A 113,119-nucleotide genomic window follows, 5' to 3' on the forward strand; every position below is an offset into this window, starting at 1 on the left:
CTGATCTGTTCTGAACCAAAATTTTAAATAATTTCCCTTTATGTACATGTATTAAAGAGGCATGTTCACGATTTTGGTCATTTTTGTTCTAGTTCTAATGATCACAATGCTTCTGTACAGCATTTTCAATAGGTAACCAAACTTTTAGTGTCATTTGTTGAGTTATAAGCGAGTTATAGAGCTTACAAGTCTCTGTTATGTAAACAAAGCTTTTGTTTACAAATTGAATATTGGGGTGAAAATTCCTGTTTTAGCCTTAAAATGATTGTGTTAAAAGTTAGTAACTGTTTGGCTATGCTTAAATTGAATAAAAATATAGACAAATAGCTTGAAAAAGACTTTTACTAGTATATTGAACCTATGTAAACAAAATCAGGGCGTGAGCCTTGTTTACATGACAAAGAATTGTGAGCTCTGTATCTTGCTTATAACTCTACGACTGACTCTCAAATTTCATTTGATCATTAAAGATGCATTCCTACAGCATTATAAATAGTACACACAGAAAAATAGAATTTGACAAAAATCATGACCATGCCCCTTAAAGTTTTTGCAACCCTCTGTTGTTGGTTCAAAGTCCGGGGTTCAACATATTTAAGTACTTTTCCTTGGAATACAGCATGAACAATTTGGAATCAAAGTACATCATGATGCTTCCATAAAAATTAACCAATGCTGTTCTTATTAATAAGGAGGATTTTACAAATGTCCCTTGTCATATATCTGCTGAACTTTGCATCACACCATAGCCCCCCTCCCCCTTTTGGTCCAAGAATTGCAGTTTGAAACTGTTTAATCTACAATCAATGGGATAATTTCATAATCTTATATCACATAATCTGCATATCCTAGGTTCAGGTGAGCTAAATTCTGTCTTCCACTCTACTTCCAGCAAAGTATAAATAAATAAAATGCCCAGATTATGACTCATTAGCAACCAGAAATTGTGGGTTTATGGTCTGCAATCTTAACCAATCTTAATCTTAACCACAGTATGTAATTTCATAAATATGATGATTTATCTTCCATACACTAGTAGTTTGCTGCAGGTACTTGTAAAATGCAAATAACTTGATATATTTTCAACCTAAGTATCTGATCATGACCAACTTTTTTTCGTTTTGACTTTCAAATTGAAGTACATGTACAGGCAGGTAGATGGGAGTTCAAGCAATACCAGCCATATATTGAAGTACTTCAGTGTTACTAATATAATGTGGCAACTCTCAAATTCTTTTTCAGAATCTACTGTAGAGAAACTGGTTTCCATCTGGTAATAATTTAATTCTGGTTGTAACACGCTTTCTGATTGGCTAAAAAATTATTTTATATCGTATAAAGAATGTTGCCTACGTTATAGTAACACTAACGTCAAAAACGTATTAATACTCCCGACGTTTCATTTGAATTTAGTACAATTTCAAGTCATTTTAAAGGTCAAATGACCCTTTTTATCTACAATGAAGAGTAAAAAAATTAAATTATAAGCAATGAATTCAATATTTATTAGTTTTATACGATATAAAATGGTTTGAAACAGTTTACGCTTTTTTATAAACCGCTTCGCAGTTTATAAAGCATAAACTGCCTCAAACCATTTTATATCGTATAAAACAAATAAATATTGAATTCATTCCTTAAATAATTGTTTTGAGTTGTTGAGTTATTTTTTACACACATTGTTGATTTTAACTTAATTTGTGTCCCAATTCATGTCCTTCCATTTCACAATATAAAAAAAACAAATCTCCAGACAAATGTACTGATAACATTTAATTTCTAAATACAAATAACAATTTCAAATGAAAGATTTATTATTACGTATTTGAAAAAAAAAATAAAGACTGATATCAGAAAATATAATGATAATAATAAATTCCCTTTCTACCTTTGGCCATAAAACTATTATAACTAGACCAGGTGCCTACTGGACTAAAATACAGTCACAATATGACAAGAACCCCAAAAAATACACAAAAAACAAAAGATGTAGCACATGTGTTGTCTGTTACATGGTTGTCTCCCTTTTTTAAAAATAAACATTTAACTGTTTTCTACGTGTATAATTTTATATTATAATATTTTATTTTCTCGGCTTTACAACAAAATTTTTGAACCCTCTTTTATCCCATAAAAGTTATTTCTTACTATCAAAATAAGCAGAAACAAGATTTTTTTTTCGAAAATGTCTACATCTACAAGATATTTTGTAAAGAAAATATGTGATCAATGTCTTTTAAAATGAAAATTGAGAGATATTAAGCTTAACAGACTTTGATAATGCATGACAGAAAAAAATTGAGAAATAATCAGTACATAAAATACACATATTTGATTTTTGACCAACAATCATCTCAAATAGTATTTCTACACTTAATAATAACTCATTATTCTACAAAGATTATAAAGTTTCTCAGATCCTTCATATTTTGTTCATAAGAAAAAAAAAATATATGAAAAACAAAAGAACTGATACTACATCACCTTCAAAATGATTTTCCGTTCACATATTTAAAATGAACAAGAAAAAAAAATAATTTCCTGAGACTACTTATGTCTATCTTTCACTCTCTGGTTTGGAATGTCTAAAACTCTGGAAACATGTATTCTATATGTCAAAAGAAAAATGTTCAAACTCGAATTTGGTTTGGACATTTCCCACTCAACCACACACGAAACCTTGTAAGGTTTCTTAAGGGCTTTCAAAAAAGAGGAAAAAAAAAGTCGGAATTTCACAATCATGAATAATAATTATATACTAAGGGGAAAAAATATTAAAGCTGTTCAGATCGCAATGATTGACCACCATACAACCAGTTATGATCCATGAGTATACTGTGTACTTGTGTTATATATATATATACATGTATATATAAAGTACATGCCAAAATTCCAACTTATTTACATCATTAGCCATATGAGATGGAAAAATTCTACATGTACCCACAAGAAAATAAAAAGAACATTGAAATTCATGAAGGTTATACACAAGTATATATACTTAATATTTTCTCTACACAAAGCATATTATTTACATGATCAAAAAATGGCAGATGAAGTCCAAACACAATAATTAATAATCATAATAATAATAATAAAAACAAGACCTGTAAATGGAGTTTGGAATGTTATATGGTTATAAAATGAAAAACTTCAAACAAATATTTCACCTACACCATAATTGACATGTCGTTGCAATAATGAAAACTTTTTTTGTTTTTTCTTTGGGGGAGGCAACGTCGGAAGCAACGGAGAGAGAAAAAAGGCTGAGAGAGAGGTTAGTGCCGTGAAGGGGGGAGGGGGGAACAGGAGTTAGTAGTACACAAAATAGAGGTGCCTGAAAATTTCACTCTATAAAGCAAGGTGTCAGCTGCTGAAGAACAAATGAAGCATTGAGAGCAGACTATACAAACATCAAACCCGGAATCCTATATATGGTATATTGGGACATTTTTTATAGGGTTGAGGTTTTTTTCCCCATAAACTCTTCCCATTGTATCTCAATAATGATACTTTCAAACTTTTAATATCAAATTGAACTTGAAATTTGTTTTCCTGGACATAATAATTAGACTACTAAAGTTCATATTAATTTATTTTTACCATTTAGACAAATGGCTTATAGAGAAGTTTGCTCTGACATAAAAATGGTAGAATAAAATTTAAAAAAAAAAAAAAAATTAAAAAGATCCCTATACTCCCTCAATTGCCATTTCCAGTCATTGTAACTCTTAACAACCATTAAATTATTCACTGTATCATAATCAAATGTAGACAAAAAATTTGAAGGGAAAAAATAACAATCTACTTATTAATTTTGATCATGTTGATATATATTAAACTTCTGCAAATCTTTGAAACTTATCAAAAAAATTTAAAAGAATTTTTTTTTCAATGATTGTTGCAAAAGTTTATCTGAATTTTAACAAATAAGTATATATAATATTTTACTAATTACATAATAAATTGTTAAATTTCTAGCATCTTATAACGAATATTTTAAGCATATTACCTGAACTACTTGCATATAGTTAAAATCTAAAAATATCAATGACTTTTCAAAAAAAGTTATTAATCTGCAATTTCTGCCTTCATTCAAATAATATATCATTCACTCTTAACTAACGTATCCTTTTAAATATAAAATCTAAATAGGCAGAGATCAAGTTAAATCACATTCTTTTCCTTTAAAGCACTCTTTTTTTTTACTATTCTATTGAATATATATACCTTCAGTTGACATAACAAAAAAGTCTACTCATGAACATTCATTTGTTCACTAAATTTTAAAAATTATCAACACACTAAAAAAAATTTGTTAGCTACATGGTGCAATTTGTCAAAACAACCTCCTTGATGACAGAATGGATTTAAATCAGATCAGATGAATAAATGAATGCTACTTAAATATTAAAAACATTATGAAATTAAAAAAATCATTCACCAGATTGGAATAGATGTTTTAGTATATATACATGTATTTATTTTTGATCATTCTAATTATCTACATTAATATATGGTATCACTGTTCAGAGTGATTCTAAACTCTTTCTAATCGAAAAAATGTTCTTAAATCCTCAAAATATCTGTTTGAATTCTTTACAAGAAATATCTAGTCTTGCATACACACATCTCATCATTTACAACAAGTAAATTTCTACAGACAAAATCCGGAATACTTTTTTTTTTTTACATATACAAATGACGCATATGTACACATATGAATCTACTTGTACCATTTTCTCATCCAAACTTTTATGTACATATACAAGACAGCACTGATATACATTAAAACTAAATAAATATGAATCTAACTGTATAATTTTTCTATATGTATACAGCATCTGCTGAAGCAAGCACTAGTTTATTACACAGAAATAAAACCATAGAATTAAATGCATGAGCTCTAATAATCATCAATAGGTCGAATATTAAAGAAAAAAAAAATTAAAGTTTTTGGGGACAGGGCATAATAATCAATACAGATCAACAAAATGTCATGAGTAAAGAAAAAAAATTGTCATGATAAATTTGCTGTAAATAAAATTTAGAATAACAAATTATATCAGAAAACTGAGAAAAAGCTTATCAAAAGTCCCTAAACCATTATGTACCGGTATCAATATATGAGTAATTTGTAAAACTACTTGATAATTAAAATATGACTTTAAAGAGAAAAAAAACATGGCCGATTTATTTCTCTATAGAATGATTTCATTCTGATGAAGTCAAGAAGGAGGTTGTTTCGAAGCTGTAATATAAATGGCTGAACAAAAAATAATTATATATATATATAGAATAAGCTTCACACACGTGCTTGATATATAAAAAAAAAGTTTGACTTATAACACCACAAACAAAAGTTCCATTGCTCCCGATGTAAATGGCCTCCAGGATTGTGAACATCATGCTAGGCTAGCCTCTTTCCAGTCTAGTTGTCATGACGCAGAACCCCTTGGCCGAAAAGTCAGATGTTAGGAAGGTGGTGGTCGTATTTATGTTTCTTGTTGAATTTGGGGGCTGGTATGGGAGAGGTAGACATATTAAAACCAGGATTCCCAGTCAACTGTGGCAGCTGAGGATGGTACTGAAGAAGAAGAAAATAAAAATGGCAAAATGAAACAAAAGCCGATATACTGGTACATGTACATGAAATATGAATCTTTTTTCCGCAATTACAAAATAGCTAGTCTAAGTATAGATCAATTTATTTTATCTTGAGACTTTGATCTTTTTAGAATTCTGTACTACGCAAACATACATGGTGTACGTATGATCTCTATAACATGTTAAACTTGCACAACTTAAAAATACTCAGAAAAAGATCATATATTGAACCTTGAATCATTAATTCAAATTAAATTGAATTTTATGATTTATGATATCCAGGAATATATATATATATATTAAAAAGGGTTTATAGGCTGAAAAAAAGGAGAGATTTCAATTGTGTCGAGACAAATATAATTACAATTCAAACAACACGTGCTCTGAAAAGTGTGCACATATTATCGAGTTGTTAATCATTGAAAATGTGACTGGTCACTCAACATTACACAATTTGGGTGACAGCATAGGTACCAAGCTCACGTAGCCTGATACACGATAAAGCCAATGTTAGGTGACAGGTACTAACTTTGTACTTAACTTATAGCTAGGTAGCCTGATATAGGGTAAAGCCAATTTCAAACAAACCCAAAAAGATTTTCTTATGAAATCAATACTTAGCAGAAATAACCAACTTAAATTCTTATATATACACCTGTAATAGGTAATTAAAAACTCACGGGTGAAGTATATTTTTCATTTTAAATATCATCATTAATTAGATCAAACAAGATAATATTTTCAGGTAATTAATATCCAAAAACAATGATGATGCTTGTTTTGAAAACCCATTTCACAAAAAAAAAAACTTAAATATGACAGCTAGTGTCGTTTTTTATTATAAAAAATGCATTAATAATCATAAAAGAAAAGAAAAAAATGAAGTTGCATTATCTTTGATAAAGGTAAAAAATCGTTTTCAGTATTGACATGAAACTTACTAATGGTAAAGGAAATTGTAACAGAAATTCAAACATATGTAATGCTATATATAGAAAATATCAGAAATGGAGTCCAAGGTTCATGCTCTATAATTTGAACCCAGTCTGTACAACAAAATTTCTTATAAAATTTACAGGCATGTACAAGGATGATAAACAGGTTAGGATTTTTTGCCTGATTATCTTAAAGAAAGTAAACTGAAGCCACCCTGTTTACAATTATATATATTAAGGGAAGTCTTAGTGAAAAATTCACAAATCATATTGTAACTCTTTCGGTTTTTTGGTTTTTTGGGGGGTTTTTTTGCATGCCAGTAAATGGTGATCAAGTTTAACTATGGATTTTGAGGCTTCATACAAAATAGAATGAAAGCAAACATATTCATACATGTATATATATATAATATTAATTAGGAAGCATTCAACTCAATAGCCAGTTAAAAATACAAATTTTCTGAAATATTCTAATAAGAAATTTAGACATAAATGAATATACCCAAAAATTTCATTTATGTATGAATAGAGTAAACTTTAAAGTAGCTATAAAGATAATAACTCTTTTATGAATTTCATATCGGTGATCTGACAATAATTTTTCATTATTAATATTTTTATTTGTCATGGTATTCAATAATAACCTCAATAGAGATATAAAAATTCTTTGCACTATATATAAGCCTTAAGTTTGTTGAACAATTTCTAATTAATAACTTGAACACCCCCTTTTTTAAAAAAGAAAAGAAAAATCTATATCTGCTCGATATGTTATTAATTTTCCTGTGACTACCGGTAATTTTAATTTCTAAACCAGATTTAACAATAATATATTTTTCAATTAAATTATAAGCATTAAGATATTTTTTTTTTCCATCTATTCCTTTTTTAATCATATTTTATTGCTAAAAACATTATGTCTACTGAGGTGAATGCTCCCAGATACAATGCAGATCGAGAGAAGAGCAGAGAGAATGTTCAAACACTGGAGTGTGGCATGGCCTCTGCACACTGTGTATATAAATACATGATATACATGTACCAGCTGTTACTTACTGTTGCACTCTGGGAAGGCTGATAAATGAATATTACTGCCGGTTAATTTAAGTGTATCAGGCTACTTCACTAGGAGATATCATTTATACAGCATAACCAGCATATGCTGCATGCTGTCATGCTGTCTACATCAAACTAAATCAGCATTATTTATTACTTGACAAGTTACTTCATAAGATCACTTATACAGCATAGCCAGTATGATATGTTTGCCGATTGCCCTTTTGCAGCATAGCCAGAGCATGATGTATGCCAATTGCCATGCTGCCTGCTTCAATCTATAACAGCATTATTACTCAATATACTCTACTGTCATGTTGTCGACTTCAAACAATAACATCATGAGATCTCTACTGCTATGCTGTCTTCTCTATATTTTGTCCATACCAGGACAAAATTTTCAGCAAACTGTGTACAATGCTGTCTTAATAAGTTCACGTTCAGCACACTACGTATGCTTTGCAACAATATATGACACCCTCTACTACATGTAACTTGATATCACAAGCATATCAGAATATATAAATCTATATTGGATAATGAACTATCCACTCCTATCCTTCTTCCACTTGATTTTTTAACCCTACCCACCCTTCTGTCACAAAAACTTGCTTATTTATAAAAATCATACAGTAAAACCAGCTTATAAGGAACTATATAAAGAAAATCTTTGTTACTAGGAAGTTGATAAGTTTTCCTGGTTCAACATTCAACTTTTTGACCATGGAGAGAATCAATACATGTATTGACATTTAAAAAGACTTCAAAACCCCGGTGTTCTGAATGAGCTTCCTTACAAGCAGTTTTTACTGTAGTACAGCTCAGTGATTGTTAATTAATACACTGGAAGGATGACTTTCTTAAAAGTGATGCAACCAAACACACAAAATGGTGAAAAAACTGTGTCCTCATGATTTTGAAATCAAAGAACTACTGCAGATCCAGGCCTCTTATTTTTTTTAATAGTCATCAGGTTAAAACACAAATTATAGCGATTTATTTTCGCTGGATCCGCAGTTTTTTGCACTGAGAGATAGAGAGAAAAACACATGGAGGGTATGACTAGTGGTAATAGTAAGGTTTAATTTTTCAATCTTTCAAAACTTTTGATTTTTGTTTAAATTTGACTGCAGGAAATCAAAGATGTGCAAATTTACCACAAAGGCTCGACTCCATTTTTTCTCTTCCTATAACCAAATTATTCCTCCAGATGAAATGAAGACAGAGAGAAAAAATTCCATTAAAAAAAGGGAGAGAGACAGAAAAAACGAATTCTTAACAGAAGAGAGAAACTTCCAACAGACACCAAAATGAAGGGGAATTAGGTAAAGACATTGAGTGAAATAACGTGTGAATTTTACAACCAAACGAAACATCACAATCTTCGTCTTCACCTTAGAAGTGAACTTCTCTCGAGTATTCTTCACCGACAGAAGCATGTCCTTTAAACATGTAATACCAGTCGGTACAATTCTGCTAATACACTTCATTTCTCAAGATTTACAAAAAATAAAATTTCATTATAAACATTTTCTTTCCATTTCTTTTTTTCTCCTATTGAAAAAAATATTTATAAGCCTTAGGACAGTTTTTATGTTATTAACATTGTAAACAAAATAAATAAAAGGGTTTATGTTAGATTATTGAGTTTGAAAACTTTTGCAAACAAGCATGCACAAAATATGCATGTTTGCCCGCATTAGATAACATCTTCAAGTTTAATATATATATAAACTTTGAAAAATAATCTACAGAAAAGAAAAAAGTTCCGAAAGTCATCCTTCAAATCAGTTACAATAAGGGATCCCAAGGTAGGTCTTTCTTCTTTTTTTGATAAAAAGCATTTATAGATTTATAACTTCTACAAACTGATCTCTTTCAAAAAAGACCTATCAAAAACAAATAACATTTAAACACAAAGTATATAAGCTACAAAACCATTCCAAACAAATAAAAAGTTTGAACATATTTCACAAAATTATATATATGTAGATATATACGTATATCACAAACACCCCAAAAAAATCACAAGAATAAATATTGATAACTAAAACCATTTGTGGCAAATCACATGCTAGTAAGCTTGCTATCGCTACCACACAACATGTCTTTTCCTTTCTCCATCTAGCTTCTATAAATCCTACTACACATATAAAATCTACAAGTTCTGGATTATGGGTAGACAATATTACAGTGTAGCGTATACATATCTAGTTCTTGATGACAGGAAAACTTACATAGTGATTACTGGCTCGAGAAACCGACTTATTTTTGTTTCTCTCGGGTTTGTCTTTGCGATTCGGTGAATCGTAGATTTCTTTGTTTTGGTCCATGTACGGATGCTGCAGTAAGGTTGTACAGCTTAACCGCTGCGCCGGGTCCATCGTTAGACACCCCTACAAAGACAAACATATGAAAGAATTCAGACTTGTCCATGAAAAATTCACCTATATTTATATAGCGAGTTATAATAAAACATTTAATCTTAAGCCTTTTTAATTATCATATGTACATTACATCAAAATCTGACATTGGATTTTTTTTCCTCTGAGTCTCTCATTTTTTTTTATTGATACTTTTTATGATTAATAATTTTAATGCAGTTAATGACAGTAGGTTATTTTGCATTGTATATGATTTGCTACATACCTGCATAAAGCTCATGGCTGCTGGAGTGATGTTAGGGAATTTCTCATCCAGAGGTTCCTAAAAATAGGGCATTCAAAAATTGAACACATTCATCACAGTTAAGTCTTAATCTTACTGAAGTTTAATCATTTGATACTAAAATCTTTTCATCATATGAAAATTTAAGTATTAACAATAAGGCTTTTTAAATTTCTTTTTATTGTCAAGTGTAAATCTTAATAAACTGTAGGATACTTCAAATACTGTGGGATACTACCTGGTTTTCAATTTATTTACCCCCCCCCCCCCCCCCCAAAAAAAATAGAATGGTTTAAACAAAGGATGTTTCTTTATCGTTGAAAGTTACACATACAAACAAAACTGCAAAGCCATGCAGTTTTACATATGATTAACACCATTTTGTCTACAAAAAAAAAGACAGAAGTCAGAACTTTCAAGTGAAAATTAACCAAAATCTCCCCTTTCCTTGTTTGCAAATCACTTGGCAAAAGCATACAGTTGCTCTCTTGGAGGGGATTTATTGTGTGTTGCAGCCATAACAACAGACTAGTAATAATATTTGCAGACCATTCCCCACTTGACTCTTTTCTGTGGTATCCTGGTACCACATTAACAGTACATGTGATTTTTGGGGTTTTTTTTTTTTAATTTTCATTCACCTGCAACGTCTGCTTCGATCAGCAGACCTATCTTTGTCCAAACCTGCTATAAAAGCTTTGTGTGTGCATTTAATGGTGTTGGATTTCACGTTTGCTTTTGACAGAGGAATTAAATGATTTTTTTTTCCCATTTATACACACCTCAACCCATAAATCTGACAGAGAAACCAGATATTCATTTTCCATTGCAATTTAAAGTTATTTGCATGTGCCTGGATCAATTTTAAACTTTTTATTTGGCAATTTCATTCCTAATTTTTATTTGATTTGTTAACTGCAGTAGCCAATACCTAATGTGAAATTATCAGTCAAATAAATCTCATAACTGATGCAAGGTATAAAACTTAAAGGACATTAAATTTTTTTACTGTTTACCAAGATGTCATTACTTACCCATTTAAATTCAAAGACACCCCCTATCTGCAAGCATTAGCATAGTGCATGGTTGCGTTTTTAAGTCCTTAAAGTCATTTTGAATTCAAGTGCAAATGTCTGAGTTAAAACATTTAGTTAAATATTTGTTCCATGCATGAAGGGAATTTGCAGTAACAGAATGCTACAATACATTTAATAGATTCTTTTAAATGACAAATTGAAAAGTTTGCTCTTCTACAATAAACACCTGAGCAAGATTTCTCTCTCTCTCTCTCTCTCTCTCTCTCTCTCTCTCTCTCTCTCTCTCTCTCTCTCTCTCTCTCTCTCACCATTCTGTCTGGCTCTGGAATTGTCATTCCCTTGAAGAATGTGTTATTGGAGAAAATCTCCTCATGACGAGGTAGCAAGTCTCCTGAGAGAAAAAATAAAGAAAACTTGTTGTCATTCAAATCAACATACAGAAAAAACTTATACATACACAATGTATATAGGGTGCTAGATACTTATGAAAATTTTTCAAGCTCATTTATAACAAAAATCCCATTCCATCATTACACTTTCCAAGAGTTGATTGACACACTACAATACTAACAATGTAAATGAAACAATGAGCTTAAAATTTTTTACGTTCTACTACTACTGATATGTACCTAGCGTTCTCTTGATTAGGTACAGCTGATCTACGTCAGACTTCCCCGGCCACAGTGCCTGGCCCGTCAGGAGTTCCGCAAACACACAGCCAATTGCCCAGATATCTACCGGCGGGCCGTAGCATGTGTCGCCCACCAACAGCTCCGGGGCTCGGTACCAGCGCGTGGCTACATAGTCTGTGTATTCATCGCCTGGCCCAGCTACAAGAGGCAAGAAGATGATGCATTATTCTTTCAACTTATTATTTGTTATCATTCATGAATGGTCCACTTAGTACAGTACATGTAAAATAAAGCAATTTTACTATTTGGAGTTTTTTTCTCTATCTGATTAATGATATTGTATAAGAATTCATTATAATCCTCTTTAATGAATTCACTAACTATGTTATCTTACTTCCTAATTCTGATACACCAAACAAAGTTTTTTTGGAGACATATCAAGACATGACTTCAATTTTCTACATCTAACATCTTTTATAGAGTTCCAATACTTACTTAAAACTCTGGCAAAGCCGAAGTCACAGAGCTTGACCTGTCCCTGCCGTGTTATAAGGATATTCTCAGGTTTGACATCTCTGTGTATACACTGGAGAAAAAACATCAAAAAGTGTCAGTAGGACTAATGACATACTCAACTCATATAGCATTCACGTTATTGTATAAATAATAATGATAATGCTAGAAAATGACCAATAGTAGTATCTAGTAGTAACAATTCATCTCCCTTTTTTTTTTGGGTGGGGGGGGGGGGGGGTAATAAAATGGGTTGTTACCATTACCATCACAATTATTATGTACAAGTTTTCTTCTCTTGCCATACAAAAGAAATTAAAGGCATGATTTCACTAATTTCTCCACTTCTATAAACACATTTTAATTTGCCTTCCTCATGTTCATTGACCAAATTCTATGTACGAAATGCATAATGCAAATGACCTTGACATCATTCAAATGGCCTTGTTCAGAGATCAATATGTTACACTATAGCTCTTTGAGGGTCTCTAGAGTTAACTTTGTTACCTATCATGGCTACACCTTCTTAAATCAAAGCTGGATACAAAGTATTAAAAAGTGCAGCCCCTTCACCTTACCAAAATAACCTTGCGTTTAATTCATAATAAATATACTCAGGTAAAAATGACTATAACAGAGTGTTGTTCATTATGCATCCCCCCTTAATACATGTACCCTAAAAGGAGAAATTTGATCATAAATCCTAAACAAAACTTACATTGTGCTGATGACAAAAATTAACTGCGAGCAGTGTTTGATAAATAATTCTCTTGACGAGGGGTTCAGGCACACTGTAAAAAAGAAACAAGAATTATTTATTTTTCAAAGCCTTGCTTGTTTAAAAGCTCAGCAATTTCCGTGTCATATTTGAACTACATAGCATATCAAGTAAAAGTTATAAAGAAAATATATTTATTACAAGTTTTCACTACAATGATGTAACATTCAAAACACATTAACACATTTTAAATTGATTTTTAAACAATTCTCTGCACTGAATAATAACTGATATTCAAGAAACTTATTAGATCATGAAAAAAAATTGATATTCGAGAAACTTATCAGACCATGAAGAAAAAAATTATCGTAAAAGTCAAAGTCAAATGAAAAATGAATCATCAATAGGACACATAACAATTACAGAATTCAAGTGGGATTTGTGTATTCAATTTGGTACTTAAATCTCATGAATATAAAGTAACCAATAAAAATATAACCCATAAACTTTTTCTGGTGGTATACTTTTCAAACAGGCAATGAGCCATACTGCCTGCGATTCATAATTTTGAAAAACGTATATATCCAGTGCACTTTAACTGCGCTCTTGATGATAATAAAAGCATGAAAAACATCGAATTATTCAATGAGAGTGTCCATGCAACAATTCAACATGAATATTTAATTTTCTAAATTTGACAGAGTATCTGATAGATACAGTTGAGGCAAATACAGTGTATAGATTCTAAACTCTGGGATTTATTTTCCTCAATTATTTTACATTTTAAATATGCCAAGTCATGCTCAATATTGATAATAATGTACTCTTTATCTTTACTTTCAGAAACATTTTCATCAAACATGCAAAGGAAAATATTTTTGTTTCTTCTTCCAGAAAGTTAATCTCTCTCTCCTCTTTCTCTCTCTCCTCACTATCTCTCCTCCCTCTCTCTCTCTCTCGTTCTTACCCTCGGGGGTGCCTGTCTAGTTCATTTAGCACCGTATGATCCACATATTCAAACACCAGATGGAGTCTTTTCTTTCTTCTGAACACTTCTATTAAGTTGACCAAATTTGGATGCTTCAGTTGCTGCAAAGTTATGAAATATCATGATTATATCAGAATTTGTTTGCAACGTACAGTACTTTATCATCCAATGGCACATCTGTCAATCTTTCAATGCATAAAGTAAAAGTAATAATAAAGAAAAGAAATAATCAGTCCTAATACCATAAGGCATTAGTTTTCAAATCTTTATTAGATACACCATTCAAATAATCTTATACTGCCACATGATAAATACTATACAAATATTGACTGGGGTTGAGGGCAACATTGATTATATTAGCCCCCGAGGGACGAAATATTGCCCGACGCCAAGCGGAGGGCAATATTTTCGTCCCAAGGGGGCTAATATAATCAATGTTGCCTGAAAACACAGTCAACATTTGTTTTGTTATATGAAGAAACAAACCAAAATTTAAGAAAGTAATTGAAAACAGATCGCCATAATTCTCAGCTCAACAAAGAATTCACGAATTCAATTTTGTGCATAGTTCATTTCCTATATATCCTCTGCATCAAACGGTCACTGGTGAAATTCCGCCGGCCGTAAGAATTAACATACAGATGTTCTACCTGATTTTACTTCACAGTAATTCGCAAATCCTTATATCCGTTATGATAGCAAACTGCGCATTGCGCGTCCGTTGTTTACTTGCCTTGACTGACTGTCTATTATGACTTCACCTTGTTTTGGAGTTGCGAAGAGTTATTTACGTCATCGTTTACGAATAGACAAATCAGAGGCGATTATTTGAAATAGAGGGAATGTTCTCGAGATATTATTCCTAGCCGGTCAATATTAAAAAAATATTGACCGGTCAATATTTTACAGACAAGCTAATATTACAATTATTGACTATTCGTCTATATAGAGTTATATAGTGAGAATATACTACTGAATATAACAAAGTAAATTATTTTATCCTGCAACTACCCATTACATTGACCAGATAAAGGTAACCCAATAAACTAAAGCTATATTAAGTCAATGCCCCAATATAGCCTTGTGTATTTATCCACGTTCAAATGCATTGTAACGTCATCTTTCTTCCTTTTTTTATGCAACAGTGTAAAGGTTTTGTTAAAAAAGCTCGTATGAAGCGTGAAATGCGGGATAAACAAAATACACGATAACTGTCTTGAAATATCAGCAATATTTGGGCTTGGGTAAAAAACATGAAGAAAGCTTGGCAAGCCTTACCCTCTGTCATGTTTTCTTACCCTCGTCCAAATATAGCTTATATTTCAAGCCAGTAACCATGTATTTTATGTATATATGTAATACTACTTGTAAATATGCACGTACACGTCTGTTCTGAAATTAAACAGTAAATAATAAATGAGGGGTCCTGCGATGAATTCATTGTTATAATCATTATTCATTAGCAATATAATTATACACATCTATAAATCAATACTAATAATAACCACTAATTAAAAGTGATAATAAAAATTTTCATAGACAACTTCAATCAACTAATTGACTTAACATTAAATTTGTAATCATCATTAATTTTCTAAGTAAGGTATATTGCTGATGAAGGGCTTGTGAAATTAATATGTCAAATTGTACCATGATGCAAGACAATTTGTCCCAGTATGCTGATTGTCAAACTATACCCTTCGGCAGGGGTTTTGAATGATGAATGAACAGTCATAAAATATTATGTTTTTTCTATAATCGAAACTAGGTACCAGGTATGTGATATATTAATTCTAGTAAAGAAATCGAATATAAATCAATTATAGCAAAAGACCATGCACGCAAAGTGCAAATATCAATGAATTGCAGCATATCAAAGATAAAATTAATCAAACTAATAGAAATTTGTACTTATTGCACTAAGTACCAAAGAAACCCCAGGTGTATATCTATACAATGGATAAATACAGGTCAGGAAATATGGATTGCCGTCATTTGCCGAGGTGACATGTCCCCTTAGCTAAAATTGATCAATTTACTATATACATGTCCATTTATTATTAATAAAATTGCAAGATTATCAGTTCATTTGAACCCTAGCTGTATAATATGCCATATTCAATATGATTAACAACAGTTGCACAAGCCTAGACAATTTTGATGCAATCTGTGCTTGTTTTAAAAGTACATTAAGTGAATTAACTAATTTTGTCCATTGAAATGCTTTAATCCATAATGCACAATTAAAGGTATAGATATTTTCCATGTTTATTGTATGGAGCAGTTAAATAAGTAGAAATTTTTCATCTGCATTAACTGTTCGATTGTACAAGCTTTAACACATTAATTTGCATAAACATGCAAATGCAATTATTCCAGGCAGATTCAAATGAGTCCATCTCATGCAGAGTTACAAACAAGAGAACACAAATTTTTTTTTTTCCAAAAAAAAAAAGCTCTTTTAAAGTAAATGTTTCATCTTATCAAAGATCTTATAAAAGCTTGTAAATGGGGTGTAATACCAGTTAACTCACTCAAGTGCTAAGTGACAAATTGATTTCTTTGTAAAAATGTGTCAAGAAAAACAGATTTGAAAATTATCTGACTTAAACAACGTAATCGAAACATGCATCAAAGTTTGCGAAAAGTCATGCATGGCCGCTAACTTTTGTGATTTATTGGGGTAATTACGCAGAGATACTCTCCAACCTCTACTTTGCCCAACCAAACTTCAAAAGAATGAGCTTTAATATGTGGCATACTCTAACATTTGAATAAACTCTGCCCCACAAAAACATGAGAACTTCAAAATCTATAATGATAACACAAACTATGAAGAAATATGGGGAGGGAGAGGGTTTCTCTTTAATGATGACAGATAAAATATAGACGATTGTAAGAGTAATACAGGTTGAGCAAACAAAATGATATATAACTATCAAAATATTCTATTTTTTGATATATAAAATCATGAGATCTGAATTAAACACTCAGATCTTTTAAGAGACTTAAATAATGTTATACTTTTAGCACTTTGAAACTTTACCGACACTTGTTTAATTCTTTCATTTTGTTTTATCGATAACTTAGTACATGTATTAAGTTTGAACTCTTTCTAATAAATCATTAATGTCTGTGGAGAATAATCTATGTACTGAAAGAGCAATATATTTACCAGTATTTTGTTAAAAACAACACAAATTAAGTAGAAATCATAATAAAAAATAATTTTAACATCTATCACAATATTCTGTGCTGGCAAAGGAAATCCTAAAATGCAGGACACATCGTATAAGGCAAGAAAATAATAGATTAAAATAGAAAAAAAAGTTAATTAACCCCTCTCCTGTTGAAAAAATAAAATGACTGTATAGCTTCATCGAATTCTAGGACCACCACCCCTCTTTCATTAAATTAAGTTCTGTAAAATGAATGCAAGGTTTATTATAATCATTTCATTTATCATTTATGGACACAGTAAAACATACCACAACAAAGCAGAGAAATGAACCTCTCATCGGTGCTTGGATTATGATGTCATAAAATGGACAAAAATATACATAAATTGCACCCAGCCTCTAACAGGAAGCAATTATGGGGCCATAAAAACAAATAGGGCTGTTAAAGGCTTTCAAATGCTTGTGGATAGGGTATCTCTTGGCAATCCATTTACGACCATTTCTTTTCATCTATACGTGCTACTAAAAGTTTCATGGGGGACATAGTCAATTTATTGGAATGTAATGATACTTAACAAAGTGTTATCAGAGATTATTTTTATCACTCGTCTCTTTCTCCTAAAAGTGCTTAGTACTCCACAGTCAAAACAATTTGTATGTCTTTTTAAATGTCTTTACATATACTGATATAAGAACTTTCTCAACAGTGCTGTTACATACAAAGACTGTCGATTTGATCTCAGATGCATGAAATGATAACCAAATGTTTGTACATATACTTTACATCTTTCCAATTGGAGTAAGTTACCGGTAATAATGGAGAAAAAACAACCAACCTGACCAACTTAGAAATTACAAGAAGTTATCACACTGTTTTTTCAGGAGTTTTTTTTAAATTGGATCTTAGTAAGCCAGGAGTTAAACAAGACTTTATTTATACAGTGTATCATTTTTTTAACTTTCCTGCATTTCTTCTTGCTTATATATGCTGTAAATATAAGTAAATCTCAGTCAACATGCATCCATTTTTAGTCCAATTATATCAATTACTTAGAACTGTTTTAAAATGTCTAAATTCCCATAGTAAGGCCTAAACAAACAAATAGTGTGTTTAGGGTAACACTGATGAAAAAATTAGGTTAGGTAGGTAGGGATTTTGTTTTATTTTATCATATTTTTTTTTGCCTGAATCCTAAGAATGTTTGTTTGTTTCATATTTAAAAACGTATTTTTTATTGGAAATAAGATAAAATTCACAATCGGGTAAAATCAGGCATCTAAAAATGGCAGGATTAGGCCATTTTTGTATGTTAGGTCGGGTTACCCGAAACACACAACTTTTTTTTTTTAGGCCTAACTTTGTCTTATTTTTTTTATTTCTTTCTTTTTATTTTATTTCTTGGAGTGTCTTAACTATTTAATTTGGATTTCTATACAAAAACAGAATTCAATAAATGCCTTACAGCCTCAACAATTAATACAAATTAAGATAAAGTCAGTGAAAATGAAATATGGTTTCAGGTAATCAAAATCTCTCGCATGACATACTGCTAAAATGTTATAAGAGCTAGCTAGTATTCGAGATAACTCTGTGACAATAAAATGAACATTTCGTTTATCTTGAATTTTGTTTAAGTTTAGAGGTATAAAAAATATTTATATTTTATCAATCTGAGGTAGATTTCTCTGAGGTTTCTTATACTATATCCCAACAATTCTTAATAATTACTTCTGTGTTTTAGCAAAATTCAATAAAATTGCACAGTTACTTTAAATTACTTAATAAATTTATGCTTATCAGGGTATGTGAACACACAAAAAATGAATTTTGCATTACATGTACATGAAACAGATGTTGTAATAGAATGATTGACTGACAGTAGCTCATCAGATAAAAAAAGTCAGGCATGATCAATATACTGGTACTGATGGTAATACATTCTTTACACCATTCATTGTCTGCTATGTATAATGTTGCATGCATTATTGCATAATATTAACATCTGACTATATATAAAGTCATGCTTAGAACCATGTACACTTACATGTCAAACATTTTAGTAGAAATATGTTGCATTTGATTCTGTGCATATTAAATACAAACCTTTAACATTCGGATTTCTCGCATGGCTATCTTCTTTATCAGTGGATCTTCTTCTGACTCCACAAACTTTTTGATAGCAACAAGTGTCCCAGTCTCTCTGTTCCGGCACTTAAACACCACACCATAAGAGCCTTCTCCAATTTTGCTAATTTTCTCATATTTCTCCATATTGATAATGGAATTGTTTATCTATGCATAAAAGATAAGTGATTTTTGGCTCGGAACACTATATGTTTTGACTAGAGAAGAACTATATAATATGGCCTTGGGTACGTATAACAGCTTCTAACGAAGTTAGTGATACACTGCACCGGACTTTGGCAAAATACAGCTGCTAATCTTCACCAGACTAGATGTACTACAATTAAAGCAGCTACCTAATATTGTCTGCTGCCATTTCAAACAGCATATCGTGTTGCTACCTGAAGCACAAACAATGAACGTTAACCGTAACACACAATATTTTCGTTACCCAATTACACCATTTGATGCGTTGCTTGGAAGATGCGATTACTGGATTCTGTTATATCAACATAATCGCTTGACGTTTTACATATTTTCTGTAGAGAATGTCATTTGCTCCTTCGTATTCTGTAAGTTTTTCTTCGGCCATAATGAATTTCTAAGTCCGTCGCCATAATGGATTCTCACAAGCACTATTTACACATTCGTCCGCAATAAGGACAAACTAAATTAACAGGCAGGCTGGATGCGTAAAAGTTACTTCCAATATGAATTTAAATAAAGACTTCAATGAATTGTTTTGTCTTGTCTAATAAATTACACTAATACAATTTAAAATGTCAACTCACCGAAGAACTATTTTACAAGGTGCGCGAAAGTAATACGCCATTGTTTTGGTTCAAAGGTTATGACCATGACTACTAAATCACGTGATGCAAACTAAAAAGAGAGAGAGAGAGAGAGAGAGAGAGAGAGAGCGAGAGAGAGAGAGAGAGCAGTTCCACTCTTTGTTTCGATATACTGAAATACGTTGTATAAACGATCTAGTTTTAACAAGAAATATTTATGAAATAAACACTATGAAGAAAATCCATTTCAGGTCATATTATGCATAAATGCTTCCAATTTTAAATTGCTACAGCCAGCTGTATATATAGGGGTTGTACAGTAGGATACATAACATGAGTACATGTATATCACGCACATATCCATTTTTTTGAAATCTTTTTTATTTGCATACTCTTTTCAAAACTAATTACAACTAAGCTGCTATTTGTTATATAAGCATATGTTAAGTAAATGTAAATTTTCATTCATGCATAGGCCTAAAGATAGAAAATATTTTCTTTTGGGATGGGGGCTAGCTAGCTGTCATTCAATATTTCGTTTTTGGTTGCCTCTTTTTTTCTTCTTTTTTTTCAAACAAATTTAAATAATTCTACAAGTTAAAATGAGGAGTTTAACAAATAATATGATTACTTCCATTTTCTTGAACAATATTTATAAAATAAAATCAAGGATTTTCCTCACATTTTTTCATTTTAAAACAATAAAGGACACTTTATGTATTTCAACAAATTTTAAAGATACCGGCTTACCGACCCATCCATGCATTCCCAACATATTAAGATTTTTGGCAATTTGTGAAGGAAATCATGGTTTTCTTTTTCTTTTTGCTTGTCAAGACTTTCGAGTAGACCTGTTATTCCTTTCAAAAAACGATGCTTAGTGTCTAAATTATGAAACGTAATTTTGTGGGATTATTTTACAGGAAGCCCTTCATGTTTTTCATCGTCGAAAACCCACTGCATGTTGATAAGGCTTCGTTCCTCTCTCCATTCTCTTATAAACAAATTCTTCAATATCTGGTACATGTAGGATAGGTTTCCACTGTCGTGTATCCGCGCCTGTAGCCACGAGGAACGACGCGTAATCAATCGTGATTTCCAACGATGCATGTTTTTTATAGATATAATTTTGAGTAATATTCTTTGAGATTATCGATAAAATAAAAAGTCCGAATGTCTAAAGCTTTATAAATGCACATATATGTAGAACATTAAATTTCCATCAGATGGCAAAAAAAAGAAAGCCAGATCCTTTAATTCAGAATATTATTTGTTTTCCCAAAGGCAACATTTTTCAGAATGGATAAAATATAATTATAGAATTATCAGTTTTTCTGCATTACAACGAAATCCTCCGTTTTCGTCGTGGCAAAATGTATGGTTTACTTACAATGTACGCTATCTTTGTCGATGGTTTTGAAATGCAGGCATTAAATCATGTATGTATTCTGCATTTGATCTGGAGCTGGGTTAGACCCCAGGGTCCGTATCTTCACCCACATGCAAAGAAGTACCTATATCATCCCCCTTTCTGTATGCAGGTATATTTTTTGCATATTTCATTGCACCAGAAAAGGGCAATCGAATGCGTTCTCATAATACAAAAACATACCCCAAATATACATGTGATGATACAATGTATTATTTGGTAGGGATGCCGTTATATATTTTTGATGATGAAAAATATATAATACATATATTTATTTATTTATTTATTCACCAATCAAGGGCCCTCAGGGGGCATATACATTTAAAAAAAAAAAAATAATAATAATATCATGATTATAACAAATAATGAATGAAATACTGCTCACAATGTCCAGGCAACAATATGCAAAATGTTTCATTAATACAATGAAATATATGAATGGGATTTTCACATCAGTGAATACAACAGCTATACAGAAACAAAGTGGCCTGAAAACAGAGAGTACCAAGGGACGGTGCCTGCACAGTCGATTAGACTGGTCTACTTGTACTCAAAGTGTTCAAGCCAGTATGCTTATACATAACATAACCCCCCCCCCCCAACCAAAGTAAATACACCGCATAATATATCTGTATATATAACTATAACATGTACATGTACATGTACATACATGTACATGAATTATGATATTATATGTAGGCCCCTAATGTGTATGTACTTACACACTCAAAGAAACATTTAAAATTGGTAACTGCGATTTTTTTCAAGGGGGGGGGGGGGGGGGTTAAGTGCTTGTCTTTATCTGTATAAATTTTCAATGTCCATGCATTTCGAAATTTATTTGTACTCATGATACAGTTTGATTTTTAATTGAAATGCTTAAATACTGAGTGCAATATTTTCTGGGCGAAAATTGCTTACTTCGTAATGCGTTGCTTTTAAGCAGTTCGATATTATAAAGGCAAGGAGAAAGAATGTTTTGACACGAAAAGTCAGCATTTCATTGTATGAACAGAAATTAATTTCAAAATATACGATTATCTCTCGAGAAGCTAACCCCCTCCCCCTCCCCCATCGTAATCATTTGCGGTTATTCTAAATTACTCTATACATGTACATCAATTTCGATCGTTTAATAAATTGCAGCAAAGCCAGTTAATATGCTCATGCATTCAAATCTAGAAATGAACTTTAAATTAGTATGTAAAAATTTATGCAGTCTATTATGCTTTACAGAGAAATCTACTGAATGGAATAATCAATTTGACTTTCAGTTGGTTTAATTATTTCGTTAATTCTGTTTGGGGTCCCGAGATTTCTTTGATCTGCAATGTTCATTTATTGGCATTAAATTTCCTGTTTTCCATGTCTAACTCCTAGATGTGTTTGCACGCTTATCTCTATCCTTGAGTATGATTTGCCATTTTGATTTCATTTTTGTTCATTATATTTTTAACAGATAAACGGTAATTTGACCTTCAATAATATTAAAAGAAGCGCTCAAATAAAATCCTCAGACATGCGTTTCTCTAATTTTTTTTAGATCCTTTTTTGTTGTTGTTGATTAAGTCACGTACACTTGTTCAATTCATGAAATTTACCAATACCAAGATACATGCATTACATAGCAGTGATCTATAAGTCTGTTTTATCTTTGTTTTAGTTAAGCTCAAATGTTCAATTTACACAGAATATGGTTCACAATTGCTTAATTGAATTTCAATTTAATAATCCTAACTTTGGAATAGCAATGATGAGGTAAGAATGTTTTAACTTAATTAACCAGAATATTTAACTTATATTTTACTCATGTTAAAGTTTTTTGAGTTCATGTGAAAGTCTCGAGCCTTTTGGCCCTCTGCTCGGTAGTTGGGGTAATATTGTACAGCCAGAATCCTGCACATCATGCGTTTTAATTACAGCTATACAACACAGGAAATAAAAGGGTCAAGGGAACCTGACCCACGACTAGGCAAGTAATACATGTACCAAATGGATATTGCTAATATATATTTTTTATTTTAAACTTTTTTCAAAAAGTGGCACCCCACCCAATTTCTCCATCTCTGTGGATTATTGGCTCAGCTTGATATATGGACCCACACCTCTGAAGGCGTCAGTCCAAAAATTCTATAGTTGAGTCAAGTCTCAATTAAGGTAACCCACCCCCTTCCCCAATATTCCAATAAAATACACTGTAAAAAACCCCAGCAGATACAAAAAATGAGAGAAGAAAATATTGGTATTGATTTTATTTGACGATCAGGCTGCATCATAATGTTTTTCTTTGCAGGTACAAAACAATTTGTACAACAGCCCACATTTACAACATGAATTCTTCATCAAGAAAAGTCATATAATAGTATACATTTTTGAGACCGTTTATCATATCACAAATCTTGCACACTTGTTATGGAACGATTATAAACTGAAAACAAAAAAGAAAGAAAAATCTGGGGGCAAGCAAGAAGCACTAAGGGTTTTTTTTTTCTTGTCAACTTATCTACAGTGTATGAAGAATTGCGGTAAAAATTTTCCCAATCAACGTCCTACTAAACTCTGGTGGAAAAACCAGAGGACCGAAATAAAACATTGACAATGATATCAGCATTGGCCAGGCTCAAATTATGCTTCATCATTCTAGCACATCTGCAATGCAATGCACTCTATAAAATTACAGTATTATGGCTTTATATCATATTGGAAAAGTATTAAAGGCAGAAAACACATTCAACCGAGTACCAGTATATCAGAGTACACGTGTATTAGCAGTACATTTGTATCCAAAAAAAAAAATTGACTTTCTACAACAAAATTTGTAAACCTTTTGATTTTTAATTCTTGTCAGTCTCCTTAAAAATACAACACCCCCCCCCCCCCCCCCCCAAAAAAAATATAAAAATACCCTTTCCCAGAAAAGTGCGAAACAAAAATTGAGAGATACTTTTAATATTAATGTCATTAACAGAGATAAAGAATAAAAAATTTTTTTGATATCTAAATCAAAGATTCAGCCCAAACATTCTGACGATTTCATTCTTGCGTAATCATGGATTACATTTGTCATATTCCTGCGTGATCATGGATTACATTTTTTGTATTTTAGCGTGATCATGGATTACATTTTGTCCTGACAGAGGAATGTAACATCATCATTTCACTGGCCAACATTGCTGGTAATCAAATATATACTATAAATATATATCATAGTCATGGTATATAACAAATCCAAAAATCCGAAGTTACAATACTTACATATTATGTACGTTTCAGTTCACAGTTCTGTCAATGGCATAATCTTAACTTTAAACAACTACATCAAAGCTTACAAGTTGCAAATTTATTTTTTCTTCTTAAAAAAAAACAAACAAAATATATGCAGGGCATATAAAATATATTGCATATTGAACTATATGCACAGTATATATACAAAAATTTAAATTATCCAGGTATTTACAAATTCATGTATGCTTACAAATTTCATGTTTAATATATATACAGGTATAAGCTACCGGTACAACTTTTTGAGTACAAACTACATTGCATCATTCATATTGGCTAATGCCCAGTCATTTCAAATTAAAATCTCAGTCATGTTTTTTTTTAGGAAAAAAAACACATGCTCACGAGAACAGCCTAATGGTGTCAACTACCATCCATTTTTCAGCCTTTGCAATGTTTCATTAACTGTTCATCATTAATAAATTTCCTTAATTTTCAATTAATGTAAATATATGGCATCAAAAATAGCCCTTTTTAAAGGCTAAAACTGAGGAGATAGAGAATACGAAGCTGACTATATGCACACAGCACTAAAAGTGAGTTTTTGGTTGAAAATCTTTAAAAAGCCAGTAAAGAAATCATGAACGCCATTACTTGATAATATGGATTTCGAATATGGAAGCTTACAATGGTTAGTTTTTCTAATACTGTGGGCACTGAAATTTGTAAATCTACACGATATCATCTACAAATCATAAACTGTGTTCCACTACTACATGACATGGTCGTTAATTCAAAGATAAACGTTGTAGATAATTCATTATAAATTCAATTGCTTTCTTAATCATCCCAGCGGAAAAAAGGGACATGTTTATTTCATGCAGTAATTTTTAAAATGGCACTATTTGCTGTATGTTTTTTCTCAACATAACCCTTAAAAAAATGGTATACTCTCTCTCTTACATGACATCATTCTAAATTAATATTGACAAAAAATAATATTTTACTGGAAAAAATCAGCTACCGGTAATCAAAAATGTTTCTGTTAATTTTTTCACAGTTTATCTTTAACATGATATCATTCTAAATTATTATTGACAAAAAATAATATTTTGCTGGGAGAAATCAGCTAATCAAATATGTATTATGTTTCTGTTAATATTTTCACAGTTTATGTTTAGAAAAACTAAAAAAAAAACCAATTAAAACAAAACAATTTACAGTAAAAGCACAAACATAAGGAAAAGATCACAGTAGATAATCCATTCACTGGAACAATAATTGCAATGTGTCCACCATGACATAATATAATAAAATTGTAGACATTTAATTACATTTAACTGGTTTATGTAATGATTTCTTCTACAAGTATTCATGGTTTCAGAATTGCAAGGTTAACTATTAGTGTATGATTATGTAATGTATGTATTTTTGCATGTTATACAATATACCACAACTCGTACATGCACACCCCAAGTACATGTAGCACAAGATGCATGTATTTGTCAATTTGGGACATAAAAAAGGTCTCAAAGACTTTGTAGCACAGTTTAAAGACTGGTTCAGATTCAAAAAATTAAAAAGCTTGGCATTATAATCACAAAAAATATCTAGTATATACCCTGATGGTATCGTGAGCAACTTCTGAACTTTTACGTAGTAGGAATTAAAATGAGCTAGGTTCATTCAGAAGTTTGATTTTCCGTGTGTTCTGAAGAAAAGTCATTAATTTGGAGGCTGTACTCTTCTCTCCAGAATAGAAATTCTCTGAATCAGCAGGGATCTCCATCATGGCAACAAACGTCCTAAGAAATCAGAAGTTGTTTTCATGTCCTGCTAAAACGTACAGGTTGGACTCGACACTGGGGCTATCCGAGGGCCGACTCTCTAACAAAATAACCCTGCAAAAAAAAATAAAAAAAAATAATTAGCACATTTTGATTCAATTTTAGGAGGGCATGGCCATTAATTGATTGTATTGATCTCCTTTTAAAGAAGAGCTCTATATAAAAATATAGTGAAATACCCAAATTTAAAATGTACAATTTATGGACTTTTAATATCTCTTCTAAATAATAGTTCGTAGGTAAACAAAGCAAATCTGATAGTTTTTGGTAGCTTATATCTGATGGGTAATTTGTTGACCATTGAGCCCCCTTTATGTAATAATTTGCTGTACAACGGAATTTTTTGGCTATTTAAAATTGTTTGTTAAAATTTGTGGCATTGCTTTGAAATAAAATGTTGAATATTTGACATCCGTAGCTATACTAACATAAGCCTGAGGTAATGAGACATGTTATTTGTTTGCCAGCTTGTTGATGCATTTTCCAATAACTTATAATTATAGACACAATACGGAGTTATTTTTGCCCCGTTTTCTTTCACCCTTCCTCACTTTCTAATGGTTTGGCCCCGTTTTGAATTCGTCTAGACGAAGTTGTGTTTACAGAAAAATAATATGAGACATTAGAATTCACCCAGTCTTATATTTGTCAGCTGACAACAAGCGTGAAAGGGGAAAAAACAAAACGGAATCATATTTCTGTATTAATGTTTAATTTAACATGCTTTAAATACATGTAAGGTGTTATATTAAAAATGTCATTGATCTTGGATGGTAGATTCCATCTAATTGGTTTTTTAATTATAAAATTTAATTCTCTTAAAAAAAAACCCAGAATCCTGGCATATTATAAAGTCATAAAAATTGCATCCAAAAAAATCAATATTTTGTACTCATGTCTGAAAAATAACCATTTGCATGATATACATTTACTATAAATCTTTTTGATAACTTGAATTTACATGAATTTATAAACTATGCAAGAGACCTTGAGAATTTATGATAGTTTAATATTCAAAGCTCAATCAATTGAGCTTTTGTGTTTTTTAACGACCATCCAAAAAATACAAAAGTGCAATTCATGTCTAAATTTTTTGTGGGACTTCCTTTCAATTTTGAGAAAAATGAAATGAGATGTTTTCTACAGGGAGGAATAGACATTAAAACCTGTCAGTGATTCTTTTTCTCATGCAACTGTAACCTTTGAAGGAAGAAAAAATGTGAGTCATTGTTGATATGCATTACTTCTTCACTTGGCTCCAAGCACAATTAAGTATCAGTTCAGGGATGTAGTCAAAATAAAAATAAAAAGATGATTTCTTGCTGCTTTGACAAAAAAACGATGGTATTGTCATGAAATTGCCATGGCAATCCGTAAATACATCAGTCAATTAGATTTCATCAATATTTAAAGCGGCTGAAAAACAGGAGCTTTAACAAATACTGTTGTCTGCTGCGATATTTGTTTATCTTTTAGGGGTGGAAGTGAGGATCATATTTCCTCATAACAATCAGAAATTTTGATAGCCCAATCCATCACAACCACAGCTGGACCAAAATATTCAGGAATAGGATGCCTATAAATTACACTCTGCCACTACTCTTTCGGAAGGTAAATGACCAAAAGAGAATGCATATGATAAAAATTTGATGAGGCCACCTGAGAAAGCAAACACTCAGGTGACCTTGATGAACAGCTGTTTTTCTCACATTGCCATGGCAACATTGTCAACGCATCTTCAGGAATGAGACACCTCGGCTGACATCAAACCAAGAAGAAGAATATGGTCTCTGGGGAAATCTCCTGATAAGCTGCACGTGTTATGCCAGTATCAAGAGGATTTTCTACTGGGATCTGTGATGCAGTAATCAGGAGTTGAAGAAGTGTGGGGGCCCAAGAGATGAGAATCTAGCATAAGATTACCTAATCTAACACCACCAGAATATCTGGCATGCACAGCTAATACCCACTCAATCAGAAACACACACAAAAAAAAATGACAAAGCTCCATTATCAAAAGTGGCCTGCATCAGGGCTTGCGGTTGCCATGGGTTACAATAATCACAATGACAAAGCTATACCAGGCCTGCATGTTTTCCGTTTTAATATTGCAGTATTCACAAAGGTAATGATGCAAATAGAAAAAAAAAAATTAGATTTGTAACTGTTAATTATTGTCTGTATTGATTGTGTGTGCAGAGAGAAGGATGCCTGATTCAGGATGCTTTAGGATCTGTTATGGTGACTTGCTTTCTCATTAAAGCACTTTTCTCCCATACATAATTATGAAAATAAAAACAATGTTATTCTAAATTGCATCATGCCTTGTTAATAGGTTCAACAATGATTAAGCAGAAATAACAGAATCAACGTCTCCTAGGGGTTTCTGAACTTTTTGAAATTAATTTTTTTTTCAGGATTCATTATTTAACAAGCACTACTACGCAATTCCACACAATATTAAAAATTAGCTCAGCATAAAAAAAGTTAAAACAGAAATTTCAAACAGAAATTAGAGTTTGAAATCTTAAAAAAAAAAAAATCAGCATTATGAAAGGGTTTTAAATTCTCATTTTCATATTGGTTCAACTATACAATTAATGCAAAAACTTAATTTCTCAGATGATAATTCTAGTATACCTGCGAAAACTGCATGTCTAAAAGTTAATGTGCATGAAGAAAATTGATCTGACAACATTTTCCTTTCCTCAAAGCAATGAATGTCTGCTTGGGGGGTAACTAAAGAGCATAAAACGATTAAACGAATAAAACGATATTTGCCTCTTTTTTTTTCTTTATCAAAATAAAGTTAAATTAGCACTGAGATACTTCAATCATTAAAGGCTTAAAATTTTGGACAGTAGAAGTTGGTTACGTAACTTCAAAAACTTCAAATGCATGATCATAAATGATCAAAAGTCATTAAAACTAACACCTCAATAGCCATTTAAAGTCTTTTGATGGTGATTTGGTTTATTGAAGTTTAACCTTTCTAGGATCCCCCAAGTTCGACATCTTGGAGAATTATTAAAGCAATTGGCACCTCAAATCTCATATAACATACATCCTATCATTAACAATTATATTTCATGTAATTAGGTGTTTTGAACTTCATAACCATGGCTTCTTTTTCTCTTGACAAGTTGAGACTACATTGGAACTCCATTAATGTCTGATTCCTCAAAAACGACACAAACTTTTTTTGGGTGTAATTTATGTCTTCATTCTTTCGAAATTGCAGGGATGGTGCAGCACCAAAGAAAATGATCGTCTGATGGCCATTGTATTTTTTTTTAAATTGCCTGTGATCTTCTCTCTCATTGTTGGGAATATAAATACTCAATACCCTTGTACTTAATTTATCTCTGTTGTGAATGATCCTGTAAACGGAGACTGCAGTGTGCAAATTAAAGCTTCTTTTCATCAACAGATAACAGACTGTTACTCCTAAATATTCATTAACTGTGTGCTTAGATCTACAGTATCTCCAATACATCTTTTGTCTGCATTTTCAGAGGAACAAGATCAACAGAGTTATCTTTCTTTAGGGACAGGATCTAAAACAGCTTTTTTTAAAAAATTTAAACCCATTTCTGATTTCTTTTGCGATACATATCCATGCGTCAAACTGTTTGTTTCTTTGTTTCCTAGAGAATCTTTGACTTCTTTTAGAGACAGACCTTCACCACACAGTACCACTGTGAAGCTTAATTGACTTGCATGGTCACTGAACTATGAGAATTTATCATCGGCAAACAGTTCAAAATGCAAGTGCACCATGGGACATAAGTCTTAAAACCCCCTCCTTAGGATGATCGATTTTCCATCATCCCATGATGGGATTCAGACATGCGACACAGAGATTAGCTATTTTCTGCCATTGCTGGGGAACGGAGATCTGACAAACTCGCACCCATCCCAAACAATTCTATTTATAATTAATATTGCTGATGATGCAAGACTGATTACGTGAACATTGATCTAATGCAATAAATATTTAATTATTACATGTATTGGTTGTAGTTATCTGCTTCACATGTACATTACATTAACAAAATTTATTCTGGGCAAGAGGGGTTAAGTTAGAAGAGGTTTTGACCTTTAGAAAAACAAGCTTTTAAGGTGTGCAGATTCAGTGCTGATAGGAAAGAAATATTGATCACTGACTTATCACTGTTATTTATGACCAGGATTGGTTTGTTACTGATGATAGAAATTGTCTACAGAAGTTGATTTGATCATGCAAACGTCTTGGTGGAAATGCATATAATCTATTTATATTGAATGTTTCAATTTCTATTGCACCCTTAATAGTAAACAATATTAGTTTATATCAGAATGTGACTTAAGAACTTGTGAATAAATTCAACAATTTACCTGTCAGAGCCAAGTAACCGGAAATTTCTTGTTCTATCACATATTTCTTGCGTGACCTGAAAAAGAAAAATGTGTTTGCATTTTGATGTTCAAAACCATCAGAAAAGAAACTAAATTTTTTAACAATTACAAAGATTAATGAGCTGTTATAGAAGTACATGTACTTACTTCATTGGCCTTAAAGCTTCGACCTTGCATTCCGTGCTTGTGAAATGCTAAAACGCTGTCTTGTAAACATACTGCAAAATTAAAAAAAAAATATTTAATGTGATTTTCTTGCCTTTTATGGTACATGATATGACAGACATTTAAAAATTTAAAATCAAATTTAAGAAACTTAAACTTACCTAGCGATTCCACTTTGAAGTCAAAGTGAAGTTCAGAAGACTGTTTTCTACTAGATTTTAATTTCCCTCTTAGGTTCACCACCCGCACAAAGTCTGGAACACACAGAATAGCCAATTTTATTACAAACTCAAGTAGTACATGTACATGAAATTCAATTCCTATTTTCTTTCTTTCTTTTTTTTTTGGGGGGGGGGGGAAGGAATTTGGGTGTTGTTTACTGGAAGATTGTAAACATGTGAAATAAATCATATTCAAAATCAAATCAGCACAAAAACAATTATTAGTGAGTAGAGTGGTGGGAGAAATGGAGGGGGGGGGGGGGGGGAAGTAAGATTGAATTATGCATTTAGTATCCAATAAAATAAAGACCATGCAAATATACAAAATCTAGAATAAAAGTATTAAAACAACATGATCACATGACAATGAGGAATATCACATGAATTAAATATATCAATCATAACACATGTATAGTATAAAGGTTCACTCACTATCATAGCAGACTAGAATGGTATCTTTCTCGAGTTGTGTGACATTCACTACTGGAAGAAGTTGATCTGAAACAACAACAAATTTTTTAGATAAAGTTATCATTATGATACATGTATTATCTTCAAATGTCAAAAACTATCAAATAGTTGCTTATTCCTTCTCAATACCAAAATAAAAATAAATAAATTTGGATTCCTTATTTTATACTTTCTCCAAGTTCTCAATTTTTTTGTTCAACTGTTTCGAATTGAATGGCAAGATTAAGAAATCACAAATACAAAACTTTTGATATAATGCCATATAGTTTATAACTGTCAAATAATAACTCCAAGATTTTTAATCTTCAAGGGGTTTTTCTTGCCATTTTATTCGTATATCAAAAACTAACTTTATCAAGAAATCTACAGTATGTACAATTTATAAGCATATTTAGAGGGATCGAAGAACATCTTTAGGCCTTGCCGTGAACAGGTGCTCTTAACCTGAATAAACTCACCATTATCATTTTGCTCAGTAAACCAGAGGGAACTGGAATTCAAGTTGATGATGTCAAACTTCAACTGGTTCATCTCCGTTGAGCTGGAAATTAAAACATTTAACAGCATTTAAAGTTTAGAGTTGCAGATCATTGTGCAAATTTTGAGGGATTTTTTTTAAGGAAAAAAAAACAACAACAAAAATTTATGGAATTCTCTACCAAAATATACTTTCAATGGTTATTTAATTAGTAACTATTAGATTCAGTAGAGTCTGAAATGGGAAACTTCTTACTTTAGAATTTGGTGAATGGTGAGAGTGTGAATTGATAAATATACAAGTGTGCACTGTGCACTATTTCCGCATTGTACTGTACCTTTGCCGTACTCCCATACAGACCATGGGGTACTCTAACTCAGGGGATATGAACATTTCAAACACGGAGGGCTGAAGTGGGATGGAGTCCCAATCAAACGTCTGCAATAAAACCATAATATGATTTACTGAATTTTTCATTTATTGTAAGATTTCAAAAGGGATGTTACTCAATTTCTATAATAAACTAATAATCAATATTTTGGGCATATTACTGTATAATAATCTTGATTTTTAAATAGCAAATATTACAACGATTTGTCAAAAATAATTAAACAAAATGTCATTAAATCAAAATTGGATTTCCAAAACATCATTCAATCAAAAGTATTCATAGGCCTTGATCATTATTTCTAAAGATGATTTCACCCTACATCCATAAATATCTTTCATAATGATTATCAATAATAATTCACATGTCATTGAAGTTATTTCATGATACAAGTAAGATTTACAAATGAGGTTGAACAGTATTTGTACTGCTCATGTCATTAAATAGAGTAAGGTATTTTTTTAATTACTGACCTTCAGAAGCATAAACTTGTTGAGGGGGTCGTACCACTGCATGAGGATAATGCCGTGGGGCAGGGCCCCGCACAGATAGCGGTACCCGTTGTAGGGGTTCCTCCCCACACAGCACTGAGTGCACCCCTTTGTGTCTGGAACTTTTGTAGTGTGGTTAAACTTCCTGCAAAACAATCAAGCCTGAAGTCATTAAAATTCATAAATGGAAACTTCCTCCATTGACCATATAATACATGTACTAAATGCGTTGTAGATGGAACATATTTTGTTGACGAGATTACCTCTTGAGTATATATACTATCATATTTTATTATCGTTGTTATCATTTATCGTAAGAGATGATATACATGTAGATTTAAGTGACTCTATATGGAGAGTGTAGTTAGGTCCTAACCCCTTTTAGCTGCCAAAAAAAAAATAGAGTACAGGAACGTTGTAATAGTTATAAGCCTTAGAAATAATATTTTAAAAAGTCATAAATGATTTCATAACATCCCCAACCAATGGAACTGAAGTTAGCCTTTAGGAATGACATACAAGCACCATTATAATTCTACTCTTGTGTTACTTGTGCCTCATCACTGACCTTGGAATTAATTTCTCCGGAATTTTGTTCATGGGCAGTGACAGTCTATTAGCCTGCTTGCTATGGAGCATTTTCAAGTCATGTCTGAACAGACATGTAGTCTTCCCTGTAATTCAACAAAGCACACCTCATTTTCAATCATTTTAGTACACAAATACATGTACCGGTAAATTCCCTTTTTCTGACCTTGAAAATCAGGAACATGGTAGAATTCTAACAAATTTCAAAATAAAAACTGTCCAAAAAATGTTTTTTTGTCCATAAAGCAAATGAATGTTTTTAACTGATCAAAAACATAATCTTTACAATCTATATAAATAAATTCATAAATTCAATGTAAACTATAGCTGCACTCAATTTCTGCAAGATAATTTTAAGAAAAAATTGAAAAAAAAAAAAACCAACCTGATAAAGTCATGAGAACATCTTTTATCACATAAACCCAAATACATCTCCTTGCATGAAGCTGTCAAGTAAAAAAAAAAAAACAAAATCAAATAAGAATGTTGTACATTTTCATGTATTAATGATAAATATTGCACATAGCCTTGAGCATGGATTTGATCTTGAAAGATAAATGAAAGATCTTGAATAAATCACACAAAAATACTTGAACTATAATTGAGATCATTAAACATTTTTTGGGGGCCTGCCTATAGTCACAAACTCACCAGTTCCAGACTTGATTCATGTATCTCGTTCAGATTCAGAGTATATAATCCTTCATTGGCACCAATAAGAATGTGTTGATCTGAGGGCAAAGAGAAAATTAAATAAAAGTACAGACTCTCTGATATAGACTTTTTGACAGAGAGAATTATTTTCTACATTCCCTGATCCTGATAAAAGTTCATAGCAATTTCCTTCCATAACTGCAGTTATAACATAAAGGGCCACATCTGACTGTAGCTGTCATTTTCAATTTCCTTTAAATCTTTGGCCATGAAAAACACTACAGGTTATCCCATGCAACATAATAGAGAGGTTAAGCATTTAAACGTGAACGGCTATGGGTACGTGTGAAGCTACAAGTCTGTTTACATGTACACATACCAAAATTTGGATTATGTTATATAACTGTAAGTGTTCGCGTACGTGTAAAATAATTAGATTCAACGTTTTCAACATGTTTAGTCCACTCTCATTGTTTATAAAATAATTCTATGACTTTGATGAAACCAAAAGCTGCTTTACATTACACAACATCTGATATACACTTAGTCTATATTCTTATCAAAGAATGCTACAAGTTTTCATCTACATGTACTTTTGATTCTACACGTTTTGTACAACTTGTAGAATTACGCGGTATACGGAAAATGTGACGTAATACACATAACATTAGGGGATTCCCCTAGTTACACGTCTATCGTACAGGTACACGTTGAAATGCTTAACCTCTCTAATGCTGACACACTAGTACCTACCTCTCGTGTCGGGGTGGACCCAGCTAGCTGTACAGTTAATCTGTAGAGGGCAACCATTGAACACTTTGGAGAAACACGCTCCCATCTACAAAGACAGAATTTCAATTGACAAAAAAGACATTTATTCTACACATATATACTATTCTTTTAACTCTCTAAGTTGAAAGCAAAAGATTTATCATGATTGCTGAAAAACAGTTTTAATACGTCTCATTACAGTCAGATAGAAATCAGATGCCTGAATTAGATATTTTCATGATTATAGGTTTCACAATTAGGTTATTGGGATTTTTTTCCTTCAATTTTTTTGTACTAGTATTTCTTACGAGATGAGTAATTATTGCAATGCAGCATGTACCGTACACTACGTGTAAAGGGTGTGAATTAATAAGTTTAATAACCTTCTGCTGTTTTATTAATATTTAATATTTAACGTATAATAACTCTGACATCTAACAAATCTACCTAAGATTTAATCTACTAAGTATCTATCAGATACAAACAAATGGGGGAGGCAGAGCATTACTTTCATTATCACATTATAAAGTTAAGCGGTTACCGTAGTTATAATTTTGTGGGTGGGAGTATTACTGTATTTCTTTATATATTTCAGTGGTAGCTATAACTGTTACACTTACATGTACTTTGGGAGTGGGAGGAAGTCCATTGCTGACTGGTCTGTCTGCTTTGTTCTGGAACAAAAAAATATCATATAGATCAACATATTCTGTCATCACAAAAGAAATGCACATATCTGGCGGCACATTCTATTTTAAATCTTTACTATAAAGATAATCCTTTTCAACCAACTTGAAGATATTCTGATATTTATCTAATAAAGTGTATGTGCATTCAAAAAATATGTATTTTATAATGTAAAGCATAATTCACACTGAAATTGGAAGTGGTTTGTGACAGGGTAATAAATTAAAGCAAGTGAATACATGTGAACCTTTTACTGGACAGGTGTAAACTTTGAAAAAAAAAAATTCAAAGCTGTGTATCACTGTATTTCATTTATGATATAAAATAATGGTGTTATGGTGATGAGCAAAGTATAAATATTTAAAGAGATACATGTATTATCAAGATATTTGAAGGAGAAAAGAAATACCATATTTAGATTATGATAATGATACATGTTACATGTATGTATGGTCATGTATAAGATAGGGAGTGTAATTTGTTCTCCTCTGAAACATGCTTCTGACACAGTATCATTGGAACCCAATGGCCAGTCTCAAAATAATGCATTTGCAAATGGGCAAACTTATAATGAATATCTTTTATAATCAAAATCTTGATATTAATTGATAAATTGGTTTTCCAAAATTACATTCACTTTTCTGCTTTAGACGTAAAGTTGATACTGTGCCAATCATTCACTTGAAAGAAATCATCCCCGAATTGGCCAATACATGGCCAGTAAGGTAATTAAAACTGGCCTTATAATATGTTTTTGATACATGTAATACAAATGGATGGAACTTATTGAACTTGATACAGTTATGGTGCCTTTAATACATGTATTTGTAGAGAATGACTGAAATAATCGGCACATGCAAGCTAGACTATATACCGGCAATCTTTATATGCATCAAAGTCACTCATGGCCAATTGTAACAAAATGCCACAATATAAACAATTCTCAATATAAACCATTCAATGCAAAGTATGGTTTATTTTCAGCCATTTGTGTAATGCATGTAGAGTGTATTAAAAGCAATGGCTGCATGATGATATGGTATTTACTAATCAACAACTACTGCATGATTGAAATGCAATCTTCTGAATGACTTGAATAGATACATGTAAACACGCCCACTCTTAGCATGCTCTATTAGTAAACACCTCATCCACCAAAAAATTTGAAAATAAAAATTCAAAAAACATGATTTGAATAATGCTGAATGTACATATAAGCCAAGTGATATACCAAACCAAACCTATAAGAAACATAATTAATCATAGATTACTAAGCTCACCGAGACGGAGCATCACCCTTATGAGACATCACCTTCATAAAACCACCTTTATCATTTTATATGAAAATCATACTTTATGATCTTGGATATTCATGGATTCTGTTTTGACAAAATATTGTATATCATCTGATAAATTTTTTTATGATAATCATATGTTCATATGTTAATCAATTCAATGATATAAAATTAAATATTGCATCATGTCATATTTATAATATATATCATATAATACAATAAAATACCATAATAAACAATAATGAGATATGATATTGTAACGTATGATATGACATTGTATTGTGTTATACCTTATTGTATTTGATCACATAATACAATATCATAAAATATAATACAATATAGTATTATATTACAATATCATATAACATAATACATCATAACATTGAAACATGATATTATATTGTATAATATAGTATGATATTGTATTAAATGACACTGAAACATATTTGATACATTATATGATGTTATATCATATAATACAATATAATTTGATTCCAACATTGTATCTTATCAAATGATACAATATTATGTGATAAAGTAAAATATTTTAAAATACATTATTATATTATACATATTGTATCATATGACACAATAATATATATTACAATATCATATAATACAATTTCATGTGATATGATAATATATCATATAAACCAATATCATATCATACAATATCGTATGATACAATATAATATAATATTACAATATCATATAATACAATTTCATGTGATATAATTCTATATTACTGAAACCAATATCATATTATAAATATTGTATGATACAATATTATAGAATATACAATATTGTATCATAGGATACAATATAATATTTTGCAATATCTTATGTAATTGTATCATCTGATAAAATAATAAATTAAAAATACAATATAATATTATACAATATTGTATCATAATATACAATACTATACATAACAATATCATGATACAATATCATATCATAAAATATCAAAAAAATTGATACAATATCATATCGTATCGTATAACTTTTTATAATATAACATATGATATCATATTGTATCATATCAAACAATATTGTTTCATATCATACAATACTATATCATAGGAATCATGTTATATCATTAATCAACAAACACATGTATCTATCAATCTGGTTTGAGTGAGGTAGGAGATTTCTTTAGCATCCTTGATAATGGAGATCAGGCTCTGCATCTGAAGCAACCTCTGCGTTTAATTTATAATAAAGTTAAATCAACTATGCAAGCTTTCATCTATAAAACATGTGACCTGTTCCAAAAAACTAAACCTCATCCAGCATCCGAAACCTTTGACTCAGATTCAGCATTCAAGCCCATCAGGTGCATCTGTATTATAAGACGCATCATCCATTCAAGTTTGGTGAAGTTAGGACCTGTAACAACTAAGATTAATTTTTTAGCATCCTTGATAATGGAGATCAAGCTCTGCATCTGAAGCTACCTCTGCGATTCATTCATATTACATGTTAAATCAACTATGCAAGTTTGAAATAGTACTATAATCTATTAAACATGTGACCTGTTCCAAGAACTTAACTTTATCCAGCATCCAAAACCTATGGCTCACACTCAGCATTCAAGCCTGTCAGGTGCATCAGTATCATAAGACGCACCATCCATGGAAGTTTGGTGAAGTAAGGACAAGTAACAACTAAGATATCATCATCAGAGGGCACCTGTTTCAAAAACTTTATTTAACCAGCTCTTAAAACCTTAACCTCCTCCAGCATCCGAATCCTATTGCTCAGATTCAGCATTCAAGCTTATCAGGTGCATCAGTATCATAAGACGCACCATCCATACAAGTTTGGTTAAGTTAGGACCAGTAGTAACTAAGATATAATCATCAGAGGGCACCTGCAACAAAAACTTTAACCAGCTCTAAAAACCTTAACCTCTTCCAGCATCCGAATCCTATTGCTCAGATTCAGCATTCAAGCTTGTCAGGTGCATCAGTATCATAAGACGCATCATCAATACAAGTTTGGTGAAGTTAGGACCAGTAGTAACTTAGATATTGCTATCAATGGGCACCTGCAACAAAAACTTTAACCTGTTCCAAAAACCTTAACCTCCTCCAGCATCCAAAACCTATAGCTCAGATTCAGTACTCAAACCTGTCTGGTGCATCAGTATCATAAGACACACCATCCATGCAAGTTTGGTGAAGTACGGACCAGCAGTAACTAAGATATTGCTATCAAAGGGCACCTGCAACAAAAACTTTAACCTGGTCCAACAACCTTAACCTCCTCCAGCATCTGAAATTTAGGACCCAGATTCAGCATCCAAGTCTTTCAAATCCATAAGTAGGTCCAGATGCATCATCCATGCAAGTTTGGTGAAGACAGGACGAGTAATAGCTTAGATACAGGACCTGCAACAAAAACTTTAACCAGGTCCGGACGCCGACGCCACCGCCGACGCCGACGCCGAGGGTATAGCATAAGCTCTCCTTGACTTCGTCTCGGTGAGCTAAAAAACCACCCATACACCTTAAAACAAACTTACTTTCTTAGTACATGATTGTATTTAGCATTTAAAAACAAAACACTCTTTTGAAGTGAGCTATACAATGTATTACGGTACTTTTATTATTATTCTTGCCCTACCCATAAGGATTATATATTTACTTGCATTCATCAATACTGGTCATAGTAAGGTCACAGGGACAATATTAGGGATGCAAAAATCTCACATATTCTTGCATGCACAAAGATTTGGGTTTTTTTCTTTCTCAAGTATATTTCTCAATTCCATAAGTAAAACCACATGAGGACAGTAACATATACCGGTAGCACCCAGGACAGACAAATAGAATTTTACAGGACTTGCCATGACACATTAAAATTAAACGTCCACATGAATAAGTTCCCGCCCATTTCAAATGTTTTGACTGTAAAGGGTAAAATTGACGAAAGCTGATATTTCTAATCTTGCCAGTTAATGTTCCACAGTCTTAATAAGTAAAACATCCTATGTTACTGTCCCATTTGATTACAAATGTCAAAAAATTATATAATATGTCAATTCAACTCTCATGATCATTGAATTTCATGCACAAACAATTATAATCGAAGTTCGGAAAAAAAAAAGTTGAAATTGAATGCCATCATTCAAACGTATGCTGGTTGCTAATCAAAATACCTTAGTACAGTGTAACAAAGAAAGCAAAGAGGAAAAAAACAAAGAACCTTCCCTCCAGCACTTACCTGATCAAAACTGAGAAGATTCTAAAATATTTTTATGTAATGATAAAATGTAATCACTAAACCATCAAACCTTAAATGTTGTCCAGTACGACAAAACACCATATTTTTATAAAATTTTCTATTTGCAAACTAATACACAAAAAGTTGTTATAAAAATTTGTTTAAAATAAATCTGTTTCTATAGTTACCATATTACTGGCTCTGTCTTTTCTGCGAGGCACTGCTGGGGGTGGTTCTTCTGTGGCTCCACTGCCGCCTGCCCCCGTCCCGAGATCTAGCACCCCGTTCTGTCGTTTGCTGAGTTTTGGCGGGAGTTCTGGCGGCTTGTCGTCTGCTTCCTTTGGCGGTCTAGCACCGGGGACAAGGGTGAGTTCTCTGTCCAATATGGCGTCTAGGTCCGGACCGTGGTCATCAAATCTAGGACTACCATCATCCTCTGGCTTGTCGTCTTTCGGTAACTGTGGCAATGGCTACAGGTTACACAATAACAATTCTTAATTTTGATATGACATATTTAGTCTTTTAATTGTGAGCATTTGAGGCAATTGTCAACAATATAGCTTTACAGTTTAATCATCATGTTCATCAAATTTCTGAATTTTATTCTTATGTGTAGTTAGAAAATGTCCTTGTATGTGACATCAAACAAATCAAATAAGGAGTTTGGATTTGTACAATTTAACTTTTTTTTACAATGAATCTATTTAAAATTATAAGTCCAATTACAGTCCAAATAAATGCAAAAGTAGATGCCAAGTGAATCTAATTCTTTAACACCCCCCCCCCCCAAAAAAAAATCACAGTACCTGTGTACCTACCTTTGGCAGTCTTGGCGGTGGTTTAATCTGTAATGTTGATCTGAAAATAAACCAAAAGTACCAGATGGTTCTCAGAAGTTTGGTAATCTCTCTCCACATCATACAAATATATTTGTTTCCGATCATAAATAAATGTCATGTGATGTCATCAATTTCAAAATGATACATGTATTAAAATTTTGAATTGCTTGCAATACATCCTGCATGCTCATAGATTAATATGACTCATAGCACTGAAGTATATTTTATGCTTATTACATATCTACATGTTTACGATTTATATATATTTAACACAAGTTTATTATGCAATCACAAATTAGATTGAACTGTGCTGGCTGAAACAAACAAGAGTGAATTAGTATTTTAAGTTTAATAGAAAAAGGAACTAATTAATCAAAAAACATTTCCCTCGAGTGGTTCTACACTACTGAAGGTCCATGAACAACTTTTTATTGAATTAACAGATGAAAAAGGATCAATTAAATCAGAACTTAGTTGACTATATTAGTATGTCCAGTAAGGTAGTCACTATTATAATAGTAATACATCCAAAAAAATAAATTTTCCAAAAAATTGACTGGTGGGGCAAAAAAAACAACATTAAATCTTAAGGCCAGTGCAGAAATGTATTACAGTTTTCTGCTGGACTTGAGCAAGATAAATATTGGTGTTTGCAATTTATAGAAAATAAGTTCACTAAATATAATTATCAGAGCTATAAATCTCGCTGAGTATTAAGGGCTCTTCAGATTTATAAACAGCTGACAGGAAATTCACGGAAGTTCCCCCTCACATACAATACATAAACATGCTTGTATGGAGCTATATACATTCCCCGTTTCAGTGGAGGTGATGACATAGAGAGACAAAGGGCAGGTTGTCCTTATCAAGTGTGTATTGATTTCTTTGACTTCCCTCTGTATAATGTGGTCCTTGACAAAAGCAATTGAGTTAAAAGAAAGTTATAGCCCTATTGTTTTTGTGATACAGGCAATAAACAAGGTGATTTAATATGCACATTAAATGCATATTATTTTTTTACTGGCACATCTAAACTGTGGATTCTTGAAAAGAAGATAATTATCACCTCTTTCATACTTCATTTAATATTTAGTTTTAAAATATCGTAAATATTTGTTTAAATCATCCAAAAGTACATGTTCTACACAAAATCATGCATACAGAAGATACACAATGTAAAAAGCTTAAAACTTTCTACAAAAACAGAATTCAGGAAAATCTTGCAACCTGAAACACCCTGTACTATAGATCATTCAATAACTTCACAGATGAATTAGGGTAAAAAGAGTTCTATGTAAGTGACATTCCTTCTAATTGGTTGGTAGTAGTGGGAAGAGTTTATAACAACAGTTTTCATTGGCTTACTGTTCGGACAGTGGAATATCCTCGGCTGGAACTGACATTTGGTTCTCATGGCCCCTAAATAGTTTGTTATTACAAATTTAGAATATTTCTCTCTTATGTAAGTACTAAAAATGTGGCACAATTACATACATTATCATAACAAAACACAAAATTTCAATGTGAATCATTAATGATCACAACTCTCTAATCTATACCATCAAATTTATTAATATCAGAAAATTTATTCACAAGAAAATGAAGCTAAGGAAATACAAAATCTACCCAACATCCAAATTTAACTACCCAATCATGCACCATTCTGGAGATTTCCTTCCCTACCATCATGCTCTGAGTGAATATCTTTTGCTATCAATGTTTCAATTCAATAAAAAGTTTTAAGAAAGAGGGCATATGATATATTCTTTGTGCTGTTGATTTGGAGAAGGGAGGAGGCCAAATCTGTGCAGCATCTCTGAACAACAACAAGAAGCTGTGAATAACTTGAAAACTTTCATATAGTACATGTAAGCCTGAACACATCTCATTGCCAGGGAAACTCTGAAAACATAAAAATCATTAGTTATGAAGAATGAACGAAGAACTCTTAAAACCCCCTTTGAATGCAATGTACCGTTAACAACTTTAAAAAAAAAAAAACAAGAAAAAAAAAATCATAAAAAACTATTTAAGCTGTTTGAAAGAAACAATTATATCTAATATGGGGCATAATTAAGTATCACAGTGCATTTATAGCATCAGTGCTTTAAAAAAAAAATAATATAATATTGAAAAAACTATGACAGGAGAGGTAAATATTGATAATTCTGTACAAAGACAGACAGAAAAGCTACATGGAGGGACTAAAACTATACAAAAAAAGTCATATTCATGTATTGTATTTCCAAGTACAGTATTCCAGTTTGTGGAAGCTTAAAGCAGCAGTGCAGAATATTCTATTAAATAATAATTCTTTGGCTTTCTGGTTACATTTGAATATATATTTATCGTGTGTACACTGCAATTAAGCCTGGTTGTATAAAGTCAAGATGTTATATATAGTGTACAATATAGAATTCCATCCCACAGTTAAAATTAATAGCCACCATTGTGTATATGCCCCCCCTAATCAATCATGCAAATATTCTATTTCAAATTGATTATTAACAATTTTTTTTTATACAGATCTATAAATACTTCTGACATGATTATAATGTTAAAATATTACCAATATCTAAACCTATATACCATCATGCCAATCTTCTATTATAGTAACAGAAAAATTGAGAATATTTTATATTTCTATATCTAGAAGAATGTTCTAAAATGTCATTCCAGTATATACAACAATTATAATTACTGGTAAAATGAACAAAATTTTTTTTTGCATGTGTCTTACTATCAGGTACTTATTATGATTTTTGACAATACTTAATTTCTATAACCCAACCACCATTATTTTGACAGCTTTTCAATGTTTATTCTGAAAAACAGGATTTCAGTCTTCTTGTTATTCTGAATTAACACCATGAATAAAGCTATATGACCTAAAACACATAATTATGGATTAATGAAGCTCCCTTTCCTTAGACTACACAACTGTTACTACAAACTATATTATCAACACGTATTAATCACCCTCCCAAAATTTACATAAATGTCTGCTGATCGACACAGGGGTTAGAGTAAAAAAAAAAAAAATGAAATGGCGTGAGATGATGAAAACACATCAAGGCTACAAACAGATACAAACTAGATCAGCAGGCATGGATGGTTGCTGGGTTTTTTTTACCTCTGAATGAGTTCCTCATTCACAGAATCCAAGAGACCCCTAGATAAAGACAGAGCCAAGCTCATCAGCTTACATTATTGTCTGATTCAATTAAATACTAGTATATACTTGTGTTGTAGGTCACCCTACCAATATGATGTACATATAATAATATGTTGTTGTCCCACATTGACAATTTATTCGTGAAAATGGAATAAAAGAAAACATCCAAGGTTTTCTTAGGGCAAGGAAAAGACAACTTTCATGTTCTTAAGAGTTATTTCCCTTTGTTAATTTCCCATTATACTCTGTAAGATAGCAGTATATATACAATGTACTTTTAAACCTTCAAATATTACTTATTCGGTTTGTTACTGACTGTTTACAGAAATTTATGGGGTCAGTTAAGTCCACAGAAGGCGAGGCTAAGCCGAACCTTCTATGGACTTTACCGATCCCACAAATTTCTGTAAACAGTCAGTAACAAACCTAATAAGTGTTAACTTTTGTTTTGTCGAGGACCTTAAGTTTTATACGTAAAAAAATGTTTGTGCAAAAAATCAGTTCAAATAATGTTACGTCCGCCATGTTGCTGTACGTATAAATTTTGATGCTCGCTGTTGAAAAAAATTTGCAAGGCAATCACATGACGCGTTTCATCCAACTATGTCAAGAAATTCTAGTCTGAGGCAAAACATGTTTTTAAGATTGTGCTATTCTTCTACTGCCATTGAATGGGGCAACTGTGGATAAATTTTTTTATCAATGCATTGCCATAAAAAGAAGAAGTTTGCCTGATTTGCACCAACTGACCCCAGATTTACCACTAACAAAGGGAAATAACTTTTGCCTATTAACTATATAATAATTCTTTTATCCTATACATTAGAACCATTTTAACAAGACCTTGGACTTTTAATAGGATGTAACAATCAATTTCTTGCATCAAAACAAGTTAAATTGACGCTGGTTTCAAGCGAAATCTACATCGAATGCGCTCAAAAGCCAGACAAATCCTGTGGATTTCAAACAGCCATGGCTGAGTGGCCTACAATGAAATAGACAGATCTACGTCACATTGCCGTTTGACACAACTACCTTAAGTCCAAGCTCTTGTTAAAATGGTTCTACCGGTAATTTAGCCTAATACACGTATTTAGTGTCATTTAATGAGTTCACAAAGTTACTATGTTATGTATTAGAACATCAATAATTTTTAATGTTCAAACAATGGCAAGGAATATTAAAAATAAAAATCTATATTAAGTGACCTACAAAAAAGTGTAAAGAATCAAAATCATGACAGTTACATGCAACTTTTAAGACTTTTGAGAAAAAACAGACACATTTTCTTCTAAAAGCAACAAGGCAGAATTATTGACTGAAAGAGTTCATCACTTTTTTTTCAGTAAAAGGGTAATTAAAGCACTTAATAGTGATACTGAAATAATAGTTTTTAAAAGTAGTTTGATAGCATCCACGCATATAGGACAATTCAAACATTAACTTTAAAGGTTAAACTGTAAAATTACATGTAAATAGGGTCCGGTTCATACTTCCTTCTTGGTGACCTGAAGTCAATGAGAAGATCAAATTATAAACTCCTACATTCAGATGAGAGAACTTAAGAGGGCTCAATGGCCGTAGCCATTTTTAGACATATTGATCTCCTTTAGAAGAGATCTATATATAAGAATATGGAAAAATAGCCAAATTTGAAAGGTAAAATGTATAGATTTTTTTCTATACAAAAAAATTGAGAATATTTGCAGGTACATACATATTCATAGTATCATACTGCATTTTATGAACGACAATGTACTAATGATTTCTACCCTTCAACTTAATACATGTACCTCTGATTACCTATAGACTTTTGAAATTTTTATGTTATGATCCAAAGTAAAAAAATCTTTTAATTTTTTTTGCTGGACGAATTATCGGAAAACAGCACCAAAACATGAATAACACATACACTGTACAAGAATATAAATCCCATGCTTGCTACAACTATGAAATCACAAACTATTTTTAAAATGAAAATAAAATAACCTATTACTTCAATTTTATAAATTATGATGAAAACTAAATATGGCAGGTAAATCGTGATACCTGTACCATATACAGTAAACCAACTTTCATTTGCGAGGACTTTATTAAATTTTCATGATTTAATTACTAGAAATAAACTGGTTTGTGGTGACTGATTTTAACGATCAATGACATGATGAAGATTTTCTGGAAAATGATATACCACAGACATTTTAGGGCTGGTTTAAGATGAGAAACATTAGCCGATACGAGGCCTTCTCGAATCTTGCAAAACTTTTTCGCCTGTGAACCTAAAAGTTGGTTTACAGTAAAGAGGCACTACTACCATACTGTGCATTTCTCACTTACATTTAATTTTGCTTACAACAGAAACATTCAAAATTCTACAAGGACTTGCAGACTAAACACTACACAGAAACATCACTGAAACTTTTCATGATAAGAGCATTTAACACGATATGACATATTTTATGTAATGAAAAACTTACATCTCAGACACGGGATCATCTAAATAGGAATGGGCTGTTTTGAAGTCTCCATCCTATAAAAATCATTTTGAAAGTTAATGATTAAAGTTTTCCTGAGAGATGATGAATGACTGCTCTATGATTTTCTTTTTTATTTTCAAATTGATAGAAAGATAATTTGATCTCCACTTTTTCAGTCTAGTATTATTTATCAAAATATTAGCAACAAGTGTAACAGTTTGAATATGCAATGATATAATTATAGCAAGGACAAGAAACCATGACAGAGAGCAAGGCTTGTTGATACAGGCATTCCTCCCATGGACCAGTCAAACTCTATTTTCAATATTTCAAAAGAGATACTTTATATATCAATCAAATAAAATATGGGCCTGTTGACCTTTGTGAACTTACATGCTCTGTTGGGATGTTCACTGTAAAAAGAAGAGAATTTCCAATAAAATATGCTACCGGTATTTATCAAATAAACTCAATGTATTACAATATAAGTGATACTGACAATAATCACATCACACATATGCCCTCACCTTGGAATTCCAAACTATTGTGGGCTGCACTACTTTGTGAAGAGTTCTGTGAAGATATTCTTCTGGGAACATTTTGTAAAACCTAGGAAAATATAAACAATTCAAAAGATTTAAATTTTTTTGTAGAAGACATTGATTCATTATTATGATTTCAGATACAGATTGGGCTGTTTTATTCACTGCAGAGCATTAGTAAAATTCTTCGCTTTGGAATGTACTCACTCCATCATCATCCTCTTGTAAATCAAAATCTCCTGGGGATGTGGGATTGTGTACTCTATCTAACAGCTCTCGAGTGGAATTTCTGGACAAGTGGTCGCTCAGTACAAACGGATGCTGAACAAAAGAGGAAGTAAAAAAAAATAACAATTGTATGCAGATGGTCTAATTGCTTTTAAAATGCTTAAAAAACAGTAGAAGATTTAACTCCTGAAATGAACAGTTAATAAAGACAGTCACTTCACATTTTGTACAAACCTCTAGCAATTTATCTGCAGTGGGTCTCTTTTTCGGGTTTTTTGTGAGCGCAACTTTGATAAAATGCTGAAATACCTGGGACCTGTAGTGATCGATATTTTCATATATTTAAAAAAAAAGAAACATAACATAATCAAATGGAGACCAATTTTATTAGTTTATTATCCTTATAAGGAAGAGTACTCAATAAATACTGTATGAAAAAAGAACAGTTAGAAACTTGGCAATTATACATGTAATTCAGCGTGAAATAAAAGACAGTACCATTTATTCTTGTCCTTTAACTGTGGTGGTTTGAATCCACTTTTGGACATCAGAAATAATGCCCTACGAAAGAAACATAAAAAGAATACTGAACAAAACTTAATACTGGAAATGTCTGGCACTAGTTCACATTTGAAGCATATCTTTTTTTAATTCTATTTTTTATTAACTGTTACAAAAAACATTCTTTTTAACAATTGAGGATTGCAAATACAGTGGGCTATTATAAGACTCAAAATTTATTAAAATAATTTTTTTATCAATCTAACAAGAGGTTTAGAAATGAAATTTCACAATGGAAATGAGATTTAACCTTTCAAAACAATGTAAGTCTATATTACCTCATGGGATGGAGATCAAACATGGGAGGCTGAAGTTCAGCGAACTCTATAGCGGTGATCCCCACCGCCCAGATGTCACACTGCTGGTTGTAGCCCCCCTTCCTCTCCACTGCTGCCACCTCTGGGGCCATCCTGTAAAAATGTTCTCTCATATTATACAGGCTTAACTGTAAACATAAACTGCTGTAAAGCTGTAAACACACTAAAGGTCAAGATCTAGTAAATGAAGGAAGCCTACAGGTATCAGTATATGAAATATGATATATATACTCTTTAATGATGCTTGATAACAATAGTTTACTTACAATGTATTAAGGTATATTTACACTTAATTTTTTTGTATACATGATGAAAAATACTGGTAGTGTTTTCAACTCTCAATTTCACTGAAATATGAAGAAAATCAAATACAAATCCTTTAAGGTTTTTTTTAGTGTTTGATGAATTAAATACATCCAGAATGACCATATCATCTCTTCTTACAAATGATACCAAATTGAATATTTAAGTACCAGTATCCTGAATACTTTTCACGTGAGTTCAAATGGAAGGTCAAGCAAATGTTTTCATTCATATTAATTTCCTTAAAGCCGAGAAAAATATATCAAATAAATTATGATATCACAATGGATCTAGCTCCAAAAAGACACTCTTGCTATTAAAACATATTTAATAGATCTTGAATTTAACTTCAAACACGTACACCTTTATCACATTTTTCTAAAGCTGTAAAAATAAATCGATATGTCACTGTGGTATGAGTGTGTGGGAGTTGTGTTTTTCTTCAAAATTTAAAGATTTTTTTTTTATAAAAAAAACCCCAAAATACCCAAAAAGCAAGTCATGATGCTTGTGGATGGATAAGTTAAATAATGATAACTTCCAAAACGACACTGCTTGTATAGATTGATATGCATTCCTATTTCACTGCCCCTTTTACAACAGATCAGATGCATATACAATGTACATTAAGATTTCTGCAAAATACCTGCAGTGATACCTTTCAACTTTTAAAATGCAGATCAGCCTGGATGAACTCTTGAGATTTTATTGTCCAAACACGAAAATTAAACATGAAAATTAAAACAAAATATGACCGATAATCATGACTTTTAAATATAAATTTTTCTGTTATCCATCCAGTCATGACCAATCAGTGTGAAGTTTGATGACTGTTTTCTTTAGAAAAGACAGAGAATTCGTCACAAATACTAATGGATTTTAAAATCTCGCTTTTATTTTCTGGACAGATATTTTGAATTATGATAAACATTCGGCTTTAACGATTTTATATTCTTGCGATTAGATGCGAAACCGTTTAGTCGCAAAATTAAGTATTCGTAAAAAAGAAATCTACAGTATACATGTACAAGTTAGTCACACTTGTTATTTGACAGTATAAAGTCACTGACAATCTGAAATATAGTCTATGATTTGTTGAATTCATAGTAGAGAGAGCCACCTTACCAGTATGGTGTACCAATAAATGACTTTCGTTTGCACATGGTTTGAGTTATCTGAGCAGATACACCAAAATCAGCTGTAAAAAAATGGTGGTAAGAATACATTAGAAATTTAATTTTAGAAGCCTACACATAATTGTGAATTGCATTCAAATATACATGTATTTAGAAAAATGAGCAAAATAATAGATGCATATGAACACTGACCTAATTTAATGTCCCCTTCATCTGTCAACAAAATATTGGCACCCTGTAAAATAAGGTACAGGAATACAGGAAGGTAAAACTAAAATTATCACAGATATATCAGTACAATGTATGTGTTATCAATGATATACCCATTTACAAACAAATAAAATATGATATATCATAAGTGAGTTTACTTAAACACTGAATGCTTAATTTTGTATGTCGTCGGTCCTATAACACACTAAGATGTACAGACAAATTAAATACTGTGCATCAACACGGTATGATAATGTTACATTCAATGCTTATATCTAGATTCATTATTTTCCATATGTAAATATCAAATTTGTTTTTGAAGTTTGAACGTTTCATTTAATCTTACAAAAATATATTCAAAACGCGTGATGACTTTTTATATTTGTACTCATGCGCCATGAATAAGCTAACTTAAAGTGTTATTGTAATTAACAACATACCCCCTCCCCCAAATTATATATATATACCTGGTAATTATAGGAAAATTATAACAATAAAAAAGAGGAAATTTAAAAACTGACATTTTCATATATACCAGTGTCACATTGCACTCATTACAAACTCTCAAACTCCCAACATGTATATGTATATATATCACAACCGACTTCCTATATATTGTTAAAACCAATTCAACTCGATCAGTATATGTTACACATTTGGCTGAATCATTATTAAAATTTAATAGCATTAAAGTCCTACAATTCAATTTTGAATACTTATTATTACAATCAATAATATAATTCCAAATACATTTAACATAATATATAATTCCAAATATTTCCTTGTTGTTGTGAAACCAATATAGACAGTTCACAATTATTTTTAATATACCAGTATGTCTTTACATACTGTTTTTCCTTATTTTGAATGTAAGTAAACCTGGCCCAATGCCTGCATTTACTGACGAGAACAATAAAATTAACTGAAAACAGGAAGTCATGTGTGCACACCTGGATAGAATCAACAGGTAACCTGACTCCATTGACCCATTTACACACAATGTAATCTAGTACTTTAGTAGTTTAACCCCACCTTGATATCTCGATGCATCTTTCCTCTGTTGTGTAGATACATCAGTCCTTTCAGAGTCTCTCGGCAAATAAAGCCTATCTGGGGCTCTGTCAGTGGCCCAGTTACTGAAAATGAAAATGTTTAAATTGAACTAGAATTGAGAGAGAGAGAGAGAGAGAGAGAGAGAGAGAGAGAGAGAGAGAGAGAGAGAGAGAGAGAGAGAGAGAGAGAGAGTCTAAGAGACTCTTATATATATTTAAATGTTTAGAGTAGCTCCTCAACTTCCGAATGTTAGCATGCTTCAAATGACCACACGTTCATTTAATGGGCTTTACAGGGCAAGGGTAAAACAAAGGGTCATGACCCCTTAAAGCAAGGTCTTACTGTGATAGATATCCTGCATTGAGCCTCCCCCGCAGTATTCCATGGCAATCCATAGTTTGTCCCTCCTGTAAAGCAATCAAACCACAAAACTTACAATACTATCCTATACACAGTGTGTTTCATTGTGTTTATTTACATAATTGTATGATCTTCTTGTTGCCCAATAGGGAGCCCCTAATTGGTTTAATAAATGAATAAAAATGATTGAAATTGAATTATAAAATTGTGGAGCTAGAAACACCTCATAACACACGACTTTATAATATACAGTCTACATAGATTATTTCATACTTGAAAGAAAAAAAATCTAAAAACTTACAATCGTAAATACTGGTGGGCATTGGAAGATACTGTCTTTTTGTTTTTGTTTTATTTATATGTAAATTTTAAAGATTTCATGTCTAAAAATGCAAATTTCAGCTGTGATCATACATAATTTAGTTTAAATTACAGATTTAACACAAAAATAAACAACAAAATCTACGGATGGTTCAAGTACCTCAAGTAGCTTCCAAAATAAGCCACAATGTTTGAATGCTTGCAGTCTTTCATCATGACAATTTCCTGTTGTATGATGGCAAAGTCATCACCTGATAAGTAAATATAAACCTGAAGCTATATTTGCTAACAAAATTCATTTAAAATACTTTTCTTTCCTTGATAATACATGTAGTAAAAGATCAAAGCGATAACAATAATCTGCAATAGATAGTATTGCATGGTTGTATAACAAGAGGCCCAGGGGCCACATCGCTCACCTGAGCAACAATTGCCTTAATTCTGATCAAATTAGCATTACAGTATCAAAATATCTTGACAACTAAGTACAGTAGATCTTGCTAAAAAAAATAGAAAATCTGTCAATTTTTATCCACCTCTTTTTTTGGGTAAATACCAAGCCCCTTTTGTTGTTGTACCTGTAAGAAGATTTTTCTCTATTCCAATTTACCCCCCCCCCCCCTCCATTTCGTGGCCCCCCCCCCCCTTTTCTCTAGGGAATCATGGTTTCATCAAACTTAAATCTGTATAACCTGTGCTTTCACACTAAGTACTGAGTTTTGGACCGAAAACTTTCCCAGAATATTTTTAAAGATTTTCTCTATATATTCCTATGTAAAAATTCAAACTGCCGTCACGGCCCAGCCCTATCACTAGGGACTGTGATTTTGCAAACTTGAATTTACACTATCCGAGGATGCCTCTACACAAGTTTAGGCTTTTCTGGCCAAATAGTCTTTAAAAAGAAGATATTAAAGATTTTCTCTATATATTCCTATGTAAAAATTCATCCCCCATTGTGGCCTCACCATACCCCATGACTATTATTTAAACAAACTTGAATCTTTACGATCTTGGGATGCTTCCACTTAAATTTGGGCTTTCCTGGCCTTATAGTTTTGAGAAGAAGATTTTTAAAGATTTTCTCTATATATAAAAATTTATCCCCCATTGTGGCCCCGCCCTACCCCCAGGGACCATGATTTGAACAAACTTAAATCTACATTATCTGAGGATGGTTACAATTTGAGCTTTCTTGGCCATAAAGTTTTGAAAAGAATTTTTTTTAAAGATTTTCTCTATATATTCCTATATAAAAATTTATCCCCTAATTGTGGCCCCACCCTACCCCTGGGGACCATGATTTGAACAAACTTGAATCTACACTATCTGAGGATGCTTCCACTCAAATTTAAGCTTTTCTGGCCTTATAGTTTTTGAGAAGAAGATTTTTAAAAAAAATTTCGATATATTCCTATGTAAAACATGACCCCCCTCTTGTGGCCCCACCCTACCCCCGGGGACCATAATTTGAACAAACTTGAATCTACACTACCTGAGGATGCTTCCATTTTAATTTGAGCTTTTCTGGCCTGATAGTTTTTTAGAAGAAGATTTTTAAAGATTTTGTCTATATATTTCTATGTAAAACTTGATCCCCTAATTGTGGCCCCACCCTACCCCTGGGGACCATGATTTGAACAAACTTGAATCTACACTATCTGAGGATGCTTCCACTCAAATTTAAGCTTTTCTGACCTTATAGTTTTTGAGAAGAAGATTTTTAAAAAAAAATTCTGTATATTCCTATGTAAAACATGACCCCCCCTCTTGTGGCCCCACCCTACCCCCGGGGTCCATAATTTGAACAAACTTGAATCTACACTACCTGAGGATGCTTCCATTTTAATTTGAGCTTTTCTGGCCTGATAGTTTTTTAGAAGAAGATTTTTAAAGATTTTGTCTATATATTTCTATGTAAAACTTGATCCCCTAATTGTGGCCCCACCCTAGCCCCGGAGACCATGATTTGAACAAACTTGAATCTACACTACCTTAGGAAGCTTCCACTTTGATTTGAGCTTCTCTGGCCTAATAATGTTTTAGAAGAAGATTTTTAAAGATTTTCTCTATATATTCCTATGTAAAACTTGATCCCCCCATTGAGGCCCCATCCTACCCCCGGGGACCATGATTTGAACAAACTTGAATCTACACTATCTGAGGAGGCTCCCATTTTAATTTGAGCTTTTCTGGCCTTATAGTTTTTTAGAAGAAGATTTTTAAGGATTTTGTCTATATATTTCTATGTAAAACTTGATCCCCCCATTGTGGCCCCTCCCTACCCCTGGGGACCATAATTTGAACAAACTTGAATCTACACTACCTGAGGATGCCGCCACACAAGTTTGAGCTTTTCAGGCCGAATAGTTTTTGAGAAGAAGATTTTTAAAAAAAAATTCTGTATATTCCTATGTAAAACATGACCCCCCTCTTGTGGCCCCACCCTACCCCCGGGGTCCATAATTTGAACAAACTTGAATCTACACTACCTGAGGATACTTCCATTTTAATTTGAGCTTTTCTGGCCTGATAGTTTTTTAGAAGAAGATTTTTAAAGATTTTGTCTATATATTTCTATGTAAAACTCGATCCCCTAATTGTGGCCCCACCCTAGCCCCGGAGACCATGATTTGAACAAACTTGAATCTACACTACCTGAGGAAGCTTCCACTTTTATTTGAGCTTTTCTGGCCTAATAATTTTTTAGAAGAAGATTTTTTAAGATTTTCTCTATATATTCCTATATAAAACTTGATCCCCCCCATTGTGGCCCCACCCTACCCCTGGGGATCATGATTTGAACAAACTTGAATCTACACTACCTGAGGAAGCTTCCACTTTGATTTGAGCTTCTCTGGCCTAATAATGTTTTAGAAGAAGATTTTTAAAGATTTTCTCTATATATTCCTATGTAAAACTTGATCCCCCCATTGAGGCCCCACCCTACCCTCGGGGACCATGATTTGAACAAACTTGAATCTACACTATCTGAGGAGGCTCCCATTTTAATTTGAGCTTTTCTGGCCTGATAGTTTTTTAGAAGAAGATTTTTAAGGATTTTGTCTATATATTTCTATGTAAAACTTGATCCCCCCATTGTGGCCCCTCCCTACCCCTGGGGACCATAATTTGAACAAACTTGAATCTACACTACCTGAGGATGCCGCCACACAAGTTTGAGCTTTTCAGGCCGAATAGTTTTTGAGAAGAAGATTTTTGAAAAATACCAACAAATTTTCAATAATTCTCAATTATCTCCCCTTTAAAGAGGGCGTGGCCCTTCATTTGAACAAACTTGAATCCCCTTTACCTAGTGGTGCTTTGTGCCAAATTTGGTTGAAATCTGCCCAGTGGTTCTTGAGAAGAAGATGAAAATGTGAAAAGTTTACAACGCCAACGCCAACGCCGACAACGACAACGACAACGACAACGACGACAGACAACGGACAAATTGTGATCAGAAAAGCTCACTTGAGCCTTTGGCTCAGGTGAGCTAAAAACAGTCAATTCAAGGGGAATAGTTCACATACCTGGCTCCAATTTGATGACTTTGATTGCTGCTAGCTCACCAGTGCTAAAGTTTCTGGCCTACAAACAGTTCAAAGTACATGTATATTATACCTTATACATGTTGTATATATACATTTTTACATATCTGACTCCTGTTCTGATGATTTTAAAAATTAATTAATATCTCCCCCCACATTTACTCGGTATTGATTCCTGACATCTCTCTCTCTCTCTCTCTCTCTCTCTCTCTCTCTCTCTCTCTCTCTCTCTTGTAAACACTTCTCAAGTTTTAACCACAAGTCAAATCTATTTCATAGAAACAAAACAAAGCCTATATACCAGACGTTTTTTCTTTTAAAATATCATACGTTCTTTCAAGTACCCGTACATGTACTGTAATTCTTTATACTTCAATTATACATAATTAATTAGCATCTGCTCCTCTCAAAGGTTTGATAACTCTTAATGCTGAGAATGGTTTGCTTATCACAAGTCGTTTCTAAAAATTTCTTATAGTCTATATCTCTATGATGTGATCCCACTTAGCAATAACGTTGGTAAGGTTGAAAATGTCAAAGTTAAAGATATTAGGGTACTTGGGTACTTTTTATCTCTGGATAAAATTTATCTTGTGACTGGATAAACTCAACATAGTTTAATGGATGTATGAAAAATCTCTTCACTTTTTCAAAACAATATTCTTGAAACAATGAAATGTCATCTTGAAACTTCTTTGAACAAAATGAATTTGTAAATTCAGGTATACATATCATGTATTTAAATATAATATATATACTGGTACATGTAATTTGAAGTGTTTTTAGCTACAGTTAGGTTTTCAAAAAGGAAAGGTTAAACTCACAAAAAAACAACACTTAAGCACACACAGTGTATCATAAAAAAAAGACCTTTTTGTTCATACAAAAAACTGCACTTCCTGCTGAAAAAAGGATCAAAAGATATTTAGAATTTAAACTCTCACTCTCTGTAGCTTCTTTATAAGTTATTAACAAACATTGTGTGTGCTTAATTACAACTCTAAACTATGCATCCATTACTTTGGCAGACATGTTTTTAAAGGACCCTTTGTCAAATTTTGATTTCCAAAATGTTCTGTAAATTGGAAAGCCTAATATGAGCCTGTTCCTGTATCTGTTGTTCACAATTTTTACTTGTGAGAATTACTTAAAGACTTTTTTCCCAACCATAGCTGTGATTACTAAATTGTGAGTACAACCACTGTACTTTCATGTCTTGTCTTCTTCTTATACACAGGCAACTATCTTGCATGTATTTTACATGAAAAGAGCACTAAACTGGATTTACTCTGAAAATAATTTAATTATTGTAGCAATATAAATTTCATTGCATTTGACATCTATATTTTGCATCATCTGGCAGATAAGCACAACAAATTTCATAAAACTTTTATGTGAGAAAATTTTCACACTATAGTAACGTCAAAGTCCTTTTCACATAAAATTGACTGCCGTATCTGCTGCAAATTCTAAAAGATGCATTACAAGGACTGACAATAAAAATATTACGGACTTATTAAGGTAAAGGGGAAAAGGTGCCAGAAAATTACAAATTCTAGGACACTTAAAAATCAAGGGGTAGTGTACAGTTATAGAAAATGTGAGACAATGTTAAACAACTCATGTAATGAACAATATTAATAAATTCACACAGTGGAAGTTAATGCTGATCAATACATCTGATCAATATGAGGTGAATTTATCTAAAATTAAAAAGAGGTATTGTCTCTTAATTTGATTGAAAACCATTTGAAATTTTCTATAATACAATTAAATACTGCATTCTCTTTTCATAGTTGCATATTTTCTTCTTCTTACAAAAATGTATTATTCGGAATTAGAAATAACTTGAAATAATTGTTCTGATGACAAAGACAATTATCTTTAAACTATTTTAGAGATTTTTCAAAAGATAAACAAATAATTCATCAATTGTCTAACACAATGAAAAGAGATGTTATTTTGACAGTTGAGGATCGTCACCTTGTAAACATCACCATAGGTGCCACTCCCAACTCGTTGAATGAGCTCAAAGTCATCTTGTGGGTTTCTTCTTAAAATACCCGAATCTAAAGACGGGTTGTGCGCCATCTGCACCTCAAAGAAGTCTCACAATTCTACACGCTTTTGAAATAAAAATTCTCTTCCATGACTGTTATCACTCATTAATACTACTTCCGGTTTGATGGACTGGTTCACATTTCAGCAACAGAACCAGACAATGTAGGTTTCCGATCCCGATTAATGAAATGATATGAAAAGGGAGGGGTGTTTAAAAGATGTTTTTAGATACATATGTAAATGTAAAGAAGTTTATCAAATATGGGCATGAATATTACGAAACTTATTTTATGATTGATGGAGAAAAATGTTGTTCATCACGACAATAAGTAACTATGATAAGGAAATAATGCTTTTAGTTGTTGAACTTTGATGTTTCATATACCATGTATACCCAGTGCTTTCAATTTTTAAAATGATCTACACTCATGTAAATTAATTTTTCAAAACCATATTATAAAAAAAAACAACCAAACTTACACTTTATTCCAATAATATTCCGATTGACGAGAGTATTTGGTCGATATGTTCACATAAATATACCACGATTGATAAAGTTGTGGAGTTTTATTAAAATATTAAGTTGATTTTTAAACTCATCTCATCTTGCTTCGAAGCCTTCGTCGTTATTTTATTACATCTTAAAAATGGTTGGTTACATTTTTATATCTTTTTAAGGACACGCGCATATCAGTAAGAATCAAAATTATATAGCACTATGCAGATCTTTGAAAATTCCAGTAAAAAGGATAAATTTATAAAGAAAATTTAAAAAAAAAAATGAAAAAAAAATAAAAAAGATAAATAAATAGATGAATAAGTACATTGTAAATAAATGAATAAATATGGCATGCGAATATATATATATATATATAATACATGTATATATATATATAATTATATATCAGAATATCACTCTTTATCTGTGATATCATTTGATAAACCAGTGGACGCAAAATCATCATCCTCAAGTCATATTATCATCATTTCTACCAATTTATTATAAACTACCCGTTGAACTATAGAAACAACTGTAAATGGATAGAAAAGTGAAGAATATACATCCTTTTAAGAGCTGAAAGTACGTGATCTACGGATCGCCTACGAAAAGAAAAATTCTGATGACACATCACTAGAAAGTCGGATTTATCATTAAAATTGTATAGAGTGTCCTATTATTTTTTTATTAAAGAATATAGATCGACGATTAGGCATCTTTCGCTATAGACTCAAGAGTTTTCTCTGTTCTCCGTTTATGGCATGATTGAAAATTTTTGCTTAGCAAAGATGTTTATGTGGATCAAGACGATTTATGATCATAATTTTGTTGGAGTCTTGTTTGCATTCGCATCAGTAAAAGTGATAGATACATGATTATCTTTGAATTACAGAGACCATTGCGTCATTTTAATTTACCCCCCCCCCCAATACTCCTATAAGTATGGAGGAGCATTTATGCTCATAGAGCCGTATTGTCCTGCATTGGTTATTACCAAGACCCAAAAGATTTATAGGTTTAACATTTATACATAAGTAAAGCGTACAAACATATGTAAACAATTTTTTTAAAATCACAATCTAAAATTTGGTTGCGGATGTACATAGCAGTGTATATAGCCGTAAAGCGTGTGTATAAAAAAAGGGGGGGGGGTTCTACCTAAATTAAATTATACCAATTTTTGAACTTTCACAAAAAAGAATGGTTTGGGTATCCGCATCGGCTTCCAAATGTATTTTATCTTTAAAATACAAGGAAAAGACACCTCTCCAATATACCTACACTCACACGTATTTGCATCTGGCTATGGTTTGCAACGCATTTTTTTTTTCAAATTAAAGCTTTTCCTTTGCGCAAATATACTGATATTAAGAGAAACGCTAGAGCACACGGCTTTGGTATTACTAACATTTTATCATTGATTTTTTTTTTATTTCTCACTGAAGTGAAATGATGTACAACACAGCATTATATTTACATGAAATGGTGTAACATTAAAACAACAATAATATACATGTACTACAAAAAACACAATAACACAATAAATATATTTCATCAGAGACAAGAAACTTCCTGCTAGAAAATAACACAATATTTATAATAAGACAATAACTTGCACATTTAAATTTGTTGTTCAAAGTCACACCGTTTTGGCATTTCTCATATGTATATGTGCATATACATTGTACATGCCTATATATAACAGTAAATCAAATGCAACGCATGTTGAAAATGCCTCTACATGAAATATTGCATATCCCTCCCTCCCCTTATCCCTTTGACTCTGAAAATAGACACATCAAATCTTTCAATTTTATACATGTACAATGTTTTTCTACAATAATATCTTGTTTTACTAGAGCGATGACATGCGAGATATAAATATTACATTATTAAATTACAATTTTTACATACTTGTATAGGTCTATAGAAAACAACCGGTATTCAGTATGTATACATGTCTATATTCATTTCTAGTTTAACGTACACTGGATGTATCAAACAAATGATTTATGAATGAACTCTGTGTTTGAATTGTCAGCAGTAACATTAAATAGGGGAACATTCTTTCAAGAAATGAAAACACTTCAATGTCATTGATAGAAGTTTTAGGGAAATCTTTGACGAGGACCAGGGGACTGGAAGTTTGAATTGTTATTGAGCCCCCTACCACTGCCCATTCCCCCTCCCCCTAAACCTCCCACATTCCCACCTCCTAATCCCATCATACCCCTTCCCCCTAATCCTGACATACCCCCTCCCCCTAATCCTGACATACCACCTAACCTTCCCATTTCCCCTCCGCCTAAATTGCCCATACCACCTCCCCCTAAGCTTCCCATTCCTCCTCGCCCTAAACCACCCATACCACCTCCCCCTAAACCCATACCACCTCCCCCTAAACCCATACCACCACCTCCTCCTAAACCCATACCACCACCTCCCACACCCATACCACCACCTCCCATACCCATACCACCACCTCCAAAACCCATACCACCACCTCCCATACCACCTCCTAATCCTGACATACCACCTCCTAGTCCTCCCATACCCCTTCCCATTCCACCACCCCCTAATACTCCCATACCACTTCCCCCTAAACCTCCCATTCCCCCTCTACTTAATCCTCCCATACCACCTCCACCATATCCTTCCATTCCTCCTCCTCCCATACCACTTCCTAGTCCTCCCATACCCCTTCCCATTCCCCCTCCCCCTAAACCTCCCATACCACTTCCCCCTAAACCTCCCATTCCCCCTCTCCCTAAACCTCCCATTCCCCCTCTCCCTAAACCTCCCATTCCCCCTCTACCTAATCCTCCCATACCACCTCCCCCATATTCTTCCATTCCTCCTCCTCCCATACCACCTCCAAACTCTGACATTCCCCCTAAGCCGCCGGCCCCAGGCCCCCCTCCTCCCTGGTGACGCCTCTCTCGACGCTGGGTTTCATGTTGCTGATCTTCGTGCAACAGTTCTAAAACAACGTTCTGAAAAAGAAAATTATACGTTGATTTTAATTTATCGAACCTTACTTATATTTAGGCCTAAAAAAAAAAGTTGTGTGTTTAGGGTAACCCGACCTAACCTACAAAAATGCCCCGATCCTACCATTTTTAGATGTCTGTTTTTATCCGATTGTGAATTTTATATTATTTCTATTAAAAAGTCCGTTTTTAAATATGACACAAACAATATTCTTAGGATTCATGCAGAAAAAAATACGATAAAATAAAAAAAAATCCTTACCTACCTTACCTAATTTGTTCATCAGTGTTACCCTAAACACACAATTTTTTTTAATAGGCCTTAGTATAAATCACGTTTGACTGTACTTGGCTTTATGGTACATATTAGTAGGACATTACTACAGGTATACGTCTTCCATTTTATACTTAAAGTAATAACTTTAAACAAGTTCAACAAACGCGATTGCACAAAGAAATGCCTTAATGTAGTGGGCAATTAAGTGGAAATTAAAACCATTCCTCCTATCATATGCAATGACAAGCTCGAACGAACTAATGAAAAAATGATATAGCCTTACAAAATCTCTGTCCTCAAGGTCCGTAAAGCTCTGAGCGGCCACCTCTCTCACCATATCTCGAGATGCGTTTCCACCAACACCCAATTCCGTGACTTCCCCTGCGATGCGCTATACCCGGAAGAAATTAATTATATAACATTAACTGAATTGAATGGAAAAAAACTCCTCGATTAGATAATGATCATGAGATAATTTTTGCTGGAGCTATACAATAGTGCGGTACGAGAGAGAGAGAGAGAGAGAGAGAGAGAGAGAGAGAGAGAGAGAGAGAGAGAGAGAGAGAGAGAGAGAGAGAGAGAGAGGTGATTTTACGTGATGTAAATGATTCCTTGTCACTATTTTCAAATCGGAAGCTTCTACGATTTTGGTTGACGGAAAGTTCTGCATTATGGCTTTAAATTCCTGTATGAACCAACAGTTCTCATGGTTAAGTGCATGTTACAAGTACTAAGCTATGTAAAATTAAAATGATTGGACAATGTTTTTCTTTAAAAAAAAATAAAAATAAATAAATAAATAAATTTACAACAAAAAACCCCAAAACAAATTTCAATACAATATATAATTTTAGAATATTTTTATTATTGTGTAAATGTCGGTTTGTTTTTTTTAAATACAAACCATATTTGCATTTCCAACTGGTATGAAGAATAACTTCATGTGATTTGACTGAAGGATGTTCTGCAACAACTGTGCGGTCTCCGTGAAATCCTGGCGTTTGAAAATATATTATATTGATTATACAATGTGTACATGTAGAATAAATATACTGCAAAATTGTTAAAAAATTTTCAATATCAATCTGATTAAAATTAGATCCTTGATCCAGTTTTTTTTTAAATTAAAAAAAAAAAATAAAGGAGCGGATCGAGGATCTGATTTTAATTGGGTAGTTTCTCAAATAAAATCATTTTTACATTAATAAAGCATTTTATTGACAATATTAATTATACACGGCATACAGCTAAATGTGAAATGTTACAATTGCTCAACTGAACAGGTGAGAATTACCTGACCCCTTCCACCCCCTGCCATCATTCCCGTCATGCCTTGTAATCCAGCGGTTGCAAACACGCCATCGGTCAATAGCAGAATCCTTGGTACAATGGAGTGATTACCGATGATCATCTCAAAACCTAGTGTAACCGAAATATATATTTTGTTTGAAACAAGAATAACTTTTAATTTTAATTTATGCAATATTCAAACTCATTGCACTACGCCGTTAGGTTTAGCAATTTTAGAAAAGAAAATTTTCATAAAATTATACTTGATTTTATTGTTTAATTCGATAGGAAGTGCGTCATAATATGGAAGTGTCCATTACCAACTTAACCTTTTATTCGTAACCCCCCCCCCCCGGACTTTTTGAACATTTTCCGTGGGTAAATAAATTTTGGTTTTGGTAAAGATTTTGATAAGTTGTAGCCGTAATCAATAAGTCTCCAGTTAACCCTTCTTATGGTATTTTTGCCACAGAATTTCGATTAAACATTTAAAAAATAAAATGCATTTTTGGGCTTTTCATGCGTGATGATTTCGGTCGGAGCGTGGTCAAATCTAACATAAAGCCATTCGAGCTTTACTGGATTTGACCACGCCCCGACCGAAATTATCACCTCATAGTACTCAAAGAATGATTCCTTATTCCTTAATAAATTACGAATCCCAGGAAGCTTTATTACCTCTTTCTAGCCCTCCCGTCACCAGTATTAACGCATGACTGAGATGGTCGGGTCCATAACACTGAATCGATGCTGCAGACCAAAAAAAAACAAAAAAAAACGTGAATCGATAGAAATGTTGTGCTAAATGATCATATTTCAGAATATAATTGAACACATTTTAGCTATTTTATTATTTTTTTTTTGAATGACTTTGAATTTTTATGTTGGTCACCTAGTTTTGACCTCAAACACTGAAACTCGTTTGTGAGGTGCTGTTCGACCCTCGCCCGATCCCCGCCGAAAGTAATCAGAGACACGTTTTCTTCCAGTCCATAGTCCATTGAATTTTCCTCCAATCCTGGTTTTAGAAGAAAACGAAAATCGAAATTTGATCGGGGAAAAAAATTGAGATTTTAAAGAACCAGTTTCAAAAAATCAACATAGCTAGAAAGAAAACAGTCGTGTTTAAGAACCTTGCAAGAAGTTTTCAATGAACTCTTTCGCCTGTTCGAGTCCTTCTCCAGCCATGTTGGTAGAATTGTCAAGAAGAATGAAAGTGTTGAGGCCTTGTCCCATCGAATCTGAACATTCTGTGGCTGTGGATGTAAGTTGTTTTTTTTAATTATTCAAACGACTCCTTCCAAACAATTTTTTTTCATTTTAAAATTTGACGTATACCGTATACTATTATATTTATTCATCAGGATTTAGTTATTACCTCTCCGTTTTTCTTCTTCAATTAACTGGCTCAATTCGCCACTGTCCCCTTTATAAAATAAAATCAGAAACTGATCAGTAAAGACTTTATTGAATCGTCCATCCTTTGAGGTATTAGCAATTGAAACATATCTTCATTGTGATGAACTGATTCCTTATGTCCCCCAAACATTTTGGCACAATTAACAAAAAAAAAAAAAATAATGAAACGGGACTCGCGTTGATGAATATCAAGGAAAAATTAAAATCATATTGGAAGGGTAAGAAATAACCTCGGTATGTTAGTGTCTACAGCTTAATATTTACCTCTGCCTGCTGATGGCTGTTGATATGGCATCATGGAACCCATCGTTCCTCTACCCCCACCATTGACACCCAGTCCACCACCACCACCAAATCCACCACCAAATCCACCACCACCCATCCCCATATTGTTCAGAGGGCCACGGATATTTGTTTGCCCCGGGTTTCTTGGTAGTAACGATGAGGTGGGTCCAAGCCCTCCGCCTGGACCTGTGGCATTATTAGCCGGTAATCGCACCAGGGCATTTGACGGGGACGGGCGAGTAACTTGAGGACCCTGCCCATCGGTGACCACACCCGGGCTGCCGTTAACTTGTGACACCGGGGGCACTGTGCTGGGGTCCGCCCCGAAGTTTGGGGCCAATGGATTCCTCATATTCGGGCCGGCCTGTCTCCTAGCCGAGTACGGGATGTAGCCACCTCCCCTTGACATCCGCTGCGTGTCGAAGCCGTTGCCGAATGGCGAGATCATCCCTCCTCTCCCCGGACCGTACATACCCGACATCGGTCCCCCCGTCTCAAACGGGTTTCCTGAAATTCATATTCATATACCTTGTTTATACGTTTTTGTATTAACTCTGGTAATATCAATGCATGCTGAGTTACTAGTAAACAACAATAATATACATAAATGTTTAGTGTGGACTAGTGTGTACTAGGGAGTAATTTCCTTCAGTGTATATTGTCTATTTTACTATTACATGGGTAGAGGAGTTTTAGAAACAAATTAAGCATTCAAGAAACCAAAAGCTGTTCAAAATTCGTGGGAACTAAAATTTACGGATACTAGTTATCCACGAAAGTTACAAATTTGTAACCGACAAAAATTGTAACAAATGGAACATTTCATATCTACCGCAATTCCATGTGATATTTGAAACACTAGTACACGTTATGATAACTTAAACATATCTAGTGATCTGACAGAAACTCAAGAAATCCGCACCCCCTCCTTGCTGATTGGTGTTCCTAGGGGCGTCCACTGCAGAGGGGTCGATGCCCTGCGATTCCAAGAAAGCTTTAACTTTTTGTCTTTGATCTCCTTCCCCTTAAAAATAAAGATCAAACGTTAACAAACAGATCCGACATTTGTTCCTTTAAATACAATTTGCAAAATTTTTATTACGTGCATATTCTTTTTAATGTGTTACTATATTTTTGCAAAATTTACAACACGCGAAAAAACAACAACGCGGTACATCATAAATGATTCTCTGGCGAAATCTACAATTACATATAGTAAATCTGACGTCTTCAAATTTTTTTTTTCATATTTTTATAGTATACAGACAGACAGACAGACAGACAGAGAGAAAACCACTTTCTCACAGACTCTAACACACAATAAGTTGGTATACTGTTCTGATATACACCTACATATATAGATACACACAGTACAAATATTCTCAAGAAAAAGAACGTAAATTAAATATCTATACAGGAGAGACAACTCCATGATGACCAATTCTTCAAAATGTTACCTTCTTCAAGGAGTTTGGCGAATTCGGTCGCAATTTCACCTTGACCTAGAATATCATCTAACACGTGGTCCCCGGAGAGAATCAGGTGGTCCACGTTGTCGGCGTCCACGGGTCCGGGGTACCTCTGCAGGCCCCGCCTGGCGTACTCCGTGCTATATTCGGCTTGGACCTCGGCGGAAGGCCCGGTGGCCGGGATCGGCATACTAGGCAGTGCTGTTGTGCCATTTTGTTGTTGTTGTTGTTGGTTTGAATTTTCACTGTTTTCACTATTCTCGTGTCCATTATTTTCTTGTCCGTCGTTTTCCGCCATTATTGGATACTAATGTATACTGACGAAGTGTCACTTGGGATGTCAAATTCGATCTTGATTCTGATATATGATTATACACTGAATAAATATTTTTACAGTTCTTAGACCAGAGCTCCGTGGCAAAAAAGTCCAGAAATTGTCTTTTAAATAATCTCTTCAATTCATGCCTACAATATTGATGCGTATGGAAATGTTAACTATCGTACAATAAAATAAAGATCAGCAAGATGGTTATAAAATTAATACGAAATGTTACAAATACATTACATAATTTTTCATCCACCAAGAACATTCAAAATATATTATGTTTAGAATTGTTCGAAAAGTCAGGATATTGAATCTTAAGTACAGATATTTAAGGTCATTATACTTGTAATAAACCAACGGAGATTGTGTAATATCTATCGAAAAAATTATCAGTTTATATTAGTTAAACTGGATAATCCCTAATATATTTATGGATAATTTATATCCACATCAGATCTATCTTTGACAGAGCCTACATAAAATCGTTTTTCAAAAGTCGATTCGACCGAAACTCTATTTAATTACGCGAAGCACAAAATTTCCTTTTATTGATCCTTTGTCTACATATATATATATATATATATATCCTTAATATTCTATTGGAACATGTTCTGTTTGTAGGAAATTTAAAAAGTATTTATATTTTTGGGTTTGTTCATTCTGGAAGTGAGAGAAAGCGACATTGTCCTAGATTAGGGCAATGACATATGTAGCAAAGGGGAATATAGGAATATTATGGTATAAGTGTTTTGTCTATGAAAATGCGATCATATATACTCACAAAATTTGTCAACACTTAAGATTATGGTAACGGAAATATCCCCCAAATGCACATGCATTAAAAATTCTGTCTTCGTATTTTAATATGCGTGTACATTAAAGGTGGAAATTTAAAAATATACAAAATGTGCCATAATTGTGAAACATGGTATTATAAAACATATACATATAAATCTTTTGTAATATAGATACAACAATGTATGTCGTTCCCGACCTGAACAATGGTGTTATCGACGTATATACAATGATGTGCACGGCGTGTTCCATTTGTATTTTCATTTCTAAGTTTAATAGATTAAATCATTTAGTCCTCAACTACTCTATGTTGTACACAAGGTCAACAGCTTTATTATTTAACATCATTTGAGTCGTACATTATTTTATTCAGTGCTGTACTGTGTTGTGCCGTGCATTCATTTTGTACAGTGTTGTATATTTGTGTATTGTGTTGTGCTGTACATACATTAAGTACAGTGTTGTATATACTTCTTGTACTGTGTTGTGTCGTACATACATTTTGTACAGTGTTGTATATATTTCTTGTACGGTGTTGTGTTGTACATACATTAAGTATGTGCCGTACATACATTTTGTACAGTGTTGTTTACACTGGTTGCACTGTATTAGATTGTATTAGATTCTACATACATTCAGTAAAGTGTTACCCATTGTACAGTAATAGTGTTGTGTTGAACATACATTTTGTATAGTGTTGCAAATATACCTGTTGTACTGTATTGTGTTGTATATACATGTGACTTACATGTAAATAGTTCAACAACACACTGTGTTGCACTCAACATATGTCTGTATCATATGTCATTTCTCGAGGGCCCGTCAATAATTTACCATCTGCACTCGACCTACACTTTTGTGTTGTAGATGATAGTTTAAACAAGTGACCCTTAACAACAACATCACAACAACAAAACATCGAGGTAGACCTTAATGCAATTGTGAAGTACTAAAAATGCATCACCCTAATTAAATAGTACTTAGTCATTGTGGTCCATGGGTTAAGGTTCTCATTGGGTTTAATGAACGTCTGGTACCAGGATTTAGGTATGAGAAGGTGGGGGTAGAATATTCATGAACCGAGAGAAGTCCTACAGTGTTTATGTAGAACTATGACGAAAATAAAATGAAGGATATTTTCCGCTTGAATCATATTATACATCAAAATGATACAAAGAGTCGGATAAAGATAGTACATGTTTACAAAAGTTTGGGTAGTGTTAATATATATTAACGAAACAATTTTTTTGTTCAAAGTCTATATGCATGTACATAGTCTTACCTGTAATCTGCTATTGACCAGTCTTCTAATTTTTATATAAAGACTACATTTTCTTCTTGTCAAATGGAAATCCCCAATTGATATTTTTCAAACCGAAAGTACGTTTTTTATTCGATGCGGATGAAATAAAATCAGAGTGATATATACTACAGTATACGATCACTATAAACCCATCAGATATATATAAAGACCAATTGAGAAAAAAAATACAAACAGTTGATAGGTATATCAACGGAACGAAAATTTCGTTTAAAAACAAACCGAAACTTAAACGGAAATTTCCATTCAACATTTTAAAGGTACACCTGTATATTGTGTTTATAAAGCGATTGAGTGTTTGAAAATTTTCTTGATTTGAGACATGAAAATAAATTATGTGAGAGTAAAAAAAGATGAAAATTAGAAAAAAAAAATAAATATGTTCAGGTTTATTTATAAGCTTTTTGCGATGTTTTGCCCGTTGCGCTCATTAAATGCTATAGTAATGTATAATTTGAATTGAGGACAAAAAATAATCAGATTAATCAAACAATTTCAATATACGATGTATCATTAATTTTAAAATACTAATCATGTTTTTCATGCTGTGTAGACATTTTGTTTCAAGAATAACATGATCAAATCACATTAATCTTATAGTTATCTCAGAAATTTTCACGTATATTATATATGTATAAAGAAAATACTTCACAGTAGTTTGTTTAATTGTCTTATAACACTGGGCCTGTCCCGTGTCACGTAATGAAAATGAAATTATACCTCCTTGGGGAAAGTCTCTCAAACCAGTACAAATTTGTGTACTCTTTAAAGATGTGATAATTTAGAACGTATAGAATTTCAAAATGACAGAAAAAACAGCATTTTTTTCGGGGAAGAGGTGGGAGTCACAGCAAAAATCTACATTTATTTCGATCATGTTATAAACAAACTTGCCAAATGTGAACCCGGGGTCTACTTGGTCCATTTCCACTGAGCTACTAAGTTTGCCAAAATATTGATTGATAATCTAAAACAGTGTATATAAAGAATTACCGGTATTGAAAATCATTGATTTGAGTGAAGCATGCGCAGCTCCTGTTAATCGTATACTTTTAAATAGTTTAATATTTGATAATTTATAATGAATTATCGTTGTGCACAAGCATAACAAATATCCGAAGAATCTTCACTGCGTATATCTTATGTCATTACTAAATGTCTTAATGGTCTAAAAAGTTTCTTAAAACTTTTATATAAGAAGAATCTTCAGGAATTCTTGTAACCATAAGTGTAAATGCGGTTTTAAAAAATCACTGCTGAAGAAGTCATATTCTATCTTGAAACAAAGGAATATATAAGAGAGACTTGTGACTACGTCGAAGGTCTATTACGACACGATAGTACTCCTACATATTATTGCTGGCTCCACAAAGAACCAATTAATTCCTAGTCCTGCTTGCAATGCCCAGCGTTTCTATCTTTGATGTTTTTTTACACATATATTTTAAGTGAATTCTTTGGAGAACTTTTAAAAATAAAAATCTTTTTTGGTCTTTAATTTCCTACTTCCTTGTGTACTCATTTTATGAAATTAAAATTATCTAGATGCTTAAAAGTCTGAGGTTTTTAAATAACATCGTTTTCCTCAACTTCTTTGAAGAATGTTTCATGTCAGTTTCTAAACAAATTTTTTTTGTTCTTTTTTTCAACGCCTACAATAGGTAGTTTATAACTTTCAAGAATACCAGACAATTCACCGGGGGAGGGGTTACTGTCATGCATTTCAAGAAATCGAATGATTAAAAGGGACTATATAATACATGTATATTATGAGATTATAAATGTTTATGATTTTAACATGTAATATCGATGAACACTTATACTTATGATCTGAATCCTCAAAAATGCTTTTTTTTGCGTAGCCCTTTTATATACAAAATGTGTCGTTTACAAATTTTGATTACTAGTATCACGAATCAAAATTAATGCTTAAGACAATACATACATTTTGGTTTAAGATATTTCCAAGACGGCTTTGATTTACACCTTTAAGTTTGCGTAAAGATGGTCCTAAAATTTCTTTAATATAATTTTAATGAACTTTTTGAGGAAGAATTTCTTAGTAAGATTACGTAAACATGCCTGCAAATCCGTAGTAACTTAACTCTTCAATTCAAGTTAAGCATTATTATGTCCTTTCTAATGTGTCATGATCCATCTATTTGTCCTTGTTTAATACATACATGTATACACACGTGTGCGCGCTCCTAAAACAAATAAAACATGCAATCGGGATCCTTGACTTTCTAATGCATGGTGATGACAAGTATTCATTTTAAAGGAATGATCGGCAATAATGATATATTGATAGCTAGAAGCAATCAACATGATCAGTTTAATGTAAAATAATTTTAAAAAGTACTGTATATCTACAAAATATAGAATATTTTGAATCTGTATACCATAATTTCATCATTATAAACCGTCAACAAATTTAATTTCGAAATAAATTTGGGGAAAGCCGTTCGTGAACTTCTTGTCTAGTTTTATATTTTTAACGTAATTATTAAATGTTAATGTATCTTCTTATTCTTTAGAATACTGAGTAGGGCTCTTCACAGAGCATTAACACGTATATAAAGAATGAGTTGTATTAAAATAATTTAATGCGACTGAAAAACATTGAATGCAATCATAACTTGCTATAATTGAGGTCGCATTATAACGTAATCTTGTTTATAAATAAGCCGTCTTCCTAGCTTCTATTATGCAACATCAATAGATCGAGGTCAGTTCATGGATCATCTTCTTATGATTGAGGTCAGTTCATCGAGGTCAACTGCATTACTGAATGAATCTTTCGATCGAAATTCTTACGCGTGAGACAAAATGTGCATTCTTGAATGAAAAGGTCGAACTGTATTTTATGTATGTTTGCATCTCTTAAGGTAAATGAATTTAAATAAAACTGAGTAAAATGTTACATAACTACTAAACCGAACTTCAAGTTTTTAAAAGAACTACTTATGCAAGCGGAATGTGTGCACAATGTGTGCCGGATGCCTCATATGGACACAATAGTGATCGGCCGAAGCCGATCACAAAAAATAACACTAAACTCGTCTTAATTATCCGCATTTATTTTTATTTTTTTGGTAAAATAAAACATGCATGCTATTAAAGTTCATCAAAATAGAACAAAGCAATAAAAATTAATCATATCGTGAATATATTTTTGTTGCTGTATATCAATGAAATACAAATAAATTAAATGCATTTATTGAAGAAAAAACAGCAACAAATTTTAATGTGAAAGCAACGAGCTTTGATTTTCGAAGAAAAAATTTCAGTTTATATTTTGTTGGTAAGTTGTAACTGCATTTTAATATCTTGAACATTTATCCAAAATACAGATCGTTGTTAACTAAAGTAAAATATGTATTCTTCTCATAATTATAAACGCACATTTATCACTTCAAAATATGATACAGTATAACTATTACTCTGTTGACAGTATTGATTCTGAGGTAGGATGGAAATGTTATACATTTAGTTTTAAGAGCATTATGACTTTTTACAAGACACACAACAGTTCCGGCGAAAATTTTCAAATTTACAAAATTTCATCATTTTCACCACACTGCAATATTCCGATTCGTCCGTGCAAGCTGAAAATAAAAAAAAATTATACATTAAGATATAATTGTATAAACAGAAAAAAAAACATTTCACTATTTTATCTTCATTCCAGTTTATAATAACACAAAAAATTGTAACTACAACACTTTGTATTTGAAGGCAGAGCTTCAGCTGAAGATCAGAGAAAAATATCTTGACCTTAATGATCAGCTGACATGTTTATTTTAAGGGGGCTGAGTTGTCAACAAATTAACAATATAAGATCTGCCTTAAACTTTGACAGTATGTTAGCTTCAAAATTTGAATGCTTTCCTCTATCTTTAAATAGAGCTCTTCTTCTCAAGGAGATCAATAAGATAGTCTAAAAATGGCACAGCCATTCAGCTCTCTTAATATAAGAAGCAAAATGTACGTTATATTAAAAATATTATTTTTATACTTACAGCAGCTGCCCATTTCGCACATTTTCATTGTCCTTGGTCGCTGGAGAGAAGAGCACTCTTTTCCGGCGGATAGCCTCGTTTTAGACCACACACAATCGAGTGATCTCGTTTTGAAACCGTTCGTCTCACACTCACCAATACACTGTGTAAGAAAATATGATGTTTTAAAAGAAAAAGCGTTTTATTTTAAAAATCAAACCCAGGAAGGACAAAAATAAGACCGAAAACATTAAGTGTGATGCGCACGAATGATTATTTGTTTTTGTTTTTTTTAATTTGACCGAGTTGTAACCCCCCCCCCCCCCCCCCCCGCCTTTTAAAATTTTATCACAAACACACGATTTAGTACCCTTGTCCATTTGGAAGCAATCCACACGGCTTTGCAGTCTTTGTTGGAGCACTCCATTTCTGTGGGCGGGATTGTACCCAGAGTCTCGCAGTGTGAGGTGTCGTTCATCACTTGATCGTTTGACAGGCAACTGACTTCTCGTTTTATCAATGCGGTTTTGTCCCTAACACACTCTGAAGCCGCGCACTGAAAATCATTTCATAAACTTTATTACATAAAAAATAATTAAAACACAATAATTCTATTGATACGGTACATATTACTCTATGCAAAAAATGCCTTTTCTCTTAAAATGATTTTATTGAAGAATTTTCAAAATACGCACAATTTTAGCATACCGTGCAAAAACAAATTGAATTACTATTTTAACTCAATATTAAATATGTTTTCCGAAATTCGAAGTACAGCCAGGTAAGTACGTGCGAGTTGTCTGTCTTGGTTGAGAGGTATATTGTACCTTAAAAAAGATTTTTTCTAATTTTTTCTGTGCTATAGTTTTATTTTGAATTTTTACCTCGGACCAATTCCCTAGAGACCATTCCAAACACGGAAACGTATTACAACTCTGAATCAATAACGGAGCACTGTGTCCTGCCTTGGTACAGAATCTCACCGGAAACACTTCAAAGTAATCTCGCGTAATGATTTCACAACTGACGTTTCGCGACTGCAATCCTCCGCCACACGTAGCAGAGCAAGCACTCCAGTCACTCTTTACCAGGAAAAGTGGACTATATTTCCTGGACACGGGGTCCATCTGTTTCGTAGAAATACTTCGCGCTACCAAATTCATTGGTTGACTTCCAGAAATATATTTCTGTCGCAGCATTGTCGCTTTAAATATGTCATAAACACTGCTGAAAGATACAGGGGTACTCGACTGCAAGGCTCCAGCTTTGCAGGAGTATATCCCCGAGTCTTTCTCTGGAATAGCATTTCTAATTTTCAAAAATCTCTTCCGGGTTAACTTGACCCTTTTAGAATATCGGATCGTGGTCCCATTTTTGAACCATCTTATATCCTGTAATTGTATCCCACGCGTCGGACACTTTATTAGAACAGTTGTCCCTGGCAAAATAGTTGCAGTCATGCCAATGGTGAGTTTCACTCTTTTAAGTTTGTCCATTTGAAAAAACTGAACTTCTAATGCGCGTAGTTTCGGTTCTGGACAGACGGTTTGATTGCACTTTTGCACATCCATGGGATGCTTGTTCGAATCACAAAGAGTAGACGAAATGTTTATGTAGTTTCCCCCAGCATTCTTCTTCACACAGTACACATCACGTGACCGATATCCCTGACCGCATGTCACGGAACACTGAAGATACAAATCACAAAATTAATTTAAATTTGATTGTAAATATCAATTTCTGGATAAATTCCGTAGTATAAATGATTTGTATAAGAACAAAATGATTTTTCAAACTTGTATAAGAAATGAAGAATAAAAACAAAACATTTTATCTAATATGTACGGGGAACTTTTACTTTAAATATATTATATCAATGATATAAACTTCAGTGTGCTTTATTTTGCGTTTTGGCGGAATATATCTTTCGTTCAATTAAGTACATCACAAAAAAGTATACATACAAAAATGTACTAGTAATGATAGTAATTCACCTTCGACCACGGACCAGACAGCCACTCAGAGTGGCAGTCGATGCTGTTGCATTTCCGGTTGCGAGTTGGCACGGGTTGCTCGCACATGTAATCGGGAAGATGGATCGCGTTCCGGAAGCCAACAGCAAACTCCTGTATGCACTCGACGTCACGGTGCATGATTCCCCCGCCACAGCTGACTGAACACATCCCGAAATCTCCCACTTTCCATCTGTGCACAAAAGCAACATATTGTACGAGAGGGGCATTTGAAATGCAATATATTTAATGGGTTTAAAAAAATACTATGTTTTAAATATCAATGCTCAACTAAAATGAATTTTACAAAACATGTAAAATGAATTCATCGCATAAATGAACCCATGATCAACGGAGAACTCAACCTGGTACTCCAAATTCATTTAAGGATTTTAAACAACTTTTTGGTGATTATATTTACATACATTACATGTATGTATTCATAACAAGTATTTTTTAAGCATACAACTAATCAAAACAGCGTCATGTATAAAACGCAATATGCAGGCTGTGAGGCCATGGGGTCTGATATATTTATGCGCGGATCAAGAGTGGTGAAAGGTCGGGGGTACCCCATTGAATATTCAAATATCTTTAATTACATAGTAAAAATGACCAAAAATATGCCCCATACCAAATTTATATATCCCTCGATCGTACCCACTCAGAAAATTTTCTGGATCCGCGCATGAATATTGTTTGTTTATTCCACAGGGGCCAAGCCCGTTTTAACATTAATTTCTTTATTTATGGTTACATTGAAATTAATGTTAAAACGGGCTTGGCCCCTGTGGTTTATTCGTCCATTCAAGATTTTTCCGTGTTGCGTTTTGCGTATTCTTGTATCTGAATGATAGTTTCCGTGTACGAAAAAAAGTGGGGGGGGGGGGGGGGGGGGGGAGGATGAAGGTGGTAGTAAAGACAACAAACTGTGGGGAGATATATACTAGTAGTTACCTCTGTGGACAATTGATGTCGTTACAAACTCTTCTTTCCACAGGAACCAGGTGGACGTCTTTACAATTATTGTCATCCACCGTGGAACCGTTGTGTATGCTAACACATCGAACGATAGTTTCCTGTACCCCTAAAAATAGCACATACACACGACCGTATTTATATACATATTGATATATTAATATATTAATATAGCATAAAAAATGGTTTTGATAGAATTTAAATGGCCAATTGTTTTGGTAAGGGTAATGGAATTGCCCAACTGCGTCTGAGCACTTGCCGTTTCATTCAGTGCGTGTGAAGATTTTCCTAAATTACAATTCTTGCTAAAAAAAAAATTGCTGAGAGCATGAAGGAAACATAGAATTAAAGTCTTGTATAACCGAGTTTTGATCTAGTGACAAAGGGAAGGAAACAAGTGCTATGACGTCATGTCGGAGCGCTGTTTTGTGTTGTGTCTAAGCCTCTCTTTGAGGTTTACAGGGAAACCACTCACCGCCCAAACAACTCCTGCTGCACGGCGTCATACCCACTACACGGTACTCAAACTGTTCCACACATTCCTGTATGATGCAAGGAGAGGAATTCAGTGGTTTCAATCCTAATAAATAAACAAACATTTAAGACATACTAACTATCATAAAAAATTCCCTTGGTCTACCAGTTACATTTTCACGTATGTTTTTGTCTGGAAAAAGATAAAACACAATTATAATCTTCATGATTAATTATAATCAAATGATGTGAAAAATTTAAACAAATACTAGTACCCTTGCACTCTTTATCCGGAAGTTCCGTATCTTTTCCTATGCGCGGGACATAGACTTGACAGGTGACGTAGCGCCATTTCCGGCCCCTACCACACGTGACACTGCAGGGCTGCCATTCTCTTGCCACAAATCTGTTGTGAATATAAAACAAATTGTAAGGAAAAACTTGTATCTTTTATCTCTTGATTAATCGTACACCTAGATGTTTGTGAACATTTTTAAGTCATTATCTAGAGCTCATACATGTAAGATGTACTACATTGAAGCACCATGGGAAGGAGGGGGGTATACCTCTTATTATGATCCCCCGTCATAGCAGGGGAATTCTTTTAAAAAAGTTAAGAGCAAATCTTTAGTTCTCGAAACGCCCATGCCAATTTTATCGTGGTTCCTGGTGACTTTCAGATCGACACGCCATTCTTTAACTGTATATATTTACGAAATATTCAATGATATTTTATCTTTCCCAACGCACTGTTGTAGTACAGTAACTCTGGGCTATAGAACACATTTGTATTAACCCTGATGTAACGCTGTAACATTGCGTACTACTCCTAGGTATTATCTATACCAATCTAAATGGAGAAAATAACATTCAGAAATTAAATACTGGACCAGAAACACCTTTTTTCTCTCCCTCTTTTATCTCAGAAATAGTTGTCATACTTTATATATCTCCCCAACAAATCATTCCCTATCATCTAGAGTTTAAACGTTGACCTACAACATATTAGGTCCACCCTCCGACAATTTAAAAACTCGATATTTCAAAATGACAACAGCGTAAAGTTACAGAGGCATTGTGCCTTTAAACACATACTTATTTGCTTGAGGTTTCGGTTTCAATGGGAAGAAGCCGCCTTTATTTGCAGATAGATTGTATTTTTCTTTATTTTTTCGTACTTTAGTGCTAATATCAAATACCTTGGGCGGGGCCCTGTTCTCTCTGTACTCTTCAGCGGGGGCAGGCGTTTTATGGAACTACTGTCCGACTCCCCTAAGATCACCTCCTGTATATCTTTAAAAAATATTTAAAATGAGAACAAAAATAAAATTATCTAAATATAAAACAAAAATATTGATTATGACGTTAATCAATTAAAAGATAACCCCTTTTCGATATATTTTGGTCTGTATTCGGATTGAAAATTGCATAGAAAGTTGATAAAAAAAATCAACTATAACTTTTAACATAAACGCACAATTGTTACCGCATTTAACATATTTACTGTATCTACTTTATTGTATCTAATTCATTAATTACGGTATTCCGTAAACGCATGAAATATTATCACCTTGGATATTTCTCCGATTCTTACTAACAATATGCTGTGATCGTTGAAGTTTAAGTAATATGATGATACTGCAGAATGTAGCGTGAATTGCTAAATACTATAGAGGTATGTAAATGACGAGAGTTTGAAATAAAGATATCTTACATCTACATACAGAAAGTTTATTATGTTAACTTGAGAGCATAGATGTACAATAAGAATGCAATATCATGCCGCTTCATCTTTCAACGCCGTACCTTTGAGCATGTAATCTGCATGACTTATACATATAGAGAAAACCCTTAAAATTCGCTATAATGTCAAGCAAGCATGTGAACAGATTTTATTGTTACCCAAATCGAAGAGTTATGTAAAATAAAGATCGTTTTCCCCAAGGAGGTTATTATGTAAAACAAAAATTCAGTTCGCTTGGTACAACAAAGTTTTATCTAGTAGCTTAAATGAGGGTGTGGATTTTCTCTTGTTTATTCCCATGTTCTTACACGAGAACTAAATCTACATGCCTTGTAGAACATTTTATGCAAATTGCATACTTAAACGATGTTTCTGAATTTTGACTCGTACCATTCTGAACAAAGCATAAGACTGACGTGTTGCAAGATCGAAGCGTTATCGGTTTGGATTTTAGGTCGCAGAACTCTTTTCCGAAGTGTTGGCAGACGACACCCCTCCTCTGGACACCGTTTCCACAAGTTACAGAGCACTGAAACGAGAAAAAAAAGCCCAAACATGAGGTTTTGATTAAATTTATTCACCATAAAATAATACTTTTCATCAAAATGAGAGAAAGGCTAGTTACATGTATACGAAGAAAAAGCTTAATATACGAAATATTCAAATAGTGAAAATGAAAGGTACCGGTGCCCAGTGTCCGACATGCCAAACAGGACACAGTGTTTTATCGCAAAGTTGTTTGGTAACCGGTGTTCGGGTGTCACAAAACTTTTCGCTGACGTATGTTTGTGTGGAATTCGAAAAGAACATTACACATCGTCTGGCTCTCCAAGAGTACTTCTTTGCGCAGGAACAATTGCTCCAAGGGCCAAACACCCATTTATACCTTGATGCGAATGAAGAAAGAACAACTGAAACACTTGTATTATTATTCAATACACAACGTTTAATTAATTGAAACAATAAGGTCTTTGTATATCTTTGGAGAGAGAGAGAGAGAGAGAGAGAGAGAGAGAGAGAGAGAGAGAGAGAGAGAGAGGGGGGGGGGCTTACATTGGGTTTCCTTTGCAGTCCCGTAATTTGCATGACCGAGTCTGTTGTTTCGGTCTTTCTGCAGAGCGACATCTTTTGTTGCGGACCCGTTTCCCGGATGCCCTATTAATACAGACCGGCCTTGCTCTTCTGTATCCTTAATATAAAGCATACTTTTAATTTACAGAAATTTGACGTGGGTTGTCGAGGTATTCGTAAACATCAATATTTAAACATTAACAGTTATTTAAAAGGATTTTTATTCGGTTAACAGTGGCATAAACTTTATGTCGATCAATAATTACGGAGGATGTGTGGTCAACAAATTGCAAATTAGATCTATCTTGAAATTTTAGATATTAATTTTTTTTTTACATGAACTGTAGCTTCCAAAAATATGTAAGAAAATGGTTCTTAATTTTAATAAATTTCTGTTCTTCTAAAGGAGATTGCTATACTGTGGTTTCATCAATATTCGAGGAATACCAATTTTCGTGGATTTCGTTAACAAGTTGATCCACGAAATTAAGTATTCATTGAAGTGAATTTTCTATTAACATTTTGTATTGATAGAATCATTGGCCACGAATTTACGAATCTTTGAAACTGTGATTTTCACTTTATTCACGAAAATTGATACCCTTGAATATTAATGAAACCACAGTAGTTCAAAAAATGGCTGCTTTCACCCAGCCCCCTTAAAACCAAGACTGAAAAGTACATAAAGGAGCAGGTTACCTACACCACAAGTCGATGAACATTCACCGTATCCCGAGAGTGACCACGTAAATTTCGGTGTCGGTCGGGACATACACGAATTGTTTCCTTCACATATCCCACATCTGTCCAGTACTTTCTTTGATCCCAGTATACCATCACATCCCACATTCTACATGTACAAAAATATCGATTCTGTGAGCAAGACTTAAAAAAATATATGCATGGTCGAAAATGTTTTTCTTGTTTGGGATTTTGGAAGTGAATGCACACGATAGTAAAATTATTACAGATTTTATACCCAACACTTTCCGTCGATGCACATATCCTTTGAGTCGTTCCGACATTTTGTACCGTCAACCACATGATTAGCCAATCGGTGGATGACGTCATGTCCCTCGGCCTGACAATACAGGGCGCATGGGTTCTTGGAATCGTGGTATGGGACCCAATTTAGCACCTCTCCTGAATACGGGTTCTTATTAAACGCTGAACATTGCAACGCTCTATAGTCAAGTACATTTCCTGGACATTCCTGAATAAAAGAGAAAAATGGTTCTTAGTTTATTCCACATACAATGACAAATTAGAAGGAGAGACATTTTTAAGTTTCTTGGTTCCATTTTGATGGATTTCGATAATCAGCAGTGTGGGTTTCCGCGATCTTTTCCAATTTAAAACATTTAACGAGAACCAAAACCCATGGTCGAAAAAGCAAGGGTCAAAACCCTGTAGCCATGCCTGTTAGATATCCCCCAACGACATTACATAAAACCACACCCGCACCTGCAAAGGTGAGTTGTCATTTGTCAAAAACTCCCCCTAACTACAGTTTGTTCTACAAGTTTGATCACTTTCGTGCCTGTGGTACCAAGATCACCGTGAAAATATTCACAGAATGGCGGGTACGATCAGCGACTCCGCGACCTTGTACCCAGCAACCGGTGTTCGGGCCACGATTTTCACTTCTACTTTCTTGTTTAACATGGCCATTATTCATGTTCTATTCTTCTTGGGTGTCAGAGAGATTTTACCCAAAAACGAAAAAAAACATATCTTGTAACACACGATATAATGGTTTCCAAGGTATGTGGTTAATTGAAACCCGACACGGAATGCCTGGTTTTGGGGAGGGTTAATCGCTCTTTAGTGTGACCTCCGTGTGACCATTGTCTGTTATTAAACGAATATAAATGAAACTGGGCGGGTAGGTATGAAAACATAAATTACAACGTGATTCTTCGGCAGGATATTTTAACAATCTACACCAGCTATTTTTTTTTTGGTCTTCCCAGGACGGACTGACTATCATCGCGTAAAGCTTGTGCTTACAATAAACAAAATATTCTCTCCTCCCAAGATAAACATACACCGCTTCTGTTTGGGTTCCGTTGTTTTATGCAAAGGTCTGATATTGTTTGTTTTAAGACAAAACATCTTGCCATGTATATACACTATTTCGGAGAGATATATCCAAAACGATACATCAAAAATCGGTTTATTTACATCCAAATAACCTCTACTTTGAAGGGAATTTGCATTGAAACTTTAAAAGTATAAATCACAAACACTTGGAGAAATGCAATTCGTTGTTATTTCGAAATCAAATTAGAGTGACGTTGTTGATGCCAAACAGATTTTATTGATTTAGACTCATGTAAGTTAGATAAGATCTTCACGACCAACAATTGCTTTGGTATTGATAATGCAATACAATGCACTTCATATTCTACAGGGGGAAAATATAGAATTAAACTTCTTTTAAAACATTTGTGTGGGAGTTTCTTTTGCAAATCATTCCGATTGTTTGAGCTATGTACAGACTCTTTGTAGAACAGGAATTTTCTTTGTATTTTATAGTATATGTATTTATCACATCCTTAGATCGATGTCATTGCGAGCAATTTAAATAGGACATTTTCGACATGGATTGGCAATTCATTGTTGTATTCTACTGGAACGAAAATCGAAAAAACTTACTCTTTTTTTTGCCAACAATCTGATTTTTGTGAGAGAGAGAGAGAGAGAGAGAGAGAGAGAGAGAGAGAGAGAGAGAGAGAGAGAGAGAGACTTTTGAAAATGGGTTTAAGATTTTTTTATTTTATCGACCATCTCGCTCCACCCATATTAAAACACTCTCGTATAATTTTTCATTGATTTTTAAGGTTTTCACTCAATACTTTAAACCAAACCAAAGTGCTGTCTGATTGGTTTAATTTACCTGCATGTTGCAAGCTCTATACTGAACGTCATCGGCCCGACATCCCCGGTTCATCGGCGAATCTTTGCGACACCGCCTGGTGCGGTAGGTGACGCCACCGTCGCAGGTACGGGAACACGTACCCCATTGTGTCCAAGGAGCCCAATCGTCACATGATACCTGTGGAGAAAGTACGACCCCCTCCCCATTTAATCCAATGTATATGTTGATGGTTATATAGATAAATGAAAGTAAATGAAATACAAATATAAAAAAGGATACGAAAATCAGATAATTTTTTTAATACGTGAACATTAGTGCTCGGCTTAGTATGGACAAGAAAAGATGTTAATCTTGGTTTTGATAAAAACTCCAAATTAAATTTTAACGGACAGATTGCGTGTTTGGTGGGGCAGTATATATAAAGACAAACTTCTGTCTCCAGCCGGTCGGCAACTGACAATTTGGGTGGTTTTATTATTATATGTAAAACGCAATCATAAGTAATTGCTGAGTGTATACTCTATCGGCATATTTGATTAAGTTCAAAGTTTTACTAGATTTCCCTCTACGCCATCAAAAAATCTTAACAATATGCAGAACCTTAATGTATATCGCAAATGCTTTATTGCGACACTAAGAGTTGGAGGTTTATGAAAACAATAATATTGTCTGCAATATATATATCACGAAATCTTTTGAAAAAGACGAAAATATCAACATCTACGTTGGTCTTTTTTTTAAAGCCTCATATATTATCAGACTTTGTTTCTTTTAATTCTCTTTTTATTTCAAAAAAGATTTTATTTTTAGCAACAATATGTATAAACTATCAAGTTGCTAATTTAAACAAGAATTCTTATCATTCGTGGGTTGCTGCGAGATTTAGGATTTCAGATCCATAAAGATGTGTGAAAGTAAACTCTAAGGGGAAAACAGGACATACTTTGACAAAGTAGATATAACTCAATTTAAAGCAAATAATGAGCAAAACGTATCTCTTAAAAAAAAGTAGTATTTATTGAGGTTTTCAGTACATGTAATTCTTTTTGAATTACCCCCCCCCCCCCTTCCCATCCTAATGATGTCTTTTAATAACAACAAAAAGATGTGAACATATATTTCAAGCGAAGAAATCGTGAAGTGAAAACAAGTTCTTCGGCCTTGTTTATTTCTTTTACAGAGAAAGAAATATTTCAATTTTTTTTTTCCAGCTTACCCAAAGAAAAAAAAAATCTGTCGTCTGACACCTTTTGTCAAGCAAGGAGCGCAAAATTACCAAATTATACGTTTATGAATGAAGAAAACGCAGGCATGCACCAATTGTCATGCATAAAATAATCGTGTTTTTGAAAACTTATTATGGAAAATATATATGCGTAATACATATGTAATCAATATGAAGCTTCATTTTGCTTAAATAGATTGTGTCAACACCCCCCCCTCCCCATTCCATATTTTAATGTTCATTATAACAATATACGCACTATTCAATTTCTGTTGTTGAAGTACTTAAGTCGGACATTTAGAAGGTCAAAAATAAGTTAATCTGAAAGTCATAAGACCTTGAAATTCCTAAGCATATATTCTCGCATATGAAAAACGGGGAGGGAGAGAACGAAATTTAATGGATACTACTAGTATACGGTCTAATTATTCTTTGTGATATACAAGTAAATTAAACATACACAATTTCATATAGAATACCTGCGGTTTACTTAGGCGAAAGACAAGAATAACATTTATGTATGCACTTTAGTCTTAAATTTGCAAAGATAAACTTTAAACCGAAAATATTACAACACTGGAATTTGTGGATTAAACGCTAATGTACAAAATGATTAAAGTAAACATTCTTGTATAAGTTCCACCTATAGTCTATTGAATTCCAATACACGTTTGAAATGTCTTCTCAAAACAGACCAAATAATGTTCTTTAGCGACGCCTTTTCACCGTTGAAACCGAAGTTAAACTAAATTCATTTACATAAACATTCGCATCATAAACATTAAAGGGAAAAAAAATAAACTAAAAATTTACTTACGGTACACATAGAAATCCATATGAATAAATAAGCATACAAAGTCTTCATTTTGATATAGAATCCGTCATTTTGGGTAGATTACTAGAAAAAAGAAAAAAAAATAAACTTGGATTTTTCCGTCACATCTTTGCGAGCCTGTAGCCCCTGCCACCGGAGTGGAACTAGTTCTGTTTTCTCCCTCACTCTCTCGTTCCTCCTCCTCTCTCTCTCTCTCTCGCTCGATAATTCTGTTCAAGTCTCCAGAAGGCATAGGGAGGCCCTTTAAATTGATAGATACGAGATATATATATACATACTTTTGTAAGCCCGGCCTTCACAAAAGAAGAGACTTGCAAATGAAATGATAGTAAAAACTTGATCCGTGTTAATAAACAAACCAGCGCGGAATGTATTACCCTTAGAACTGTATGATAATAGAGAAGAGCTCATCCCTGTCCTCTTATAGACAAGTCAGATCAAAACAATGATATCTGACTCTGCTGCTAATGGCATTGCCACGGCAAAATCGGATGATGACCGCTAACAAAAAAATATTTTTTTTTTAAATAAAAACTTTTGCGAATAAGATCCAATAGATGAAGAACTCCGCCCGCCGTGTGTAAGTTTTCTTACGCAATGTACCTATTTAAAAATATTTACGGTGTCGCAAACACGGCGAAGCCAGTTCGCGATAAACATTTCTAAGTGCGGAAAACTGGGGAGGTAGTAGCACAAGAGCTTCATTTATCTGGTTTGGAGATGTAGTTAGGCAAAACATATGACTCTTAATTACAAGGGGGCAGATAATAAAAACTTCCTCGACTTTTATTTCTGTTTAGAAACATAGGCATACTGAGTGATGCTTTTATGGTTTTTTTCATATCACGGGGTTTCGTAAGAATAAACGAGTACAAAAAATAAAATTGAAAATTTGGACAACTGCATAACGATTGAGTGCGTTTAAAACGCATCGTCGAGCTTTCTTTACCTCCATGTTGCATACCCACGATAAAAAGCCACTTAGGATATCAAACGCAACAAAAGATTCATTATCGCAGAACAAAAGATATCGCAAAAGAAACGTGAGTCAAGGAAAAGGCTTGTATCTAGACACTTGACATCAACCCGAAAGATCGGTTTTGCCAAAGACCTCACATCTTGAACCTTGCCAAAGCGATCATCAAGGATCAACGACTGTCGCTTAGAACTATACAAAGAGACCGCGTAATGGTTAACAGCCTTGATATACAATTAGCAGAAAGACAAGATTTCAACAAAGCTTCAAAAAAATAATTGCTGCCTGCCTGGCCTTGAATTTATATGAAGAAAAAAAATTGTTTCATTATTATGTTTCGATAGACCTCGATCCCTTCAACTGCTTCCACTCCCCAATGGAATCACAAATATACATAAGTTACAAATACATAAGATAAGCACTTGCCAGTTTTGGTAAAATGTATTTAAGCGCAGTATGTATGCATCATATACAATAAAAATATATAAATATCTTTATTAATGAATAATATATAATATAAAAGAAGTTAAACTACCAGTTGCAGCAAAATACATACATTCAAGTCCATGGCAATAAATTGATAAATTAATTGATTGCCTGATTATATGGTACATTTATTATTTTCTCTGTTGTCGCACATTTTAACCAAATTGAAAAATCGCATAATCTTGACAAGAAACAAGCAAAAAATGTACGTATTCTTTAGTGTTTTTTAAAAACCCTTTTCCTGGTTCCAGTAAATTGATCATCACTCTCTCTTCTAAACCTTATCTCGTTCCGCCGATTATTGACCTCAAGAATACCTAATCCCGCTCCGGTTTTCGGTCGTAACATTTCACACCTGTTTTCTCTCACTGTTAGAATTTGGTCGACTAATTGTTTGTTCCTTGAGATGAAGCTCTTCCTCTGTTTTGCAGTTTTTGCCTGTTCACAGGTATGTCACTAGAATGATTGGATTTGATGATATACGACAAGAAATAGAAAAAAGGTATTTTTTTTTAAATTGGTTCACGGTGTTGGTTTACAGAAAAGCTTACACATAAAATAAGCTACCCAAAGTTGGAAACACCCCCATCTATCGAAAGAGTGGATACTTTCAATTCATAACATTGCATAAAAAAGTCAAAGATGTACATTTTAAGAGTTGAATAAGCAATTAATCTATCGCTTCTGAATACATACAGATTTACATTTTGTAGACTTTTTTTGGACAGTTCGTGGTTTACAACAAGCGTAAACTGTTCCAACGCAGTTTATATACTAGATTTGTTGTTACCAGACATATTCCATTAAAGGTTGCTCCTAAATAAGAAAAGATTGTACAAAAACGTCATGCGAATTGTTACAGCATATTGGTGTGACGAAAGGAAGATCTTAGTCTACGCAGGAATAAAAAAAAATCGCTGAAGCCAATGACAAACGCATTAGAAACAGACACTTAAATTATTTGCGACTATTAAAATAACCAAAATATTCGGCCGCGAATAAATCCAGCTTTTCGTTCAATACTTGTAGAATGTTCGGTGTTTCTTACTGCATTCATGATGAGGGATCCTTTAACCATTTTTCTGGAATTTGCAGGCCTTTTTTCTTGACAGTCTTTTTGGATCAGGCGGATGTAAATCGGATGATGACTGCTCTTCCGGCGGATGTTGTATGACGGACGTATTCGGCGATAAATCTTGTGTACACCAATACCTTCACTACCTCCAGGAATGCCGCATGGACGGACATGATCACCACAGCTGTGGATGCGGAAGCGGTGAGCACTATCGCTGATTAGTCTTAATCTATGCATATGTATGATACCTTATATGCATATATGTATATTAGACATAATGCATATTCATAATATCGTACTTTGCTCTTTTTATTTTTTTTACTAACACAGGCCTAGGGGTTGGCTTCGTGAGTTATTGTTTTAGCAGAGGGCCAAGCTTTCTTCACCCAAAATTGCTTCAAATTTCTTCCTAAATATTTCAAGGATATTCACGAAAAGTCCCCGTAAAGTTCTAAATCACCTCAGTTAATATGGATGTGCAATCAGTTTTGCTTATGAGGACTGGGCAGTTTATATTGTTGGTTAAAATAAAAATTGTAGTGTTTCTATTTGTTCAATGTTCGTCGATCGCTAACAATCTTTTATATACTATAATCATGACTTTTTAATACGAAGAGCGAACGAAGAAACGGCATTTAAGCAGACACAAACATAAGTGTACACAAGAATCTCCATTACAGGTCAAGTCTTCCTATCCATTTACGTGCGAACATTAAAGAGATTTTATCACAATAAACAAAATTTACTTATATAGAACCTATCTGGGGAAGGTCAAGGCTTCAGACGATGGAAATTGACATAGACGTCTGCTAACTATCGGGTATTCGGTTTTAATAACGCTTATTTTGAGCGCTAATCTTAGCAGATTTCGAGTTGTATATACCGCGCTCAGAATAGGTGCCGCGATTGAGAATGAATTGAAAACGACAAAATGTTTATAAAAAGGAAAATAATAAACCAAATTCGCTTTGGCAGGTATGATAAACAAGTCTCTAATTAAAGAACACATATTAGAGCATGAATCACAGTGATAATTCAGAATGCGTCAGAGTGGAGATTGGAATCTAACCTGTATAAGAACTGCCGCAAACAATTGGATGCTCAAAAGATTGAAATTTTTAACTTTTTTGTTCTCTCACACAGGTTTGTACTGCGAGAGCTACGCTAATGTCCACGGGGCGGCTGTCGAGACACAACACATGGGCTCCACTATGTACGGCTTGTGCGAGCACAAAGTTAACTCAACATCTTACTAAATACAATAAAATTATCTTATAAATCATGCGCTCTCTTCTTTTCATACGCATCAAATATTTATAATATGCAATTAAGATGCCCTCTCCCCCCCCCCCTTATCCAACCCATTCCACAGTTAAAATCGAGCATCGTTTGATTGACTTCTAATGTTATCTGAACATTACACTTTGTATATGATGAAATCTAACATTCGGTGCATCATCTTTAAAACTTGAATTCAAGTGCGATAGAAAAGCAATAAAAAATGACATGGTGTAAATTTCTCGCAAGCAGAAACCATCTTTTACTGAAGCACGGCGCCGTGTCAAACGCAAGGAAATTGATAAACGTACATAGTTTGTCTGTGGATTTCATGTAAAATTTACATTTACATGTATATATCACATTTTCCTTAAAACATACTTTCAAGTGATTCATAGACAAAGGGATGGGTTTTAGAAAAAAAAAAGACCTTGCACGTTTGGCTGACAAATTCACATTCGAATACAATCGTTGGAACTTTTTTAGACACAAATGAATGCAGTTAAATATAATTAATTATATATTTTTATTTTGTAAGAAATAGAACAGTTTTATTATAATTATTATAAGTCATTGCACATTAGATAGGATCTGGAAGATGATTAACATAATCATATACATATTTATACTGATAATATAAAAAAATCACATTAAAATAAAAAATTAAAAAGTCCAAGACTACAGTCAAATCAACATTAAATGACCAAAATAAAAACATGCATTGATTCTCTGATGGAAAAATTTATTTTTATGTTGACTTGCTCGAATTCACAAGCGGAAACACACACCCTTTAAAGTTATCCTGTTTTTCATACAAAAAAATATTAATTCTTTGAAGAATTTCTACATATTTGAAACGGACACGCCATTTCCGAATTGTGATCCTCATCTGGGCCCAGTAGCAATCTTTATGGTAAATGGAATTTGAAACATTTCTCTTAAAAAAGGATGGGTCCGTTAATTCAACAAACCTGAAAGCCCCCCCCCCTTCTAAAATGTAATTTTTATCAGGTTTGGTTGAGATTTGACATGTAGTTTAAGAGAAGGTGATGAAAATGTGAAATGAAAAATTCTGATTAGAACAGCTAACATATAAGCCCGCATAACATGTAACCTGAATGCCAAAGGATTCACACAAAAAAAGCTGGTACATGTATAAGCCAATTTTTAACATCAATACAAATTCTGTAGTACAAATAATCTTTTTTTTAAAAATCCTAGAAATTGTTGAATATTACCGAGGGTTGGACAAAAATAAATGTAAATAAATCATTGCATATATTAAACAATTATATCACAGGCAAGAGAAAAAATATAGATATAAAAAAAAAATGCAAGGACCAGCCTTTCTACATGATATATAACTACAAAAAATTAATTAAAATATTGATTAAATAATCAGGTATATTTCTATGTATCATATATGTCTGTTCCTCAGGTTTTTAGAGTTTTTAGGGATCATAAATATATGTATTTGCCAAATTTAAAATATATTATCAATAACACTATTCTTTCCAAAAAAAGATACACAAATGAACAAATATATGTGTAAATCATAGTTCAGAATACTATCATTATCTGAGTTCAAGTGAAATTCACTTTATAATTATAGTAAAACATTTTTTTGGTATAAAGTAATTACATGTTACCTCTATTTTTCCATAAATAAAATCATGTAAAATAATCAGAGAGTCAATCTCATAGCATAAATGGGGTGTGGATAAAATTGGAATCAGGACGGATTATACCACATTCATGTATAAAAAACTTGTAATTAAAATAAAAAATCAGTACGAATAAAAACAAAATCAAAATTAATCAAGGAGAATGGCATAATGAACGGAAAACGCCTAAAAGATCAACAGTAACAATTAAAATATTAATAAATAAACCTACAATTTCTAAAATAAATCTCATTAACACTGGCTTGCTTGTGTTGTAAAAATAATAAAGTTAAAAACATTATGTGAATTCACATATTAGTTTGTAGGTATTAGTAAAGTTTTAGTGCCGTGTGTTTCTAAATGTTTATTTCCTCTTTTTTCCACTCTTTTTTTTCTATTCATCATCTTCATTGATACTCTCTCCCTTCTTCAGCTTAGCAATGATCTATAAAATAAAAACACCATTATAGAATAATGATAAAGAAGCAACCATAACATTACTTAAATAAGAAAAAAATCTGTTCAACGACATACGATATTATAAATTGTGAGAAAATGAATAAACTTGAAAACTGTCTAGGGGATAAGCCAAAGTTTTCAACAAACTGACAAAATTTGAGAGAACTTTTCATTGTCAGGAAAACCAATAATACCTAAATGTCTGACACATTGTAATATAGGACAATACATGCTTACATTTGCCATTTTATTGATTGGATGACGAGTTATACAGGTGTAAACAGGTACATGTACCAGACTTTGGAATAATAGACAGAATATACTTGCATTTTTCAGTCGGTTAATCTCTTTGTTCTCTGCGTTCTTGGAGGCATCGTTTGTGATCAATTTTACTCTGGATGCATACCTGTAATAAAATTTTTAATTATTTACATGCTGAAAATATGCATACAATTTTTCAAAATCATAATCTCTTTCAGCCTTTAGTTGTAGGGGTATTAAAGCTTAAGAGTTCTTAAATATTTTCTAAATCTTTACCACATGGATTTATACAGAATTTAGACTGAAGGTTAATATTTTAAAATATTGTATACAGCAGGACAAAAAGACAAACCCAAAAACAGTGTACAATAAACCTCAATGATTTTACTTTAAAAAATGAAGATTTTCTTCACTGTATGTTACTGAAACAGTAACCTTCAATGGCAGAAGGGAGCTGAATTGAGGAACTCTTTTCAGTGATTCGACTTACATGAGCGAGATGATGGTCTCGTCTTGGTTGTAGTCTGCCGGCGAGATGTTGACAAACATGAGGGTCTTGGCGTTCCCTCCCAGCGAGTCCTGCATGAGCATGGTCAGCTTGTGGTTACGGTAGGGGATGAACTGCTGGTCACTGCTCAGGGCCGAGATGACGTCCCCAAGGGCCGACAGAGACTTGTTGATGGACATAGCTTCCTGTCAGAATTCAATTCAAAATACATGTATATGTTATAAATCTTACAAAATCTTTGTACAAAATTTTTTTTCAAGCGAAAATTTTTTTTCTTGCACCCTTGATGTGAATACAAATATAATGTGTTTGTGGCATAAAACAATCAATGGTTATTGTGTCAGAAAATGTTATATCAGTATTGAAGTACACAGGATGAATCACCTTGAGTTGTTCTGCTGTTGCCCCTGTCTTTGCTACCCTCTCACTTCCAGCCAAATCCACTAAACTCAGCTGTAAGAGATGCAAGATGTTAAGTTAACTTAAAAACACCAATACATATCAAGCCAGATTTATATCTAAATAACTACTAATTATCTAGTCCATTATTTGGAGTTGAGCTGTAAAATTATATCTTGTTTATAACACAGTAGGAAGGAAGGGACAGACAGTAAAAACAAGGAGATAAATTTTGGCTCTATCCTGAACCTGCCATGAGAGAGAGAGAGAGAAAGGGGGTTGATTCTTACCTTTCCAGTGAGAACCTGTCCAGTTGTTTTGTTGGTAGTTTCAATGGTGATACCAATGATCAAATGAGAACGGGAACTCTCAGCATTCATTTCTATCAAAAGGAATAATATTTTAACTAACCATATCAAGAACTAATTTGTGTGACTTCAGAAATCTACAAATTGTGTGTACAAATCAAAACATGACAACTAATGTTTTGTCTACTTGCGGTTTGCTTTCAAAGGATATTTAAAAAGTACATTTAAACTATCATATTTTACATTTCATGCATAGATACTGATCTCATAATAAGCAAATCACACACACTTGTGCATGATTATACTTGTACACACATACAAATAATGACCCCAAAAAAACAACTTTGTGCATAAGGAAAATAAAAAGTCCAAAGTTGACATATTTGAATTCCTAGCTTACTTGTGGAGGCAGTGTGCCTGTTCTTGCTTCCCTCCTCGAACAGAGCAAACAGTTCCTTGGAGTTTGAGGCTTCCTTAATGATGGACCCCTGTACATAGACCAGCCCCTTCTTGTCCTTCTTTATGTCCATCTTTTCCTGTCAAATACAGAAGAAGAAGAAATCAGTAACAACTTACATATACATGTAGGTAATCTACATTTTTATGATTTGTCATTTACATTTATTTACGGAACAAGAAATCATTTTTTGAGTATTCTAAGGTGACAATTTTGGTCGGGGTGTGATCAAATCCAATAAACCCTGAAGGGCTTTATGATAGATTTGATCACGTCCCAACTGAAAATTATTACTTCATAATATTCAAAGAAAGAATATTTATTATTTATATTTATAAAACTTTACGCCATCGTACGATTAAATATTAAATTTTATATAGTACAAAATCAATACGTAGTGTTATCACAGGCAAAGACACTGGAAAATGTAAATATATAAACATAACAAAACTTAGAAAAAAAAAAATTACATCATCTGAGGTTCCTGGTTTGGCAAACAGGTCGATCAGCTTATCATTGTATAACTCCATCATGTAGGTAGAGACCTTCACACTGAACTTGTTTCTGAAATATACATAAAGGGTATAGTAACTCATGATATACTAGCATTCAGTATAGAATACTCAATACCTTCAATTTGAATACTGTAAACATATTTTATTTAGCGTGAAGGTACGATATTTGGCGGAAAATCATTTTTCAACAGGTTAGCGTAAATTTGAATTAACCCATTTCTGAAAGTGTCTATTCTTCTACATGATACATAAATGGCATTTAGTAATGTACTTGATCTAGTGACAGTGGCATTCTGTCAAAACCATAGCCAAATATAATCAATATACAGTACACACACACATGCACTTATCTCATAATCTCACATGGTGAATTATCATTATTTTTAATAGCCTTATATTCTTTATCAACAAATCTTTCCAAGGAAAAAAAAAATAAATAAAAAACAAGCTTACCTAATTTCGTGAGCCAAACTGTAAATTCTATCAAAAGCCCTCGGAGCGACTCCAGGAAACCTCTGGTCTCTGTCTCCGATCATGGTGAAAGTCTTTCCACTTCCTGTTTGTCCGTAAGCAAAGATGCAAACATTGTAACCATCCATGGCTGACTGAATCAGATTCTGTGATTCAAAGAGAAATAATCAATGTCAAATATACTTGTAAATAAAAAGAGGAAAATTCGATGATCATTTAATCATTTTCAATTTCTTTAGAAGCCCAATTTTTTCTGATATAAAGATAATTGATTCAGTTTCTCACATTCTTTGATGTATTTAATTAGTACTTACATTTGTGTCTTCAAAAATCTTCTCTTGAGTGGAATCTTCCATGAAAATGGCATCAAATTGGAACTCTTTTGTGCCTCTGCTCGACTCCACGTTAATTGTATATTCATCTGGTGACTTTACAACAGAGTAGTTACCCTATGACAGAGAAAAATCAAAGTACTGAAGTACTGAAAGTTGGGCTCTGTTGGTGTGTCTTTGTGCATACATGTATTGTGTAGTAAAGACTGAAAATCTCTCTCTCTCTCTCTCTCTCTCATGCTTTTAATGTCGGCAAAGCGTCAGAGAGCGACTAAATTTTGTAAGCGGCTATAAACAAAAATATGTCTGTCTAGTTGAAAAAAGTTCAACAGTTGCTGCCTTGAATTTTGCAACAAGTGTTATATATTCAATCCCCATTTCTACAATGCGCAGCAAAGTAGTTCATGGAAATTCATGTGCATTGTATGTTTCCAATATGCATAGTCTTGTTTTTAAAACATGTTATTAATAAGAAAACTAAAAAAGATAGACAATTCTCCCGAAATTAAAAAAAGAAACAAAATGATGAAATATAAATTGGAGATTTGTACCCTGTCAGTTTCGGTGGAGCTGAGTGGACGAGCCCTGCAGTATACTCGGATCTTTCCTTTCATGTCCTCCACCATATTGTAATATTTCTTCCTCAAAACCTACAAAAAAAAACAAACATGAAAGTAACACTGCACATTTACCTTTGACTGAAAAAAGTGGACCACACTCAACATTGGAGGTACGGCAGGAATATAATATCATAACTCCATTAATAATATTAATATATTAACTATTAATTCCTGCTAAAATTAAAATCTGCATAAAATAAGGAGAAGCATTCCTTATGCTTTCATTTCTCAGACAGCTGTGAACTATACAAATTCATAATAAAATTTCAGTGTTAAAATAAATTCGCAAATAAAAAAACCATTGCAGTGCATTTCTCCACTGAATATGGAATTGATATCTACAGTAACTGTACTACTGTATAGAAACAAGACATACAGGAGGACGCTCACCCTTTCTGAGTTGTAGTTCTCTGTCAGGACTTTGTTTTCCTCCGTTAACTTTTTGTTGTCGGTTTCCAGTGTCTTCACTTTGGTGGCAGCCTCCATTCCCTGTTTAGCTGCCACTCCAAGAGCAGACAACTCTGCTGTTACTTTCTTTAACTCGTGTTCTTTCTCATCCCTTTCCTGTAATTGATAAATATATATATATGCAATTTTGAAAGTATGACTTTTTAAACTACATGTAGTTCATACACAATATATATTCAAAGTATCATGTCATCCCTTTTAGTAAGCCATCAAACAAGGATTGATTCACATTCAAACCAGAATGAACTTCTTTGCATATAGAGTAGATAACTGCTAAATGTTATTCAGTACTGTAAAACAGAGTTATAGCGAAGTGCCAGGGATGGGTGATAAATCATTTGACTTCGTTATAAGTGTAATTTGTTATATCTGTCAATTTTAAAATAGTATGTAATAAGTCACGGGGAATGAAAATTGCTTCGCTGTAAGTGTGAATTCATTATAAGCATGTTCACTATAACCGTATTTCAATGTACTGTGGACTAGTTTGGCATTATGTTGTACCTTTCTGGTGACTTTGAGTTCCTCCTCTGTGCTCTTCAGGTTAGTGTCTAGCTTAGAAGTCTTGTTTTTCTCAATTTCATATTTCTTCTCCAATTCTTTCAGAATCTTTTCTTTCCTTTTCATCTCATTTTTCTGTACCATGCAAAGAAAAAAAACTCCCACATCAAACCATTATTCACCATGATCATAAGCTACAAAGAAATAAGAGACCAACTGTTGTAATTACTGGGACCCCTACCTCCTCATTCCCCATGGTGGTGGCTTGCCTGACCCCTCTCTTGAGTTCAGCGTCTAGCTGTTTGAGTTTGGTGTTGAGTTCATTGTTCTCCCTCTTCAGGCTGGCTAACTGTTCCTTCAGGACCTTGTCACCAGCATCTGTCCCAGCCTTGCCCTAAAAAGAAATAACTAGACATATATTTGAAAACTGGTTCGGAGCAAGAAATATTCGCGATGACGAGGCTCTCGAATATTTCTCGCACGCGAAAAAAAGTTGGTTTACAGTACCCAATGACAGATTGAGGCAAATTTATGATGACATTTGTGGGAAAGGGCATTCTATAAATAGTTTTTTAAAACTTAACCTTTGACCTTTATTGATGAATGTTTCTTTTACTTTTAAGAGTTAACTTCCATGTAACAGTTCATGATTTTAAGTTCCAGTACAATAGAATAACAACACTGTTATTAAACCATATTTCGAACATATGATGAAAAATATAGTACATTTTACTTACAGGTCATTATAAACTAAATTTTGTATAAATTGAGAAACATCTAACGATCTAGAGTACAATAGAAAGAACAAAAGTTACCCAAAATTAAACACTTTTTGTCAGATAAACAGACACCGACACATTTAAATGTAAATCCTGATAGCTTAAGGTGTGCATAAATATAGAGAATGCCCTACCCCTACAGCTGCTGCAGCAGCCACGGGTTTGACTCCCCCTGCTTCTAGCTCCCTGATCTTCCTCTCCAGGGTGGCAATTCTCTTCTTGTCTTCGTTGGCTCTCTGTTGCTCCCTCTTCTCGATCTGCATGGTCACCTCCTTAATGGCTTTGTCCTTGTCTGCTTTGGCTGTTTTGTTTTTAGCCTTTATACATGAAAACACACACACAATATGATCAGTCGTATAATGATGATTCAAATACCACATTCTGGTTTAGGATAAAGAGTTTGATGAAAATTAAAGGGATATTTTTGGCAAGAAAAAACATCAAAATAAATAATAACAATCATAAACAATTATGACCAACACTATAATATACTGGTATTTTGGCCTCATATAACACCCCTTTGAAAATGTTTATACTTTGTATACACTTTGGAGACAACATATTCATGCCATTTACCAATGTGTAAAAGCATATATTATTACATATTTACAATATATCAACTTTAAGTGCATACCTCCAGTTCCCTGTTGGCAGCTCTCTGGGTCTCCGCATTCTTCTGGGCACCCTCTAGTTTGGTCTTCAGCTCATTCATCTGGGCTTGAAGTGTGACATTTGCTGTTCCTGCCCCAGACTTTTCTTTTTCCAATGCAGCCTGAAAAAGAACAAATTATCAGTTAGAAGACCTATATGAAGTCATTGTGGTACAAAATGTGAATTAATTATGTAATTGGTAACTGATCTACAACATCTTACAATTTTGGTCTGTAGATCTTTGATTTCTTTTGCTGTGTCCACAGGTACATTTGCAAGTCTTTCCATTTCAAGTTGTTCATTTCGAGATTTCAGGGCATTAATTTCCTAACATCAATAAAACGACGTAAAAACTTAGAAATCTTCTTAACATCCATCAAAGTGTGCAATATTGAATTTATGTTACTTTTGAACAATTATTTAAAACACCTTTCCTTAAAAAAAATCTGAGAAATAGAAATTGAACCTTAAAAATGTATCAAGCATACATTAAAATAAGCAAAATTCAATTAATGTTATGTTTTTTTTTTTTATCAAACTTATAAATATTGAAAATGCTTTTAACAAATAAATACTGAACATCCTACCTCCATTTTGGCTTTATTTTCAGCATCCTTGGTCTGTTTATCACTGGCCCTCTGGGCTTTGAGGTCTTCCTTTTCGGTCTGCACCTCCTCTTTGAGGACCTCCATCTGTTTCTTGAGGTCCTCCAGTTCTTCCTGTGTATTAGAGTGGGCTGTTTTCTCCTGCAGTAGGGCGGACTCTGAGGTGTTTAGCTGCCTCTGGAGGTTGGTTATCTGTTCTGATAACTCCTAATGAAAAATAAAGTTTTTTAATTTCAATTTTATTGTATTAATTACATTATACATTGCACAGGCAGATAGAGTACCTGTACATCTTTTTTCGAGACTCTCACATACAGCGAGCTGGCAACATGATTTTAAGTTTAAAATCTTGTTTTAAAACAGTTTTAATTGTTTATCATTTAACAACTCTATTTTCAAACAAGATGTAATCCAAATTGAAATCTTGTATTTCTTGTTATAGTTTCATTTTATGGTTCCAGAATTTCAAAATGCCATACAGTATATAAACAGGATTTCTAACTTTTATACATGACTGTGTAAACCCCAACAACAAACTTATCAGTTCTTTTGTTAGATTGATTCAATAACTACAAGTAAACAATTATGCTTTGCCACCACATGAAACACATAAAACAAAATAAACAAACCTGAGAGTCCTGTAGACCTGAGGCCAGACTTGACTGAAGCTGTAATTCACTCTTGGCCTGTTCAAGCTGTAACTCCATATCCTGTAAACAGAATATCATATCTAGTTAACATAATACACAACTTATCATGTTTATGTTCTTCAATGTTTCATCCATGGTGTGTATAATATTCAAATCACAGACTGTTTTATAAAATTTATAAAGTTTGAACTCTTTAAAATGCATATTTTCAATTGACTTTTGCTTTAAAGTTTATAAATTTCATAACAAAAATTTTATTCATAACATGTAAACAAAACAACAAATATCTGCCTCATATGTTTGGCTCCTAATTATGTATGAGTTTCCTTACTCTGAGTTTGGCCACTGCATCGTTCCTCTCCTTCCTGAGGTCATCGTTGTCGGACTCGAGGTCACTCAGCTTGTCACCCAGGGCCGTCATCTGTTGTTCCACCTTCTCCACCGGAGAGTCCTCTACAAATTCATCACAGACCATGTTCATCCAAACATATGAATTTTATGTTACCTGTGTAAGTTTTTGAGCATTCTGACCTAAGTAAAGTTGCAAAGTTTGAATTTAAAACAAAATTCATAAGAATAATAATTACCGGTAAATTTAATGCCAAAACAGAATCAGTCCGCAGTTTCTTAGGGGAAAAATTGCAATGTATAATGTGCGATTGTAGAGTTTTAATTTTGATTTTTGTCAGACAATTATTGAGTAAAAGGGGGTATAACTCTCCTAAAGAATACTGGTATTCACTAAAGAGTTTAAAAAATGTTCACTTAATGTACACATATACATAATACAATGAGTATATACACATATACAATTGCCATGTTTTATAACCATTGACATATACATGTACATGTACACCTGTATAGGTAATAAAGAAGTTACCTGACACAGCTTCAGTGCTCATCCTGGACTCCGGAGCTTTGTAGTCCCCAGTCTTCATGATCTGCAGGGCCTCCACCATCACCTTCTTGTCTTCCAGAAGTTGACCATTCTCCTCCAACACCTTGTAAGCCCTCTCTCCATCAGAATCTCTGTTTGGATAAAAATTGCAAACAACTATTAAAACATCTTGTAGTTTCCTTTTTTTTTTTAGCGTTTCAGCATGAAACTGTTCATTCTTATGAAAAAATATATAGATTCTCTGAAAAAGTAACACCAACACCCCCCACACACACAAAGTTAAAGAAAATTTAATAACATGAAAATTAACTTTATTGCATTGAACTCTTAATTTGCCCCCTTTTCCAAGTTTTGCTTTGCTATAATGAAAAGACATTTTTCTTATCTGTGAGGTTTATATGATAGAGACAATTGTTTGCCCCTTCTGACCTGTCCTTGACCGCCCATTCTTGGTGAACTGCTGACCCAAGTTTCAACAGCCTCACACACACCTCTTTGTCTCTCTCTGTCTCTCTTTTCTCTGTCTTTCTCTCTCTCTCTTACAAAAATCAGATGTTGGCAAAAAACAAACTAAAAACATAAGTTCTTTCCATTTTATAATAGTCATTTTCGTTCCAGTAGAATACAGCAATGAATTGCCAATCCATGTCGAAAATGTCCTATTTAAATTGCTTACAATGAAATCGATCCAAGGATGTGATAAATCTCTCTCTCTCTCTCTCTCTCTGACCCAACTGACCTGTCTTTGACTGTCGGTTCTCTCCCATTCTTCTTGGTGAACTTGCTGACCCAGGCTTCCACAGCCTTCACACTCTTGTCCTGACCCTCCTTCAGTTTCAGGGCCTCCGAGGAGACCACTTCCAGGCGATTAGTCACACCCTCAGCAGCAGCTGGCACCTCTCCATGTATCTCATGAACCTACAAGTGCAGAAAATTTTTTCTTTAGATGAATTTGATTAAAGAGTTCTTAGTATCTAAACTATGGTCATTTCTTGAACCTACAAGATTAGAGGATTAAAATCTTACGAATGTTCCTTTTCATAATTTTGTTAGAAAGAGTTTTAATTGAGCTGTTAAAATAATCCATTTAATTTATAAACCTCAGAAAATATCTTGTTTGAAAATTAAATGTTTTTCACAGGATAAAATTCTGGCATTCAATTAACTGCATATGAACTGAATTTCCTGGAGACTAGAAGCAGGTATATGCCATTCAGTCAACACTTAGCAGTATACCAGGTATTTCTTTCAGCTCACTTCAGTTCAGTTTCAAAATAGTGCTATTTTGGAAACCAAAAAATACCAAAAAGTTCTTTTATAGCTGTGTAAATAAAATAGTACAAAAAGACGGCCTTATACATCCTCTGGGATAAGTAAGTAAAGTTGTTAAAAAAAAATAAGTGTCTTTCATAACTTGGCACGGAATATTTATTCTGAGATGTGTACATTAGAGCAGTAATGACATGTACATACATAGAATGCCATGGCCTCCAGAAGTTTCTTGGTCTTCTCAAACTCCACCAGATCCTTCAGTTTGTGTTGAAGCTTCTGGTGTTGTTTTGCCATCTTCAGCATGTCCGTTCTCATGTCCTTATTCTCTGTCCGAAGTTTATCCAGCTCCTGACAACAATATAGAGAAACAACATTTCATATCAAGTTGTGTGTTCATGCAAAAATATCTTGGCATCATATGATTAGTTTTACAAACATTCATTTTTTGGTGCAAAAAGACTTCCTCTTACCCACAAATACTGTAAATTCCTAATTAAAAGCAAGGAATTAATATCCGCAAAAAAATCGAGAGAATCACATTTTGCGGATTATAAATCTCGCTTTTATTATTTGGACGCATGTAAAATCTAATACATAATGATAAAACTTGATGTTCGCGATTTAATATTCTCGCGATTTGATGAAAAACATTTAGATCGCGGAATTAAGTACGGTACTCGCGTAAAATAAGGAATCTACAGTATTCAAAAACAAAAAAATGTTTTAGTAAAAATTTATTTTTTTGATATTCATCAATTTAGAAACTGCAAAAAAACCAAAAAAATTATATTCATTTTACTTCGAAAAAAAAAAAACCAAAACATTTTGCACCCATAGAAAAATTAAAACATGTTATATGTTTAACTTTTCCCACCTTCTCCAGATCCCGAATGGTCATGATTTTCTCCTGGATTTGAGTGTCCTTCTCCTGCAGTTGTTTCTGCATTTCCTTGATTTCCATCTGTTTGTTCTCCAGCTGCTCAAGCAAGTCGCTGTGTGCAAGAACATTGCACCCCTATTAAAATATCAAATCAGCCTCCTTGTAAAAAACAATACATCGTACCATTGTGATAACATACATACTTTTATACTAAATACATGAGAAAACAACCCACTTCTAGTTTACTCTTTGTTTCTGAGCATTTCTAGATTGCAAAGAATATATCAGCAAAAATTTTATTCTAGTATTAAGACTATTTATAAAATACAAAGCTACCAACTCTTAAATCTAATAAATCTTAACAAAATCATGTTTTTTTTCTCTCTATACAATTCATTCTGTATTGTGTAACATCAAATCAAACACTGATACTTGTAAGTGTTTAATGAATTTTAAAACAGAAAATGAAAACTTGAAGTGAATTCAGTTAAGGAAAAAACTATACATACATCTACTGGTTCTGATTTGACCAGAGTTGAGGAGGTGACAGCCACTGCTGGTGCCACTGCCGGAGAAACAATCTGTTGCTGAAGAGTCTACAGATACAAAGAGAAAAGCAAATTTGACAGTGTAACAACATCTGGAAAGGAATCTGGACATCTACATGTAACAGAAAAAAAAATCATGTGGCCGTTATATAATGCATACCTGAATCTGCTGCAGAAGAGCCACTTTTTCCGTCTCTGTTTTTATTTTCTCTTCTTTCAGAGTCTCATTCTCACTCTCGATGTCCGTTATCTTCTCATCAAGGGAGGTAACTTTCTCTTCCAAATTCTGCACACGAGTATCTGGATCTGACAGAAGAAAACGAAACAATTTATAATTTCAAAGTTTCAAAATCTCTAATGATTCTAGTAGCTCAGGAAAGATCAGTTTCTTATAAATGTACTTACCAACATCTGTTGATTTTGTTTTTTCTTCAACTTTCTCCAATTTCTTTAACATCTTTTTAAAGTCTTTTTTCATCTCTTTGTTCTCCTTCTTTAAAGCTTCAACATCCTAAAACAAATTGAAGAAAATACTAGCAATATAAATAAATACTGTAACAATAATTTCAAAAATCAAAATGCAAATATCCAAAACCAACTAATCATTTTTAAATAATGGTTTACCTCTGTATCAGTATTTGAGGCAACAGCAGCAACGGTACCAGCTTTGAGAGCAGCCTCAAGCTGACTGATTTTATCTCTAAGTTTAGAAAGTTCCTCATTCAGTTCACTTATATGGCTGCTCTTTTCAGTGTTCTCTCTCTGGAGTTCTGCAATCTGTTCGTGAAGCTTCTCCACTTCTTCTTGCTCTTTTTTCAGCTGAGCCATAACCATTGGATCTGGAACTTTTACCTGTAATAGGAGGAATGACAACAATTACATGTAGGCTCAAACACAAGACCCTTCAGTTTAAAAACCAATGCTCAATGATCTAAGGGGTTAACCCACCAGCTAGTGCTAGTAGGAGCATGGCAGTACCAAGCATAACATACACACTATCATATAACTATTTGGAAAAGGATCATTCATAAAACTCATCATTTAATATAAACATTTGAGTCAGTAACATAAATATGTACATATAGGTTATAATAAATATATTTCTCACATTCAATTCAAACTGATGTATTTTATACAAGTAGGTCATCTTTTAGAGTAAATTTCAGTAAAAACATCTTTTTACGCATTTTCAGCGATTCAAATTTTAGGTACATTTTGAAACTGGATGGAGACAAACATTTATTGAAAACTGTACCTCTATTGTCTGGACCTCCGGTTCTTTCAAGGTGGTCTGGACCACCTCTGGTGGGTCCAGGATGTCTCCCTTCTCAAGTTTCTGGTAAGTTTCCAGCTTCTTGTCCAGTGAGCTGACCATGGTATTCAGCTCTTCTTGCTGAACATACATTTCTTTAACAGAGTCAGTCCTGCCAAATGAATGGACATAAAATTACCATTCTTAGAATCCATATTGGTAAACCATGACGACTTTAACTTTTCCATTATTATTTAAAATTACCAGTATCCAGATAGATCAATTCGATGAAATGTTTCCGTTTATATTTTAACTCTACTTTGTTGATTTTACTTCATTATCCATATTCAGACAGACTATATATGGAATCAAAATATATCAATATAATGGTTTAAGCCTTGTGATGGTAGGCTTTCATACTTGTCTTCCTCGGTTGGTTCTCGGCCATTTTTCTTTTTGAACTGTGCCTCCCATTGTTTGATCTCTTTCTCCAGCCCTGTTTTCTCTTGGTTCATCATGTTACGGTCATCCTCTGTCTTCTTCTTGTTTTCCTGAATGATCGACACATTTACAGTATATTGTTAAATACATGTATAAAGAACTGAAAGTCATATTTGTCGATGCATCTACATGTATTTGGTATATTTGGAATTATAGCTACAAATCATCACTATTATGTTAATACTTTCATCCTGAACAGTTGACAAGAATAATACCGATAATAATAAATCTGATTTTCCCTGCTGTAATGTTTATGAAACATTCTAGTATTGAGGCATTTTTTGGACAATGGTGCAAAAATTTTGCATAGAGATTCAACATATCTGATAAAAAAACAAACAATCATGTTGCTTAATTACCTTAGCAATGGCCTCTGTGCCTTCTAAGGCACTGACAATGGCCGCCAAGGCCTGGTACTGGGCCTCTAAGGCAGCGTACTTCTCCTGGACACCGGCCGACTTCTCTGCCTGCTGCTTCATCATCTCATACTTCACTTTCCACTCAGAGCTCTCCTAAATTTAAAGATGGTTATATCCACATCATTCCTGTGTAGTACTTAGTATAAATATTTTCAAAACTAATAACATGGAAATGGATTATTGGAAATATGACAGTTTTGAACATCATGGTTTACATACAAATGTATGTATTGGCTATGGGTACATTCAATTAAAACCTCTATTTTAAGACTCATTTAGACTCTATCATGTCTTGTAGAAAGTGGCATTTTTCAATGCAACTGTTTCCATATAAATGATACCACTAAAATAGTTTCAGTCTTTTCCTTTACAAAGAAACAGATCAAATAACTACATGTACATGTATCTGAAAACTGGATGTAAAGGGGAAATTTCACAGTAATTACACATTAAAGATAACATTAAGTGCAAATGGGTGGGGATTAAGGGGAGGACCCAACCAAAGGTGCACTATTTCTTAAAACTTTTTGACAAATAAACTTATGATTATTAAAAATCAAGTTAATGTAATTTCTTACTGTAGTCAGAATCACTATATCTTGCTGTAGTTTGTTTATCTGATCCATCCATTCTTTCTTCTCTCCACCATAGTTCTTTCTGTCTTCCTCCATCTGGCTTCTCTCTTCATTCATCCTTTGTCTCTCTTTCTCTAGTTCTTCCCGCTCTGCAGACATTTCCTTCTTTTCAGAAGCATACACTGCAGCTGATGATGTAACTGGTGTTTCTTTTTTCACTTCCACCTTCAAAAATATACCACATCCAATTTTGCAATAGAAATGCAAGAAATGTACAATTATAAATAATGTGTCATGCAAAAAACTCATTTCAATTTGATAGAAATGTATACTGTTGACTTGGATAATTTTTCATTCTTAGAAGGTAAAATTAACAATTAGAATATTACAACCCATTTAAGTTCAGATTATTTTTGGGAAGCAAAAGAAACTACAAATTATTTAATTTCATCATTATATCTCTTCTGTGTGAGGTACTTCTTTTGGAAATTTTTACCTGATGAACCTTAGTCATCAAGATATTCACAAATATTTCCTGAAAACAACCTAGCAGACATTTCCAAGTCAGTCATGTGTTGGTCAATGAATTTGTTAAAATTTTGTTCAATGTCCTATCCCAATTTATTCCAGAGATAGAGGAAGAAAAATTGGGTCAGTATTACATTGTAAATTTCATTTTTGCTTTTCTTTTAAGAAGACAAGTTTGATACTAGATAAATTGTGCCTTTAAACTTTTGTTTTTCTGACAAAACAAGACAAGACAGGTCAAAATTCAAATCAATGAAAGCCTCTCACTGGAGTCTCTGATTTATTGTCTGTGGTAGTTGCTGATGCTACCACAGCAATTCCCGCAGCCGCGCGGAGTCTCTTCTCCTCAGCCAGCTCCTTCTCAAGCTCTGATGCCGCTGACTTTTCCTTTTCAAGATCCTCCTTAAGCTTCTAGTGATGGGATTAACAGAATGAATAAAAGGCATGAAAATCTTTTGAAATCATTGTGATAAAAATTCTAAAATTCAATGCAGGGAGATAAATCTGGCATCTTACTTTGATTTCATCCTGTAAATTTGTTTCTTTCTCTTTCTCTTCTTCCTTTTCCTTTTCAACTACAGAGGTAAAATGGAGTTGATTTATTTGCTCTTTTTAAATGGCAACAAAGAGATTAATACACAGAAAATACCTACTGGTATACACATGATTAGTAGTGGAATTAAATCATGTTAAAATGAAAAATTGTTTACCTGTAGCCAAGGCAACGGTTGCTTTGTCAAGCTTCTGTGATAGATCAGTCTGAATCTCAGCCTGGAGTGAAAAAAATTTGAAAACTATTAGATAACTTACCAGGACAATAAAAAAATATCTTTACATGATGGGCCTCAATATTAACACAAGGAGTTTAAAGTTTATGAAGAAAGTTTCAATAAAGACTTGATCCTGGTAGGACAACTTAGAACAGCATAATTAAGAGAGAAACATTTTGCAACACTAGTATCAACCAAGCATGCAAGTTTTATTACAGGTTATTAGAATATGACAAATGCATGTACAATACCTTCTCCTTCTCTAGTCTTTCAATTTCAACTTTGTTTTGTATCAACAAAACTTTCTTTTCTTTAAGCAAACGTCTGTTTCTCTCAGCTAAGCTCTGAAAAAAAAAAATCCCTCAAATTATCATATTAAAATAGTTCTGCATTTAAATCTTGATTTTTAACTCATACCATAGTATATAGCTCAGAAACTGTTTCAGATACTTATAGTGTACCTCTAGCATTTCGTTCCAGTAAGATTCCTTGGACTGAAGTTCTGTGCGATGTATGTCTATGACTTGTCGGAACGTCGTCACTTTCCCTTTGTACGTGTCGCGAAGATTGATGACAAAGATGTTGAACTGCCTCTGCAACCACAAAAAGAATATTATAGTTGTACACAATCATGTGTTTTGCTATAGGAATACAGGTAGTACGTATTAAAATTAAAAAATATACATGTATGACTTCAGCAAGAAAATATTTCCTGCCTGCATGTACATTGATATACAGTTGAAATAATGCAAACAAGTTTTTTAAAATATATGTATCAACAGCAATAAAAATATCTTTTAAATTAGTACATTTGCTACTAATGTCCTATCCACTAAGGTTCACAAAATGATTGGTAATTATTTGCATTGACGACTGGGCTGGGGATTTCTGCTTGTGTGATATATCGTTCATAAAAATTAGGGAAAAGAACCAAACCTGTGTTTCGTCCTCAATGCTTTTGTATTCGTTCTGTATGTCAGCCACAATATGTATGTGATTGGACCTCATTCTCTTCATGTCTTTGATGACTTTGATGATGTTCTTCTTTGCGTAGAGGTACGGAATGTAGGCATTCTTAATTTCTTCTGTCTCCTCAATTTCCTCATCAGAACTGTCGGAAGCCACTGTAGGGAATTCAATTACCAATTCATTATTATAAAGCACAAAATTCCATACTCAACAGTGTGCATCATACTGATAAACAAACTTATGTATACATATTACGGTAAGTACATTTTATAAGAGTTGAAATCAACTAATTCTAAACATTAGACATAAGAAAACATATTGTGTGATTAATGTTCTTTGTTTCCTTTCAAATTATAAACATTTTGAGATTCAAATTTACTGATCGAGTTTTGATTATGCAATTTAAAATTAGTCTAAAATGTTTGTGAATCTATTTCATCAAGTATATACTTATATAAATAAACTCAAATACATATAAAAAAAAAAATATGTAAAACATGTATATACATGTGTATATATATATTTGTTAATTTGCAGAACATCATGTTACTTTTAAACTATGACATATATTACTTAACATTGTGAGTTAAACATCACTAAAAACTATTTTTTTAAAATGTTAGTCTCTATTAGCAGAAAATGTTTGATTAAATTCTTTATCTTGACAACTTTTGTTGCCGCCATCTTTTACCCTCATCTCGTTGTTGATTGGCTAGGTAGGCCCGATTTTCCCGCGCTGCCTCTCTCACGCTGATCACACTACTAGCCACAGAAGGCGGAACTGCAGAGTGTAGTAGAGCAATGGCGATTTATTAGTAAATTGAGTAAAGAAAAAAATAAATTTAACCTTTCCCAGAAAGACAAAAAATACAATACAAAATAGAGAAATTGATTAGTTCTACTTTAAGTTGCTAACTCACAAACTACATGTACTTTCAACATCTTTTTATACATAAAAATTTTCAAGATATTAATTTTTTAATACAACTTACAAAAGCATAAAAACAATAGTTATTTTGATACAAAACTGCATTGAAGAACATATATTACTTCACTAAGTTCAGGATGAGAGAAAAAAAAACCCAAACTAGTACATGTACCTACACCATCTACAGTAATTAAATTTTGAGTAATATTTTCTATATAAAACAGATATGAAGCATAGACACAAATGATTAAAATATATAAACAGAAACTATAGAATTAACTATAATATGCAGATTTTTCTTGCAAATTTTACCTGTGTTCACATCAGACATAGAACTCCGATCTGTCCAAGCCTCTACAAAACACACAGAAAATTTAATCAATAAATCAATAATTATAAACTTTTTAATATATCAATTAATGTTGGAATACAGTTGGTAATTAAATCATTTTTTAAAATCAAACAATCAATAATTTCATTATCCGAACTTTAAAATACATTGAATAAACTTAGTATACAGGCCTAAAATTTAGACACAAATGATATATAGAACTTTTTTTTATTTTTCCAACCTCTGACTGTAGAGTGGGACTTGATTGAGGCCAGGCTTCCCATGTTTGACTCTGTTGTTGTGGTCGGTTCCACTGTATTCCTCCCAAATGGAGAGGGAGACCTCCTCTTCTTGTCTGGGACGGGCTCTGGATCAGGTAGCTCCTCCACTTTCGAAGGAGGGGTGACATGTTTGGATTTCTTAGCTTTGCCATCCTTTTTCTTTTCTACTTTATCCTTTTTCTTATCTTTCTTTTTGACATGGCTGTCTTCATCTTTTTCTGCCGATTTTTGGTCTTGTGCGTTCTTTTCATCTTTCTCCTGTTTACTTTCATCTTCTGTGAACTTTGATATAAATTAAGAGAAGTTAACTTACCATAGTTGATTGTTTGAAAAACTCATTTACAAAAAGGAACTAAACATGAATATACTGTATTACGTACCATATAAATTTAATAATGCAATAAATGTATTAAAATGTTAGCTTTAAATTTTAATAATTTTGATTAATTTTGTTTAACAAAATGTGTTATTCAAAATGCATTTTGTACATTCATCTCTTTTAACTGATGTACCTTCACAACGTATGATTTCATAGACTACAGTATTTCCATCTTAATGAAGTACCACCTGTATTAATTAACCTTTATATTAATTATTATAGGGACCACCTGTGTTAATTCATCATTATTATTAATCAATGCCAATCAATATCTTACTTTCTCTGTGTTGTCTACAACAGCAGCTGCTTCCTTGACACTTATTTGACTATGAGCACTCGAGGGCCTCTCTTCATCTATTGGAATTACATAGATAAGAAATAAACTATAAATAATATTGCTACATCACATTTGGCATTGTTTGCACAGGAATCAAGTATTATAAAACTTGCACTGCATATACAACAAAAACAGTGTCAAAGAACAAAAAATCATTTGAAATAGAATAATCCTGATTTTACTTGGGAGAAAGAATGATATGAAATGATTTTTTAGTCCCCAATTTCATCACACATTGCATAAACTTTTTTCAGAGCAATGACTGCGTTTGAAATTCAATCCTTACATGAGTACCTTTGATATAATTTACATGTGAACTTGATTAATTCATATATGATTATACATTTTTAATCAATGTTTTTTTTTAATCAGCTGCTTATTTTATAAATATTAATGCACAATTATACTGTATAAGGCATTATAACAGCAAGTAAAGATTTAACGTTCACTTTATCTTTAAAGGCCGGGGTCGACCTAGATTTTCTGCCACCTGGTAGACAATTAAGCCTATAAGGGTAAAAAGGCGGGGCTACCTCCATCACTGTCGGTGATGCTGATAAGAGTAAACATTGCATGTGGCTCAGTCCGCTTTGTTTATATACTTGGGAAAACCCAATCTATTAAGAGGGGCTGTATACATTTTCATATAGAGGGATTTTGATCAGTTTTTAATTTTATTTATGTTGTTTTGTAACATATATGTGTGAAGATGATAAAATTTCAATACTGATATATGGCATCCCTAAAACAATAATGGTTTCAAGCATGAAACTTGATCCAAATAACATTTAGCAGTTCCCCGCTTACAAAGAATAATCAGAGGTTCTCTAGGGATATTTTTCATTCAACTGATTAAAATCCCAGTAGATTGTCATTACGATGTGAGAAGAAAATATGAACACTAATTAACAGCTGGTTGTTGAGAACTCAAATACAACGTTTATAAAACTTTCATTTGCTTTTACAAGCAAACATATATTCATATACCCCTTATTTACCCCATATTACTCATCCTCTGGTGGAAACTAGGAACCAGAGTGAAATTGGAGGGAAATGGAAGGACATCACAATAAGCAGGGAGAAATGAATATTCCAGCTTTGGAAGTAACTAAATGTCGTGGAGAAACTTTTTTTTAGCTTTTGACACACTGAGTTGGGATTTTAATGAAGTTCCTGTTGAGAAAAACAGTAATGGGTTTATTACAAAGTTCTTACGACAGTGACCCACATTTTGATGACTTTGTGATAAGTCAGGTTCGGGAGACTGAAGATTGAAGAATGTCAGCATTGCTTGTGTTGTTTCGTACATCACATACAAAACTATGGTGGCTAGTGGAATGTGCAGATCGAGTAAAGTAGCTCACACCATTGGAAGGACAGAAGCTTGATTTAAATTTCGACACAGGAATTTTTGGGAAATATCAAACATAACTCAGATGTATTAATAAAATAGGAAGTTTTGCATATGAATTAACTCACATTTTTGACAATTTATCTACCAAAGATGGGACATTATGCATCTTTATTGCGGACTCATGAAGATTCTTATGTGGAACTAAAAGCAATGTGATAATTTTTTTAGCTAGGTTTTTAATAAATTTCAATAATTTTCACACCAACAGTGTTATTCATGTGATGGATTAACTTTTAATCAATGCCAAGGTAAAAGATTTTTGCCGATACATTTCTCATGCTGTGATGAGTAATCTACAGAGCACATGGCTACAGCCACTTCCTGTGTAAACAAAACATTGGTAATCTCCGCCTCCAATGTCAATCACTAGTTTAGAATTCAAAATTTTGAGCTGCTTCAGAACTTTATAAGATGAATACTCTTTTAATAATTTTTTGTTTGTAAAAATTTCGACGTCAATTGATAGCTGCCTTGGTAGCTACTTCCACACCAAAAATTAGAAATTTTTTATTCATGAATAATGCTATTAATTTGAAAATATTCTCTCTGAACTGAAAGCTGCAAAGAAAATTGAATTTCCCATTCATTTTGTGATTGGCTGCTATTTATACCTGGGCCCCGGCCTTTAACTTCAGGTAAAAGTGTGATGCATTACCATAAAGTAGACTATAAATCGCTAACGAATAAAGATAAGGTATTGATAGCTTTATTCAACACCATTTTTCTTGTGATTTCTTTCACATTGAATTGGCCACTGCTGATAACCACAGGGTGCATTTGTCAGACATATTATTTTACTGCATCCTGGAAACTCAAATGCTTACTTATTTTACATATTATATATGGTATAGATACAATTTTATGAAAATTAGGTGTAGTTCTGCTGGTTCTGACATATACTTTTTGAACTTGTAAACTCATGATTACATTTTAGATTTTTGAAGATCTTCGAATGCATAATATTAGATCACAGCAGCATCAACAGTTTGTAAGGTATAAAAAAATACCAATTGCAGTAGCATCAGTGACACGTTTTCAAAAACAATTATGAAATTAGGATAGTGACAAAGGCGTTAAAATATTTTGGATGACTTTACACTGATCAGTGTAACTTAAGTTTTTTATTCTAAAGATATTTGTTACCGCACCCTTAACAAGAATGCGTTTTGACTATGACTATCACGGACCAAATCAAAATCATCTAATCATATTAAAGGTAAAATGAAAAAGCTTACCTAAGTTACCTTGGTTTACCACTTTTGTTGTCGACTTTTTCTTTATTTTCTCCTTCACTTTAGATGCCATTTCTCAATTTGTACCCCGACCAGCAGGATAAAACTTATTATCTAAACACAGTAAAATTCATAAATCATTGTTGTCTTGTGTAATTTGTATCACTTTACAATTTAATTGGACGAAAGAAATTGCTAAATGACTTATTTACCTGTCCGCCATTTGTAAACAAATATCTAGTGACGTTATATTTTGGATCTCGATCCCGATGCTATTTTGATAGCATAGAAATACAACATAATTTAATGAAAACAACAACATTTTAAAATAGAAAATCGATTTTTTTGATGGCATTTTTTAAAATAATTAATTCTTTTAAAATTGTGATTAAATTACGTACAGAAACTTTGGAATGGACCATTTTTTAAAATAAAATTTTTCAGTCCGACATCCATCTTTTTTCCATATAAATATTCTATTTGCATATTCTTTCATAGAAACTGATTTTTTTATTGTTACATTGTAATCCTTGCCAAGAAAATTTAATATCTTCCCTTTAATTTGAATGTTGAACTTTAAACCACTCTTTGGGTCCCATTATTAATTATATAAACTAAGGTTTGAGGTTTGTACAATTTACAATTAACACTATTTTAGCATGCATGTAAAGTAATCTCACAAATTGTCACATTGTAGTTCTTAATTTCATTTTTCTTTAACATTTATAGAATGTTAAACCCCTCTCGGAGCCCCTGTATTGACATGGGTCACAGTTTGAACATTATCTAAGGGTGCTTAAATAGGGCCTAGTAGTCTTACAAATTTTAGAGTTCTCTAACATTGTAGTCATTGAGAAGAATATTTTTAAACATTTTCCCTTCGTGTTGCTAGAACTATGTTAAACTTTAAAACCCTTTTAAGACCCCAATACTGGTCCAGGGATCACGGTTTTACCTATTTAGAATCCATACAATCTGAGGTGTCCCCAAAGTAATATCACAAATTGTGGGGTACGTTGTTGTTCTTGAAAAAAGATTTTAAAACATTTTCCTTATGTATTGCTTTTTAAAACTTTGAACCCTTCTTGGGGCTCAATATTGGTCCGGAGGTCACAATTTTTACAACTGACAATCTACACTATCTGAAGATGATTGCATAACAGTATATAGCACTTTTGGCATTCTTTTAGTTCTTGAAAAGAAATACGTTCCCTATATATTTCTTTGTTTAACTTTGAACCCTTCTTGGGGGCCATGTATTGGTCATGGTTCCGGTGTTGTATAGCAGTTTTTCCCCCATAGTAGCTTTTCCCCCCGGAAAACCTACTATATAGTAGCCTTTCCCCCCGGGGGAAAAGCTACTATATAGTAGCTTTTCCCCCATAGTAGGGTTTCTCCCTCACGTTTTTGGTTCAGATTTTATAAAAAATATTTATGGAAATCCAGTAGGGATTAAAATCAATGTTTTTACACTCCCAGGTTGCATACATGTATATCTGCATTCATCTGTACAGGTTAAGTTTCGTTTTGCCGATTTAATAATTTTTATAGACAATGCTGAAAGTTGAACATGTGTGTAATGGAATTACACATAGAACTTAATTTAGGTAATTTATTGAAAAAAGTTTTACAAGTTATACACTTATATGCATAATTCTGTGTTCTGAAATTGTATTAAACGAGAATGTTTTAAGAATTTCTTGATAAATTTATCAGATTGTTTGTCTGTTTGTGAAAATTTCATCCAGGCTAAACCTCTGTTTTTTGTTTCCGATGTTTCAGAGCCCGATTTTTAAAATCCTATCATAATAATTATAGTGCATATTCTTTAGGGTCCAATGTCTCATAAACTAGAGATGACCATATCACCATATTTTTATAGTGGCAGTGGTTTACCACTTGAAGATGACTCTGAAAATTTCAGCCCTCAGGGTAGGGGCCCTTGATGTTTCAGGATCCGATGTTTAAAACCCCATTATAATCATTGAATGGTGTTCTATAAGTGGGGACCCGAATCTCAAATTCTAGAGATGACCAATTAACCATATTTTCACAGTGATAGTGGTATACCACTAGTAGATGACACCGAAAATTTAAGCCCCATGCAGGGTAGGAGCATTTGTTGTTTTCGAGCCCGATGTTTGAAATCCATTTAAAAGAATATGTATTTTTAGGGCCCCATATCTCAAAAACTATAGATGACCACATGATCATATTTTTACGGTCATTTAAAAGTAAAAACATCATTTAAAAATACACAATCACTCATATATTTCTTTATCAAAATGATTGAAAATTACGTTTAATTCTACTGCTTTTTATAAATTTACGAACAAAATTTTTTAAAAAGGTACGCGGGTAAAATTCATTATTCTTCAAAACATTTAATGAATTCATAAGATGACTAATGATATAATAAATAACTAGATACATAAATCAATGAACTTTTATTCATAAAAGGAGAAACCGAAAATCAAAAATAAATAACCAACCTTAGCGCATATACGACTTTTTTACTTTTTAGTTGATTAGAAGA

At 33.1% G+C, this 113,119-nt stretch overlaps 6 protein-coding genes across 21 annotated transcripts; 1 reads left to right on the top strand and 5 right to left on the bottom strand.

The window, feature by feature from the left end:
- Positions 1–1,754: 1,754 nt before the first annotated feature.
- Positions 1,755–20,292, bottom strand: LOC105341538 (cyclin-dependent kinase-like 1). Of its 3 annotated transcripts, none has more exons than XM_011448108.4 (10): positions 19,437–20,292; positions 14,133–14,254; positions 13,166–13,238; positions 12,430–12,520; positions 11,932–12,132; positions 11,611–11,693; positions 10,248–10,304; positions 9,836–9,994; positions 7,599–7,616; positions 1,755–5,587 (listed from the first exon to the last, which is right to left on the bottom strand). In XM_011448108.4, the coding sequence occupies exons 1-10, from the start codon at positions 19,602–19,604 to the stop codon at positions 5,468–5,470; spliced, it is 1,092 nt and encodes a 363-aa protein (XP_011446410.1). In that variant the 5' UTR covers positions 19,605–20,292; the 3' UTR covers positions 1,755–5,467. The 3 variants fall into 3 exon arrangements, with proteins under 3 accessions (XP_011446410.1, XP_065942991.1, XP_011446411.1); XM_066086919.1 differs by lacking the exon at positions 7,599–7,616 and adding an exon at positions 8,756–8,785; XM_011448109.4 differs by lacking the exon at positions 7,599–7,616 and having other exon boundaries at positions 19,437–20,286.
- Positions 20,293–23,914: 3,622 nt separating this feature from the next.
- LOC105341571 (mitogen-activated protein kinase kinase kinase kinase 3) lies at positions 23,915–57,854 on the bottom strand. 9 transcript variants are annotated; one of them, XM_034467760.2, is made up of 33 exons: positions 57,638–57,854; positions 55,637–55,694; positions 52,264–52,354; positions 51,765–51,829; positions 51,402–51,505; positions 50,352–50,394; positions 50,149–50,221; positions 48,682–48,813; positions 48,341–48,403; positions 48,077–48,158; positions 47,822–47,935; positions 47,600–47,681; positions 47,466–47,485; positions 47,073–47,125; positions 46,065–46,103; positions 44,554–44,592; positions 42,786–42,839; positions 41,400–41,439; positions 40,770–41,051; positions 40,582–40,602; positions 35,992–36,045; positions 35,354–35,438; positions 34,598–34,677; positions 34,332–34,392; positions 33,927–34,032; positions 33,341–33,503; positions 32,817–32,917; positions 32,460–32,542; positions 31,963–32,028; positions 31,471–31,563; positions 31,292–31,362; positions 31,124–31,179; positions 23,915–26,800 (listed from the first exon to the last, which is right to left on the bottom strand). In XM_034467760.2, the coding sequence occupies exons 1-33, from the start codon at positions 57,743–57,745 to the stop codon at positions 26,713–26,715; spliced, it is 2,670 nt and encodes an 889-aa protein (XP_034323651.2). In that variant the 5' UTR covers positions 57,746–57,854; the 3' UTR covers positions 23,915–26,712. The 9 variants fall into 9 exon arrangements, with proteins under 9 accessions (XP_034323651.2, XP_034323655.2, XP_034323652.2 ...); XM_034467764.2 differs by lacking the exon at positions 42,786–42,839; XM_034467761.2 differs by lacking the exon at positions 40,582–40,602.
- A 1,453-nt stretch (positions 57,855–59,307) lies between these two features.
- On the bottom strand, positions 59,308–68,597 carry LOC105341570 (keratin, type I cytoskeletal 9). The gene is made up of 13 exons (XM_034467758.2): positions 68,347–68,597; positions 65,933–66,409; positions 65,398–65,499; positions 64,455–64,982; positions 64,150–64,197; positions 63,905–64,027; positions 63,664–63,789; positions 63,450–63,521; positions 62,776–62,900; positions 62,386–62,475; positions 62,077–62,166; positions 61,765–61,872; positions 59,308–61,207 (listed from the first exon to the last, which is right to left on the bottom strand). The coding sequence occupies exons 2-13, from the start codon at positions 66,240–66,242 to the stop codon at positions 60,323–60,325; spliced, it is 2,607 nt and encodes an 868-aa protein (XP_034323649.2). The 5' UTR covers positions 66,243–66,409; positions 68,347–68,597; the 3' UTR covers positions 59,308–60,322.
- A 3,084-nt stretch (positions 68,598–71,681) lies between these two features.
- LOC105341537 (protein madd-4) lies at positions 71,682–84,209 on the bottom strand. Of its 3 annotated transcripts, none has more exons than XM_011448107.4 (17): positions 83,984–84,209; positions 83,589–83,669; positions 81,565–81,723; positions 79,645–79,878; positions 79,365–79,515; positions 78,648–78,783; positions 78,279–78,480; positions 77,985–78,123; positions 77,050–77,143; positions 76,126–76,256; positions 75,852–75,956; positions 75,356–75,485; positions 74,381–74,591; positions 73,271–74,074; positions 72,757–72,942; positions 72,408–72,549; positions 71,682–71,993 (listed from the first exon to the last, which is right to left on the bottom strand). In XM_011448107.4, exons 2-17 carry the CDS (start codon positions 83,634–83,636, stop codon positions 71,890–71,892), a joined length of 2,976 nt encoding a protein of 991 aa, XP_011446409.3. In that variant the 5' UTR covers positions 83,637–83,669; positions 83,984–84,209; the 3' UTR covers positions 71,682–71,889. The 3 variants fall into 3 exon arrangements, with proteins under 3 accessions (XP_011446409.3, XP_065944669.1, XP_011446408.3); XM_066088597.1 differs by having other exon boundaries at positions 83,589–83,847; XM_011448106.4 differs by lacking the exon at positions 83,984–84,209 and adding an exon at positions 83,885–83,956.
- Positions 84,210–85,382: 1,173 nt separating this feature from the next.
- On the top strand, positions 85,383–87,425 carry LOC105341536 (uncharacterized). The gene is made up of 3 exons (XM_011448103.4): positions 85,383–85,516; positions 86,164–86,344; positions 87,287–87,425. Exons 1-3 carry the CDS (start codon positions 85,475–85,477, stop codon positions 87,397–87,399), a joined length of 336 nt encoding a protein of 111 aa, XP_011446405.2. The 5' UTR covers positions 85,383–85,474; the 3' UTR covers positions 87,400–87,425.
- A 508-nt stretch (positions 87,426–87,933) lies between these two features.
- On the bottom strand, positions 87,934–110,819 carry LOC105339399 (uncharacterized). 4 transcript variants are annotated; one of them, XM_034470451.2, is made up of 43 exons: positions 110,796–110,819; positions 110,587–110,697; positions 107,878–107,954; positions 107,182–107,503; positions 106,922–106,963; positions 106,373–106,462; positions 105,649–105,836; positions 105,174–105,305; positions 104,964–105,056; positions 104,653–104,713; positions 104,459–104,517; positions 104,210–104,353; positions 103,418–103,639; positions 102,780–102,932; positions 102,340–102,470; positions 101,923–102,091; positions 101,292–101,519; positions 101,073–101,178; positions 100,828–100,973; positions 100,629–100,715; positions 100,114–100,254; positions 99,441–99,587; positions 98,707–98,885; positions 97,950–98,098; positions 97,401–97,522; positions 97,049–97,129; positions 96,402–96,626; positions 96,037–96,141; positions 95,798–95,935; positions 95,298–95,480; positions 94,626–94,778; positions 94,388–94,519; positions 93,806–93,979; positions 93,347–93,445; positions 92,778–92,912; positions 92,446–92,609; positions 91,948–92,041; positions 91,421–91,556; positions 91,003–91,094; positions 90,698–90,766; positions 90,296–90,498; positions 89,872–89,950; positions 87,934–89,530 (listed from the first exon to the last, which is right to left on the bottom strand). In XM_034470451.2, exons 2-43 carry the CDS (start codon positions 110,654–110,656, stop codon positions 89,480–89,482), a joined length of 5,571 nt encoding a protein of 1,856 aa, XP_034326342.2. In that variant the 5' UTR covers positions 110,657–110,697; positions 110,796–110,819; the 3' UTR covers positions 87,934–89,479. The 4 variants fall into 4 exon arrangements, with proteins under 4 accessions (XP_034326342.2, XP_034326343.2, XP_065942981.1 ...); XM_034470452.2 differs by lacking the exon at positions 110,796–110,819 and having other exon boundaries at positions 110,596–110,789; XM_066086909.1 differs by lacking the exon at positions 110,796–110,819 and having other exon boundaries at positions 110,587–110,789.
- Between the last annotated feature and the right edge of the window lie 2,300 nt (positions 110,820–113,119).

Source organism: Magallana gigas, chromosome 6, assembly GCF_963853765.1.
Source record: "Magallana gigas chromosome 6, xbMagGiga1.1, whole genome shotgun sequence".
In the NCBI taxonomy this organism is placed as follows: Eukaryota; Metazoa; Mollusca; class Bivalvia; order Ostreida; family Ostreidae; genus Magallana; species Magallana gigas.

What these genes read in the sequence shown, in the direction of transcription:
- LOC105341538 (XM_066086919.1), bottom strand. Translation starts at nt 19,604, where the DNA reads ATGGAGAAATATGAGAAAATTAGCAAAATTGGAGAAGGCTCTTATGGT. An exon ending in ATTTTTGTCATCAGCACAAT is followed by an intron (nt 12,521 to 13,165) that starts GTAAGTTTTGTT and finishes TTTTTTCTCCAG; the next exon opens with TGTATACACAGAGATGTCAA. An exon ending in AATGGAGTCGAGCCTTTGTG is followed by an intron (nt 5,588 to 8,755) that starts GTAAATTTGCAC and finishes CTTCTTCTTCAG; the next exon opens with TACCATCCTCAGCTGCCACA.
- LOC105341571 (XM_034467760.2), bottom strand. Translation starts at nt 57,745, where the DNA reads ATGGCGCACAACCCGTCTTTAGATTCGGGTATTTTAAGAAGAAACCCA. An exon ending in GGTCCACCCCGACACGAGAG is followed by an intron (nt 34,678 to 35,353) that starts GTAGGTACTAGT and finishes CTTTGCCCTCAG; the next exon opens with ATCAACACATTCTTATTGGT. An exon ending in TACTGAGCAAAATGATAATG is followed by an intron (nt 32,029 to 32,459) that starts GTGAGTTTATTC and finishes TTGTTGTTTCAG; the next exon opens with ATCAACTTCTTCCAGTAGTG.
- LOC105341570 (XM_034467758.2), bottom strand. Translation starts at nt 66,242, where the DNA reads ATGGCGGAAAACGACGGACAAGAAAATAATGGACACGAGAATAGTGAA. An exon ending in CATTGAAAACTTCTTGCAAG is followed by an intron (nt 63,790 to 63,904) that starts GTTCTTAAACAC and finishes TTCTAAAACCAG; the next exon opens with GATTGGAGGAAAATTCAATG. An exon ending in CAGTTGGAAATGCAAATATG is followed by an intron (nt 62,167 to 62,385) that starts GTTTGTATTTAA and finishes TGGTTCATACAG; the next exon opens with GAATTTAAAGCCATAATGCA.
- LOC105341537 (XM_011448107.4), bottom strand. Translation starts at nt 83,636, where the DNA reads ATGAAGACTTTGTATGCTTATTTATTCATATGGATTTCTATGTGTACC. An exon ending in TTCATCGACTTGTGGTGTAG is followed by an intron (nt 78,784 to 79,364) that starts GTAACCTGCTCC and finishes CTTTATATTAAG; the next exon opens with GATACAGAAGAGCAAGGCCG. An exon ending in TCCGGATAAAGAGTGCAAGG is followed by an intron (nt 75,957 to 76,125) that starts GTACTAGTATTT and finishes TTTATTTATTAG; the next exon opens with GATTGAAACCACTGAATTCC.
- LOC105341536 (XM_011448103.4), top strand. Translation starts at nt 85,475, where the DNA reads ATGAAGCTCTTCCTCTGTTTTGCAGTTTTTGCCTGTTCACAG. An exon ending in CAGTTTTTGCCTGTTCACAG is followed by an intron (nt 85,517 to 86,163) that starts GTATGTCACTAG and finishes TGGAATTTGCAG; the next exon opens with GCCTTTTTTCTTGACAGTCT. An exon ending in CAGCTGTGGATGCGGAAGCG is followed by an intron (nt 86,345 to 87,286) that starts GTGAGCACTATC and finishes TCTCTCACACAG; the next exon opens with GTTTGTACTGCGAGAGCTAC.
- LOC105339399 (XM_034470451.2), bottom strand. Translation starts at nt 110,656, where the DNA reads ATGGCATCTAAAGTGAAGGAGAAAATAAAGAAAAAGTCGACAACAAAA. An exon ending in CGGAGGTCCAGACAATAGAG is followed by an intron (nt 101,520 to 101,922) that starts GTACAGTTTTCA and finishes CTCCTATTACAG; the next exon opens with GTAAAAGTTCCAGATCCAAT. An exon ending in GAGACCATCATCTCGCTCAT is followed by an intron (nt 89,951 to 90,295) that starts GTAAGTCGAATC and finishes ATTTTATTACAG; the next exon opens with GTATGCATCCAGAGTAAAAT.